This window comes from Rhinopithecus roxellana, chromosome 13 (assembly GCF_007565055.1).
Source record: "Rhinopithecus roxellana isolate Shanxi Qingling chromosome 13, ASM756505v1, whole genome shotgun sequence".
In the NCBI taxonomy this organism is placed as follows: domain Eukaryota; kingdom Metazoa; phylum Chordata; class Mammalia; order Primates; family Cercopithecidae; genus Rhinopithecus; species Rhinopithecus roxellana.
Genome location: NC_044561.1, coordinates 57,785,389 through 57,925,744, shown reverse-complemented (window position 1 = coordinate 57,925,744; position 140,356 = coordinate 57,785,389). Strand labels below are relative to the sequence as shown.

Sequence of the window (140,356 nt, the reverse complement as noted above, 5' to 3'; positions counted from 1 at the left end):
CTCAAAAAAAAAAAAAAAAAAAGAGAAATTCCCAACTATAAATGATGAGGCATTGGGGATGCCTTTGGGAATTCTCCCTCCATCTCTAAGGGTGTTTCACTGTCCTTTTGTGTACCAAGTGTGCATGACTCATGTGTACCCAGCCTAGAAGTAGGCTTCATTATCTCCAGGTCCAGGTAAGGAAGTGACTTAGGATGAGGAAGTAAGGGGAGAGCTGGGATAGGGACCAGGCACCTTGGCCATCTATGCTGCCTCTGTGCTGCTCATATGTCCCCAAGTCCTTGCACCTGCAGGTCCATGTGGCTTCTTTTCTTAGCCTAGTTGCAAAACATGCTGGTGGGAGGTAAGAGAAGGAGGCTCAGCCCAGATTCCTGGAGCCTGGCCACTCTGTTGGAGAACGTTTTCCTGGGGCAAGTCAGGGGCTCCTGTCCTGCTGGAGGCAGAGCTTTACTCTGCTGGGGCCCCAGCACAGGGGACTGTCTTCCCCTAACACAGCAGACGTGCTCAGGGGCAGCCCAACAAGAAGGGATGGGAACTGCTCTCCAGCTCCAGGAAACGTTGGGGCTATGGGTGGCGTGAAGGTAAAGTGGGGCCCTGGACTCAGAGCAGGAGGCCTGGATTCCTCTGCTACCTGTCAGCCATGTGACCCAGATTAACTCCTCTCTGAGCCTCGCTTTCCTCATCTGCAAAGTGGAGACATCACTGCTTGATTCAGATAAATTGCAGTGCTGTGATTGGCAGCTCTGGTCCAGGGAGAGGGGTGGTGGCTGTTGTTGGTCACTCTGTGTTCTCCCCTCTCTCCTCAGATTCAGGGCAGGATCCTGCTCCTGACCATCTGTGCTGCCGGCATTGGTGGGACTTTTCAGTTTGGCTATAACCTGTCTATCATCAATGCCCCGACCTCGGTACGTATCCTCTCTGTGTCGACTGCCCCTGTCTGAGTGGGTACTGGCTAACAGCTGCCCACTGAGGGGCTTCAGCCAGGCATCCACTTGGTGGCGCTTTCTGCCACAAGTTTGTCTCCATTGGGTTGGCCCACAGGTTCCTGCAGGTTCAAACTAAGCATACATCTTCCCCCAAACCTGCATGTCCTCCTGAGTCCCTAATCTCAGCGGATGATTCCATCTTCCACCTAGTGATGGGGGGGTCAGCGTTGACTTCTTTTCGTCTCTTGAACACCAAGTCCTTCCTAACTACCTCTAGAATCCAGCCACTTCTCCCCATGTCTCCACCACATTCCCAGTTCTGGCCCAGCCTCCTCACTGGCCTCCTTGCCTTCAGCCTCTCCCCATCCTGATCTCTTCAAGTCGCTCCCCTGCTCAGAATTGTTTTTTTTTTTTTTTTGAGATGGAGTTTTGCTCTTGTTGCCCAGATTGGTTTGCAGTGGCGTGATCTCAGCTCACTGCAACCTCTGCCTCCCGGGTTCAAGCGATTCTCCTGCCTCAGCCTCCTGAGTAGCTGGGATTACAGGCATGTGCCACCACGCCCGGCTAATTTTGTAGTTTTAGTAGAGACGGGATTTCTCCATGTTGGTCAGGCTGGTCTCGAACTCCCAACCTCAGGTCATCCGCCTGCCTCAGCCTCCCAAAGTACTGGGATTATAGGCATGAGCCACCACACCCGGCCTCATGAATGTTATTTATAAAGTAGCTAGTGGAGGTTAAGTTTCCGTGTTCAGCGGCGAGGCCTTGAGCTACCAGGGCCTCAGCTTCATGGAAAAAGGAAGAAGAAATTTTAAAAAGCCAACTGACCAAAAGCAAGCCGGGCAGGCAGATCTGACCAAATGAACCCCTCGGTTTCACTGTCTCACACCTCCGCTCCCCCAACCCTGATACCAAAGCAAGTTAAGTATAGTTCCTCAAATGCCTATGACACAGCCCTTCCTCTAAGCCTCCTTCCATGGAGGGGCCCTCTCTGTTCCACCTGTAGAAGCCCACCCCAGATACCACCACCTTCTTGAAACCTTCTTCCCTCTCCAGCCCTTGGTGTAGGCTGTCCTCACTCATGCTGTGTGAGGGCTGTTTTGTGTCCATCTCCTCTCTCCTGCTGATTCACTCTCAGCATCTGAGTCATCTTTGAATCTCCGGCACTTGGTCGTAGCCTGGCCCGAGCCGATGTTCTGTGAGGGTCTGTGGAAAGGATGGGTCTTTCAGCCCCAGTGATAGAAGCCCACCTCTAACTTGCTTAAGTAAGAAGGGCAAGTACCTAGTCATAACTGGGAATGATGGGATATGGGGCCTCACACAGCACTGGGGGAGAGCTGCAGGAACCAGGCCCCAGGACAGAACTGTGGCTGTCCTGCCCCTGATTTTCCTCTCTCTGTTTTTTTTTTTTTTGTTTGTTTGTTTGTTTTAAACAGAGTCTTGCTCTGTCACCCAGGCTGGAGTGCAGTCATGCAATCTCGGCTCACAGCAACCTCCACTCTGCCCCAAGCTCAGGCGCTCAAGCGATCCTCACACCTCAGCCTCCCAAGTAATTGGGACCACAAGCATGTACCACAAAGCCCAGCTATTTTATTTGTATTTTTTAGTAGAGACAGGGTCTCATCATGTTGCCCAGGCTGGTCTCAAACTCCTGAGCTCAAGTGGTCCGCCCACCTTGGCCTCTTGAAGTTCTAGGATTACAGGCATGAGCCACCGTGCCTGCCTTGGCCTTGTTTTCATACCTGGTTGGGGAGCTGCTGTCACCAGATTCACTTCCTGCCAGCTGAGAACTCCCCCAACCAACAAAAGTCTTCCAGATTAGCTCATGTAGAAAGGCAGGGAAGAGCCTGAGGGGCTGGTTTGGTTTACATGTCCACTCCCAGACCAGTAATGTGGTCAGGAGGCTGGGATGCTCGGATTGGCCAGACCTGGGCCAGGTGATCACCTTTGTGGGGGAACCAAGAGCTGTACTTGACCATGGAGAGCACTTCCTCCAAAGTAATAGTTGTTAGCAGAAGATAGAGATGGGAATAAAAAGAATGATAGCAGCCCAGCCTCTTAAAGCAAGGATGAGAATTTAGAAAGGGAGGTCTGAGCTGGCTGCATTGGTTTATTTATTTATTTATTTATTTATTTATTTATTTATTTATTGAGATGGAGTTTTGCTCTTGTTGACCAAGCTCGAGTGCAATGGCGTGATCTTGGCTCCCTCTGTCACCCAGGCTGGAGCACGGTGGCGAGATCTCAGGTCATTGCAACCTCTGCCTCCCAGGATCAAGTGATTCTCCTGTCTCAGCGTCCTGAGTAGGTGGGATTACAGGCGCCTGTCACCATACCTGACTAATTTTTTTGTATTTATAGTAGAAGTAGACTTTCCTCATGTTAGCCAGGCTGGTCTCAAACTCCTGACCTCAGGTAATCTGCCTGCCTTGGACTCCCAAAGTGCTGGGATTACAGGCGTGATGCATTGGTTTATTTATTCATTCATTCATCAAGCATTTGAGCACCCACTTCAGTGCACACTCAGACTAGAGAGGGGTCCATCCCGGGCTGGGCAGGTCACTCAGACCTTACCTCCCACAGCCATCACCAGCCCCCACAAAGGAGACTTTCCTAGGCTCAGAGGCCTCCCCTACCCTGCTGAATAGTGTTAAGTTCTAATTGTTAAAGAAAAAGTTATTCAGGCTGGACATGGTGGCTCATGCCTATAATCCCAGCACTTTGAGAGGCTGAGGCAGGCGGATCATTTGAGGTCAGGAGTTCGAGACCAGCCTGGCCAACATGATTAAACCCTGTCTCTACTAAAAGTAGAAATATTAGCTGGGCATGGTGGTGCGTGTCTGTGATCTCAGCTCCTCCAGAGGCTGGGGCAGGAGAATCGCTTGAACCCAGGAAGTGGAGGTTGCAGTGACCTGAGATCTCGCCACCGTGCTCCAGCCTGGGTGACAGAGGGAGACTCCCTCTCAAAAAAAAAAAAAAAAAAAAAGACTGGGCGCAGTGGCTCACGCCTGTAAACCCAACACTTTGGGAGTCTGAGGCAGGTGGATCACCTGAAGTTGGGAGTTCCAGACCAGCCTGAACAACATGGAAAAACCGCATCTCTACTAAAAATACAAAATTAGCCAGGCATGGTGGCACGTGCCTGTAATCCCAGCTACTTGGGAGGCTGAGGCAGGAGAATTGTTCGAACCCGGGAAGCAGAGGTTGCAGTGAGCCGAGATTGCGCCATTGCACTCCAGCCTGGGCAACAAGAGCAAAACTCCGTCTCAAAAACAAAAACAAAAACAAAAACTATTCAATGACACTTGTCAAAGCACACTAATGAAGACTTTATTCAAGAGGTGGCAAGCACTAGTTGGAGGGACCATGGCAATGGGGTCCTGCCCTGAGGCAGAAAGATTGGATTCAACTTCAAATACAGCATGGGCAAGTGAGAACTGATAGCCGAGGAGTAGAGTGGGGACAGTGGTTGCACAATGACTAAGAGGATCATCAGGCGTTTGTGGGGGATTCTGGTTAAATTGACCCAACAGGATTCTTGTTGAGCGCAGGCCAGGGTAACCAGACATCATGGAGGATGGCAGAGGATAAGGAGGCCGATTAGATTTTGAAAGTGATCAGATGTGGAGGACGAGGATTCTAGCTAAATCAACTTAGCAGGACACTTGCTAAAACTGAACAAGGCAGAGATGAACACAGAAGTCCAAAAGTTGAGATCTAGTTGAAAAAGCGCTCAGAATACCGGGCGCAGTGGCTCATCCTTCTAATCTGAACACTTTGAGAGGCCAAGGTGGGAGGATTGCTTGAGCCCTGGAGTTTGAAATCAGCCTAAGCAACACGCAAGATCCAGTATCTACAAAGAAGTAAAAAAATATTCAACAGGGCGCAGTGGCATGAGCCTGTATTTGCAGGTACTTGTGAGGCTGAGGTGGGAGGATGGCTTGAGCCCAGGAGTTCGAGGCTGCAGTGAGCTATGATCATGCCACTGCACTCCAGCCTGGACAACAGAGGGAGATCCTATCTTTATTTTTTTATTTTTTATTTTTTTTTTTGAGAAGGAGTCTCGCTCTGTCACCCAGGCTGGAGTGCAGTGGCCAGATCTCAGCTCACTGCAAACTCCGCCTCCCGGGTTTACGCCATTCTCCTGCCTCAGCCTCCCGAGTAGCTGGGACTACAGGCGCCCGCCACCTCGCCCGGCTAGTTTTTTGTATTTTTTTAGTAGAGACGGGGTTTCACCGTGTTAGCCAGGATGGTCTCGATCTCCTGACCTCGTGATCCGCCCGCCTCGGCCTCCCAAAGTGCTGGGATTACAGGCTTGAGCCACCGCGCCCGGCCCTATCTTTATTTTTTTTTAATTTTTTTTGAGATGGAGTCTCGCTCTGTCGCCCAGGCTGGAGTGCAGTGGCCGGATCTCAGCTCACTGCAGCTCCGCCTCCTGGGTTTACGCCATTCTCCTGCCTCAGCCTCCTGAGTAGCCGGGACTACAGGCGCCCGCTACCTCGTCCGGCTAGTTTTTTTGTATTTTTTAGTAGAGATGGGGTTTCACCGTGTTAGCCAGGATGGTCTCGATCTCCTGACCTCGTGATCCGCCCGTCTCGGCCTCCCAAAGTGCTGGGATGGAGACCCTATCTTTGAAAAAAAAAGAGCTTAGAAAACTCTGAGGAGAATCTTTGTCAATGGTCACTCTTGAGGAGTTCCAGCCAATGTCGGGGAAGCTGGCCCTGGTCCCAGCTCCTGTGGACAGTTCCTCCCCCGAGAGGCAGCTGGTGGGCACTAGGCTGCCAGTCATTGCCCTGAGCTGGGCAGGGGAGAGCTGGCCCAGCACCTGAACCCACTGCCCTCCCTTGTGTTCTGTTCTGTCGGGAGACCTGCAAATGGCATTTCTTTTCTTTTTTTTTTTTTTGCAAATGGCATTTCATCGCTAACCAAGAAAAGGGTGTCCATGTCTTCCCCACTTCTTTCCTAACCATGTGACTTCCCTTCACTCACCTGAGGTTTGGAGTCTGGGGAGTCCAAACTACCTGGTACAACCCTGACCCATGGCTAAAGCTGTGAACAAGTCATTTCACCTCTCCCTGAGCCTAATCCCCAGTCTTGACAGTGACCAAGGCTGAGCATGGTTGCTCATGTCTGTAATCCCAGTGCTTTGGGAGGCTGCTTCCCAAAAGTAGTGAAACCCCGTCTCTACTAAAAAAATACAAAAAAATTAGCCGGGCGTGGTGGCAGGCGCCTGTAGTCCCAGCTACTCGAGAGGCTGAAGCAAGAGGATTACTTGCCAAGATTGGTGCAATCTTGGCTCGCTGCAACCTCCACCTCTCGGGTTCAAGCAATTCTTCTGCCTCAGCCTTGCAAGTAGCTGGGATTACAGGTGCCTGCCACCACACCTGGCTAATTTTTTTTTGTATTTTTAGTAGAGATGGGGTTTCACCATGTTGGCCAGGCTGGTCTTGAACTCTTGACCCCAGGTGATCCACCCATGTCTGCCTCCCAAAGTGCTCTGATTACAGGTGTGAGCCACCGTGCCTGGCCATGGAATTTCTTGAGTGATAGGAGCATCTTTTGTTATTTGCAATGAGCCCCATTTCATCATACCTGCACATATGCTAATGAGGTGACAGGGTAGGGCCACTAGACTGCCTCAGGATGGAGCTGGTCACCAAAAAGACCAAGAGATTAGAGGGTCAGAATGTTCAGTCCCATTCACAGAGCTCTGGAAAAGGGAGAGGAGCTGAAGATATAAGGTCTATAAAAGCTCTTGAACAACAAGATTTGATGAGCTTCCAGGTTCGTGAACACATTGAGGTGCTGGGAAGGTGGTGTTCCTGCAGGGAACATGGAAGCCTCTAGCAACCTACTCCCCCAGGACCATGTCCAGTGTACCTTTCCCATATGGCTGTTCATGAGTTGTATCCTTCGTAACAAACCAGTAAATGTAAGTAAAGTGCCTTCCTGAGCTTCGTGAGCCATTGTTGCAAATTATCAAACCCACGGAAAGGGTCCTAGGAATCCCCAATTGATGGCCAGTTGGTCAGAAGTACAGGAGACCTGGTCTTGCAGTTGGCATCTGAAGAGGGGACAGTCTTGTGGAACGGAGCCCTTTGACTTGTGGGATCTGATGCTAACTCCAGGTGGATAGTGTCAGAATGGGATTCCATTGTAGTACACCAGCTCGTGTCCGGAGAGTTAGAGAATTGCTTGATGTGGAAAAAATCCACATATTTGCTGTCAGAAGTGTTGTGTGAGTAGGGAGAAATAGTGTTTTTGCAGAGAGGGGCAAATGGGGCATGTCCAGTGCTAGGCTCTGAGGGATATTGAGGGATAAGAACCAGCATGGTGCCCTGCACAGGGGAGGTGCTCAGGTGAGTTGGTTCCTGCTCCACGGGGAGCTCAGAAGACACGGTGCCTGTTCTCATTGCCTGTTCTGCAGAAGCATGGAACCCTGTTGGGGAGAAGGCTTGTCTTGTCTAGTGCCCCCATGCCCCCGTCCCCAGAAGGCTGACTGGCATTTCTGTCCACAGCACATTCAGGAATTCACCAATGAGACGTGGCAGGCGCGTACTGGAGAGCCACTGTCTGACCACCTAGTTCTACTTGTGTGGTCCATCATCGTGTCTCTATATCCCCTAGGAGGCCTCTTTGGAGCACTGCTTGCAGGTCCATTGGCCATCATGCTGGGAAGGTAAGTGTACCTGTGTACCCCCTGAATGCCCTTTAATGAGGAGTGCTGCAGCCTGCAGGCTGAGGGACATGGAAGCAGGAAGAGGCCTGGCAAGCTCCAGGCCCAGATCAGCTCCTCATCCAGCCTCTTACTCTGCCTGGAGTTTCACCTTGCAAGACACATCTTCCAGGATTTGGTAGAGCAAACAGTCCTGTACTACGAAAGAGAGAGGACTCCTGGTTTCTAATTTCATGTCTGCCAACAAGTGCTAACTGACCTAAAACAAGTATTTTCTTCCTGGGCATCACTTTCCTCCTGCGTATCTAATGCAGTTCTTGCATTGCAAACAACACAAACTGACTCTGATTAACAGAATAAAAAATGTAATAGCTCGAAGGACACTGAGGCAGCTCATAGCATGAAAGGAAGTTCTTAGAAGCCAGGCCTGGCCAGGCAGGGTGGCTTACCCCTGTAATCCCAGCACTTTGGGAGGAATTACACTAAGGAGGAAAGATTGCATGGGTCCAGGAGTTTGAGACCAGTCTGGGCAATATGGTGAGACCCCATCTCTACAAAAAATTAGCCAGGTATGGGCTGGGCGCAGTAGCTCATGCCCGTAATCTCAGCACTTTGAGAGGCTGAGGCGGGTGGATCACCTGAGGTCAGGAGCTTCAGACCAGCCTGACCAACATGGCGAAAACCCATCTCTACTAAAAATACAAAAATTAGCAGGGTGTGGTGGCACACTTCTGTAGTCCCAGCTACTCAGGAGACTGAGGCAGGAGAATCATTTTACCCCACAAGGCAGAGGCTGCAGTGAGCCAAGATCATGCCACTGCACTCCAGCCTGGGCGACAGAGTAAGACTCCATCTCAAAAAAAAAAAAAAAGGAAAAAAAAAAATCAACCAGTTATGGTGACACATGCCTGTGGACCCAGCTACTCGGGAGGCTGCAGCAGGAAGATCACCTGAGCCCAGGAGATCGACGCTGCAGTGAGTCTTGCTTGTGCCACTGTACTCCAGCCTGGATGACACAGTGAGCCCCTGTCTCAAAACAGCTGGCTTACTAGCGATCTTAGTCTATTTTTGTTGCTATAACAAAATAACTGAGACTGGGTGATGTATAAAGAACAGAAATTTACTTTCTCACAGTTCTGGAGGCTGTGAAGTCCAAGATCAAGGCACCAGCAGATTCAGTGTATGGTGAGGGCTGCTCTTTCTGCTTCTAAGGTGGTTCCTTGTCCCTGTGTCCTCACATGGCAGAAAGGGCGAATGCTGTGTTCTCACATGGTAGGAAGACAAAGGGGAAAAAGGCAAAAAGAGCCTGCCTAGTTCCCTCCAGCCCTTTTATAAAGCACTAGTCTCATCAATGAAGGTGGAGTTCTCATGGCCTAATCAATCTCCCAAAGGTCTACCTCTAAATACTGTTGCATTGGAAATTAAATTTCAACCTGAATTTTGGAAGAGACACAAACCATCAAACCATAGCACTAGCACAAGATCAACAAGACTGGATTAGACCACTGGGGCTCATATCTGCACCGTGGGGAGTAGGGGAACAGTCGCAAACAAAAGTGGGGCTCTTCCCACGAAGACAGAGGTAATAACTATTGTGTGGCTGTCTCATGATACTTGGTACAGCTAGCATAAGCATGAAAGGAATTAAAAATTCAAATTTAGCACATATGCCTATTCTAATTATGTCAAATGTCTGTTCCCCTTCTTCCATTCAGCAGCTGACTGGAGCTCTGAAATGTGTTGCCATCTTTGGGTGCTCAGGGTTGGTTGCATAGGGGAACAGGTGGGTTAGTCATCTCGGTGCCAGGAAGCCCCTATTGTTGAGTCCATGTACGTTTTCTGTGCTTTCTACACTATTTGCTTTGTTTATCACCCAACTGAGTAAGCACCAGGATGGTCAAGGAAGGCAGTTGAATGCCATCTACAGATAGAAGGTCATACTGTCCATGATTGTGCATGATTATGAAGAGCCTCTTTGCAGCAGGAAGGGGATTCTGATAAGCAGAAACATATTTATGTATACTTTCAGGTTCTGGGTTATTTATTTTTTTGAGACAGAGTTTCGCTCTTCTTGCCCAGGCTGGAGTGCAATAGCATGATCTTGGCTCGCTGCAACCTCCACTTCCCGGGTTCAAGTGATTCTCCTGCCTCAGCCTCCCGAGTAGCTGGGATTATAGGTGCCACCACCACGCCTGGCTCATTTTGTATTTTTAGTAGAGACGGAATTTTCCATGTTGGTCAGTCTGGTCTCGAACTCCTGACCTCAGGTGATTCACCCACCTCGACCTCCCAAAGTGCTGGGATTATAGGCGTGAGCCACGGTGCCCAGCTATATTTTCAGGTTCTGGGCTAATTTTAAAAGATACACCCACTTAGTGTTTCCCTGTACCTCCTTGAAACCAGTCTTCAAATTCTGCTTCATCTAAGACTGTCTGTCCAACCAAACCTTTTGAAAAAGGGACAGGCTGGGTGTGGTGGCCTGTAATCCCAGCACTTTGGGAGACTGAGGCGGGGGGGGTTCACCTGAGGTCAGGAGCTCGAGACCAGCCTGGTCAACATGGTGAAACCCCATCTCTACTAAAACTACAAAAATTAGCCAGGCATGGTGGTGGACGCCTGTAATCCCAGCTACTCAGGATGCTGAGGCAGGAGAATCACTTGAACCCGGGAGGCAGAGGTTGCAGTGAGCCAAGATCGTGCCACTGCACTCTAGCCTGGGCAACAAGAGTGAGACTCCATCTCAAAAAAAAAAAAAAAGAAAACTAAAAAGAGGCAAAGTCCATGCTAGGCTGGGCGCAGTGGCTCATGCCTGTAATCCCAGCACTTTGGGAGGCCAAGGCAGGCAGATCATGAGGTTGGGAGATCAAGACCATCCTGGCTAACACGGTGAAACCCCATCTCTACTAAAAAAAATACAAAAAAATTAGCCGGGCATGGTGGCGGGCAACTGTAGTCCCAGCTACTCAGAAGGCTGAGGCAGGAGAATGGCGTGAACAACTGAAGCAGGAGAATCACTTGAACCTGGGAGGCAGAGCTTGCAGTGAGCCCAGATTGCGCCACTGCACTCTAGCCTGGGTGACAGAGCGATACTCTGTCTCAAAAAAAAAAAAAAAAAAAAAAAGTCCATGCTAAAAAACCTGTCTATAGGATAGGTTTAAGTCCTTCAATACCTTTTAGGTCCAAACTGATGTGAGTGACATATTCATGGGAAACTTTGGGGCCCACATTGGGCAAGTTTGGTTTATACCACTTCTATTCAGTGACGGAGTGCTACAGGGCACACTCAACCTTAGTAGGAGGGTGTCATACAGCACCCAGTTATGATAAGTACATGGCCCTGTGGCATCCCGCAGCCTGGTGTTTATTCCCCACTAGTGCCTAGTGACAAGGCCAGGAGCTCTTTCTCCTTAAGAGGATAGCAGGCTGGGCATGGTGGCTCATGCCTGTAATTCCAGCACTTTGGGAGGCCAAGAGAAGAGGATCTCTTGAGCCCAGGAGTTTGAGTCCAGCCTGGGCAACATAGCAGAACCCCATCTCTACAAGAAAAAAAGAAAAAATTAGCTAGGCATAGTGGCGTACACCTGTGGTCCCAGCTACTCAGGAGTCTGAGGTGGGAGGATCACTTGAGCCTGGGAGGTCGAGGCTTCAGTGAGCTGTTATAGCACCACTGCACTCAAGCCTGGGTGACATAGTGAGACCCCATCTCTAAATAAATATAAATAAATATATATTTATATATATATGAAAAAATGTATATTTATTTATACACATGAAAATATATATATATAATATGTATATATAAAAGAGGCTAGTAATTTGCTGAAGGAGAGTAGCTCAACTTAAAAAGCTTTGGTAGGCCGGGCGCGGTGGCTCAAGCCTGTAATCCCAGCACTTTGGGAGGCCGAGACGGGCGGATCACAAGGTCAGGAGATCGAGACCATCCTGGCGAACACAGTGAAACCCCGTCTCTACTAAAAATACAAAAATCTAGCCGGGCGAGGTGGCGGGCGCCTGTAGTCCCAGCTACTTGGGAGGCTGAGGCAGGAGAATGGCGGGAACCCAGGAGGCGGAGCTTGCAGTGAGCTGAGATCCGGCCACTGCACTCCAGCCTGGGAGACAGAGCAAGACTCCGCCTCAAAAAAAAAAAAAAAAAAAAAAAAGAAAAAAAAAAAAAAAGCTTTGGTTTTGCATTGTGACCTCTTTTTAGAGTATTTTAACTGCCACTTTGAGCACCACAGGCTCTCCTAAAGCTAAAGGGTTGAGTGGCAGAGCTCTTTGAGCTTGGCTTGGGGCCGTGATCGTGTATAGTTGCTAGTACTCTGCAACGTGAATTTGGCTTCGACCCACTAGAGAAATACTTCTTTTGCTTAGCACCACTCAAAACTGCCAGGTTTTCAAGTCACCTGATAAATGTGCCAGGTCATGACACCTGATGTGGTATTCCGCTGCCTCCAAAATGGAAAGAAGCTCTCAGAGGCTTGTCCCTCCTCCTTAGAGGAAGGGGACTATGTTGCAGCAATTTGTCATGCACTTTGGAGAAAATACACTGCCACCTCTTAGTCCTCTAGACCTCAGGAACTTCGTTGGAGTGGCAGCCCCCTGTCTCGTTTTTAATCTTCTACTCTTTGTCACAGTGTACCTTACCAAGGTATCTAGTGCGCTTGCTGCTTCCTCTTCTCCAGGTCCTTTCTGTATGAACTCATCAAAATAGTGGGACAGCAGCATGTCCTGTGGGATGCACAGGTCTCTGTGGAATGGACTGTCGCCCATAGCTGGACAGCTGCTATATCCTTTTTTTTTTATTTTTTATTTTTATTTTTTTTTGAGACAGAGTCTCGCTCTGTCACCCAGGCTAGAGTGCAGTGGCACGATCTCGGCTCACTGCAAGCTCCGCCTCCCAGTTCAAGCAATTCTCCTGCCTCAGCCTCCTGAGTAGCTGGGATAACAGGCGCCTGCCACCAAGCCTGGCTACTTTTTGTATTTTTAGTAGAGATGGGGTTTCACCATGTTGGCCAGGCTGGTCTCAAACTTCTGACCTCATGATCCGCCCACCTCAGCCTTGCAAAATGCTGGGATTATAGGCGTGAGCTGCTGCACCCGGCTGCTGCTATATACTTAAGGCAGGTCAGTGGAGGTGTATGACTCTTCCTGCAAGGTGAATGCTAAGTGTTTTTGGCAATGTCTGTGTATTGAAATGGAGCAAAGTGCACTCACCAGGTTGAAGTACTTAATTATTATTAATGGATTTATTAATTCCAGTGAGGAAAATGTCTATCATTGTAATTATAATTATTAGTTACAATTGGAGTTACCACTGGATCAAGCTTGTTATAATCTACTGTCATTTTTCATTCTCTAGACACAAGACACACAGGCTTTGGCTCATGTTTTATCACCAATGTGCTGGTCACTTTGAGCAGAACACTGGCAACTTCCGGTCTTCGGTTTCCCTCTCAGTACAGTGAGCTATACCATCACAGTGAGCTCTCCTGGGTGATCTGTATGACAGCACTTCTGAGCTCAATATTAGGAGCTAAAGCTAATGCTTCATCATGATGGAACAGGTGACATTTCCAATGGCCCCTCCTTGGATTGGTGTCTGTCCCATTGATCAAGGCATTGAGACATACAGCCATTCTGAGTTGTGAGAAGCGACTCTGTAATACATGGAGGAAAATATAAGGAAACTCTACTTGATTATCTATGCATCCATTCCTTCACTCTAAAGTCCCTGTTCTTCCTCCCTGGAGTTGTATTGAATCTGAGAAATTACGTATTAGTACCTTCATTGTTGTTGTTAAGACAGAGTCTCACTCTCTCACCAAGGCTGGAGTGCAGTGGCGTGATCATGGCTCACTGCAGCCTCATACTCTTGGGTTCCAGCAATCCTCCCACCTCAGCCTCTTGAGTAGCTGAAATTACAGGTGTGCGCCAACATGCCCAGCTAATATATATATATATTTTTTGAGATGAAGTTTCGCTCTTGTTGCCTAGGCTGGAGTGCAATGGCGCAACCTCGGCTCACCACAACCTCCACCTCTCAGGTTCAAGCGATTCTCCTGCCTCAGCCTCGAGTAGCTGGGATTACAGGCATTGCCACCACGCCTGGCTAATTTTGTATTTTTTTTAGTAGAGACGGGGTTTCTCCAATTGGTCAGGCTGGTCTCGAACTCCTGACCTCAGGTGATCTGCCTGCCTTGGCCTCCCAAAGTGCTGGGATTACACGCGTGAGCCACAGTACCCAGCCTAATTTTTTTGTATTTTTTGTAGTGATGGGGTTTCATAATGTTGCCCTGGCTAGTCTCCTGGGATCAGGTGATCTGCCCGCTTCAACCTCCCAAACTGTTGGGATTAAAGGCATGTGCCACCATGCCCAGCCCAATTTTTACATATATTTTAAAAATTATGTGTTCCAACAGACCTATAAGTGTAGGAACTCTCATCTCATTTGATAGCAAGGATCCCAGGACTCAAAGTAGTTAATGGCATACTTGAGGTCATGAACTAATGAATGACAGAGTCAGGATTTAAATTCAGAGTCTTGGCTGGGCGCTGTAGCTCATGCCTATAATTCCAGCACTCTGGGAGGCCAAGGCAGGTGGGTCACCCGAGGTCAGGAGTTTGAGACCAGCCTGGCCATCAGGGAAAAACCCCATCTCTACTAAAAATACGAAAATTAGCTGGGCGTGGCGGCATGCGCCGGTAATCCCAGCCACTCTGGAGGCTGAGGCACAAGAATAGCTTGAACCTGGAAGATGGAGGTTGCAGTGAGCCAAGATTGCACCACTACATTCCAGCCTGGGTAACAGAGCAAGACTTTGTCTCAAAAAAAAAAAAACCAAAAACAAAAAAAATGAAACTCCTGGGCTCAAGCAGTCCTCCCACCTCAGCCTCCCAAGGTGCTAGAATTATAGGCGTAAACCACCACCCCTGGCCAGTCCCTTCATTTTCAAAAAGTCTGGGGAGAACGATACTTAATCTGAAGGGGGAAAGCCATACCACATAAATTCTTTTATTTCAAGCTTTGCTGTAGGCAGAAAGGAGAGTAATTGGGGTGCATGGCGGGGGAGGGGAGTGGGAATACTCACCTCAAGGCATACCATAGGTGAGCCTAGGTATAATGGTCATTTCCGTTCATGCAGTTTAGACTCTTTGAAACACAAATACACACACACGTGTGTGTGTGATTAGGGCTTGTTAGAGTTGCAAAGAGTGGTCCCCAAGGATGGCCCCTCCGGACTGAGCCACAGCCTCTCTTTCTGTGTGTTTCACTTCCCCCAGGAAGAAGTCCCTCCTGGTGAATAACATCTTTGTGGCGTTGGCAGCGATTCTGTTTGGATTCAGCCGCAAAGCAGGCTCCTTTGAGATGATCATGCTGGGAAGACTGCTTGTGGGAGTCAGTGCAGGTATGGAGTGGGGGCTTCTCGTCCTACCTCTCTATGCCTATTTATTCACAAATTCATTAATTCCTTTTATTTCATTTCTTCCTTCATTTCCTCCCTTTATTTATTTATTTATTTTATTTTATTTTTTTGAGATGGAGTCTCACTCTGTCGCCCAGGCTGGAGTGCAGTGGCGCTATCTCGGCTCACTGCAAGCTCTGCCTCCTGGGTTCATGCCATTCTCCTGCCTCAGCCTCCTGAGTAGCTGGGACTACAGGCTCCCACCACCACGCCCAGCTAATTTTTTGTATTTTTAGTAGAGACGGGGTTTCACCGTGTTAGCCAGGATGGTCTCGATCTCCTGACCTTGTGATCCGCCTGCCTCAGCCTCCCAAAGTGCTGGGATTACAGGCATGAGTCACTGCGCCCAGCCTCATTTATTTATTTTTTGTTTATGCCTACCTTTGTCACAAAAGGATGAAATATAGTTTATCTTAAAAGACTCATATGATTAGATATTTAAAGTAGGTACAGAACAATGGAAAAGTTGTGTAGGGATGGGGGAATAAACATCTGCAAACTAACACTAACAGAGGTCCCATGTTTGAGTAACACTCTAAGCCATGAGCTTCCTGGCAGCCAAAGTATAAAGGGATATAGGATGAGTTTTCTGATCTTCCCTAGAAACAGAATGGCCTGGTAGGTACTCCTCGGTTTGTGGGGCTTTTCATGTGAGAGAGCAGAATTTTGAGCACATCCACCTGGGTTTTTAGGGGCTCCAACACAGCTCCCTTAGAGCCCTTCACACTCAGGTCCCAGTGATGGGACCTAGGAAGTTCCCATGAACATGTGGGACTGTGGCCAGGGACCAGGATGGGAGCGGATCTGAGAAAGCCCTCTCTCAGAAGTTCTGAGGAGTAGAGTTGGGATCCTGTTGACCCTTCAGCAGGTGAAGCAGAACCCCTCAGAGTGTGGGGGGTGAGGATCAGCCCTCAGTGCCAGGATCTAGTTGAGTGGCTGGACAGTGCTGAGTGGGGCAGGGGAGACAGGCCAGTGTCGTGGAGGGAAGTCCCAGCTGGTGGCTGATGTGCCTCTGCTGTGCACATGTCCAGGCGTGAGCATGAACATCCAGCCCATGTACCTGGGGGAGAGTGCCCCTAAGGAGCTCCGAGGAGCTGTGGCCATGAGCTCAGCCATCTTTACCGCTCTGGGGATCGTGATGGGACAGGTGGTTGGACTCAGGTAAGCACCCCTCCCCCACATGCATTGAGTATTTCGGAGATACCAGTAAAAACCTTTCTTCACCTAAATGTCTCCCCTGCCCACTAGTAGATTAAAGCATTGTTGCTTTGCATGAAGGCATCGAATCCTCTATCCACATCTCTGCTGCCAATTCACAAAATGGGTATCAGTCAACATACTGCAATGTGAATCACCTTTCCTGTCCTCTCCAGGTCAGGGAGCAAAGAACAGGTCTTGACAGAGGAGAGGGTAAAGATTTGGGCTTTCAAAGAGAAACCTGTTCCAGTCATTCCAGAAAAAAGAGGAGAACGCAGAGTCTGGACTCTTGGGAAGGGGAGTTGCTAGGGATGAGGTGGGGCAGTGTCCCTGTCCTCTCTTGGTGCCAGCCTGGGTGGGAGGGATCTTGATGTTCAGACCCAGACTTGGATAGGAAGAGGCACGGGGCAATTGCAGACCCTCTGCAGGGAGGTGTGCAGGTGGGCAGGAGAGCAGGGTTGTAGGACTCTGGCAAAGAGGAATCTGGCCTGGCCTCTCCTTTGCCTCCTTAGGGAGCTTCTAGGTGACCCTCAGGCCTGGCCTCTGCTGCTGGCCAGCTGCCTGGTGCCCGGGGCGCTGCAGCTCGCCTCCCTGCCTCTGCTCCCCGAAAGCCCGCGCTACCTCCTCATTGACTGTGGAGACACCGAGGCCTGCCTGGCAGGTGAGTCTCTGTCCTTGGGCTCCCAGACTGCCTTGACCAAGGGGTGCATCTCCTCAGAGTATATGGGTCCCCATTTCATAGGTTTCATTTATCAAGGAAGAGCTATCCCTCTCTTTGTGTCTCAGTTTCATGATCTGCCCATACCTGCCTTCAGTCAGAACTCTTATCAAGTGGCTGTCCAAACTGCCAGGCAGCAAAATGGATCAGACGTAGCCACAGTTATTCAAGAACTCCAGAGTGGTGTGGAGAAACACGCGCACACACACATACACACACACACACACACGGTCAAACACCTGTGCAAGACCTCACCTACCCAATGCCAACTGGGTGATGGTCATCTTATCAGTCAACTATGGCTACAATAAGAATGCCTAAGGAACAACTGCCACATTTCTGGTTTAAAGCAACAATTATTTACTGCATCTTTTATTCATTTGCTTGCCTGGCTGGCTGCGCAGCTCTGCTGATCTCAGCTGGGCTGCCTCACAGCATGGGGCGGGGGACAGGGGCAGCGGTGAGGTTCAGCTGCGGCTTGGCCGGTCTGGGCTGGTCTGGACTGGAGTCATTCAGCTTTGCTACACTTTCTGTCCTCTCACTTTTGTTACCAACGGGTTGGCCTAGGAATAGTATGATGATGGCAGAGAAACAAGAAAGCAAATCCAGTTGCATAAGTGCTTTCCAAACCTTTGGTCCCCTCCTGCCATTAACATTCCATTGGCCAAAGGGAGTCAGTCATGCTGCCAAATCCCAAGTCAAGGGATGGGAAAATTGATGGCATATCCTCTCCCATCGCAAGGGGTGTGGATTTAAGGAGGGGTGAAGACCAGAGCCCATTAGCCCGTTAGTGTACTCTTCTCTGTCACCATGGCCACAATTATTACTTATGTCTCTCGTCTGTGCAAAATGTGTTCAGTCCCATCCCAGGATCCCCCAGAGTCTCATCCAATCATGGCATCAGGCTTGAAGTCCCAGATCTTACACCACATTAAGTCTATATGGGCCTTTTCTTGATCCAGAAACCTAGGATCTAGAAAGATAAGTCTTCCTCCCTTCCCACACTCAGCGTGCAATGGTGAAAAGTAAGATGAGGTAACCGGAATTACAGCTCTCATTTCAAAAACGAGGAAGCAAGGCAGGCATGGAGCAGTCGCTAATCTATAACAATTCTGAAGTGCCCCTAGGAAAATACGGCCATGTCCCCTGCCTTGGGGGCAGGGAGTATTCTTTGTTCAAGTTCCGGCTCTGTCCCCTGCCCCCTAGGAAGGGCACCCCAGGCCACGGTTCTTTTTTTTTTTTTTTTCTTTAATTTTTAGAGACAGGTTCTCGCTTGTGCAGGCTGGAGTACTGTGGCTATTCATAGGCATGACCCCACTGTTGATCAGCATGCAAGTTTTCTTTGTTTTTGTTTTGGTTTTTTGGTTTTGTTTGGAACAGGGTCTTACTCTGTCACCCAGGCTGGAGTGGCGTGATCTCAACTCACTGCAAGCTCCGCCTCCCAGGCCCAAGCAATTCTCCCACCTCAGCCTCCTGAGTAGCTGGGACTACTGGCCCGTGCCACCACGCTTGGCTAATTTTTTTTTTTATTATTGTATTTTTTGTAAAGATGGAGTTTCACCTTTTGCCTGGGCAGGTCTCAAACTCCTGAGCTCAAATGATCCATCCTCCTTGGCCTCCCGAAGTGCTTAGATTATAGGCATGAGCCATTATATCCAGCTAGCACGGGAGTTTTGAACTGTCTCATTTCCAGCCTGGGCCAGTGCATTCCTCCTTAGGCAGCCTGGTGGTCCCTGCTCCTGGGACGTCACTATATTGATGCTGAACTTAGTGTAGACACCTGATCTGCCTAGCGTACTACAACCCAGAGCTCCTGGGCCCAAGCGATCCTCCTGCCTCAGCCTCCTGAGTACCTGGGACTCTAGGCACACACCACTATGCGTGGCTCTCCATGCTTCTTGCGTCTGCCCTCTGAAATGTTTTTCCTTTTCTATCACCTTCCTTGATTCCTTCTGAAGAGGGCATTGCACAGTGTGCTGCTTTTGATGGTTGAGCAAATTTCTCAGCTTGCTTCCTGCCTAGAGAGTTGGGGCAGGCCAGGCACCATGGCTCATGCCTGTAATCCCAGGGAGGCCAAGGCGGGCAGATCACGAGGTCAAGAGATCGAGACCAGCCTGGCCAACATGGTGAAACCCCATCTCTACTAAAAATACAAAAATGAGCTGGGTGTAGTGGCATGCGCCTGTAGTCGCAGTTACTAGGGAGGCTGAGGCAGGAGAATTGCTTGAACCTGAGAGGCGGAGGTTGCAGTGAGCCAAGATGGTGCCACTGCACGTTGCACTCCAGCCTGGTGACAGAGCGAGACCCCATCTCAAAAAAAAAAAAAAAAAAAAAAAAAAAGAAATAAAAGTTGGGGCACAGAAGTCTTTATATTTCAAATTGTCCTGGTCTTTTTTTTTGTCCAAACTGGCAGAGCTTTTGCCAATACAACTTTCTAAAAAATGATGTGAGTTTTCTATGTATTTGAGGTTTTTTCATGTGCCAACAAACCACGCTCACAATTACTTTTGAGACAGGCTTCTCTCCCAAGGCCTAACTGCTATTATTTAGAGTATGTCAGGCTACCCTGAAGCAACGCCCGCAAGCCTCCTAAATGCCCCCTTTTCTAGCTGTGAGGGTCTATGAGGCACTGCTTTAAGCCACATGCTTGATTTGATCTTTACTATGAGTCCATGGCTTCCTGGCGGTGCTCCAGATTTGATCTTTGCTCACAGGCTGTTACTTAATTTGGGATTCTTTTGCTAGCTGGAGAGGATAGAGGCGAGAAAACATTTTTGTTGTTGTTTTCAACTAACCCAGCGTTTCTGAAATATGTATGTTTAATTAAATTTTGTTGCCTCTGAATTCTGTTTGCAAACTGGCCAGTTATTTTCTGAATTAATTCTTCATGTCTTACAGCAAGCTTAGAATATTCATTTAACAGCAACCAGTTCATGCTTTCAACATTTGGAGTTTTCTTTGCTCAAGTCCATAAGTTCATTGAGCCCGTTTTCTTTCTTCCATGTTACTGCACTATATAACATAGCATTTCATTTCTTCAACCTCATCGCCATCCTCTGCCTGGTCTTGGAACTAATACCATATTTCACAGGTCTTTGTTATGGTAGCACCACTCCTGGTGCCAATTTACTGATCAGCTTTCTATTGCTAACTAATAGACAATCATAACATCTCGGTGGTAAGCAAAAACAAACAAAAAAAGCAATTGTTTAGCCTAAGCCTCTAAGTCCTCTGGGCTGCGCTGATCTAGGATGGTTCTGGCTGATGTCTCTGCTGATCTTGGTCATTCCTGCAACTGCAGCTACCAGCTGGGCATTGGCTGATCTAGAACAGTCCCAGCGAGGGTGGCTCATCTGGGCCCCTTTGGCTGTCCATGTCTCTCTTTTTTTTTTTCTTTTTTGAGACGGAGTCTCACTCTGGTCCCCCAGGCTGGAGTGCAATGGCACGATCTTGGCTCACCGCAACCTCCGCCTCCTGGGTTCAAGCGATTCTCCTGCCTTAGCCTCCAGAGTAGCTGGGATTACAGGCGCCTGCCACCACGCCTGGCTAATTTTTGTATTTTTAGGAGAGACAGGGTTTCACCATGTTGGCCAAGCTGGTCTCGAACTCCTGACCTCAGGCTCACCTCTGCCTCCCAAAGTGCTGGGATTACAGGCTTGAGCCACCGCGCCTGGCCAATGGCTGTCCATGTCTCTTGTCATCCTCCTGGCTAGCCTGGAATGTTCTCATGGTAGCAGAAGAGCAAGTATAAGTGAGCAAGGCCTCTTAAGGCTTAGGCTGGAATATGGCACACCCTCACTGCAGCCTCATCCTATTGGCCAAGCCCGGAGCCAGGAGCAGGGATGTAGGCGGTACTTGCCCCTTTAGTGGCAGGAACTGCAAAATCACACAGCAAGCAGCATGGGTGCAGGGAGGGGTGAAGAACTGAGTTTGATAATGTGCTGCAATAGTCATGATATGTCCGCAGAACCCCGAGTTTCTTTCTAAAGCCTTTTTTCATCCACGGTAGCAACACCCCAACAGCCCTGAGAAATGTCAGGGCCAGGAAGATCATCTCCATCTGACCAGGGAGGCAAACAGACACAGAGAGATTGAGAGAGACAGAGGCAGAGAGAGAGACACACACACAGAGACAGACACAGAGACAGAGAGTGAGCCAAGAAAGAAAGGAATGGTGTGATGGAGGAGAGGGTCCCTGTGGGGGGACCAAAGAGGGGCTTGGGGAAGGGGAGCTCAGTACCCTCTTCCCTGGCTCAGCACTACAGCGACTGCGGGGCTCCGGGGACTTGGCAAGGGAGCTGGAGGAGCTGGAGGAGGAGCGTGCTGCCTGCCAGGGCTGCCGTGCCCGGCGCCCATGGGAGCTGTTCCAGCATCGGGTCCTGAGGAGACAGGTGACAAGCCTCGTGGTGCTCGGCAGTGCCATGGAGCTCTGCGGGAATGACTTGGTGAGACCCCTGCCCCACCCCACGCCCTGGGCCCCGGAGGCTTGGTGTTGCAGGCTGCTGGGAGCCATGGGAGGTAGAAGGGAGCCCAGGCCTGAAAGCCATGCTCTCCCAGATGTACGCCTATGCCTCCTCCGTGTTCCGGAAAGCAGGAGTGCCAGAAGCGAAGGTCCAGTACGCCATCATCGGGACTGGGAGCTGCGAGCTGCTCATGGCGATTGTTAGTGTGAGTCTGGAGGGTGCCCTTCCTCCACCAGCCCTTGGGGGAGGGACCCCCAGGTCCTCTGCATTAAACCAGTTTACACTCCAGCTTATGGTGTTAAAATGCAGTGAGGGGCCGAGTGCAGTGGCTCACACCTGTAATCCCAGCACTTCGGGCCGAGGCGGGTGGATCACGAGGTCAGGAGTTCGAGACCAGCCTGGCCAACATAGTGAAACCTCGTCTCTACTAAAAAATACAAAAAATTAGCCGGACATGGTGGCGGGCACCTATAATCCCAGCTACTCGGGAGACTGAGGCAGGAGAATCACATGAACCCGGTAGGTGGAGGTTGCAGTGAGCTGAGGTGGTGACATTGCACTCCATCCCAGGCGATAGTGCTGAGGTGGGATCAGGAGTTCGAGACCAACCTGGGCAATGCGGTGAAACCTGTCTCTACAAAAAATACAAAAATTAGCTGGGTGTGGTGGTCTTTGCCTGTAGTGCTAGCTACTGGAGAGGCCGAGGTGAGAGGATCACTTGAGCCTAGCAGGTTGAGACTGCAGTAAACCAAGATTATGCCACTGCACTCCAGCCTGGGCTGGACCAGCGAGACCCTGTCTCAATCAATCAATGCAGTGAGTTAGAGAGCATCTATTGTTTGCGGGTCACTTCCAGCACCATTTTGAGATGCGGAAACTGGCTGAAGTTGGGTGATTGATTGACCAAGTTCCTTTAGGAAATTAATAAAGTCACATTGAAGCAATAAACTACCCCCACCTCCACCACCAGCTTTCTCAGGAGACCCCTTCCCATTGCCTGTCCCATACCTCAGTGACCATGGCTGGGTGCATGGGTCTGCGCTTTCTTCCTTTGAAGTGTGTGGCAGTCGAGAGGATGGGTCGGCGCGTGCTGCTCATCGGTGGGTACAGCCTGATGACCTGCTGGGGGAGCATCTTCACTGTGGCCCTGTGCCTGCAGGTAACTGGGGTGGATGAGGGCTGGAGGGTCCAGGCTGGGCTAACTTCCACCTCACCCCTGCCCCGTCCACGGCAGAGCTCGTTCCCCTGGACACTCTACCTGGCTGTGGCCTGCATCTTTGCCTCCATCCTCAGCTTTGGCATTGGCCCTGGTGAGTGGGCCCAAGGGGCTCTGGGCATCCATCATCACATAGAAGGAGTGATGGGTAGCTGGGTGCACAGTGGTAGTGTGAATGCAATGTCCCCTACGGGCCCTCAGAGACCACCTCATATTGGGGCTTCTGGGAGGGAATGGCAGGAGGAGAGCCCTGAGGGGTCCCCCGTACAGACTGGGCCTCGGCTCCCACTCCCATGTCTGGGCTGGGGTAGGGGAGAGGCAGGCAGGGAGCCCTGGCCAGCAGACCCCTGTCCCTGCCCCCCCTTCCAGCTGGAGTGACGGGGATCCTGGCCACAGAGCTGTTTGACCAGATGGCCAGGCCTGCTGCCTGCATGGTCTGCGGGGCGCTCATGTGGATCATGCTCTTCTTGGTCAGCCTGGGATTTCCCTTCGTCATGGTAGGCCTGCCCCTCCCGCTGGGGGCCCTGCCTTAGGCTGTGTCCCTGTCATCCTGAGAACCCCAGCGGGGGGCTTCCATCCAGGGAGACTGAGACTGAAAGGGAGGGGTCTTAGGGGAGCAAAGAGGGGGGCAAATCCCTCCTCACAACCTGTCATGGGCCTTCCGTTTGGGGCTGATGGAGCCACACCAGGTCTTGGGGTCTCTTTCAATCCACAGGAGGCCTTGTCCCACTTCCTCTATGTCCCTTTCCTTGGTGTCTGTGCCTGTGGGGCCATCTACACTGGCCTGTTCCTTCCTGAGACCAAAGGCAAGACCCTCCAAGAGATCTCCGAAGAATTACACAGACTCAACTTCCCCAGGCGGGCCCAGGGCCCCACGTGGAAGAGCCCGGAGGTTATCCAGTCGACAGAACTCTAGTCCCAAAGGGGTGACCAGGGGCCAAAGCCAGCTGCTGTCCTGTCCTCTGCTTCCTGCCAGGGCCCTGGTCCTCACTGCCTCCTGCATTCCTTTGTTTAAGGAGTGCTTATTGAGCACCCTTTGTGTGCAGACATGGCTCCAGGTGCTTAGCAATCAGTGATGAGAGTGGTGTTCCAGGCTAAAGGGAATTAACTGACAGAAAATCAGTAACAACATAATTACAGTCTGGTTGTGGCAGCTCATGACTGTAATCCCAGCACTTTGGGAGGCCAAGGTGGGAGGATCAATTGAGGCCAGAGTTTGAAACCAGCCTGGGTAACATAGTGAGACCCCCCTATCTCTACAAAAAAATATAAAAAAAAAAAAATTGAAAAATGAGCTGGGCATGGTGGTATGTGTTAACAGGTCCAGCTACTCAGGAGGCTGAGGCAGCAGGATCACTTGAGTCCAAGAGTTCAAGGTAGCAGTAAACTACGATCACACCACTGCATGCCAGGCTGGGTGACAGAGGAAGACTTCATCTCTTTTTTTTTTTTTTTTTGAGACAGAGTCTTGCTCTGTTGCCCGGGCTAGAGTGCAGTGGCCGGATCTCAGCTCACTGCAAGCTCCGCCTCCCAGGTTTACGCCATTCTCCTGCCTCAGCCTCCGGAGTAGCTGGGACTACAGGCGCCCGCCACCTTGCCCGGCTAGTTTTTTTGTATTTTTAGTAGAGACGGGGTTTCACCGTGTTAGCCAGGATGGTCTCGATCTCCTGACCTCGTGATCCGCCCGTCTCGGCCTCCCAAAGTCCTGGGATTACAGGCTTGAGCCACCGCGCCCGGCCGACTTCATCTCAACGTAATAATTACAGACTCAGGAAATGCAGTGAAAGAAAAATACAGGTTGGCCAGGCGAGGTGGCTGATGCCTGTAATCCCAGCACTTTGGGAGGCCAAGGCAGGAGGATCGCTTTGAGACCAGGAGTTTGAGACCAGCCTGGGCCACATAGTAAGATCCTGTTTCTACCAAAAAATAAAAAAATAATAAAATAAGTTGGGTGTGGTGGTACATGCCTGTGGTCCCAGCTACTCAGGAGGCTGAAATGGGAGGATCACTTGAGCCTGGGAGGTCGAGGCTGCAATGAATCCTAATTTGAGCCACTGCACTCCAGCCTGGACAACAGAAGGAGACCATGTTTCAAAAAAAATAAATACAGGTTGTAGTGGGTATGGATATGCATACCAAGAGGACTGACGTAGTCTGAGAGGGGAGTGATCAGAATTTTCTGAGGAATTGATGTTTTTAATCAACTTTATTGAGGTATAATTTACACATAATCAAATATATCCATTTTAAGTCTATATTTGGTGAGTTTTGAGAAGTGTATACACTTGTGAAATACCATCGCAATCCAGATGGAGCGTTTACCCTGCCCCAAGGCACCCTCATGCCCCTTAGTTATCAATAACCCACCCCAGCCCCAGACCCAGGGAACCACTGACCTGCTTTCTGCCTCAATTAGTCAGATTTGCCTTTTTTTCAGAATCTGAAGTCATTGCATACTGTATGTACACATTTGTGTCTGGCTTGGCTTCAGATACAGATTTTGGGATTCATGCATGTTGTTGCACGTATTAGGAGAGACTCCTTTGTATTGCTGAGTAGTATTCCCCTCTGTGGTTAGACCATGATTTATTTATCCATCAACCTGTTGGTGGACGTTTTGGCTATTTCTAATTCTTGGCCATCATGAATAAAACTGCTGTGAATGTTCCTACACAAATCATTGTCTAAACGTATGTTTTTATTTCTTTTGTGTCTTAGTCCGTTGGGCTGCTATAACAAAGAACCATAGCCTGGGTGGCTTATAAACAGCAGAAATGTATTTTTCATGGTTTTGGAGGCTGGGAGGTCCAAGATCAAGGTGACAGTGGATTCAGTGTCTGCTGAGGGCCCATGTCTTGATTCATAGATGGCGGTCTGCTCACTGTGTCCTCCTAGACATGGCAGAAGGGGCAAGGAAGCTCTCTGGGGTCTCTTATAAGGACACCAATCCCGTTCATGCAGGCTCTGCCCTCATGACTTAATCACCTCCCAAGAGGCCCAAAGGCCCTACCTCCAAGTACCATCATATGAGGGATTAGGTTTCAATATATGGGTAGGTTACCTGGGGAGGACATAGTCAGTCAGTCTAGCTTTTTGGGTAAATGAATTGCTGGGCTTAATAATAAATGCATATTTAACTGTATACAAATTGTTTTCGAAAGTGATTGATTATACTATTTCACATTCTCATTAACAATGTGTGAGAGTTCTGGATACTCCAAATCCTCACCAGCACTTGGTATTGTCAGTCTTTTCAATTTAGCCATTCTAGTGAGTGTGTAGTGGTATCTTGTCATTTAATTGTGGTATTTCCCTGATGACCAATAATGTTAGACATCTTTTCATGTGCTCAGTATGGCCATTCGTGGGTTTTCTTTTATGAATAATTTGTTCAAATCTTTTGTCTACTTTTTTTTTTTTTTTTTTTTTTTTTGAGACCGGGTTCTCTCTCTGTTGCCCAGGCTGGAGGACAGTGGAATGATCTCAGCTCATTGCAACCTCTGCCTCCTGGACTCAAGTGATCCTTCCACCTCAGTCCCCCCCACGTAGAGGGGACCACAGGTGTGAGCCACCATGCCCTGCTAATTTTTGTATTTTTGGTAGAGATGGTATTTTGCCATGTTGGCCAGGCAAGTTTCAAACTCCTGACCTCAGGTGATCCACCCACCTTGGCTTCCCAAAGTGCTGAGATTACAAGCATGAGCCACCACACCCAGCCCTTATCTGCTATTTTTAATCAGGTTGGTTGTCATTATTTTTGAAATGTGGGCATTTTTTATACATTCTGGAAGCTAGTACTTTGTTAAATATATAGTATCATAAATATTTTCTTGCAGTCTGTAGCTTGCCTTTTTTATTTTCTTTTTTCTTTTTTTTTTTTTTTTTTTTTGAGACAGAGTCTCGCTCTGTCGCCCAGGCTGGAGTGCAGTGGCCGGATCTCAGCTCACTGCAAGCTCCGCCTCCCGGGTTTACGCCATTCTCCTGCCTCAGCCTCCCGAGTAGCTGGGACTACAGGCGCCCGCCACCTCGCCCGGCTAGTTTTTTGTATCTTTTAGTAGAGACGGGGTTTCACCGGGTTAGCCAGGATGGTCTCGATCTCCTGACCTTGTGATCCGCCCGTCTCGGCCTCCCAAAGTGCTGGGATTACAGGCTTGAGCCACCGCGCCCGGCCGCCTTTTTTCTTAATGCTACCTTTCTAAGAGCAGAATTTATTTATTTTTATTTATTTGGTTTTTTTTTGAGACAGAGTCTTGCTCTGTCACCCAGGCTGGAGTACAGTGGCATGATCTCGGCTCACTGCAGCCTCTGCCTCCTGGGTTGAAGCAATTCTCCTGCCTCAGCCTCCTGAGTAGCTGGGACTACAGGCACACTCCACCACACTGCTAATTTTTTTGTACTTTTAGTAGAGACGGGGTTTCACTATGTTGGCCAGGATGGTCTTGATCTCCTGACCTCGTGATCCACCCGCCTCGGCCTCCCAAAAGTGCTGGGATTACAGGCATGAGCCACCTGGCCCAGCCAAGCAGGAATTTTTATTTTGGTAAAGTCTGATTTATCAGCTTTTGGTTTTTGTGCTTCATGCTTTTTGTACCATAAGATATCTTTGCCTCTCCCAATCTTGCAAAGATTTTCTTCTAAATGTTGGATAGTTTTAGCTTTTACACTTATGTTGCTGATGATGAATTTCAACTTAATTTTTGTGTATGGTGTGAGGGGTTGAGGTTCCTTTTTTTTTTTTTTTTTGGAACAGGGTCTCACTGTGTGTTGCCCAAACTGGAGTGCAAGTGACATGATCTCAGCTCACTGCAACCTCCACCTTCCAGACTCAAGCAATCCTCCCACCTCAGCCTCCTGAGTAGCTGGGACTACAGGTGCATGCCACCATGCCTGGCTAATTTTTGTTTTGTTTTATTGTTTTGTAGAGACAGAATTTTGCCATGTTGCTCAGACTGGTCCTGAACTCATGGACTCAAGCCATTTGTTTGCCAAAGTGCTGGGATTACAGGAATGAGTCACAGCGCCTGGCCCTTTTTTCTTTTCTTTCTTTTTTTTTGAAATGGCTATCTGGTCGTACCAGCACTGTTTGCTTAAAAACAGCCATCTTTTCTTCATTATTTTACTTTGGTGCCTAAATTAAAAAATCAATGGACTATTGTTGTATAAGAAAGAATTTCGCTTTTGTCAGGAAACAGTGACTGTTAAAGAGAAGTGGTGGCAGTGGGTTCTCTGCAGAGAGAAATATGTGGGTCAGGGGATCAGTAGGGGTCTCAGGGAGATGGTGACTCTGAGCTGGCTTCCCAAGGATAGGCTCAGCTGGGAGCCTTTTAAAAGCTAGAGCCTTGGCAGCATGTGCCTGTAGTCCCAGCTACTCAAGAGGCTGAGGTGGGAGGATCGCTGGAACCCAGGAGTTGGAGATTACAGTGAGCTATGATTGCACCAGTGCACTCCAGCCTGGGCCACAGAGCAAAGCCTTGTTTCTACCAAAAAAAGAAGAAAAAAAACCCCAAAAAACTGGAGCCACTCGGAGGCAGTAGCGTTGCGGGTTGGGAATGAAGCCCCCGTGTCCAGTCACTGTGGAGTTCAGGAGGCAGGGGCAGCCCTTCCAGGAACCCTGTGTGTGGTCACTCTGACCCTCTGTGTCCATCCACCCTGATCCTGCATCTGTTGACCTGCTCCCCAGCTTACCTTTGTGCTCCAAATGGCTTCCCTGGCCGCCCTGGCTGCAGACCTCCATGAGTAAGAATCCGTAGACAAGCACCCCTGAGATCCTGGGGTACATGCCACAAGCAGAGCAGGCATCAGGTGACACCCAGGTCCCGGCCTACCTCAGACACACTTGGTTCCCTGGTCCCCAGCTGGAGCCCTGCCCTCTCACTCACCACCCACCCAGCTGGAATTGGCTCTGGCCACTCTGGGAGCACAGGGTGGGGGTTGCAAGTCCCTTATTGCCCAGCGACCCCCTCAGTTAGGGAGAGGAGACAGAATCTCAGGACAGGACCTTGAAGACAAGGAAGGGCAGCGCAGAGAGGGGCGGGAGGGCCAGACTGGGTTTCTAGGGGGTGGTCCAGGGTGGGAGCTGACCTGTCTGCTGAGCCTGCATTCCAGGTGTGAGGATCGATGTCATGTAGCTAGAGAGGAGCCACAGCCATGCTCCCCAGCTCCAGCCCACCTCCCCAGACCCCAGACCCAGTGTGGCCTCTCCCTACCTCCCAGAGCATGTGATCAAGCCCCTCAACTAGCCCGAATCCCTCCCTCATTTGTTAATTACCAGGACCTACATGTCCCAGCTTCCTAGGGCCAGGAGACAGGGCCCAGCCCATCTGGCAGGCTCGAGTTGACTGCCTGGCCGCCAGGATCCAGGCGGCGCTCACAAGGATCTGGGCTTGCACAGCCTGCAAAGGGCCGCTGTCCATTCTCTTGTATTTGCTCTCATCCTCTCCTTTCTTGGACCCTCTGAGTCTCTGGTTCCCTCTTGTTGGGACCCAGATCACTCTGTGCCTCAGCTGAATCATTTTTCCCTTCAGTTCACACATATCCACCTAGGGTCCACTACATCCAAAGGCTTCCGCCTCAGTCCTTGTCCTCAGGCTGTGCCCAGGCTTATGAGGATGGCGGTCGTCCTTACCTTGCAAAAAGAAACAGTCTCCCAGTGACAACAATGTTCAGGGATAACATCTATGGAGGGCTTTCTACATATCAGGACCATTCTGAGTGTCTTCCAAGTGTTAGCTCCTTTAATCCTGGAAAGGACCCCATGAAATTAGTACTTTTATTCCCCCTGTTGTACATATGAGAGACTGAGTAGAAGCCGGTGGCTTGTCCAGTGTCACCCAGCTAACTGGAATGGCCAGGAGTAGACCTGGTGACCATGGACCCCAGACCTTGATCACTGCACACGCTGCGTCTGGGGCCTCGCCTGGTATCTGAGGTCCGTCGCATGCTGGTGCTGATCATTCAGAGTGCTCATGGGCAGTGTAGTCTAGAGTCTGTGTGCTTCCTGATCTCCTTGATCTCCATTTTATTGAGGAGGCCTTTAGGCCACCCAAGGGGTCCAGAGTGACCCAGTGGATTAGCAGTGGAGCTGAACTTGAGCCAGTGCTCTTCAAGGCTTGTGTTCTGCCCACTCTGGTTCATTCTGCAGGTAGCAGGGAATCATTGAAGATTCGAGAGAATCAAACACCTAGAGAGAGATGACTCTGCCCGGGGAACCTAGGCTCCTGTCTGGGTGCACACTCCAGGGCTAGATGGTGACTTCTCAGCTACTCTAGCTTTATAGGCTCATATGTGCATGTGAGCGTGCATGTGGACACACACACACGTGCACGCATACACACATGGACACACACACCGCTGTCTTTAGAATCAGACCATGAAAATGCTTCCTCAGAGGCCTAGGGGTGAGGAAACTGACAGGTGGGTGGTGCCTCCAGCTGGATGTGCTAGGATGGGGTGGGAGATGAGGTGACCACACGTGGGTGGCAGGGGCTCTGGGGCAGTGAACCTTCTAACTAACAGATCTGGGATGCTGCCATGAGGAGGAAGAGGGAGTTAGCAGCCATGCCTGCCAATGCCTCCTGGAGCATTTGTCCATGGTTTGCAGATAATTATTGTGTCCCTATGGGTCCCAGGTGTATTATTTTTATTGCTCTTATAACAAATCAACACAAACTTTTAGCAGCTTCAAACAACACACATTTATTATCTCCCACTTTCTGTGGGTCAGTAGTCCAGCGTAACGTGACTAGGTCTTCTGCATCAGGACTCGCACGGCTGAAGTCAAGGTATCTGAAGGGACAAGGGAAAAATCCACTTCCAAGTTCAATCTGGTTGTGAGCAAAATTCAGTTCCTTGTGGTTGTACCATGAGGTCTCTGGTTCCCTTCATCTTCAAAGCCAGTAATGGACATCGAGTGCTTTTCTTACTTCGAATCTGGCACTCTGGCTGGAGAAAATTATCTGCTTTTAAGAGCTCATGTGATTAGATTGGGTGTACCCAGATACTCCATGCTAATCTCCCTATTAGGTCAATAATCCTAATTGCATCTGTGAAGTGCTTTTTGCCAGGTAACATAGCATACTCATAGGTTCCAGGGATTAGTGCTTGTCCTCCTCCTGCTATTCTTTAGTGGGCAGGGGGTCATCTGCCTACCACGGAGGTAAGGGGTCAGGAGGTAGGCATACAGCAATGCCCAAAAAGAGACTGTCCCCACTGGCACGGGGTTTACTGCCTAGACATGCAGTCTTAACTCAGAAATATGGAGATAGCCTTGAAGGACAGGACGGGTGCTGGGCACATGTGGGAATGCACCAAGCCAGGTGCTCCAGGGGCTTTCCTAAGGAACTGAGGCTGAGTAAAGAACTGGAGGATGAGTTGGAGACAGATGAGGGAAAATGTGGGCAATTTCAGGACCAACCCCCAACCCTGGAGTCAGGAGCCATGGTACTGAAGGACAGTATGCCATGACTCACAGAACAAGGGAGGGTTGGGGGAGGCTCACAGGGCCTTGTGACAGTACAATCCCTAGTATCAGAGGAGACTGTTACTAGCATTTAGGCCACCTGGTGCTCATAACACCTCTATGTCAGGTGAACGCTATTGTCATCCCCAAATTATAGATGGGGAAACTGAGCCAAATGTCCATGCTAGTAAGAGGCAAATCATATCACTTCTTTGGGTACCCTTCTAGAAAGATGAGGCTGACTGCCACTGGAAACAGCTGGGGAGGGTACAAGGAGATGACAAGTGGCTCAGAGGCTGTCCTGGCTATAAGAATTAAAGAGGAAAGAAACACGAAGGGTGGCTCAACAGTCAACAAGGACAGGTTTATTTTAGAAAACAAACTTGAGAGGGGCTTCTGGTCGAGTTAGGTCAGAGCCACACTCTCTTACAAACTAAGGATATTTAAGGGTTTTGGAGGGGGTGCTTATCATAGGTTCCGAATATTTCTGTGTGAGGGAAAGTTTATTGCGGGGTTGGAATGTCTCTGGTTGGAGGGGAGGCTGTCTCGGGGTTGGCATGTTTCTGGTCAGAGAGGGGTTTATCTTAGGATTGGAATGTTTCTGGTTATGCTGACATTAGCCATTAGGCTGATGTTGGGGCTGGATTTAGGTGGCTTTTAATTAAGGGGGAACTTAGAATGGTGGTGTTTGTTCAAGGTAGCAATGCTCCTGCTCCATCACTGGCCAGGTAAGGCAACCCTTTGTTACGATAACAACCTGAGATTGACAGGGGCTCACTTCCAGGGGGTGCTCAGGTGCTTGCTGGCGAGGCTGCACCTTGTCATTCAGGTTCACAGGGAACAGGTCAACCAAGCCCTGGCTCTTCAGTCTTCTGCCTGGAGTGACTTACGTAATTCTGTTCAGCTTTCATTGGGCACAGGGAGTCACAGCTAAATCTGCTGCCTGGGGCTGGGAAACAGACTCCTCCCTTGAGGAGCAGCAGTCCACCATAGGGAAGTCACAGTGGTCCAGGCCAAAGGCGATGCAGCTAGTGCAGACTAGGCAGTAGTGCGGGGAATGGAGAGAAGTGGGAATAAAGGGATAGTGAAAGGAGGCACACTTCACTGGCAGGTGATCAGGTGTAGGAGGACAAGTCATATATCTGGACTTTACAGAGCAGTGGACACTCAGTCAGCTGCTGTCAGCACCTGGGGCTTAGGGGAGTGCCCCTGGCTGGAGACATGGCATGGAGTGCCATCATTTAGGGAGCCCTGGACACAGGTAAGAGAAGGTGTGACAGCAGGAGGGAAAGAGTCTGGGGCCCAGCTGCAGGAACCAACACCCATAGGCTATTTGTATAAATGGGCCATGGGGCCTCCCAACTGGAGGCTGGCTGGTGCCACGAGGGCCCCACAGGCATGGGTGTCCTTACTGTATCACATGGCCTTCACCGAGACTGGTATATGGATTGCACCTATCAGAGACCAAGGACAGGACCTCCCTGGAAATCTGAGGACCTGGCCTGTGATCCACTTGCCGCCTTGTCCTCTTCCTGCTATGTCATGGCTTATCTTCTTTCACCCATTCATTCATTCATTCATTCAGCAGTATTAAGTCAATGTCTCTTGTATGCTTGGCACCTGCTAGGTGGTCCCCGAATTTACCATTAGTGGAAAAGACAGTTAAGAAATTCAGCAAGTGCTCTATGAGAGGTCATACACGGTGGACCTGACTAGGGTGTGGCTTCCCTGAGGAGCTGAAGTGGCCCAGAGGCCCAGAGAAGTGGAGCTGCGCACGTTTGAACCACTGAACCTGGTCTCGACCTCACCTCCTTCCCTTCGGTGCCTCCCAGCATCCTATCCTCTTTAAAGAGCAGGGGTTCAGGGAAGTTCCCTGGATGGTGATTCGCAGGGGCAGCTCCCCTCTCACCTGCCGCAATGACTACCCCTCCCCATCTCCAACACACAAGCTAACGCGTGCGGGGACTGGAGCCCTTGGGGACGCGAGGCCCAAAGACTCAGGACGTACAGAGGCTCAGTGCGTGCAGTGGAATCGACTGGGCTTCACCTCTGGAAGGTCCAGGGGCCATCTTCCGGGTTCACCACCGCATCCCCACTGCCGGCACAGCGCCTCCTGGCGACTAACATCGGTGACTTAGTGAAAGGACTAAGAAAGACCCGAAGTGAGGCCGGGACAGGAAGATTTCTAGCGGCCACGTGGAGAACGGTTTGGAACCCTGCGCCGGGCTTAGCGGCGGTTGCTGGAGGAACGGGCAGAGTCGCCCAGGGTCCTGCCCTGCGGGCAGGCGGTGACGTCCCCACTGGAGGCGGAGGCAGGCGGTGACGTCCCCACTGGAGGCGGAGCCGCAGCCTCGCGGGGGCGGGGCCTGGCGCCGGCGGTGGCGTCACAAAAGGTGGGGCCGCAGTAGTGTCCGAGAAGTCAGGCACGTAGCTCAGCGGCGGCCGCGTCGCGTGCGTTTGTGCTTCTGCGCGGGTGTCCGGGTTCTTCTGTCATCATGCCGATGTTCATCGTAAACACCAACGTGCCCCGCGCCTCCGTGCCGGACGGGTTCCTCTCCGAGCTCACCCAGCAGCTGGCGCAGGCCACCGGCAAGCCCCCCCAGGTTTGCCGGGAGGGGACAGGAAGAGGGGCTGCCGGCCGGACGAGGGGGTCCCGCGCTGGAAGCTGGGGAGGCGACTCCCAAACGGAGCTGAGGGGACGGAGCGGGGGGAGGACGGTGGCTCGGGCCCGAAGTGGACGCTTGGGGCTCGGCGAGGTCGCTGGGGCGGGCTGATCGCGCCCCTTCTTGCAGTACATCGCGGTGCACGTGGTCCCGGACCAGCTCATGGCCTTCGGAGGCTCCAGCGAGCCTTGCGCGCTCTGCAGCCTGCACAGCATCGGCAAGATCGGCGGCGCGCAGAACCGCTCCTACAGCAAGCTGCTGTGCGGCCTGCTGGCCGAGCGCCTGCGTATCAGCCCGGACAGGTACGCGGAGGCGCGGAGGGGCGGAGGGGCGGGGGAGGGGCGGCGGCACGCGGCCAGGCCGGGGACTGAGCCGCCCGCTGAGTCCAGCCTCCTCCCCGCGCAGGGTCTACATCAACTATTACGACATGAACGCGGCCAACGTGGGCTGGAACAACTCCACCTTCGCCTAAGAGCCGCAGGGCCCCACGCGGTCTGCGCTGGCTGGACCCGGGAACCCGCCGCACGCAGTGTTCTAGGCTCGCCCACCCCAACCTTCTGGAGAAATAAAACGGTTTAGAGACCAGGAGTGCCTCGGTGTTCCTTGGTTTGCGGGAGGAATTGGTGCAGAGCCGGGACATTGGGGAGTGAGGCCGGGAACGGTGTTGGGGGCGGGGGTCAGGGCCGGGTTGCTCCCCTCGGAACCTGTTCGGGAGCCCTTTTGTCCAGCCTTTCCCTCCTACGCTCCCAACAGAGAAGCCCCAGTGTCTTTCCATTCTGTGACCTATGAAGGGATGAGGAGAAGTTGGCACCCTGCCCTGGGCTGCAGCCTCCGGATCTAAGGCGCTTTGCCCACCCGAATCTGTTCTACCTAGGGCCACCACGTGGGGTGCTTGAGGTGAGCCCACTAAGGAAGAGGGGGAGGAGGAGTTGGAGTTGAGAGTCCGAGGTCTTCTAGGCCTAGACCTTTCTCTCAGCCCCAACTTCCCCAGCCTTCTTGATGGGCAGAGGATAGCCAGAAGACAAAGATCCCACCCAGAGCCACTCACTGCCATCTGCTTTGTTAGGTGACTTAAGTAGAGTTTTCAGCAGGTGGGTGGGGGAGGTGCTGAGTTCTTGGTTTTACCGCATCCGTCCACCCTGAGCCCTACGCCTGGGTCTGCTCCCTTCAGCCACCCAAGCCCCCGCCACAACAGTTCCCTGAGGAAATTGGGCGTGGGGTTTCCACTGGGACCGTTCGTGTTCTGTGGTGCCACAGACATGTCTGTAAAGCCTTCAGTTATGTTTGGGCGCGGTGGCACACGCCTGTGATCCCGGCACTTTGGAAGGTCGAGGTGAGTGGAGTGTGACTCCTCTGCTTCTCTTAGTCTCCAGCCAGGTCTCCTCCCCAGTCCCGTGTTCACTCCGTCATCCCGCCCAGCACCGGACAGCAAGATCTCCTTCCAGAAGAGCAGTGGGGCTGGGTGGGGTGAAGATTAGAAAGAGGAAGGCGAATAGAAGCTCCAGGGAGCCTGGAAGGGTGGCACCCATCTTGGGATGGGGCACCCCTTCCATAAAGGTCTCTAAAGCAAGGACCTTGTAGCTTACTGCCTGCCAGCCGAGGGCCCCAGTGTCACTTCAGTCTCATTGTTAACTCAGTGAGAGGGTGGTGGAACCCCTTGTCTGCCTCCCAGCTGGGGGAGGCATGGGGGGCATGGCATGGCTCCAGCTGTACCCGAAGATCTCAATCTTCTCAGCCTGGCTTTCGGGCTTGAGGTTTCCTTCTTGGATCCGAGTACCTGCGGTGTAACAGGCACCCTCCTTGGCCCTGGCCTTTGTCACATCCCCTCAGCTCCTGGGTGCCCCCAGCCCCAGCCTCCCAAGGCCTGAGGCAGAGCTTTGCCCAGGACCCCCAGTTCCCCCCACAACAAGCTCCTTCTGCCTGGGGCCCCACACCCCACTAAGCCCTGGCTGGCCCCCTGGCCCCCACCCCACCTCAGCAGTCTTCACTCTCAGCTGTGCCACGGATGGGGAGAGCAGGGGCGCAGGGCTCCATGAGCATCTAATTCAACTCCCTCATTTCACAGATGAGGACACTGACCCCAGGATCCAGGGCATGGCAGTACACTCAATGCCATGCCCCCTGCAAGGGCCCTGTGGTCTCACATGAGCAAGTTGGACTCTTGAGGGCTGAGGAGGTGGGCAGGGCAGGCTGGGCACCTGCTGTGTGAGGGCAGGAGGGTTAATGGGAGAGACGCCCTCCAAAAACAGGTGAGTGTCTGAGGTTCTGTGGCCCCCTGGGAGCATCCACAAGGTCATGGCTCCTTGGACTGCAGGAACAAAGCGGGTGTCTGTGGGTCGGGGACCTATCCACTCACCCTGCTGAAAGTGCTCCTAAGTCTCCTGGGACTAACAACTGGCCTGCCTGCTGAGGAGGGCGGCCGCTACATCCTACCTTCAAGCCATACCTGCCCCCGTCGACCCTCATCCCATGGCCAGCTCCATTTCCTCCAAAGCACAGGCTCCACTGCCTGCCAGGTGGTGGGTCTCTTCCTCAAACCCCCGTTTGACTGCCCCAGAACCTGCAGGGTCAGCCTTGCAAATGCATTTCCAAGTAACACCACAAACCTCGAGGTACAGGACAGACAGGTGTGGGGCCCGTCATGCTGCCTGTTCTCCATCACTCTGGTGGTACCATGTCATCTGCTGAGAAAGACTCCTGGCCTACAGGGTGACCCTCACTCTCCTCAGGGCCACTGTTTGCAACAGACGGACAGCCTGGCAGGCCTTGAACCTCATTTTATAGGTTCAAGGCCTGTCCCCCATCTGTCCACTATAAGCCTCACACACACCATTCTTCCGGGATACCCTCCCTGAGGCCACCTGGTCAACGCCCACAGGCCCCTTTGCTTCAGCCCAGGTCCTGTTAGCCGAGGTTTCCCTTTCTGGGTGTGTCTCCTGCACATAGCTCCACCCAGTTCTGTCATCCGCTGGGCTTGTGGCCCCAGAGGCCCCCTCGGTACTTGTCCATTCTGGAGAGTCCAGCAATGTAGGCTTTTCCCAAGACTTCCCACCCTGCATGGCTCCCACCTCATCCCCTCCAGGAACGGCTTCGTTGCAGAGACTCCCTCCCCACCACCCCTCACGGCCAGCCTCCATTCAGACCCCACTCCCTTCTGGGAGCTCGATTCCAGCAAGATCAGGATCAAGCCCCCACTCTGCTCCTTCTCCGGGCCTCAGTTTTCCCCATCTGTGAAATGAAGGGATTCATCAGAAGTCCTTCCCACATAGTCATGTCGGCATGACATGGACATCTTACATCATCAGAGGCACGATTAATCCGAGGAACGCCATGGGAGGGGAGGAGAGAGCAGGTGGCCTGTGCCTGCACTCAGGTCTTGATAAATTGTGAAATCTCTCCCTTACCCCTTCCTCAGAGGGCACTATTGTTCCTGATGTGCCAGCCTTTATGGCAGTGGATAGGGAGGCAGGGACAGAGACAATGAGGAAGTGTGGTCAGGTATCTACTTAGAAGTCTCCAGATGGAGCTGGGAAGTGCTAGGAGGCCAGTGAGGCCAGTCTGTGCAGCAAGGCAAGCTGGAGCGGTATCCTGCTGGGATGCAACTGAAATGCATTCACTGGGAACTGTTCCCCCACCAGCCCCACACTGAAGGGCTGGCTCGACCACTCACAGGAACCGGCAGGGCAGGCAATAAGATAACCCTACAACCTCTAATGCAGTAGATAAGATTAATGTAGGGCCAACCCTCATATCAGAGTGGTTTTTCAGTTACCTGGACAAGTATTGAGGGAGGGGCCCCTGGGGCCACCAGCCCAAAGACCACAGAACTGGGTGGAGCTCTCTCTCTGCAGGAGACACACACAGAGATCAGCTGATCCCTGGAACTTGGGATATTTCCAGGATTTCTGGGCCACCGACACTGTGTTTCTATAAAGCCCTCTTTGGCCATCTCAGTTCCTTTCCAGGCTGAGCAGTGAAAGCCAAGTCTTAGCTCTCCAGGCCTGGGCCTCCCTGAGTAATTTCCAGGACAATGTGGGGGACAATGTCAACCCACCAGCCAACTGCCCAGATTTTCCCTCCTGGTGAGTGAGGCCAAGCCACTTCATTTCTGTGTTTGAAGCCCATGTAAAAGAGACAGAGATTGTCAGTTTCAGAAACTGACTCTGTCCCTTCAGTCCTGGAACCTCAGGCCTCATCTGGTGACCATGGGGTCTCAACTCACAGTTTAGCTCTCAAAACAGCCAGATAGAGCACTGAACTGAAAGGCTACAAATGAGAAGCTTCATCCCCCATGTCGTCCCCCCCGCCCCAGTGACTTGGCTTCTTGCGTACCTAGCTCTCTTCTCAGTTTAATAGGTAATAGATTTACATAGCTCAAATTCAAAGCGTGCCAAGGGGCTCCAGAGAGAAGGCTCCCTCCTGTTGCCTTCCTCCACAGGGTAATCCTCTCTCAAATTCACCAGATCACTGCATCCAGACAAGGAGACGCTGGATGTCTCGGTCATCATGGTTGCTTTCTTACCCCTCCCTAATTCCTTCCCAAACATAGCTACATCCCTTCCACTGTTACATAATCCTCCAATTTTAGTCGGTCAGGGAGATGGATTCAAGACTTATCTCCCATTCTCCTTGACTGCAGCACCCAAATAAAGCCCTTCTTCCTGGCAGTGATTGGGTGTGCAGCAAGCAATGGGACCTAGATGAAACCCCTGGTGTTTCGGTAACACATTCAGACTGCGGAACAGATTAACCCCGGCTCTCTAGAATTTGTTTTCTGAAGAAGAAACAAAGCAGTAATGTCTTATAAAAAGACATGAGTAACCCTAAGCTTGTAAACCCCATCCATCTGTAGGGCACCCCATCTCACAGCAAAGCATGAATGACAGCTGTGTGCTGAGAAGAATCTGAAAAGTAGCCATGCTTCCAAGAATGTCTCCCTCATAACATGATGGGATGAGTCCTTAGTGAATTGCCAACCAAAACAAAAAACACAGTTGCTAAAAAAGAAGGTTCCTCCTTTAGAATCCTTAGAATCCTTGTACTATCATATCAAAATATTGAGAAGGAGCATCTCTTAATTGACAGTAAGGATGCTGATGACTATTAGTGAATAAAAAGCCAGAAGAAGACATGAAGGACAAGAACTTATACACATTTAACATTTCGGCCAGGTCAAGTAACTACAATACCCTATATACAAGACAAACAAGACAAAGTATATTTAGAATACATGTGATGAGTATTAATGCAGAAATGGACATTTCTCAGAATAAGATATGACTTTACAGATACCATACAGAGAATATGATTTCATGCAGATGGAGAAGATGTGGGGGTTGTAGGGGAGCAATAGAAAATAAATTTCCTGGTTGGGTGCAGTAGCTCACGTCTGTAATCCCAGGACTTTGGGATGCCAAGGCCAGGAGTTCAAGACCAGCCTGAGCAACATAGTGAGACCCTGGTCGATATAAAATATTTTTTTAAAAGTTTCCTGTACCTAGAAACAAATCCAAGATGTACTCTACAGAGAACGTTTACAGAGAAAACTAACACCCTGAAGGTTATTGGGGAACTAAATAAATGAAGAGACTGACCATGTCTCTGCATTGGGAACAGGCCCCCCAAAATCTGGCCATAAACTGGCCCCAAAACTGGCCATAAACAAAATCTCTGCAGCACACTGTGACATGTTCATGATGGTCATAATGCCCATGCTGGAAGGTTATGGGTTTACTGGAATGAGGGCAAGGAACACCTGGCCCACCCAGGGCAGAAAACTGCTTAAAGGTGTTCTTAAACTACAAACAATAGCATGTGCGATCTGTGCCTTAAGGATATGCTCCTGCTGCAGATAACTGGCCCAACCCATCCCTTTATTTCGGCCCATCCCTTCATTTCCCATAAGGGATTCTTTTAGTTAATCCAATATCTATAGAAACAATGCTAATTAATGATTGGCTTGCTGTTAATAAATACGTGGGTAAATCTCTGTTTGGGGCTCTCAGCTCTGAAGGCTGTGAGACCCCTGATTTCCCACTTCACACCTCTATATTTCTCTGTGTGTGTGTCTTTAATTCCTCTAGTGGCCGCTGGATTAGGGTCTCCCCTACTGACCGAGGTGGTCTTGGCATCTCTGTACTGGAGGCAATATTGTGCTGGTAACAGTTCTGTCTGGTTGATGATTCAGCACAGTCCCAACTGAAATTCCAACAGATTTTTCTGTGGAAATTGACAACCTAATTCTAACATTTATATGAGACTCTAAATGACCAAGAAGAGTCAAAACATTTTCTTGAAGGAGGCAAGGTGTGAGGACTTGCTTTCTCAATATCAAGACACATTATCAAGTTACACAATTAAGGCAAAGTGGAATCAGAACATAGCAGACAACAGACAAATGGAAAAAAGAGTAATCCAGAAACAGACCTCTCCACACACATGGACACAGTATCATACTGGGGGAGCACTGAAATTCCCGTGAAAAGAAGAACTCATTCAACTAGGGGTGCTGGGCAGCTGGCTACCATGTAAGAAGAAAGATCAAACTGGACTCCTATTTAACTCCCACACAAAAGTCAGTTCTACATAGATTAGAGCCATAAAGAAAAGGCCACAAAGATCTTAAAAGATGATGTAGAAGAATATCATCTTTATGATTTAAGTAAGATAAAATGAGTACATACAATAAGGAAAGATTGACACACTGACGTTAGTAAGACACCGTAAGAATAAAAGACATGGTACAGTTTCTGCAAATGGTCTTAATGCAAGTGAGCCCCCCAACTGGGGCTCAGCCTGAGAGTGTTCTTGGCTTTGCACAGGAAATAATGTGACCCAAGAGAAAAAAATGAAAGCAAAGCAAGTTTATTAGAGCACCAGAGTACAGAAAAGTGGGTTTCATAGAGCATCCATACAGATGGATGGGGTTTAGAGGGCTACCCCACAGGCAGAGCAGCACTCCTGGACTACCAGCTATCTATATGTATAGCTACTTCTTAATTATATGCTAAATAAGGGGCAGGTTATTCATGAAGAAAAGGGATCCGGAGTTCCTGGAACTGAGGGTTCCTCTCCCTTTTAAACCACATAAGATAACTTTCGGGTATTGTCATGGCGTGTGTAAACTGTCATGCTGCTGGTGGGAATGTCTTTTAGCATGCATTATCACTAGCATATAATGAGCAGTGAGGGCAACCAGAGGTCACTTTTGTCGCCATCTTGGTTTCAGCTGATTTCTTCACTGCATCCTGTTCTGACCAGATTCTGTTTTGATCAGCGGGGTCATGACCAAGGTCTTGACCAGTGTTGGAAAACAAGTTCTGCTGATCTCCTACCTCAACATTACATTATTAGGAAACGCTATTAAAAAAAATGAGCAAAGGACTTTAGAAGCCACTTCACAAAACGGAATATCCAATGGAAAACTTGTTCATCCTCAGTAGAAATCAGGGAAATAAGAACCACCATGACACACCACTACCAACCCCATCGGCTGTAACTAACGTGCCCACAATCCCACTCCTCGGTGTATCTATCCTGGAGAAACTTGTATCTGGAAGCAACCCAATGTCTATCAAGAATTGAATATATAAATTATGCTTGTTCATTCATGGAATTATTCAACAGCAGTGAAATGAACAAGCTATAGGTACAAATATCACCACAGACAAATCTCAAACACATTGAGCAAAAGCCACAAGATGCATATAATGCAGTTCCATTTATATGAAGTTTGAAAACAAGGAGCCCCAGATTGTATTGTTCGGAGGACGATGTGTAGGTCGGAAAATTGTGAAGAAAGCCAGGAAAATGGTTTCTATCACAGTCAGGACAGCAGTCCCACCGACCAGGGGCATTTGGGAGGTGACAGGGTGCTGCAGTAATTTTCTGTTCTTACAAGTGTCTATGTATATTTATTAAACCTTATGCATTTTTCCATATCTCATATTCCCTGATACAAAAATTAACATGCACAGTAGAAGGGAGTGAAGAGGAAGTGAAGAGCACCACCACGAGGCCGACGGTTGGGTACCGTGCCACGCAGAGGCACTGCCCAACTGCCCCATCCCTCTGAGACCTTGCCAGACACTAGCCCATATGGAGAGCTGTTCCCACTTTGTTGGCCTCTTCCCCAGCCTCCCTGAGCTTCCCACCACTGTTTCTCCTGGGATTGGGGGCCTTTCCTCCTCACCTCCTTGTTTCCCCATGAGGTGCTTATGTCCCTAAACAAGCACCACCTTAGCACCCCCCGTCTAGCTCAGCCTTTCGGGGCTCTGCTTTGCTGTGTACTCCCTGCCTTCTGGCAAGTACTGTGACCTTCACAACTGTGGCGGAGGCCCCAGGATTGGAATGGGAAGAAAGGCGTGTTTTATTTAAGCCCCCTTAAATCCAGCAGAGGCTTTGAGCTTTGAGTCCTCAAGTAACCACATAAAAGTCTGAGGCTTTGGGATGCCTGGTGTGTGCAGCGGGGCTTCACGGGGACCACGCTGGCTTCTGGCCTTGGCAGCTCCCACAGTGCTTTGAAGCCACGAGCTGATCCTTATGGTCTTAGGGTTGGCTTTTAACTAGTGGCGCAGGCCGGAGGTTCCACCTTGCTGATATAAATAAGGTCCATGTGGGGGTATGACCTTGGCAACTCAGGACAGTGCTCTGGGGACGGTCATGGCTCAGAGCCATGTTCTCTGACTCCCGCATGGGCCTCCTATTAATCCAAACAGACAGTGGAGAGGAGGCTACAGAAGAGTCCCAACCTCTGAGGCATGAATGGAGGAGGGCAGGCCCAGGCTTGCTGCCTTTCCTGTGTTCTCAGCCGGGTCTGAGATCACCACTTCCAACTGCGAAGGCAGCAAGGGGCCGATGCACCCTGGTATGACTCTTGTACCACCCACAGTGGAGTTGTGCCAGATGAGCTGCCCCCAAAGCCTCCTGCCAGAACAGGGACTGGGGAGGGTCCCTCCTGAACCCACGAAGCACATCCCTAGGCCTGCTGAGTTCGTCCCCTTGTGCGGCTCAGCTTTGCTGTGGATTTGTGCCTTATGTACATTTTGTTTTTATTTGTTTTTTCTTTTTTTTTTTTTTTTTTTTTTTTTGAGACGGAGTCTCCCTCTGTCGCGCAGGCTGGAGTGCAGTGGCGGGATCTCAGCTCACTGCAAGCTCCGCCTCCCGGGTTTAGGCCATTCTCTCGCCTCAGCCTCCCGAGTAGCTGGGACTACAGGCGCCCGCCATCTCGCCCGGCTAATTTTTTGTATTTTTTTTTTAGTAGAGACGGGGTTTCACTGTGTTAGCCAGGATGGTCTCGATCTCCTGACCTCGTGATCCGCCCGTCTCGGCCTCCCAAAGTGCTGGGATTACAGGCTTGAGCCACCGCGCCCGGCCTGTTTGTTTTTTCTTTTTGGAGACAGGGTCTCACTCTGTTGCCCAGGCTACAATGCAGTGGTGCTTCACGCTCACAGTAACCTTGAACTCCTGGGCTGAAGTCGTCTTCCCGCTTCAGCTTCTTGAGTGACTGAGACTACAGTTTTGTACCACCATGCCCAGCTAATTATATTTTTATTTTTGTAGAGACGGGATCTCACTAGGTTCCCCAGGCTGGCCTCAAGTGATCTTCCCACCTTGGCATCCCAGAATATTACAGGGATCACAGATATGAGCCACCGTGCCCAGCTATTACATACATTTTGACCCAGGAGTCGGGAGACTAAAGTCGTGGCTTTGCCCACAGAAAGGCAAGAGTTTGTTAATGGACAACAGCATTAAAGGGAATCAGAGCCCTTCAGAGAATATGCTATTTTCTTGGGTTGAGATAGAGAAACAATGAAATCAATACACATCTAAAGTTAGCAAGGGCCATCCAAATGGCTTTTGCTGAGAACCGCCTGTCCCAGGGAATTGGGTTTAATTAGGAGATCCAGAAGGAACTGGAATGGTTTGAAACACACACCACAGTCTTACCCTTAGAAGGGGAGCAGTGGTGTCAGGAGGCAGGTTGGGCAGAGATGAGGGATCATAGGACCCTGGAGTGAGCCAGACCAACTTAGGGGACAGGAAAGCTCCCTGATGTGAAGGGAGGGCAGACGTTGGGAACAGATAGGGTCACCACCAGGGAACCAGGTGACCCAGAACACTCTTGAGGGGTGGCCATTCAATGCTGCAGACAGTGACTCTGTAAGAACCAGAAGCCATTCCATGAGCCAGGGCAGCCCTCAGAGGCTGTAGGGAATTTGGACAAATTAAAGGACAGAAGATCAGCATCAAACATTGAAAATATTTTGGGTACACTTGGGGAAAGTGCAGTTACTGTGGGTGGGTGCCTGGGGTTGCTCAGGTCCTAAGGGAATGCATTTTTTAAATGTAGGGATTAGGTGGCAAGGAGGGTTCAGTGGAGTCCTCCCTGAGGAGAGCACAGCCAGTCAGGAGAGAGGGGCTGATGGCAGGGAGGCTGATGGCCACGGCTACCATCTCTTGGGTGCAGCCGTGGGACTGTTTCAACAGCAATTCTTGTGGCAAACCTGGGATTGCCTGGTTTTGCTTTCTGTTGCCAGGGGAGACCCCCAAGTGATAAAATCTAGAGGAATATGTCAGAAAAAGTAAATATATGGGCCGGAAAGCAAAGAGAAAGTAAAAGGAGGGAAGGCACTGGGGTTGAACACAAATGACTAGCCCTGTGTGTGAAGACGGCCAGCAGCCAGCAAAACTACCATGACCCCAGCTGAGCCATGCTGGGGATACGAGCCAGCAGTTGCGTGAGGAAGCACAGCTGTGGACATCTGTCCCTAGCTGCTGACAACTCCGCTGCAGAAACTGTGCTGCTTAGGGCTGGGAACATCCCCAGTGGAGGACAGCTAGTGTCCTGAGAGCCAGTGGGACATAACCACTGCTCCCTGGTGCTCAGCTCAGCAACCTGCCGGGCTGCACTCCACTGACTGGGGCAGGATCTCTTAGGGCCGAAGACACCCATGCAATGGGCACACAGAGAGAAATGGAAATGATGAGATTTCACACATATGAAAAGGAAGGTGGTGTTATAAATAAGACCCAGGCAGGTGATGACTGCTTGTACAGAGACGCTCAGGGAGGAGGACAGCAGAAGTTGCTTCCTGCTCCACCACAGCGGGGTCGCCAGGGCTAATGCTAACCCTCCACCTGGTCAACTATGCTGTGGGGTCTAGGGTTTGTCTTCCCTGTCTACTCTCTTTCCATCAGCTGCCAGGGCATTCCTGCTGGAGTACTACGGTAGCCGGAAGAGAGGGCTACATGGGGCTGGGTCCGGGATCCTGGAGACATCTCATGGCCTGCACTCTGCTCTAAGGACTTCCCTGTGGTTGGCGAGCAGGAAGCTGAGGCTATCACCATCTGCTCATTCCTAGTAACTCTGAGTCTTTTAAAACTAGAGCACATGGCAGGCCAGTGAAAATGCTGAGATGTGGAGAGAAGGATCTCACTTTCTAGGAGACACCCAGGCCTCCTGTGCCCACGGGCCACTTTGCTCACTGGGTGAGCACAGAGCCTTGGAGAGGAGGTTAACACCACTGGGCTCTGATGGGCCCCTGGGCTCTCTTTGAATGCTTTGGGCTTGAATCCTTTGACCTTAAGACTTTTTTTTTTCCCCCTTTTGGACTTTAACCTAAAAGGACAAGAGAACTTAATTTTTTGACTTGAATTTGACCCTAGGAAATTTATGAAAGACAGTTCTAAGGTTGACTTTTTATCTAGGTATCTGGCATTTTATATATTTGCAGGACCTCTGACTCCAATTTGAACTTTGAGGTTGGACCTAATTTAGGATGGGAAAGTAGGAAGAGTAGTAAAATAATTTGTAGTCTGGGGTCCAAGCTGCCCTTGGAATCAAATAGCATTGAATGATGACTCATTCCAAGTCCTAGGTGGGGGGAATCCATGCTGCCCCAGGTCTCCAGCGGGGAGTGGATAACACAGGGGCAACTGGGCTTAGCAAGTAGCAGCAATATCGCTGACCCCTGAGTTCAGGAGCAGGGGGCAGTTTCAACTCAGCTCCCCGCGTCTTCCCTTGGGATTTGGCCACTTTGCCATGTGAGTATCCTGTGGTGCCCTCTAATCTGGGGTGAAGCAGAGCAGCCTGCCCAACTTCTCTTAGTCTCCAGCCAGGTCTCCTCCCCAGTCCCCTGTTCACTCGGTCATCCCGCCCAGCACCGGACAGCAAGATCTCCTTCCAGAAGAGCAGTGGGGCTGGGTGGGGTGAAGATTAGAAAGAGGAAGGCGAATAGAAGCTCCAGGGAGCCTGGAAGGGTGGCACCCATCTTGGGATGGGGCACCCCTTCCATAAAGGTCTCTAAAGCAAGGACCTTGTAGCTTACTGCCTGCCAGCCGAGGGCCCCAGTGTCACTTCAGTCTCATTGTTAACTCAGTGAGAGGGTGGTGGAACCCCTTGTCTGCCTCCCAGCTGGGGGAGGCATGGGGGGCATGGCATGGCTCCAGCTGTACCCGAAGATCTCAATCTTCTCAGCCTGGCTTTCGGGCTTGAGGTTTCCTTCTTGGATCCGAGTACCTGCGGTGTAACAGGCACCCTCCTTGGCCCTGGCCTTTGTCACATCCCCTCAGCTCCTGGGTGCCCCCAGCCCCAGCCTCCCAAGGCCTGAGGCAGAGCTTTGCCCAGGACCCCCAGTTCCCCCGACAACAAGCTCCTTCTGCCTGGGGCCCCACACCCCACTAAGCCCTGGCTGGCCCCCGGCCCCCACCCCACCTCAGCAGTCTTCACTCTCAGCTGTGCCACGGATGGGGAGAGCAGGGGCGCAGGGCTCCATGAGCATCTAATTCAACTCCCTCATTTCACAGATGAGGACACTGACCCCAGGATCCAGGGCATGGCAGTACACTCAATGCCATGCCCCCTGCAAGGGCCCTGTGGTCTCACATGAGCAAGTTGGACTCTTGAGGGCTGAGGAGGTGGGCAGGGCAGGCTGGGCACCTGCTGTGTGAGGGCAGGAAGGTAACCTGGTGAAGGTCTCTCTCCACCAACCCAGACCCCTAGGAACTCCCAACTGGCTGCTGATACCAGACTTCCTGCCTCCTTCTGGGCCCTAAAGAAGTGGCGCCCTATGTGGTCCCCACCCCACTCTGGGACTCCTCCTTTTTATCCCCAACACTGCAGTCAGCCTCGGTATCACTCCCGATTTCCACAGGCCTGTCCCAGAACCCCTTACACCTATTTTTTCTTCTGGAAATGAACCCTGAACTATCATTTTAAGTAATTTTTTTTTAAAGGACCCACTCTGTCCACATTGCAACAGGCAGAATATGTTCTGATAGTGGAGGCCATGGGGAGCGGGAGAGGGAAGAGGAGAGCTTATACCCACTGTCCATGCTGTGAGCCTGCGGTCCCCTCCTGCTGGGGCCTCTGCAGGGAGTTGGTGAGCCTGATCCCTGGGCCTAGAGACTGCAGTGAGACTTTGGCTTTGCAGTCCCTTGCTGAGTCAGACCCCTTGCTGATCCCTGCCTGGTGGTCTCCCAAAGCCCCCGTTGCAGCCCCTGCTGAGCATCCTCCTGCATGCAAGTTCCAACCTTGGGGGACCCTTCTCCTGGTACCCCCAGCCTCAGCTGGTTCTCTTCCCTGAAGGCCCTTGGAGGGGTAGGCTGGGCTACCCCAGCAGCAGGGAACTGGCTGCATCAGCAACTCAGTTTTCCAGGAGCAGGTTCTAGGGTACCCATATGTTGAGCTCAGTCCCTCCGACTCCCAAGCCAGGACTCTCTGATGGCATCTGCTTTGGTCAGGGTGTGGGAGGTTGGCTTGGGCAGGACTCTTCCTCCTATGGCAGGGTCAGTGTTGAGTAAAGGCCAGGGCCATTTCCCCAAACAGGCAAGGCAGGGCCCAGGCCTGGGTCCAGGGCCTCTGAATCCACATCCCCATTTTGGATGTGGGTGATGAGCAGTTTCTGTGTAAGTGGCCTTTTACACTTTCCCAAGCAATTTCCCCAGATGTTACCTCATGTTATCCTCATGAGGACCACCCTGTGAGGTAGGAATTAGCAGCCCTGCTTTAAAGGGGAAACTGAGATAAGGTATGAGGCTTTCCTGGCAGGGCCAGCCTCTGGCACGGCAACAGGGGGACAGTGAGGATGGCCCGATCTGGGTGCCCCTCCACACTGCCCTCCCTTCCAAGCTACAGTCTTTTATTCCAATTCTTCTACTCTTTTTCTCTCGTTTCCCCTCCCCTACTGCCATGTTTTTTATGCTTGTGGACGTCTTATGTAAGAGTGTTCAATAGCTCCTCCCAACAGTCTTAGAAGGCAGTGTAAAGGTGACCAGACACGGAACCCCGAGAGTTCATTCAGGGTTCCCAAAGGCATGTATAGGATCCAACATGTTTTTTCTGCCTCCCACTCTGCCCCCTTTCAAGAAGTGCACCTGTGGTTCAAAGTTCAGCTTTGAGTGCCCGTGCATGTGCGGCATAGGACAGGGCAGGCTAGAGCCCTGCTAAGGGCCAGAGAATCTCATCCCGCCCAGAGGAGGGTTCTTTTAGGGGGTGGGTACAAATCTCAGAACCTCCCCACTGTATGTATCGAGAGGGGGGTGAGGTGGGACGTGTTGCGGGGAAGAGCAAGCTGCAGCCGGTGCAGCTGCAATTATCCAGAGCAGAGGTGGCTTCACAGACAACATGAAGCTTAACCCTCAGGGGTCCTCTTTGCCTTGGGAGGAGCCCTATCAATGCTTTTGTCATGTGCCTTTGGAAAATATGTAGAAGCCATTTTTACAAGTTGGTTGCGGCCCACTGTCTCTTTTCAGTTCATATTCTCCCTCATGCATCTGTCCTGTTGGAATGGCTGTGGCTATTTTGGATATGGCTAAGGGATAAGGTAAAATTGGGGATCATTTTGTGTGTGTTTAAGTGGTATGGATTTCTGGGCTTTGAAGTCACTTCTGTAGATACAGAAAAATTGCTATAGTTATTTTTGTGCATAAATTACTTCTGGCTGATGCAGGCGAACCCCTATATAGGGACTCAGGCCAGGAGGGTTTTTGGCTTTGCTCAGGAAAGAATTCAAGAGCGAGCTAACAGACAAAACTGAAAGCAAAGTAAGTTTATTAAATCAACACTGTACAGCAAAATGGCTGCTCCATAGACAGAGTAGCACTCCAGGATTGCTGGCTAGCTATACTTATTCCCACTGTTAATTATATGCTAAATAAGGGGCAGCTTATTCATAAACTTTCTGGAAAAGTAATAGGAAGTTGCTGGAACCATATAAGGTAATTCCTGGGTTATTGCCATGGGATCATTTGTAAACTGTCATGGCCCTGGTGGGAGTATTTTATGCAAATGTATTATAATTCGTAATCGGAGCTGGGTTTGGCCGTTATTTGTTATTGTTATGTTCTGTTTTGATCAGCAGAGTTTTGACAGGTGCTTGGAAAAGTCCTACTCATCTCCTACCTGACAGGGACATGCCTACTGCCAAAGGAGAGACAGAATTATCTCTCTATTCTCTCCATAGAAAATATTACAAAATCACTGTCACACAAAAATGTGATCAGAGTCTGCAGCCAAAAAATATGGGGGGGACAGAGTATTTTAAAGGCGCAGATGTGTCTGTCACTTAGTAAAAATGTCAGGATGTTTTTATCCTGGAGTTTGTGGTGTTTGTCGGCTTTTCAAAATTTGTCGTTCCTTTTCTTAATCTAAATAATCACTTTATAGAGAAAAAAAATTTCTCATCAGTGTTGATGATGCCCTGGTTTTCTGTTCAGCTTTGTTTTCCAATCAACTCTTCCCCCAAGACTCAATCCTCCACCCTCCAACTCTTCACTCAAGACTCAATCCTCCCCTCCCAGTGCTTATTGATCAGCCTCTTATCAGTTATTAACGGGACCTTAAACATTCTCTATGGCTCTGTTCTCATGCCATGCAATCTGCTAATCTCTAAGAACTGAAGACCCCACTTAATGCATTTAAAGTATAATGTGACTCAATCGCATCTTTTTTTTTTTTTTTTTTTTTTTTTTTGTTGAGACGGAGTCTCGCTTTGAAGGGATGAATAACTCACTCCTCCCTTCTCAGGCCCACTCCCAAGGCGCAAGGCCACTTGCGCTAGCTAGCAGCATGTGTCAGCAAGATAGCAGAAGCAGGAAGAGAGCTGGCCAGAAGACAGGTACCCCTGAAGATAGAGAGAGAGGTCAACTGGGTACCACGTAGCCATTACGTCGGACTGGGACACTTCCTGTTTACAGGAGACTATAAAACCCCTGCCCCATCCTCACTTGGGGCTGATGCCATTTTAGGCCTCAGTCCGTCTCCACCCAGGCGCTCATTAAAACAGTGTGTTGCTCCACACTGCCTTGTGCTGTTTGTTGGCACGCTCTCAGGGTTCGAACCAATGCAAGAGCCTTATAGTATGGCCATAGGCATTTCTCAACATTTCACAGACCCTGGTCGGAGTAAAACATTCCATGGGGGTTCAGGCCATAAAAAAATATTGCCTAACTACCTAACTATAGGAAAACCTCTATCAAATCCTCCTGGACGAAGGGCCCAAGGAACATCTTCAACATCCTGCTGGGCAGCAAGCCATACTGCCTATTCTCCCCTGTCCAGACCTGTAACTGACAGAGCAGGAGCACTGCCATCTTGAACAAACACCACCATTCTAAGTTCCGCCTTAATTAAAAGCCACCTATATCCAGCCACAAAACATCAGCCTAATGGCTAATGTCAGCATAACCAGAAACATTCCAATCCTAAGATAAACCCCTCTCTGACCAGAAATATGCCAACCCCAAGACAGCCTCCCCTCCGACCACAGACATTCCAACCCCGCAATAAACCTTCCCTCACACAGAAACATTCAGAACCTACGATAAGCCCCCTTCTGAAACCCTTAAATATTCTTAGACTGTAACAGAAGTTAGTCTGAGCTAACTCGTCCAGCAGCCCCTCTCAAGCTTGTTTTCTAAAATAAACCTGTCCTTGTTGACTGCCCAACCACCCGTTGTGTTGCTTTCCTCTTTCTTACAGTTAACTGTCCCAGTCGGTAAGCGGGACTCGTGATCTGAGACTAAGCTGGTCCCCTCCCCCTCACAGGTTTGTGCTGGCAATAAACCTGTGTTGCTGTTAAGCTGCCAACTCTTTCTTCAACCCTCACCTTTCCTTTAAAACCTAACAAGGATGAATGAGGCATGATCATCAAGACAGAGGGTCAAACCCAAAGAGCAGATTCCATGAGAAGTCTCCCTATTGACAAGGGTTACTAAGGATGGGGTCTTCTCTGGACCCCCAGTCTTAGACTTAGTCCACTACAACCAGAAGCTCTTGAAATAAGATTGCAGTGCTTCCGGCATAGCCAAAGACATAGATTTCTCTTAAAATCAGTGCCTAGCTCTCCCAGGCTGGGCCCTCACTGTTAGTCCAAGCTGTATTATTTTGTAAATCTTTCCAACATTTCATAGACCCTGGTCAGAGTGAAACATTCTGCAGGCGTTTGGGCTGTACCATCCTTCCTCCCCAACTGTCTGACTTCTTTATCACATCTCGTTGTGACAAAGGTTTAAGAAATATTTTTATTAACATCCTCTTGGGCGGTAAGTTGTACCATTCCAGATCCCTCATCCAGGCCTATAATGATTCCAGGCTGTAAGTGCTAGTGGGGCTTTGGCATTAAGTTGGTCCCCACCTCTCTAGGATGTGTTAATAAACGTGTGTTGTAGAGTCGTCAACTCTGTCTTTAACTTTAACCCTCATATTTTTTCAAAAACCTAACACTCATGTGTCCTCTCCCTCACCTTCTCCTGGCATTCCTTGTCACTGACCCTCTTTCCCCTCCTTAACCCGAAGGGAAATCTCTCCCAAAGGTAAAAGTCTCCCAGGGGTTAAAAGGGAGCTTGAGGCACCAGAAAGAGCTGCAGTCACAGCCACCTGTGAAAGCCATCTCTGAGGTCCCTTCCTGTCCAAGAGCTGGGCTCCTGACTCAGACCAAGACAGCTTTTGTTTCTTTTCCTTTCTAGCCCCCGACTCCCCACCCACCTTTCTGTTTTCTCATATGGGCTCATTATGGTTTACAGGGCTAAGGAACGTTGCCTCTTCTGCCCTCCATTTCTCCCATCTCCCATCTCCCTTCTTTCCCCTCCACTTTTTCTGAGTCCACCCCTTTTCCCTTCTCCTTCCTTCCCTCTGGGACGCTGCGCAGTTCCTTCCACCCGACACAGACTGGGACTCTAGACTCTCTCTGAAGGTACGAAAGTATTTCCTTCCCTCCCTCCGACCCGACCCGAGCTTTCGGCCCTTGATTCAAAACAATCTGAGGTCCCTAGGCCCTTCGCTTTCCGCCTCTGCGCTCTCCATGGGGTCCGGGGTAGTTTTCCCGCCCCTTCCCTGCAGCTCCCGAGGCACTCGGACACAACGGAGCCATCCAGCGCCCTCAAAGGCCCTGGGCACACTGGCAGATGGTCACCGCCTCCTAACGGAGCAGCGCGCGCCCGTTGCCCGCTGCCGGTTGGCGGTTGCCGGTAGCCTGTAGCCCCGTCGGGCGGGGCTGGCGAGGAAAGTGAGTCCTTAGGTCCCCAGCATGCTCCACGCGGGGCCGGAGCTCCAAGGGGCCAGGCGAGGGTGGGACCGGCGTGGTCAAACCAACCTATCAGCCTCCAGCATGCTCCGTGAGGGGGCGGGGTTCCCGGGGGCGGGGCTCGGTTTGTGTGCCCTTCCGACGTTTCTCCCGTACGTTCTCTGAGATGCTCCCACGCAGATGTATGGGCCTAATTCGCTAATTTCCACTCTATATCCTGTTCCATCCTCTTGTAATGTGCGTTTGGAGAGTTGCCAATTATTTGCTATTATAATGATTGTAATAGCATATTAAATAACTTGAACATAGTTTGATTGTCATAACATTAAATATAGCATCTTAAACATACAATTTGAGCGTGCCAACCTGATGGGTGTGGAATGTAATATTCATCATAACTTTTTCATTTCCTTACTTTGAGTGAGTATGAACTTTTTTTTTTTTTTGAGACGGAGTCTTGCTCTGTCGCCCAGGCTGTCATGCAGTGGTTCAATCTCGGCTCACTGCAAGCTCCGCCTCTCAGGTTCACGCCATTCTCATGCCTCAGCCTCCCGAGTAGCTGGGACTACAGGCGCCCGTGACCACACCCAGCTAATTTTTTGTACTTTTAGTAGAGACGGGGTTTCACCCTGTTAGCCAGGATGGTCTCGATCTCCTGACCTTGTGATCCGCCCGCCTCGGCCTCCCAAGTGCTGGGATTACAGGCGTGAGCCTCCGCGCCCGGCCTCCCAAGTGCTGGGATTACAGGCGTGAGCCTCCGCGCCCGGCCTCCCAAGTGCTGGGATTACAGGCGTGAGCCTCCGCGCCCGGCCTCCCAAGTGCTGGCATTACAGGCGTGAGCCTCCGCGCCCGGCCTCCCAAGTGCTGGGATTACAGGCGTGAGCCTCCGCGCCCGGCCTCCCAAGTGCTGGCATTACAGGCGTGAGCCTCCGCGCCCGGCCTCCCAAGTGCTGGCATTACAGGCGTGAGCCTCCGCGCCCGGCCTCCCAAGTGCTGGCATTACAGGCGTGAGCCTCCGCGCCCGGCCTCCCAAGTGCTGGCATTACAGGCGTGAGCCTCCGCGCCCGGCCTCCCAAGTGCTGGGATTACAGGCGTGAGCCTCCGCGCCCGGCCTCCCAAGTGCTGGGATTACAGGCGTGAGCCTCCGCGCCCGGCCTCCCAAGTGCTGGCATTACAGGCGTGAGCCTCCGCGCCCGGCCTCCCAAGTGCTGGGATTACAGGCGTGAGCCTCCGCGCCCGGCCTCCCAAGTGCTGGGATTACAGGCGTGAGCCTCCGCGCCCGGCCTCCCAAGTGCTGGGATTACAGGCGTGAGCCTCCGCGCCCGGCCTCCCAAGTGCTGGCATTACAGGCGTGAGCCTCCGCGCCCGGCCTCCCAAGTGCTGGGATTACAGGCGTGAGCCTCCGCGCCCGGCCTCCCAAGTGCTGGGATTACAGGCGTGAGCCTCCGCGCCCGGCTGGACTTCTTTTTATGTAATTATTGGCTACTCTTTTTTCATATTCTGAGGATGCCTGTTTATATTTTTTGCCCATTTTTCTATTGGGTTGTGATTTTTATTGAGTGGTAGTTCTTTATAATTTTATGGATACCAGTTCAGTGCATTAATTGCAAATATTTGCTCCTACTGTGGCTTGCTGCTTTTCCACCCCTAATTCCTAGGGTGTGTTTTTGAATCTCAAATTTAAAATGGTAACACAGGCGACTATCTTTTCCTCTATGATTTGAGCATTTTGTGTTTTGCTTAGAAACTCAGCCCTTGTCCCAAGGTCATAGAGATATTCTCTTGTGTTTTCTACTGATTCACCCCCCATATTTAGGTCTTTGGTCCATCTGTATTAATTTTTATGTGTGATATGAGATAGGGATCCTACTTTATCTGTATTGTTGTAACCAAAAAGTAACTGAGGTGTCTCAAGCAATAAAGGTTAATTTAGCCAAAGTTTGAGGATATGCCCGGGAAAAATGCAAGTCTCAGTTCCTAATATTAACCCCTTGCATTTAGTAGAAATGACCTTCAAGGTTCTCTGTAGCAGAGATGTGGTTGAAGAAGGAAATGAAGACATAGGGTTTGTAGATGGCCGTAGCTTCATGGAAAGAGACGGAAGAAGGGCAGGATATGTGGTTCTCTCCCTGTGGAAAACCACAGAGGCCAAAAGCCTCCCTGCCCAAACTTCAGCCCCAAAGACTGAGATAATAGCCTTAACCCGAGCCCTGGCACTAAGAAAGGACGAGGCTTTGACTGTTTGTACAGACTTGAGACATGTGTTCGCTGTGATCCATGCCCATGGTGCAATCAGGTAAGAAAGGGGACTTCTAAATGCCAATAACAAATAAATCAAATGTGCAATACAAATATTGGCACTACTGCACAGTGGAAATGACTAGACAGATCGCGGTGGTCATCTAATAGGGGACTCTGAAATAATGAGGGGAGCAACCTGGCACGCACAGGGAGGGAAAGTCCCTGCTTCCTTCGGAACCTCTTTATGAATATAAACCAATAAACCAAGACACTCCCCTGGGGAATTACAGGAAAGAGGGAGATCATCAGAGTTCCCTCTCAGAGGGATGGGCCCTAAATAAGAGAGGCAGGATTTGGGTGCCCAGAAATCTGAGTTGGGCTATTATAAAGCCTGTCCATGATCTCCCAAACTATGGCAAGGAGGCTATGCACACCTAGCTCCTCAGGATAATGAGGACCCCAAAAGCAAAGAAAATGATTTTAGGTAAAGTGGCTGACCAGTGTGTCTATTGTCAGAGAAACAATGCTTAAACCAGACCTCCCATATCTCCCTTGGCCAAAGTGGTACAATTCAGGGGAGCCATGTGAGGGGAGGACTAGCAAATTGACTCCACTGTTACGCCTATATCTTCTAGAGGATTTAAATCTCTTGGTGCTTTCTTGATGCCTTTACTGGTTGGATAGAGGCTTTTCCATGCTGGACTGAAAAGGCAGAAGCCATGAAGGCTTTACTAAAGGAATTTATCCCTCGATTCAGTCTCCCTGAGTCAGTCCAGAGTGCTAATGGACCTGCATTCACTTCTAACATAGTGGTAAAAACTACCCAGGCCTTGGTCATACAGTGGAAGTAGAATGTAGCCTAGAGACCAAACTCCTTGGGAAAGACTGAAAGGTCTCATAGACTCTCTTTTTTTTTTTTTTTTTTTTTTTTGAGACAGAGTCTCACTCTGTTGCCCAGGCTAGAGTGCAGTGGCCAGATCTCAGCTCACTGCAAGCTCCGCCTCCCGGGTTTACACCATTCTCCTGCCTCAACCTCCCCAGTAGCTAGGACTACAGGCACCCGCCACCACGCCCGGCTAATTCTTTTGTATTTTTAGTAGGGACGGAGTTTCACCGTGGTGGCCAGGATGGTCTCGATCTCCTGACCTTGTGATCCGCCCATCTCGGCCTCCCAAAATGCTGGGATTACAGGCTTGAGCCACTGTCCCAGCCCTCACAGAACTCTCAAAGGTATCCTAGCCAAGTTATGCCAGGAGGCCCAAGAGAATTGGTTAAAGCTGTTTACCCATAGCCTTGGCCCAAGTATGGGTAGCACTCAGAGGAAGAATGGGTCTTAGCTCCTTTGAAATGTTATATGGGGCTGGGCGCTGTGGCTCATGCCTGTAATCCCAGCACTTTGGCAGGCTGAGGCAGGTGGATCACTTGAGGTCAGGAGTTCGAGATCAGCCTGGCCAACATGGTGAAACCCTATCTATACTAAAAATATAAAAAAATTAGCCGGGTGTGACGGTATGTGCCTGTAATCCCAGCTACTCAGCAGGCTAAGGCATGATAATTGATTGAACCTGGGAGGCAGGGGTTGCAGTGAGCCCAGATCATGCCCCTGCACTCTAGCCTGGGTGACAGAGCAAGCCTCCATCTCAAAAGAAAAGAAAAGAAAAGAAAAGAAAAGAAAAGAAAAGAAAGGAAAAGAAAAGAAAAGAAAGAAAGAAAGAAAGATTATATGGGGTTGGGTGTAGTGACTCACACCTGTATTCCCAGAACTTTGAGAGGTGTACCCATGAAGAGGATCACTTAAGCCCAGGAGTTTGAGACCAGCCTGGGCAAGAGAACAAGACTCGGTCTCAAAAAAAAAAAAAAGAAGTATTATATGGGGCTGGGCGTGGTGACTCACACCTGTATTCCCAGAACTTTGAGAGGCCCGCCCGTGAAGAGGATCACTTAAGCCCAGGAGTTTGAGACCAGCCTGAGCAACATAGTGAAACTTCATCCCTATTTAAAAAATAATAATAATAACCAGGCATGGTGGTGCACACTTGTAATCTCACCTACTTGAGAAGCTGAAGGAGGAACACTGCTTGAACCCAGGAAGGTCAAGGTTGCAGTGAGCTATGATGACACCACGGCACTCCAGCCTGGACGACAGACCCAGTCTCAAAAAAAAAGAAATGTTATACGTAAGGCCTTATCCAGGCATGGCCAGCCCCTTCTCTTGCCCGGATGGGGAGATAGAAAGGGTGATGAAGCATATCATATTATTCATCTGCAGTCATTGGTTACTGTTGTCAACCACCTCTGCAACCCCAGCCTCCTGGTCCCCTCTGGGGTAAAACTTCATCTGTACAACCCAGAAGACTGGGTATGCCTCGACCCAGAAGGCTGAGTACCCCCAGGACCAGCTCAGCCCGGTATGGATGGGGCCCTACCTAACACTTCTAATCACTCATTCTTCTCTTAAACTCCATGAAGTAACCCCTTGGATCCATCGCTCAAGAGTGAAGAGGCTGGGCATGGTGGCTCACACAGAGTGGGGAGGATCACTTGAGGCCAGGAGTTTAAGACCAGCCTGGGCAACATGGTGAGACCTTGTCTCTACAAAAAATAAAAGAATTAGCCAGGCATGGTTAATTGGTGGTGCACGGAGGCTGAGGCAGGAAGATCCCATGAGCTTAGGTGTTCGAGGCTGCAGTGAGCTGTGACTGAACCCCTGAACTCCAGCCTGAGTGACATAGCGAGACTCTGTCTCTAAAAAAAAAAGAGTGAAGAAAACCCAGAAGCCCCCAGAAGATGCCTGCCCAGCATACATTTGTGAACCCATCTCAGACCTCAAATTGATTTTTAGAAGAAAAGGCTCAGACAAGTCAAGCATGCCCCTTGCCCTTCTCTTGCCATAGTAGGCATCTTCCTTATCCCTGCAGGAACCCTCATGCTGTTGCTCTTTTACACTGTGGAGATGCTTAGGTGGTGGCAAATCCCTTCATAGAACATCTTAAAATGGCCCCTCTCCTTCCCTTATGCTTTTTGGCCCTTTTGGTTGCCATGGCCAGTGGTCTCTGGGAGGCCAATGTAACAGTGAAGGTCTCCTGTATCACAGCTGGTGGGAACAATCTGTTCAAATGTTGGATGTGCCATAGGCATCCCCACACTTGGATGGGGTGACCTGTTGCTTATCCTTTGAGAGGAGTCATTAACATCACGGGGTTGGCCAGGCGCGGTGGCTCACGCCTGTAATCCTAGCACTTTGGGAGGCCGAGGTGGGTGAATCACGAGGTCAGGAGATCGAGACCATCCTGGCTAAGATGGTGAAACCCCGTCTCTACTAAAAATACAAAAAATTAGCCGGGCGTGGTGGCGGGCGCCTGTAGTCCCAACTGCTTGGGAAGCTAAGGCAAGAGAATGGCATGAACCTGGGAGGCGGAGCTTGTGGTGAGCAGAGATCGCGCCACTGCGCTCCAACCTGGGTGACAGAGCGAGAATTCCATCTCAAAAAAAAAAAAAAAAAAAAAAAAAAAAAAAACAAAAAACAAAAAACAAGCAAACAAAAAAAACAAAACATCACAGGGTTGTGTGGACCTCACTTGCTAGGGGCAATGTCACTAGGAGAATAGGCCAAGTTTATTTACATTGTTCAGGAAAAGGAGAAAAGAGGCAAACATGCTACAAAAGAGTATTTACAATGTCTCACCCTTGTTTAGGCAGTGTAATATGCCTAGGACAGTATACTGTGGGCTTTCTGGGGCCCCTCAGTAGCAGCCCATAATGCAACCAGCCATCTTAAGAAACCAAAAAAAAAAAAAAAAGAAAAGCAGGGGGCGCTATTGGACAAACCGTGGAAGCTGCCAGACTTGCTGTGGGGTGGCTGCCCTTTCTTGCAGGGGGGTTGCCTGTTATGAGGTCACCCTAAGAAATTTAATCTGAATACCCAAGGCTCTGGCAGCTTAAACAGGAGAGGCTCTCCAAAATATGCATATTTCTCTAAATTCACTAGCCAATGTAGTGTTGGAAAAGCAATTGGCCTTAGACGATTTACTAGCAGAACAGGAGGGTTGTGTGTGGCACCAATACCTCCTGTTGCACTTGGGTAAATACCTCCAGAGGAAATAGAGGCTAATGTAAAAGAAATATTCAACACTTTGGGAGGCCAAGGTGGGTGGATCACTTGAGGTCAGGAGTTCAAGACCAGCCTGGCCGACATAGTGAAACCTAGTCTCTACTAAAAACACAAAACATTAGCTGGGCGTGGTGGTGCACGCCTATAGTCCCAGCTACTCAGGAGGCTGAGACAGGAGATCGATTGAACCCAAGAGACAGAGGTTGTGGTGAGCCGAGATTGTGCTACTACACTCTAGCCTGGGTGACAGAGCGAGACTCTGTCTCAAAAAAAAAGAAAGGGACCAGAAGCGGTAGCTCACACCTGTAATCCCAGCACTTTGGGAGGCTGAGGCGGGCAGATCACGAGGTCAGGAGATCGAGACCATCCTGGCTAACACAGTGAAACCTGTCTCTACTAAAAATACAAAAAATTAGCCAGGCGTGGTGTTGGACCCCTGTAGTCCCAGCTATTCGGGAGGCTGAGGCAGGAGAATGACGTGAACCCAGGAGGCGGAGCTTGCAGTGAGCTGAGATCGCACCACTGCACTCCAGCCTGGGCGACAGAGCGAGATTCATCTCAAAAAAAAAAAAAAAAAAAGCAAATATTTAAACAAGCAGAACAGCTGCATTCCTTCAACCAGAAGGGTAGCTCAACCAACGAGCTACCCTTGGAATGCAGTGAAGTCCGCTATACCTCACTTCACCTCATTGGTGCTGTGGCCCCTAGTGGCCTCTGTTCTGTTACTTTTCAGTCCCTGTATATTTAAACTGATAGTAAACTTTGTGTCCTCATTTTGTATAACAGCAGCAATAACAGCTCCTTTGAGCAACTTCAGGTGACCCAAAAACTTATTTGAACTCAGGACCCTGAGAGTTTCACTCCTCTAACTTTAGTAGCCTCACTGCTCCCTGTCAGCATGAAGTAGATAGAGAAGAATGACCTTCATCCCTAACCCCTCAAGAATGAGGGGTGGGATGTTTCAGGGGGGATTTGTAACTGCATCCAGATTGGCTTAGCTTTTGTGTGTGTGTGTGTGCGCGCGTGAAAGAGTCTTGGTCTGTGGCTTAGCTTTTTTTGTGTGTGTGTGTGTGTGTGTGTGTGTGTGTGTGTGTGTGAGAAAGAGTCTTGGTCTGTCAACCAGGCACTGTACTCCAGTACAATGGTGTGATCACAGCTCACTGCAGCCTTGACCTTCTAGGCTGAAGTGATCCTCCCACCTTAACCTCCCAAGTAGCTGGGATTACATGTGCGTGTCAGCATGACGAGCTAATTTTTAAAATTTTTTTGTAGAAATAGGGTTTTGCCACATTGCCCAGGCTGGTCTTGAACTCCTGGGCTCAAGCAATCCTCCCACCTCAGCCTCCAAAAGTGATGGGATTATAGGTGTGAGCCATGGCACCCATCCTGGCTCAACTTTTATGTAACAAAGTTGTGAGTTTTTTTTCAGTTGCCGCGGTCCTCCGGTTGAATTTGAAGGTCATTTAACCTGGCTGTGTCCAGATGAACCAGGTATGCAGCTCACAACTTTGTTACATAAAAGTTGAACTAGATTGGTCTGGTGTGGTTATACAGCTACACTGAGAGGGAGACAGTTAACATGGACTCACACATCTCAGAGACATTGTGAGTCTCCCTCAATATTTTCCTAAGTTCTTAAAGCTGGCTTAGATTCCGTAGCCTTGACCCAAGGTTCCACTCTTGCCAATATGTTGATCTTTTACTTTGAAAATATATTAAGCAGGCCAGGCGTTGTGGCTCACGCCTGTAATCCGAGCACTTTGGGAGGCCGAGGTGGGCGGATCACCTGAGGTCAGGTGTTCGAGACCAGCCTGGCCAACATGGCAAAACCTCGTCTCTACTAAAAATAAGCCGGGCATGGTGGCACAGGCCTGTAGTCCCAGCTACTCAGGAGGCTGAGGCAGGAGAATTGCTTGAACCCAAAAGGCGGAGGTTGCAGTGAGCCAAGATCATGCCACTGCACTCCAGCCTGGGCGACAGAGTGCGATTCTGTCTCAAAAAATAGTAATAATAATAAATAAAATAAAAAAGAAAGGCCGGGTGCGGTGGCTCAAGCCTGTAATCCCAGCACTTTGGGAGGCCGAGACGGGCGGATCACGAGGTCAGGAGATCGAGACCATCCTGGCTAACATGGTGAAACCCCGTCTCTACTAAAAAAATACAAAAAATTAGCCGGGTGAGATGGTGGGCGCCTGTAGTCCCAGCTACTCGGGAGGCTGAGGGGAGAGAATGGCGTAAACCCGGGAGGCGGAGCTTGCAGTGAGCTGAGATCCGGCCACTGCACTCCAGGCTGGGTGACAGAGTGAGACTCCGTCTCAAAAAAAATAATAATAAAAAATAAAAAAATAAAAAATAAATAAATAAAAAATAAAAATAAAATAAAATATACTAAGCAGGATGCTCTTACAGACTTCCTCCTTCTCCTAAAGGTGCTGACTGAAGAAGGCCACGAAGCCTTGTAATGTAACTCAGTGGGTACAAACAACTATTACCTACTTAGGACATGAGCTATCTCAGGGCATTCAGAAGCTCACCCCCAAATGTCTTAAGTCAATTTTGTTTATCTCTCTCCCCAAAACAAAAAACAACTTTATACGACTGGGCGCAGTGGCTCATGCCTGCAATCTCAGCACTTTGGAAGGCCAGGGTGGGAGGATTGCTTGAGCCCAGGAGGTTGAGGCTGCAGTGAGCCATGATTGCACCACTGCATTCCAGCGCGGTGACAAAGCAAGACCTTGTCTCAAAAACAAATAAGCCAGACGTGGTGGCTCACTCCTGTAATCCCAGCGCTTTGGGAGGCCGAGGCAGCAGATCACGAGATCAAGAGATAGAGACCATCCTGGCCAACATGGTGAAACCCCATCTCTACTAAAAATACAAAAAATTAGCTGGGTGTGGTGGCGTGCACCTGTAGTCCCAGCTACTTGGGAGACTGAGGCAGGAGGATTGCTTGAACCCAGGAGTTGGAGATTGCAGTGAGCCGAGATTGCGCCACTGTACTCCAGCCTGGTGACAGAGCGAGACTCCATCTCAAAAAACAAACAAACAAACAAACACTACATAAATTTCCAGTGACAGCTGACTATTGTCACCAATGGATTTCTAATTTTGCTGCCCTTTCTAAACCTCCATATGCCCTCCTTGAAGACACCATCCCAGCGCCCATTTTCTGGCCCTCAGAGGCACTAATCTCTTTTGTAGCCTTGAAATTAGCATTTCCCACACCCCTGATCTTGGCTTACTGAATTTTGACAATCTTTTCACTTCTATTACCACGAAAATAATGGAATTGCTGGAGGTGTTCTACGACAACCTTTTGCCTCTCAGATATATCCTATATTTCTCATGCCAATTGAACCCTGTGGCAGCAGGCCTGCCCTCATGCCTGCATGTGGTGGCTGCAGCTGACTCTGTAATTGACAAAGCCAGCACTCATGTTAGGCTTATCCATTTTCTGTTATGTTCCCCATGCTGTCCTTCTTCCATGTTTGTAAGACATAGTACCTCTCCACATGGCAACAGACCTATGAACAGGTCCCGTTAACCAAAACCTCCATTATCTTACATCATTGTGCCACTTTAAATCTGGCTTACTCAGCTGGGCATAGTGGCTCATACCTGTAATCTCAGCACTTTGGGAGGCTGAGGTGAGTGGATCACTTGAGCCCAGGAGTTTGAGACCAGCCTGGGCCACATGGTGAAACTCTGTCTCTACAAAAAATACAAAAATTAGCTGGACGTGGTGACACACACCTGTGGTCCCAGCTACTTGGGAGGCTGAGGTGGAAGGACTGCTTGAGCCCAGAGACAGAGGTTGCAGTGAGCTGAGATTGCACCATTGTACTCCAGTCTGGGCAACAGAGTGAGACTGTCTCAAAAAAAAAAAAAAAAAAAAAAAAAAAAAAAATCTGGCTACTCTACTAGCCCTCCCTGACGATGGAGAACCCCACTCCATTCCATGTGATTGCCTTCCAATGACAGAAATGGTCTCAAGGTAACGAGACCTGTTGTGCACCCTTTAGACAATCCAGACTCACTCCTATTTTGTGATGGCTCCCATAAACGATGTTTCCAGGGGAACATAATAACCACCATGTCATAGTTTCCGCACAAGAAACACTTGAGGTCCTCCTTGCCCACAGTAAAGTAAAACCCAAGCTGGGGAATTTATAGCTCTTATTAAAGCTTGTGCATTGGCAGAAGGGAAAACTGCCACTATTTATACCAACTCCAGTTGGAGTCTGCTGATTATTGGTGCAATCTGGAAATCCTGAGAATTCATTTTTTTGGAGAGATGGGGGGGTCTCAGTATGTTACCTAGGCTGGTCTTGAACGTCTGGCCTCGAGCAATCCTCCTGCCTCAGCCTCCCAATGTACTGGGATTACAGGCATGAGCCACCACACATGACCAATCCTAAGAATTCTTAAACACTACTGGTACTCCTATTGCCAATGGGCATATAATTGTTGCCCTACCACAGGCTATTCACCTCTCAAGAAAAACTGCTGTTGCTCATGGTTTAGCCCATACTAAGGAGACTGGTGCTATATATATATATATATATTTTTTTTTTTTGAGATTGAGTCTCGCTTTCCTGCCAGGCTGGAGAGCAGTGGCACGATCTTGGCTCACCACAACCTCCACCTCCTGAGTCCAAGCGATTCTTCTACTTCAGCCTCCCGAGTAGCTGGGATTACAGGCACATGCCACCACACCCAGCTAATTTTTGTATTTTTAGTAGAGACGGGGTTTCACCATGTTGTCTTGGTTGATCTTGATTTCCTGACCTTGTGATCCACCCACCTCAGCCTCCCAAAATGCTGGGATTACAGGTGTGAGCCACCACACCTGGCCCTGATGCTATATCTCTAGGGAACGATAGGGCTGACAAGGCTGCAAAATACACAGCCAGAAATGGATCCCCCTGCATCCTTTTTCCATGCAATTTATCTGTGTCTTTATCCCTGACTGATATTATTGATTATTGTTAGTATCACCAGGCAAATGCCCCACAATCTGAAAAAGACAAATGAATTCAAAAGGACAGCAAATAATTACCAGACAGATGATACATTGGACCGAATAGACTTTCCGTGGCTTCCTTTCTTTTGACCTTTTGGCTTGCACTTATCAAATGGGACATATGGAGATGGAGGATAGCTAAGGAACTAAAATATAATTAATTCGCCCTGGCATTCACAAAACTTCTGGCCACACTGTTTCCCAGTGCACAACTTCTAAATCTCATGGAATCTCTGGAGGAAACCAGCATTCCTTGGGGAGTCCTCCAAGGCCCACACTGCCCCTTGTAGGACTCCAAATGGATTTCATTGATTTACCTCTGACTTTAGGGCATCCCCACTATTTGGTTACTATCTGAATGTTTAGTGGATGGATTGAATGCCATTGGACTGGATGTACTAATGCCACAACACTGGTGAAGAAATTAATAACTCAGCTGGCCATGGAGGCTCACACCTGTAATCCCAGCACTTTGGAAGGCTGAGGTGGGCAGATCACGATGTCAGGATTTTGAGACCAGCCTGGCCAACATAGTGAAACCCCATCTCTACTAAAAATACAAAAAAATCAGCCGGGCATGGTGATGGGCTCCTGTAATCTCAGCTACTTGGGAGGCTGAGGCAAGGAGAATTGCTTGAACCTGGAAGGTGGAGGTTGCAATGAGCTGAGATCGCACCACTGCACTCCAGCCTGGGTGACAGTGTGAGACTCTGTCTGAAACAAAAAAAAAAGAAATTAATAACTGAGATTATTCCTCATTTAGGCTTTCTGTTATAGATTAAGTCAGACCAAGGAACTCATTTTATAGCAGAAATAAACAATTTGATTGCAAAAAAAACCTCCTTTGGGGTACTCATTAAAATTTCACACCCCATACCACCCCCAATCCTCAGCTCAAGTGAAATGTAAAAATCTAGACGTAAAAAGGACATTAGGCCATGTAAGACACAATGAATTTCTCTGAGTTTCTCTTCAAAGATTTAGGTTGCTGACTTCCTTGTCCTTTGTTCTCAAACTTAACTTTCTTGTTCCTCCTTGCCCCTAGTTACTGTAAAACAGCCTACTCCTGCCTGGTGCAGTGGTTCACACCTATAATCCCAGTACTTTGGGAGGCTGAGGTGGGTGGATTACCTGAGGTCGGGAGTTTGAGACCAGCCTGACCAACACGGAGAAACCTCGTCTCTACTGAAAATACAAAATTAGCCAGGTGTGGTGGCACATGCCTGTAATCCCAGCCACTAGAGAGGCTGAGGCAGGAGAATCACTTGCATCTGAGAGGCGGAGATTGCGGTGAGCCGAGATTGTGCCATTGCACTCCAGCCTGGGCAACAAGAGCAATACTCCATCTCAAAACAAAACAAAACAAAACAAAAAACAGCCTACTCCCTTCCATCAACTCTAATCAATAACTCACATCTGTTCCCTTGGTTACCTGCACCCATTGTTCCCCCAGAACTGCATGTCTCACACTCTTCACCACTGTACCTCACGCCCCCCTTCCCTTCCATATTTAGAACAATATTTACAAATAGCTAATCAGGTCAGCTCAGATTGTGCAGTCTGACCCCAGCCCATGGGGGAGTGACATAGAGGTAAGGACTATGTGTCAGAGATAAAAAAAAAAAACCCTTGCTCTCCTTTGTTTGATGTGCTCTTATGATCTTGATTGACATGAGTGGCACCCCTCTGCAGAAGTAAATTGCCTTGCTGAGAAAACTTTTGTCTGAGTGCTGGTTTCACTTTGTGGCACCAAGCATTTATTCCTAGAGCATTTTTGTATCCAACATTTCTGGGGGCTCCTCTGGGATCCCCTTTCTTCTTTGGGAAGGGGTCTTTGGTCACCCCACCCAGGGGAGATGTGTCGCACTGCCCCTTTATGGTGGACTCAGGGATGGGAGATCGAGACCCACCCGTTTGGATGAATGAACCCGGACTCTCAGCAATGTGGGGAGGAAAGGCTTGCAATACTGCGGTGACCAGGTAAACTCTGTGCACAGACCAAGGTAGGAAATGTCACAGGGGCAACAAAGTACTTCCTTGGTGGTCGGGGGAGGTCAGGGCATTCTGAAGGTCGAAAGTGCAAACAAGCACTACTGCTGTGTGGAGTGAGTGAGTCTAATCTGCGGTTCTGTGGTCACCTCATAGGTGACCTTAGGGTGGCCCTCCAGGGGTCCCCTCAGGAGTTTATACTGACCCACCTTAATGCTAAGAGGGACCTGAAATATTCCTGCAAGGGAAGCGGCCAGAGTGGACAAAGTGAAAGAAGGATTCAAGGAGCCTTCAGCAGGTGGGGTTAAAGGATAGGCAAGACATCTCTAATATGTGAGAATTGAGACTTAGTAAAGCTTCCAGTGAAGGATAGGCAAGATACCCCCTAATACAAGGAGTTGAGCCACAAGGAACCCCCCAAATAGGCAAGAAATCCTTAATATGAAGGGTTGAGCCACAGCAAGCCCCTGCTAGGCAAGAAATTCCTAATACAAGGGATTGCACCTAGCCAAGACCCAATATGGGAAATATTACAAGCAAAAAGGATAAGAATCATAACAAAGATATACCACCTGATAGTCCCTAGGTCTCATGAAAAAAAGATAAGAATAGTAACAAAGATATACTACCTGACAGCTCCTTAGGTCTCATGCTAAAATGTTGGAAAGATAAGAACTAAACATAAGAAAAAGCAACAAATGATAAAATATTGCTGTTCTATTTGGACTCAAAGACCTATCCTTAAAAAAAAAAAAAAAAAAAGACCTATCCTTAATGCCTCAATGTTCTGGCCAAAGTTTGGGTTGACTAAGGATATACTATGTTAACTTTTAATTCAACATGCGAATAATAAAAGCCCAGTTTCTAAAGAAGAACTGGACTATGCTCTTTGTTGGAGCATAAGACCTCTTTATTGGAGGCAAAGAGCATCGGGGGTCTTTTCCCTTATGCACCTGCCCCTACTGTAAAGACAGTGAAGAAAGGGGCTCAGGGGATCCTGGCAAAGAGAACAGCACACAGGATCCCCTAGACCATCCTCCACCTAATATCCCGAAACCTTCCCCTAGTCCCCCACCTAGTATCCCCTACCCTTCCCCTCAGGCCCTGCGTAAGTCTCCCTCCAGAAAGGACACCAAGCTCCTGATTCACCAGATGGCTTTTGCTGGGCTAGCAACATCAAAGATCCGCCACAACATGTTGTCGGCATTATCCGGCCCATAGTGCCCCCTCCATGAGAGGCAAACCCATACTCCTGCCCCCCGGCTGGCCCAGGGTCCCGGCACCATATCGACAGTGGCTCTGTGGGACACGCGGGCCAGGCCACACCCTATGCCCCAAGCAGACACCTGCCTTACTTTTGCCAGGGCCAAGTAGTACGGGGCTTCAGCCATGGCTCCAAGCAATTAGGCATCCCTGCAGCTAAGTTTCCTAAGCAAGTAGTAGATAATCTTTCAGCTGGTATATCCACTAGCATTTATTGTGGTCAGGCCAGTGTTAAGGGTAAAAATATCCACCAGAAAAGAACTTTGATTCTTTAAAGTCACTTGTATTAAAATGTACCACCAGAAAAGTATTACATGTGTATAAGTATGAGGCTCTTCTGTTAAAAAGGATGGTCTAACATTAGCTACTGATAATTCACTTAACCTAGCAGGTTTCTTAACAAGAGATCCAAATCTAAAAAGAAAGCACACATGTTTGGATTTACCTGATTACCATACAAACATCTAGTCAAACTTAAGAGAAACCCGCTTTGAGAGTGATTAAGGGATAAAGGACACAACGAGTGTTCAGTAATGAATAGAGAAGTTCCTAGAGAAATAAAGTGAAAAAAATTGTTTAATAACTAGTCTACCCAAATTTGTAAGCTGTTTGCACTTAGTCAAGCTTTAAAGTACCTGCAGGACCAGAAAAAGAACCATCTATAGTGATCTATACTGATTCTAAATATGCCTTTACCGTAACTCATACATTTAGAAAATTTCAAACTGAATTCATAGTAAAGGTTAAAGCTTTGTTCATGAGGAGTTAATCACCCAAGTGTTAAATAACCGGTTACCGGAAAAGAAGAAATAGCTATTGTCCATGTCCCCAGGCACCAGAAAAGCCTGTCGTTCAAAATAACCTAGCAAATAAGATAAGTGGAACAGGCTGCCGTTTCTCCTGTAGGCACTAAAGAGAACTCAGAGAAGTGTTATTCAAACCTCTTATGAAGGAAGTCCTATCCCACCTATACTGGGGGACTCATTAAAGACCCCAAGCTATGTATAGCACAAAGTTTAATTTATACCCTTAGCCAAACAAGTCTAAAGACTTGTTTGCCATAGATCAAATGTCTTCTATCCTCTTATTCCCCTAGTAAGAATCCAAACTACCTCTCAAAACAATCCACGGACAACATTCCTACATACTTGGCTTATCTTCCACTTTCTCTTCCTTCACAGCTTCAAATTTTCCAGTATGGGCGCTGCCCCTAGAGTTCCCAGTACATCAACACCAGCCTGAGGAGCCGGCCTCATTCTTCTAACCACTGAAACTGCAGTCCAAACAGCAAGGAAAGATGGACCCGTCACACCTGAGTCAAGAAAGCACTGCCAACCCTGAAGTCGTGGGCCATTATCCAAGGGAAAAACCCCCTCAAACTAAGGTTAGGAAAAATTCAACTCTCTTTTATCTACACTATTACCCTTTCTTCTTTCCTCATTCTATTGCTGACCTTGTTATCAATGTAACTAAGCCAGACTCACCCCAAATCATTACTTTTGATGCTTGCCTTGTTACACTTGTTGTACCTTGTGAGGAGGATGAACAATGGCACAGGTATGTCTCTACTTTAGAAAAATACCTTTACCCCTTCAGAGAAGCCACTGACCCTCCACTTTGTTCATGGAGGGGGTACCAAGGCACCCAAAGTTAGGAGATATGTTCTCAATGGGCAAATGTCATCCTGACTACCAGTGAACACGGTGGGACCTCCCCAGAAGGCTGAACTAACCTAAAATCTTACCTCCACCTTACCAAAGGAACCACCACCTCTGACTGTCAACCTTACCATTGTAACCCAGTAACTGTCCCTATTAACGCCCCTACCTCCACCAACCCTTCGCACCCTTTAGAACGTTTTTATGGCTTAGGAACAGAGGTCAATGGATACGACCCTATAGCCTTCTTTAAAATAACACTTTAATGACCCTTCTTCTCCTTCTCCTTCTAAACCTTCTACCCTGCCCCAAAACAATGCCAAGGTAAATATTGTAGAAGTGAAGGATCTAAGACAAACTCCAGCAGCTGAAACAGGGTATCAAGATGTAAATACCTGGTTGGAATGGATTCAATATTCTGCCCGCACATTGAACAAAAGCAATTGTTATGCTTCTGCACACAGCAGACCAGAGGCCCAGATGATCCCTTTTCCACTAGGATGGTCCTTCAGTCGACCAGACAGCTCTTTTCCAGGATTCCACAGCCAGAGGCAACAAGTTGTGCTGCCTCTGTCTCTGTCATATCCTGAAGTTTAACACCCTGTGGGTCAGCCCTCGAGGGCCATCCAGCTTCCGTCTCCCAACATCAATTTCACCTCGTCTCTCACACGACAGGGGGAGAATTTGGTGTTCCTTGGAAGCTTAACAGGATGTAGTGAGCTCAAGCCCTTCCAAGAGTTTACTCATCAGTCTACCCTTAGTCATCTTCAAGTGGATGTACGGTAGTATTGTGGTGAACCCTTACTGGACACTCTGCCAAGTAACTGGAGAGGCACTTGTGCTCTTGTCCAATTGGCTATCCCTTTCACCCTGGTATTTCATCAACCTGAGAAAGAAAAACTACAACACCAAACAATAAGAGAAGCCCCTTATGGGTCCTTTGACTCCTAAGTTTACATGTATGTCATTAGGGTCCCCCAAGGAATGCCTGACAGATTCAAAGCCCATGACCAAATCGCTGCCAGATTTGAATCCATATTTCCACAGGCAACTATTAATAAAATATAGCTTGGATAAATTACATCTATAATAATCAGTAGTGGTTTATTAATTACATGAGGGATGCTATCAAAGGAATAGCCGACCAATTAGGGCCTAATAGCCAAATGGCTTGGGAAAACAGAATAGCTCTAGACATGTTATTAGCTGAAAAAGGTGGAGTCTGTGTTATGATTAAGACCCAATGTTGTACCTTCATCCCAAACAACACTGCACCCGATGGGAGCATAACAAAGGCCTTACAAGGACTTACTGCTTTATCCAATGAATTAGCTAAAAATTCTGGAGTCAATGACCCTATTTCAGGATGACTAGGAAACTGGTTCAGTAAATGGAAAGGAATCATAGCCTCAATTCTTATGTCTCTTGCAATCGCAATAGGTGTACTCATTCTTTTTTTTTTTTTTTGAGAAGGAGTCTCGCTCTGTCACCCAGGCTGGAGTGCAGTGGCCAGATCTCAGCTCACTGCAAACTCCGCCTCCCGGGTTTACGCCATTCTCCTGCCTCAGCCTCCCGAGTAGCTGGGACTACAGGCGCCCGCCACCTCGCCCGGCTAGTTTTTTGTATTTTTTTAGTAGAGACGGGGTTTCACCGTGTTAGCCAGGATGGTCTCGATCTCCTGACCTCGTGATCCGCCCGCCTCGGCCTCCCAAAGTGCTGGGATTACAGGCTTGAGCCACCGCGCCCGGCCAAGTGTACTCATTCTTGTTAGGTGTTGTGTCATACCATGCATCCGTGGGCTACTACAAAGGATTATACAAAGAGCACTTACTAAAGCCTCCCTTAGTTCTCCTCCACTTTATTCAAGTAAGCTTTTCCTTTTAGAAGATCAAATTGAACAGCAAAGCCAAGACATGTTTAAAAAGTTTGAAGAGAAAGAATCGTAAGAAAATTAAAAGGGAGGACTTGTAAGATACAATGAATTTCTCTGAGTTTCTCTTTAAAGATTTAGTCTGCTAACTTCCTCGTCCTTTGTTCTCAAACTCAACTTTCCTGTTCCTTCTTGCCCCTAGTTACTGTAAAACAGCCTACCCCCTTCCCATCAGCCGTCATCAATAACTCACATCTGTTGCCTTGGTTACCTGCACCTGTTGTTCCCCCAAAACTGCATGTCTTACACGGTTCACCACTGTACCTCACATCCCCCTTCCCTTCCATATTTAGAAAAATATTTGCAAATAGCCAATCGGATCAGCTCAGATTGTGCAGTCCAACCCCAGGCCATTGGAGTGACACAGAGGTAAGGACTATGCATCAGAGATAAAAACTCCCTGCTCTCCTTTGTTCAGTGTGCTCTTGCAATCTTGATTGATTTGACTGGCACCCTTCTACAGAAGTAAATTGCCTTGCAGAGAAAACTTTTGCCTGAGTGCTGGTTTTACTTTGTGGCACCAAGCATTTATTCCTAGAGCATTTTTATATTCAACAGGCTGGGTGCTGGGGCTCACACCTGTAATCCCAGCACTGTAGGAGGCCCAGGTGGGCAGATCACCTGAGGTCAGGAATTCGAAACCAGCCTGGCCAACATGGGGAAGCCTGTCTCTACTAAAAATACAAAAATTAGCTGGGCGTGGTGGCACACCCCTGTAATCCCAGCTACTCGGGAGGCTGAGGCAGGAGAATCACTTGAACCTGGGAGGTAGACGTTGCAGTGAGCCGGGATTGTGCCACTGCACTCCAGCCTGGGTGACAGAGTGAGACTCTGTCTCAAAAAAAGACTTTAGGAAAAATCTGTCAGGAAACTGAATTGAAGGGAGGAAAAGCATTACCTCTTGCCTTTACCTCTTATAAAGTTTAGAATGCTGCAAATGGGAGGCATGGATTAGCTTCTTTTGAATAGTGCTTGGTTGCCCTTTGCCTATTGGCATCTCTAATCCTTTCATTCCTGGATTGAGTGATCCCTGGATTGTGGGGACTTCTTTTTTTTTTTTTTTTTTTTGAGACGGAGTCTTGCTCTGTCGCCCAGGCTGGAGTGCAGTGGCACAATCCCGGCTCACTGCAACGTCTACCTCCCAGGTTCAAGTGATTGAACGATCTCGGCTCACTACAAACTCTGCCTCCTGGGTTCATGTCATTCTCCTGCCTCAGCCTCTCAAGTAGCTGGGACTACAGGCGCCTGCCATCTTGCCTGGCTAGTTTTTTGTATTTTTTAGTAGAGACGGGGTTTCACCATGTTAGCCAGGATGGTCTTGATCTCCTGACCTCGTGATCCGCCCGCCTCGGCCTCCCAAAGTGCTGGGATTACAGGCTTGAGCCACCGCGCCTGGCCGACTGTGGGGACTTCTGAAGTGAACAGTGCAATGCTATGACAGCTACATAAAGGAACTAACTAGTAATCCTGGAGCATATAAATCAACAGGTAAAAAGGGCATAGCTTCTGCCAACTAACAAGTCTTGCCGTGCTTTTTGACCAGGAGATTAGGTGTAAATCAAGGTTTTTAGAAGAAAGCATGCACTGTCACCAATGTTTCAGTCAACGATGTACCAAATATACAATGGTGTCCCCATAAGATTACAATGTCGGTGAGCCACCACACCTGTCATCCCAGCACTTTGGTAGGCAGAGGTGGGTGGATCATTTGAGCCCAGGAGTTTGAGACCAGTCTGGGCAACATGGTGAAACCCTGTCTCTACAAAAAATACAAAATAAACCAGTCATGGTGATGCACGCCTGTAGTCCCAGCTACTTGGAAGGCTGAGGTGAGAGATTCACCTGAGCCCAGGGAAGTCAAGGCTGCAGTGAGCTGTGATCGAGCTATTGCACTCCAACCAGGGCAACAAGTGAGATCCTGTCAAAAAAAAAAAAAAAAAAAAAAAAAAAAAAAGAATTATAATACCATATTTTTACTGTAGCTTTTCTATGTTTAGATACAAAAACAATCATTGTGTGGGCTGGGTGGGCAGCCAATTGCGCAGTGTCGGGACTGATGGGTGAGCCAGTCTGGACCCCCATCCACTCACCCGCCCCCTGTGGGGCCACCTGAGGACTCTGACCCCGCTCCCACCGCCTGGAGCCGCCTGATGGATCAGGATTGGCTAGCTTGGGGCCGCCAGCGCCGGAGGTGAGGCTGCCAGGAAGGGGTTGGGGGCATGCGAGCATCCCTCTCTGCCCTCGCCTACCCCACTTCTCCACCCCGGCCCGCCATGACTCCCAGCAGTCTCCGGAGCCTGACACAGACTTCTAGTGATAGTCAGATGTTATCATCCTGTCATACAATGGAACCGTGTTCATCATGAATTTTTCCAAGCCCTTTATTATGCCGAACAAGCATTTTAAAAAATGGAAAACTATTTGAGACATAAACAGTTGTGCCATGTAATTTTTGTTGCTGGTGATTGCGAATTCCAGCTCACAGACTGGTGCTCTCCTCTGGCTCAGACTATTTTGCTGCCATGTTTACTAATGATGTCACAGAAGCAAGGCAAGAGGACATAAAAATGGAAGGTGTAGAACCAAATTCATCATGGTCCTTGATCCAATATGCTTATACAAGCCATCTTAAATTAAAAGAAGATAATACTGAGTGCCTGCTATCTACAACTTGCCTTCTTCGGCTTTTGCAGGTTCTAAAAGCATGTTGTAAGTTTTTGTTTATTTGTTTTGAGACAGAGTCTCGCTCTGCCTCCCAGGCTGGAGTGCAATGGTGCAGATCTCAGCTCACTGCAAACTCCGCCTCCCAGGTTCAAGCAATTCTCCTGCCTCAGCCTCGCAAGTAGCTGGGATTATAGGCGCCTGCCACCACAACCAGGTAATTTTTTGTATTTTTAGTAGAGACGGGGTTTCACCATGTTAGCCAGGCTGGTCTCATGCATCACTAGCTTTCTACCCCCACGTCCTCATGCCCTCACCTGTTTACACTCATGTCCTTACCACCTGCTTCTTTGTTTGATCACCAATAAATAGTGTGGGCTCCCAGAGCTTGGGGCCTTTGCGCCTCCAATCTAGCGCTGGCCCCCGGACCCATTTTATGCACTTCTAACTTGTCTTTTCTTATTCCTTTGACCACACCGGACTTTGTAGGCCCCATGGCCTGGTGTTGGGCCTGATCACCCCAACATGTACACTATGTGCACGGATGTCAAAAGGAGAGGTGGCATAGGAGTAACGACCTGGAGTGGACTGCTGTATGCTACAGGGGAACACGATGCTCTTGCATCCAACTTGACTTCCAGACTCTGACCGTGTGGAGACATCTGATCCCAAAACAGACATGTAGACTATAGTAGAATCAGTGAGCATCAGCAGAGATGAAGTGGGGGTCTGTTTACTTGGTGATAAGTTATATGCCATTGGGAAGTATGATGGACAGGCATACCTGAATACAGTGGAGGCTTATGGTCCCCAGACAAATGAGTGGACCCAGGTTGCTCCACTGTGTCTAGGAAGAGCTGGAGCTTGTGTTGCGACTGTAAAATTATAATTTAGTGCTCTGTTTTCTACACGAAGACACTCTTCCTTTATTAATTTAGCACAATTATTCTGCTATCAGTGGATACATTTTTAGTAAGCATGCATTGCCACAATCCTGGGCACAAAGTGCCGACCTCAAAGCGAAGATGGTAAAATCAGGGAGGAAGGAGTGGATGGACTAGGATTAATTACTTTCATTTCTTTCTTTCTTTCTTTTTTTTTTTTTTTTTGAGACGGAGTCTCGCTCTGTCGTCCAGGCTGGAGTGCAGTGGCCGGATCTCAGCTCACTGCAAACTCCGCCTCCCGGGTTTATGCCATTCTCCTGCCTCAGCCTCCCGAGTAGCTGGGACTACAGGTGCCCGCCACCTCGCCCAGCTAGTTTTTTGTATTTTTTTTAGTAGAGACGGGGTTTCACCGGGTTAGCCAGGATGGTCTCGATCTCCTGACCTCGTGATCTGCCCGTCTCGGCCTCCCAAAGTGCTGGGATCACAGGCTTGAGCCACCGTGCCCGGCCTGCTTTCATTTCTTAGTAAATGAAAACTGCAGCTGGTGGATTGTGAACATACATTCCTGACACAATATATTAGGACAAATGCACTGCTCTGGAACATAGCCCAGTGCTAGCAGGGGATTTCATTTATTCAGTCAAGCACATCTTACTCACATCCAGATTTATTTTCTTACAGTGCAAACACACCAGATGGAACTTCTAAAATGTTGCTTTCTGTAAGTTTATCATATACGAGTTGCAGTAATGTGTTTGTTTGCTTGTTTGTTTAACCACAACCACTATTTGAATGATATACAAAAGATAATATTACTTAGTTTTTTCAGAAACACCGGCATTGTGTGTGTGTTCGTTGTGGATTTTGTTTCTAAAATTGGCTTAGTCCAATAAATAAAGAAAAGCATTAAAGACTTAAAGCAACGATAACCAAATACAAACTTGCTAAGATCTTTGAAGTCGATTTAAATATTAATTCCATTACATCTAAACTCACCAAAAACTATATGTCAAGAAGTTGAAACATGATGTTTCACATTAAATTTAAGATGTGCAGCCAGGCATAGTGACTCACACCTGTAATCCCAGCACTTTGAGAGGCCGAGACGGGTGGATCATGAGGTCAGGAGTTGGAGACCAGCCTGGCCAACGTGGTGAAACCCTGTCTCTACTAAAAATACAAAACTTTGCCGGGCATGGTGGCTCACACCTGTAATCCTAGCTATTCAGGAGGCTGAGGCGGGAGAATTGCTTGAACCCGGGAGGTGGAGGTTGCCGTGAGCTGAGATCGTGCCACTGCACTCCAGCCTGAGTGACAGAGCGAGACTCCGTCTCAGGTAAAAATAAAAATAAAAAATAAATAAATTTAAGATAAGCAAATTTATGTAGAGAAAATAAATGTTATATACCCTATAATGTTATTTCACCTAATTAGTACTTAACTAAATGGATTTGTTTTATATTATAAAAGATGTTTAGATTTTGTCTTTTGATATTGACAAAATTGTTTGGATATTCTTATGTTCTCAAGTCAGCGTCTGCCTCCCCTGCCTTATTTCTTATGTTTTGCCACAGTTAACCCATTGTGCTTCTTTGCAATCAAACAGTTTGGGGAGCGGGGAGAAGGGGCTTTGGGGAGGGGGGAGAAGGGGCTTTGGGGAGGGGGAGAAGGGGCTTACTGAATGTCTAAAATATAAGTTTAAAGTGTTTGTTACCCAAAGTTTGGTACATTTGTAAACTCTAATTACATATGTGAATGTTAATACTCTCAGTGAATTGTTAGTTTGCAAAAATGCACTGGGCAGTAACATTTTGTGATAAATCCTACACTACAAGATATAAGTAAAAGAAAATACTTATCAGTGTGCTACACTGTGTATGGTATTCAGTACACTAACACACTGTATGGGTTTGTAGCCGGGGAGCAGGTGAACCACACAATATAGCTTAGGTGTGTAGTAGACTATATCATCTAGGTCTGTGTAAGTACACTCTGTGATGTCTACACGACAAAAGTACCTAATGATGCATTTCTCAGAATGCATCCCTGTCATGAAGCAATGCCTGGCTATACTGCTAACCACCTACACTGCCATCAAGTTAGGGAAAAGTCCTCCTGGATTCCTGTGAATCACACCAAGCTAGACCCAGATCAGCACCCTGAGGACAACTGGAAGACCCTCCCTACAGGTGACCTTGAGGTAACCATTTCCCAGACTGGTTCCCAGGCCTCAGAAGCAGATGACATTTTAAAGTAGATAGCTTTTCTCAAGATCATGGATCAAGAAACTTCACTTCTACCTATTTTCTCACATTGGGACATCTTGTCCAAAAAACAAAAGCCAAAAGAACCTCTTCCTTTTAATGAAGCCTCCTTTTTCTCTGGCCATTTGTTAAAAAGCTGACTGGAAATTGATTGCGTCAATCCTGTCCTCTGATTCTCCCTCTGATCCTCCACTCTGGGTTCTCTTTCAGATTGTGTCTCATTCTTAGGAACCCTTACTGTTTTCTCAACAGGTCAAAAACAGAACTGACACCCCGTTACACCAACTCTCCAAATCCTGTCCACTTTAATTAATCTGATTGCTGGTTATGTCAACATCTAGATCATGCAGAAGAACTTGAACCAGTTTTCATTCCTGCCAATGCCAGAACTCAGTGGGCCAAGTATGAAAACTGGGTATGTGACAAGGTGTGGCATTCACAACTGAGAAAACAACATCACTTTACTTCTTCTGATGGATTAATTGGACATGGACAAACCTCTATGGAAGCTCAAGGTCTGTCCTGTGCTCAGGTAGTCATTAGAAGGAAATTTGCCAGGTACGGCGGCTCAAGCCTGTAATCTCAGCACTGTGGCAGGCGGAGGTGGGCGGATCGCTTAAGCTCAGGAGTTTGAGACCAGCCTGGGCAACATGGTGAAACCCTGTCTCTACACAAAATACACAAAAAATTAGTAGGGTGTGGTGGTGGGCAACTGTGGTCCCAGCTACTCAAGAGGCTGAGGTGGAAGAATCGCTTCAGCCTGGGAGGTGAAGAACGCAGTGGGCTGTGATCACACCACTGCACTTCAGCCTGGGCAACAGAGCAAGACCCTGTCTCAAAAAAAAAAAAAAAAAAAAACAACCACCCACACACACACACACAGAGAAAAGAACACGTTCCTTTTGTTTTAAAAACAAGTATGGTGCTGAATGATTTATAGGTGACATAGCAAGATGATATTACAGTTGAATCCTGTGATTTGGTTCCACAGGTGGTATCCTCAAGCCTCCCATGAAGGTTATAGAAGGTTCTGGCACTGACTCTTATGGTACAAATACTTGCCGTATCACCAGATGTTACAGTAAGCTCACAATCCTCCTGTGTGTAACATGGCATAGCTCATCTGCTCTCTTCATTAGACTGCCAAACACCAGACATTAAATATGGGTAGACCCAAAATCTGGATGAACTTGGTCACATGACAAAACCAAGCCACATACATGCAAAGGCCAAACTGCAGGCCTCCTATATCAGGTATTTTGCATCCCATTCTTCTCCTACAGACTGACAAAGAGACATGGAAGATGGACGTGTGCAGATGCCTACATGATAGGTGACAAGACACCAGCCCCCAACCTGGTGGGTCATGAGTTCCACTCTGACCTTATCTGCGAACAACACTGCTCTTTTTATCTTATGTGGCAACAGATTATATAAAGGTTCTCACCTAAATGGGTCAGGTCAATGTAGACTTGGATACCCAACACCTTCTGTCACCAGGTATCATCTTAAATGCCAGCCAAATCACACACTTGGGCTCATTTATACACAAAGTAATACTACATAAACATATTAGATATGACACCATGGAAAACCCACTTGTGCATTACAATTCTAAGTTATTTTCACTATTGAGATCCTTTTTTCCAGGCATTGGAAATTATATGATGGAAAGGGCAGTTCTAAATCTTTCCATAGTAATAGAACAAGAATTCAATATTACTCTACAAAAATTGGAAGCACTCTAATTAGAAGTTAATAGTTTAGGAATTTGTGGCCCAGAGAGGGGCAGTCTCTCTTGGATCAGCAAGGCCTCAGGATGTCAAAGCAGTCTGGGCACAGTGACCCACACCTGTAATCCCAGCCCCTTGGGAGGCTGAGGCAGGAGACCCACTTGAGGCCAGCACTGGGCAACATGGCAAAACACCAGTATTACAACAACAACAACAACAAAAATTAAAAATTAGCTGAGTGTGGTGGTGCATGCCTGTAGTCCCAGCTACTCAGGAGGCTGAGGCAGGAGGATCACTTGAGCCCAGAAGCTCAAGGCTGCAGTGAGCTATAACTGCACCACTGCACTCCAGCTTTGGTAACAGAGCCAGACCCTGTCTCAAACAAAACAAAACAAAACAAAACAAAACAAAACAAAACAAAACGTATGAATGAACCTAGGAAATCAATCAACCATAATACAAATTTTAATTAAAAGTAATGGCAGGCCAGGCACGGTGGCTCATACCTGTAATCTCAGCACTTTCGGAGGCCAAGGCAGGTGGATCACTTGAGGCCAGGAGCTCGAGACCAGCCTGACCAACATGGTGAAACCCTATCTTTATTAAAAATACAAAAATTAACTGGGCATGGTGGCACACACCTGTACTCCCAGCTATTTGGGAGGCTGAGTCAGGAGAATCACTTGAACCCAGGAGGTGGAGGTTGCAGTGAGGTGAGACTGTGCCACTGCACTCCAGCCTGGGCAAGAGAGTAAGACCCTGTCTCAAATAAATAAATACAATAAAAGTAATGGCAAAAACCACGATTACTTTTGGATCAACCTAATATAATTGCATCACTGCACTCCAGCCTGGCAGAGTGAGACCCTGTCTCTACACAAACGTAAAATAAACATTAAAAAATGTCAAAGCATGATAAAGTACAGGCAATAAAGACCATGATTAATCTAAGACCCATCACTCCAATCTTTGCCTCTGTTCTGGCGTTCCCCTATGTGTCTTCCCATCACCCTCCTTCTGGGTGACTCCTTTGTGGTGTGTTTTGTTTGTTTTGTTTGTTTGTTTTGAGATAGATTCTTGCTCTGTTGCCCAGGCTGGAGTGTAGTGGTGTGATCTTGGCTCACTGCAACCTCTGCCTCCCAGGTTCAAGCGATTCTCATGCCTCAGCCTCCCGAGTAGTTGGGATTACAGGCATGCGCCACCATGCCCTGCTAATTTTTGTATTTTCAGTAGAGACAGAGTTTTGCCATGTTGGCCAGGCTGGTCTCAGACTCCTGGCTCAAGTGATCTGCGCACTTCAGGTTCCTAAAGTGTTGGGACTACAGGCGTGAGCCACCATGCCCGGCTACCCCACTCATTTTGAATGTAAGTAGATTACCAGTTCTGAAATGGGTTTTGAGCAGTAGCAACATTGACACAAATTTATAATATTTTCAATAAGATACTTCCTTCAATATGTAAAATACAACAGATATCATTTGCAGTCATACATATATACATACACACGTGTGTGTGTGTGTGTGTGTGTGTGTGTGTGTGTGTGTATTACCATGGAATAAGTTTGAGCTGAAATATGCATTACTTAAAAAAGAAAAAGCTTATAGACAGGATCTTGCTCTGTCATCCAGGCTGAAATACAGTGGCACGATTGTGGCTCACTGCAGCCTCCACCTCCTGGGCTCAAGTGATCCTCCCACCTCAGGCTTCCAAGTAGGTGGGACTATAGGCATGAGCTACCTCGCCTGGCCTGCATGACCTTTACGAAGAATGTCATAGAAAGCTTTTTGAAAGCCATTAAAGTTGACCTAAACAAGTGGGGATCTATGCTGTATGCCATGCTATTATTGGGGAGGAAAAAATTCTCCTCTACATTCTTAGGGTCTTTGGTGATCTGGGCCTAAGAATTAAACTGAAATAAGACAGATTAACAGAAGAAAATCAAGTTTTACTAAAATTTAAGTGTGCATGGGTCTAAATGAATGAAGGTCTAAAGAAATGACTAAAGTGGAAAAATTTTCCATCTTTTATTTATTTATTTATTTATTTATTTTTGAGACGGAGTCTCGCTCTGTCGCCCGGGCTGGAGTGCAGTGGCCGGATCTCAGCTCACTGCAAGCTCCGCCTCCCGGGTTCACGCCATTCTCCTGCCTCAGCCTCTGGAGTAGCTGGGACTACAGGCGCCCGCCACCTCGCCCGGCTAGATTTTTGTATTTTTTTTAGTAGAGACGGGGTTTCACCGTGTTAGCCAGGATGGTCTCGACCTCCTGACCTCGTGATCCGCCCGTCTCGGCCTTCCAAAGTGCTGGGATTACAGGCTTGAGCCACCGCGCCCGGCCTAAATTTTCCATCTTTTAGATAGAAAAACAATGCTTCTTTCTTTCTCTTTCTTTTCTTTTCTTTTTTCTTTTTTTTTTTTTTTTTTGACAAGGCCAGGTGTGGTGGCTCTCGCCTGTAATCCCAGCACTTTAGGAGGCCGAGGCAGGCAGATCACAAGGTCAGGAGATCGAGACCATCCTGGCTAACACAGTGAAACCCTGTCTCTACTAAAAAAAAAAAAAAAAAAAAAAAATTAGCTGGGCGTGGTGGCAGGTGCCTGTAGTCCCAGCTACTCAGGAGGCTGAGGCAGAAGAATGGCGTGAACCCGGGAGGCAGAGCTTGCAGTGAGCTGAGATTGCACCACTGCACTCCAGCCTGGGCAACAGAGCGATACTCTGTCTCAACAAAAAAAAAAAAAAAAAAAAAAAAAGACAAGACAAAGGGGTTTGCATTATAGGCAGTAAATTGTGGAGAAGGGACTAGGACATATATGGGGGGCAAAATTAAAAGATAAGGATTATTTTGGTTGTGTTTATACAGATCCACTGGAACCTTGATTCATAGTCACTTGTGATGACAATGTTCTTCTCTTCCTGGTAAAGGGAGGGTGCCTTTCTTGTGGGCAATTGTGTGGCCTATTCTTAGGTAGAAAATGGCGGGTCAGAGAGTCTTTCCTGCATGTGCTATTTCTCAAGTGCCTTCAACTCAAAATAACTGATACTCCAAAGCAGCATATTTGGGGTGACATGCCCTGAATTCCTTCATTTCCCCTGCTGCAGACTTTCCTAGAAGTTTCACATATTAAAAGCTGAGTTGGTGGCCATGGAGATAAGAGCCAGATTAATAACCAGGGATCTCCAAAGGGGGAGAAGAACATAGATTAGGATAGGAATGAATAAGCTGAAAGGAACAGATCTAAGCACATTTCCCCATAACCTGTTAAACCAGTATCCCATTGCTGGGACTAGGTTGGTAAAACAGAATGAATGCACCTCTTTTATTTGATGGAGAGTGTTTAGCTTGTTTTTCAACAGGTGCAGCTTAGGCACTGTTTGTCCCAATGGATTTACATAGAATAGCCGTATCCACCAACGATCATGCAAACTCCTCCTTTTGAGGCTGTCAGTGTGTCTAGGGTGCAACAGTTTTGGAATACATCAGAAGCTAAGCTATTAACTTCTTTTGTTGTTGTTGCTGTTGTTGTTGTTTTGAGACAGAATCTCGCTTTGTTGAGTGCAGGCTGGAGTGCAGTAGTGAGATCACGGCTCACTGCATCCCCGGCCTCCTGGGCTCAAGTGATCCTCCCACCTCAGCCCCCAGAGTAGCTGGAACTACTACTATGCCCTGCTAATTTTAAACTTTTTTGTAGAGACAGTCTCACTATGTTGCCCAGGCTGGCCTCAAACTTCTGGGCTCAAGTGATCCTCCCTCCTCAGCCTTCCAAAGTGCTTGGATTAGAGGCCTGAGTCACCATGCCTATATTGCTTTGACATCTTGAGGCCTTACTGATCCAAGAGAGACTGCCTCTCCCTGGGTCAGCTAATTCCTACAGAGAATAAGTGATTTGCTTATTATGTGCCTTTGATGTGCCAACCAACCAATTCATATCTTCAACGTAACTTTACCAGCCACCTTTCAACAGGTTCCTGCAACCTGCAACTATTTCCCTGCCCCAAATCACTCCATAACAAGGGACCACTCCTATAGCCCAGAGCCCATCAAAATTATTCAAACTAGCCAGTCCTAAGTCTGTTTATCCTGTCTGCCCTTCTTCAAAAAACACAGCAAAGCCTTTTGTCCACCTTTTGTCCTCACTCATTCTGCCTCCTGACTTACCCTGGTGCTTCCCCATGGCCCTGCATGGTGTGGCATGTCCCCCCTATCGTCTTGGGAACTGTGAGTAACAAACTATCTTTTAACTGGCTATCACCTCTGATCTGTGGCCTCACCATACCTGAATAAAGCCAAAATCCCAGGTACATTTTAAAACAAGTCTACAAGTCAAGGAATGCCAAGGATTTCCAGCAACACCAGAGCTAAGAGATAGGCATGGAACAGATTCTTTTTTAGAACTTTCAGAAAGAGAATGGCCTTGTTGATACCTTAAATTTGGACCTCTGGTCTCCAGAACCATGAGAATAAATTTCTGTTGTTTAAAGTCACGCAGTTTGTGGTACTTTGTTACAGTAGCCCTAGGAACCTAATACATTGTGTTTCTTGAATTTGAAAGTTCATGTCCTTCATTAATTTTCACCATTCTCAGTCTCCATATCTTCAGTATTGCCTCTCCCTGCCATTTCTCCTCTCTCCTACTGGAACTTGAGTTAGGCATATGTTAGACCTCACTCTATGTTCCCATCTCTTCTCTTTCATACTTCTTACTTTTTCTCTCTGTGTGCTACATTCTGGGTAACTTCTTCAGATCTTCATGAATTCTCTCTTCAGCTCTTTTTACATTTAATGATTGTTTTTGATTTCTAGAAGTCACATCTGTTCTTTTTCACATCTACCATGTCTTTTTTGATTCATTGCTCAAGTTTTAAACTCTGTCTTTTGTTTCTTTAAATATTTTCACTGGGTGCGGTGGCTCATGCCTGTAATCCCAGCACTTTGGGAGGCCAAGGCGGGCAGATAGCCTAAGTTTAGGAAGTTGAGACCAGCTTGGAAACATGGCGAAACCCCATCTCAGCAAAAAACACAAACATTAGCCAGGCATGGTCTAACTACTTGGGGGGCTGAGGCCAGATCTGGGGCTTGTCAGGAGGTGCGGTCTGAGGCTACAGTGAGCCATGCTTGTGCCACTGTACTCCAGTCTAGGTGACAAAGCAAGACACTGTCTCAAAAAATATTTTTCAGTATACTTACTATGTATTCTACATTTTATAATTCTAATATCTGTTACCTTTTGGGGTTCTATTTCTGCCTCTGGTCTTACCATTGTTCTTTACTCACACTGTTTGTTTCTTCTGTGGTTTATGACTTAGTTATGTAACCTTGAGACAGCCCAAACTGGTCCTACTTTGTTGATAACACGTGACCTTGTAGGTATAACAGGGCCAAAAGCTGCAAGCCCTATAGCCCAAGCATGCACAATAGAAAAAGCTTTGACCTTTAACAACAACCAGAACCAGTGATCCTCCCCTCAGAACCAAGAAGACCGAATGTGACCAGAACCACCTCGAAATTTCTTTCTGTCAGTGGTCAAATTTAGAGCCCTCGAATCAAACCCTGCTCAGCCAACATTTCTAAATCCTTTCCCTGGCCCTCTGAGCCCATAAATTTGCTGCAGACCCCAAATCGAGGAGACAGATTTGAATCCACTGTGGTCTCTTTGCTGACTAGTTTTGCAAGAAAGCCTTGCTCTTGTCAGAACTCAGTGCCACAGGTTATTGGCTTTTGTGCACCTCGGGCAGACAGCCTATTTGCTTCGTAACAGTTCTAAGGTTGTATATAAGCATTTGGAATTTACAGGTCAGAGTCCTGTGAGGCCTGGTTAAGGGGTGGGGTGGTGTCCCTCTAAAACAGATTTATGTTGGCTTCTGAAAGGTGCCTGGAAAGTGCTACCAACCCGAGACCACAGAAAATTAACGTGTCAGCTTGGGGTTTACAGAATCATTCAAGTAGTATAGAACTGCACCCCAAACCCATGAGTTCAGCCTGTGGTGACAGGTTCTCAGGGGGTGATTTGCGTGTTTGCTTCCACCAAGAAGCCCAGGCCAAGATGGGCTTGTCTTTGGTCTCTGCCAAGATCTGACAAGATCCTTGCCTTTGGTCTCTGCCAATGGGCATGTTCCTGAGCCCTAGGCTCTGGGTGGAGTCTCAGTTCCATATCCCCACCGGGTAACACAGACCCTGGGATTCAAGAAAGACAGGTTCCCCCAGGCAGTAGCAGCTTCAGTTTCTCTCCCCACCTAGATCGTATTGCTTTTCAGCCCCTTCTTAATTATCATCTCTCTAGGCTTCTCTTCTTTTCTTTTTTTTTCTTTTTCTTTCTTTTTCCTTTTTTTTTTTTTTTTTTTTTTTTGAGACGGAGTCTCATTGTGTCACCCAGGCTGGAGCGCAATGGCGTGATCTTGGCTCACTGCAAATTCTGCCTCCTGGGTTCAACTGATTCTCCTGCCTCAGCCTCCTGAGTAGCTGGGATTTAAAGGGATGTTAGTTCAATCACATCCAGCATGTTGAGGTAATTTATAGCAGTGGGACATTTTTGGTTACCCATCCCTCTCATTACTGCTGCGTATATTTTATTTTATTTTTATTTTATTCCATTTTATTATTGTTATTTTTTGAGACGGAGTCTTGCTCTGTCACCCAGGCTGGGTGGTGTGATCTCAGTGGTGTGATCTCAGCTCACTGCAACTTCCGCCTCCCAGGTTCAAGCAATTCTCCTGACTCAGCCTCCCGAGTAGCTGGGACTACAGGCACCCGTCACTGCACCCAGTTAATTTTTGTATTTTTAGTAGAGGTGGGGTTTCACCATGTTGGCCAGGCTCAACTCCTGACCTTGTGATCCGCCCGCCTCAGCCTCCCGAAGTACTGTGTTGGGATTATAGGCGTGAGCCACTGCACCTGGCCATGTATATTTTATTTTATTTTTTTATTTTTTGAGACAGGTCTGTTGCCCAGGCTGGGATTGCAGTGGCACAATTAGAGCTCACTGCAACCTCCGTCTCCTGGGCTCAAGCCATCCTCTCATCTGAAACAGATGTGCCACCAGGCCCATCTGACCCTCCTCTTCTGAACACACGCACCCACTGGAGAAGCTGAAGGTCTGTTCGTGGGAGAAGTTTCTGACTTTTCCTGAAGCTGAGTCAAGTTGGAAAGCTGAGCTGAGCAAACTACAGTGGTCAGAGGAGGCAGCAGAAAGGCCCTGGGAGCTCACTGGGTCCCCAAGCAGCCCATTCCTGCCTGACACCACAGGGATCCATCAGGAGGGTGGCCAGAAAGCAAGGGGTAAAACTCCACAGCTCCACAGGGAGAAGGAACTCGCTAGCTGAACTTTGTAACAGTTTGAATGGGGTGAGAGGCCTCCTGGCCAGAACCCAGGGGAGGACGTGAATCTGGCTTGCAGACTTCACAGGTGGGGGAAGAACTAAAGCCCTTCTCTTTCACAGCTGGGAGGTGGAAAACCTCAGGCAAGCTTTCAGGTTCGTCTAGTTACGCCCTCCACCTGGAAACAGTCTGGGGACTGTTTGTGGGGCTTGGTGGGAGTGAGACCAGCCCTTCAGTTTGCATGGGAGCTGAAGGAGGTCTGGGACAGCTGGCTTCCCCCGACTTCCTTGACAACCTGCATGACTCAGCAGAGGCAGCGGTGATTCTCCTAGTATAGTGCTGTCAGTGGAGTATTGAAGTCCCACAAAGGACTAATATGCAGAATCCACAACAAACTCAAACAAAACTCAGTGAGAAAAATTTCCATCAAAAAGAAGGCTAGGGACACGAATAGACAATTCTCAAAAGAAGATACACGGCCGGGCGCGGTGGCTCAAGCCTGTAATCCCAGCACTTTGGGAGGCCGAGGCGGGCGGATCACGAGGTCAGGAGATCGAGACCCTCCTGGCTAACCCGGTGAAACCCCGTCTCTACTAAAAATACAAAAAACTAGCCGGGCGAGGGTGGCGGGCGCCTGTAGTCCCAGCTACCCGGAGGCTGAGGCAGGAGAATGGCGTGAACCCGGGAGGCGGAGCTTGCAGTGAGCTGAGATCCGGCCACTGCACTCCAGCCTGGGCGACAGAGCGAGACTCTGTCTCAAAAAAAAAAAAAAAAAAAAAAAAAAAAAAGAAGATACACAAATGGCCAACAAACATATGAGAAAATGCTCAGCATCACTATGATCAGGGAAATGCAAGTCAAAACCACAATGCGATACCACCTTACTCCTGCAAGAATGGCCAGAATTAAAAAGTTTTTAGAAAGTAGATGCTGGCGTGGATGCGGTGATCAGGCAACACTTCTACGCTGCTGCTGGGAATGTAAACTAGTACAGCTGCTATGGAAAACAGTGTGGAGATTCCTTAAAGAACTAAAAGTAGAACTACCGTTTGATCAGCAATCCTACTACCAGGGGATTAGTCCTTTGTGGGACTTCAATACTCCACTGACAGCACTATACTAGGAGAATTATGGCTGCCTCTGCTGAGTCATGCAGGTTGTCATCTATCCAGAGAAAAATAAGTCATTGTTTGAAAAAAATACTTGCACACGCATGTTTATAGCAGCACAATTCACAATTGCAAAATCGTGGAACCAACCCAAATCAATCAACAAGTGGATAAAGAAAACTGTGGTATGGGCCGGGCGCGGTGGCTCAAGCCTGTAATCCCAGCACTTTGGGAGGCCGAGACGGGCGGATCACGAGGTCAGGAGATCAAGACCATCCTGGCTAACATGGTGAAACCCCGTCTCTACTAAAAAATACAAAAAACTAGCCGGGCGACATGGCGGGCGCCTGTAGTCCCAGCTGCTTGGGAGGCTGAGGCAGGAGAATGGCGTAAACCCAGGAGGCGGAGCTTGCAGTGAGCTGAGACCTGGCCACTGCACTCCAGCCTGGGCGGCAGAGCGAGACTCCATCTCAAAAAAAAAAAAAAAGAAAAGAAAACTGTGGTATGTATGTGTGTATGTATGTGTATGTGTGTGTGTGTGTGTGTGTGTGTGTGTAATCCTACTCAGTGATGAAAAGGAATGAATTAACAGCATTTGCAGTGACCAGGATGAGATTGGAGACTACTATTTTAAGTGAAGCAACTGAGGAATGGGAAACCAAACATCTCATGTTTTCACCGATATGTGGGAGCTAAGCTATGAGGATGCAAAGGCAGAAGAATGGACTTTGGGGACTTGAGGGGAAGAGTGAGAGGGGGGTTAGGGATAAAAGACTACAAATATGGTGCAGTGTATACTGCTCAGGTAACAGGTGCACCAAAATCTCACAAATCGCTACAAAAGAACTTACTCATGTAACCAAATACCACCTGTACCCCAATAACTTATGGAAAAATAAAATAATAAATAAATAAAATAAAAATACAAAAATTAGCCGGTCATTGTGGTGCGCACCTGTATTCCCAGCTCCTTGAGAGGTTGAGCCGGGAGAATCACTTGAACCTGGGAGGCAGAGGTTGCAGTGAGCAGAGATTGCGCCACTGCACTCCAGGCTGGGTGACAGAGGGAGATTTTGTCTCAAAAATAAAGAAATAAATAATAAGACTGGGCATAGTGGCTCATGCCTGTAATCCTAGTGCTTTGGGAAGCCGAGGCTGGTGGATCACCTGATGTCAGGAGTTCGAGACCAGCCTGATCACCTGAGGTCAGGAATTTGAGGACAGCCTGACCAACATGGTGAAACCCCGTCTATACTAACAATACAAAAATTAGCTGGGCACGGTGGCGCACGCCTGTACTCCCAGCTACTCAGGAGGCTGAGGCAGGAGAATCGCTTGAACCACCCGGGAGGTGGAGGTTGCAGTGAGATCGTGCCATTGCACTCCAGCCTGGGTGACAAAGCAAGACTCTGTCTAAAAAATAAACAAATAAATTCAAGATCTTTCCACTGTGCTCCTCCCACCATGCCACACACACACACACACACACACACACACACACACACACAGAGTTCAAGCCCATATAAATCTGGTTGTCTATGGATAAAAGTCCTGAGTGATCCCCAGGACAGGGATAGAATTGTGTTTTCCAAACCATGAATCTTCTAATTTTAGCATCTTTTGCAATCTGCACAGGCTGGTAATTTCCCAAATCATAAAACCTTGGTTTCTTTTTGCTTAACAGCTTTTTCCTCACTTTATCACTTTCCTCTTGCTTTTTACCATAAACAGCAAGAAGAAACCAGGCTTCACCTTCAACACTTTGCTTGGAAGTCTCCTTAGCTAAATATCCAACTTCGTTGCTTCAAGTTCAGCCACCACATAACTGTCTAGTCTAATACAATTCAGCTAAGCTTTCTACCTCCCTATGGGCTCCCTTTATAGGAAACGATCCTCTTTCCTCCTCTTTCCAGAAACACATTTCTCATTTCTTCAGTCCTCAGCAGCAGCATTTCCTTTCCTTTTATTTATTTTATTTTATTTTATTTATTTTATTTTATTTTATTTTATTTTATTTTTTTGAGGCAGAGTCTCGCTTTGTCGCCCAGGTAGAGCATAGTGGTGCAATCTTGCCTCACTGTAACTTCTGTCTCCCAGGTTCGAGCAATTCTCCTGCCTCCGCCTCCTGAGTAGCTGGGATTACAGGCACCCACCACCACGCCCGGCTAATTTGTGTAGTTTTGGTAGAGATGGGGTTTCACCATGTTGGCCAGGCTGGTCTCCAACTCCTGACCTCAAGTGATCTGCCTGCCTTGGCCTCCCAAAGTGCTGGGATTACAAGCGTGAGCCACCATGCCCGGGCGGAGACCAGAAATTTAAAATGGATTTCTCTGGACCAAAACCCAGGTGGCAATAGGGTTGCACATCCTCCAGAGGCTCTGAGCAGGGAAATGGTTTCCTCGATTTTTCCAGCTTTTGGAGCTGCCTGTCTTGGGTCGTATAGTCCCTTCTTCCATCTTCAAAGCCCACAGTGTAGCGTCTTCAAATCTCTCTCTGCTTCCATCTTCTTTGGCCTTCTGTGTCAAATCTCCCTCTGTCTCCTCTTATACAGACACTTGTGATTGCATTTAGGGCTCACTCAGATAATCCAAGACAATGCCTCCATCTCAACATTCTTCATCAATTCTGCAAAGTTCCTTTTGCCACAGAAGGTAATATTCACAGGTTCCAGAGATCAGGACTTGGATATCCTTAGGGGTCATTATTCAGCCTACCACGGGAAGGAAAGAGAAGGTGTCCCTGTACTATGGTTTGAGTGGGTCCCCCACAAAGCATGTGTTGGAAATGTAATCCCCAATGCAACAGTGTTGGGAGGTGGGGCCTAATGAGAGCTGTTTATCTCATGAGGCCTCCACCCTTAGGAATGGATTGATGTGGATTCTAAAAGGACTTTGAGGCTGTGAGTTCAACCTCTTGCTCTCTCTTACCCTCTCTTTTTCCTTTCACCATGGGATGATACAGCAAGAAAGCTCTGGCCAGATGCTGGCCCCTCGATCTTAAGACTTTCCAGCCTTCAAAACCATGAGCCAACAAATGCCCACTCCTTATAAATTATCACTGGGCATGGTGGCTCACGCCTGTAATCCCAGCACTTTGGGAGGCCGATGCAGGCAGATCACCTGAGGTCAGGAGTTCCAGACCAACCTGGCCAATATGGTAAAACCCCGTCTCTACTAAAAATACAAAAATTGGCCGGGTGTGGTGGCTCACGCCTGTAATTCCAGCACTTTGGGAGGCCGAGGCGGGCAGATCACGAGGTCAGGTGACCCAGACCATCCTGGCTAACACAGTGAAACCCTGTCTCTACTAAAAATACGAAAAATTAGCCGGGTGCAGTGGCAGGTGCCTGTAATCCCAGCTACTCTGGAGACTGAGGCAGGAAAATCTATTGAAACTGGGAGGGCTCCCAGTGCCAGGGACCTTACCCGTTTCCAGGCATCGCCCTGACCCAGAAACGACTGGGCCCCGCCGTCCTGGAAAGGCCCCAGCGCACAGTCATCTGAGGTTTGTTCAGTTTTGTTTCTCGGTGCTGCAAGGCGGCAGAAGGGAGGGACCGAATGGGATCCTCTAAAAGGGATCTTAGAGTTTCATCCAGTTGGATGTGACACTTGCAGGTGTCCCAGACTGGTGGGAACCTTGACTGGAAGGCTGGGGTTAAGGATGAACTTTCTACCATCCAGACCGTCCCCTGCCGAGCAGCTGCTCCCACTTCGTGCACAGGAAGGGGCAGGGAGCTTGCAGCAGCCACAGGGGGCAGGAATGACTGCGCGGGAACCTCCTTTCTTCTCCCTGAATCCCAGGCCTGGCATCTCACCAGGGGGCACAGTGAGGGTCCAGGGCTGGGCCCCGGACTCTAGCTGAATCTTTCAGAGTATCCCATCCCTCTGGCCAGTGGCCCAAGCGAGTGAACCAGAACGCTTCCTTGGGGGTTTTGAAATTGGAACTGGAGAGAGGAGCTCCCTATGGGGAGGTAAATGGGAGCTGGGGCCACCTGTAGTGACATTTCCTGAGTTCATGGAGTAGGCGAGTCTCAGAGAGAAAAGCTGACTCAGAGAAAGGGAGTGGTAGCCGGGCGTGGTGGCCCACTCCTGCAATCCCAGCTACTCAGCTCGGGAGGCTGAGACCCAAGGATCACTTTAGGCCAGGAGTTTGAGATCACCTTGGACAACATAGGGAGACCCTGTTTCTCTCTCTGTCTCTCTCTTTTTTTTTTTTTTTTTTTTTTTGAGACAGAGTGTGGCTCAGTTGCCTGGGCTAGAGTGCAGCGGCAGGATCTTGGCTCACTGCAACCTCTGCCTCCTGGGCTCAAGTGATCCTGCCACCTCAGTCTCTTGAGTAACTGGGAATACAGGCATGCGCCACCATGCCTGGCTAATTTTTGTATTTTTTGTAGAGACTGGGGTTTGGCCATGTTGCCCAGGCTGGTCTTGACGTCCTGGGCTCATGTGATCAGCCCACCTTGGCCTCCCAAAGGGCTGGGATTGTAGGCACGAGCCACCGTGGCGGGTCCAAGGTTTTTTTGTTTTTGCTTTTGTTTTTTTTATTAGTGGGGTATGGTGGTGTGCACCTGTAGTCCCAGGTACTCCAGAGGCTGTAGGGGAATGTCTGCTGGAGCACAGGACTTGGAGATTGCAGTAAGCCATGATCATGCCACTGCACTCCAGGCTGGGTGACACAGCAAGATCCCAGGTCAAGAAAGAGATAGAGGCCGAGCACGGTGGCTCATGCCTGTGGTCCCAGCACTTTGGGAGGCCGAGGCAGGCGGATCTCAAGGTCAGGAGATCAAGATCATCCTACGTAACACGGTGAAACCCTGTCTCTACTAAAAATACAAAAAATTGGCCGGGCGTGGTGGCGGGCGCCTATAGTCCCGGCCTTTGTGGCAATGGAGCAGCTCTCCCTGGAAGATTGGTGCTGACGGAGATGATGGAGGTGAAGCTCTCCTACCCACCTGCCCTCTGGGGGGACTCTGGGCATGGGGCTGAGCCCCAACCCCAGCTGTCCTGTCTTCCCTGCCCACTGCTGTTGGCTGTGACCTCTGCCAAGACTGGCCCAGGCTGGCAGTGTGGCGGACCCATGTGGAGGCCGCCCTGGATACTGAGCTCTTCCTGGAGGCCCACAAGCTCATTCTCTAGCCTCAGAACCACAGTGAGGCTCGGCGGGACCCCCAGCTGGCCCAGAAGCAGGTGCAGTTGCTGCAGGAGCGGCTCCGCTGAGTGGGTGCAGCCCACTCCACTGCACCCTGCTGTCTGCAGTAAACACACTGCGTGCTCTTCGCTTGTCTCCAGGCTTACTCTGTCACTGGAAGTGGGGTGAGTCCCATTTCTGAGCCTAGACATATTAGATCACACAGCATAGAGTGAGTGGCACTCGGTCCCCCACGTGGGGCTCTAGTTACTTTCCTGGGCCACCAGGTGCACAGTCTGGCCACTGCAGCCCCAACCCAGGCCAGGAAGTTTTCTGGGCTCCTCTGCATGGCACACACTGGAGGATTAATTAGTACAGGAAGGGTATAACCACCATTTTTGGGGCATGGGCCCGATAACTTACTTAGCTGACATTACTGTGGGGTGGTAGGATGTGGTGTATTAGGTAGCACGGATAATTTTGGATTCTCACGGGTAGGTTCAATTCCTGTAATTCGAGAAATAAGAGGGTTTAAATCTCTGTAATTTATTCTATCAAAGTAACTCTTTTGTGAGACATATTTCTTATGTTTGGGGGGGGATGCTGGAGGTTAGGACTGGCATGGAGAAATGTCATATGGAAGTACTAGTGTGAGTAGTAGAAAACTTTTTCATAGGAGATGTATGAGCTGATCATAATGGAATCAGGAGTATGATGTTCCAATTCATTAAAAAAGACTTGTTAAAATGAGAGTTCGAGTGACGAAATTTGTGGTATAGAGTTCTGGCATATATATGTTATGCAGTGCTCCTAGGAAGACAATAGTGGTTAGGGTATTTATTATTTGTTGTTTATTTATTTTTTGCCCTAGGGCGAAGGTGGCTTTTATTTCCTCTCTTAGGGAAGGAGGGGAGGGGAGCTTTCCCAGGCACATCAACCTAAGGAAGGGGTGGTTGGGCCCCCAGCAGCGAGGGGCTGGAAGAGCTGATCATTTGGAAGAAAGGGTTCGTTCTTGTCCATTTCCTGGCCTTCGGCTGCAGGGTGTGCTGGCAGGGGTCACTCCCCTTGGGGCAGCAGCTCCTGCATCAGCGGAGGCAAGGAGCTACCTGCTGGTGTTCACAAAGAGGAGGGAGCAGGTGCCCTGAGCGAGGGAGAGAGGGCTGGGGTGGGCAACCCCACGCCAACACCTGCCCAGTATGATCACTTTCATAAGGTCTGGCTGGTGGGACTCCTCCGGGAAGGGCCTGAGGGGTCCCTTGGCAATGCTCCACGCAATAGCTGGTGCTTTAAATGTCCATCTCAAACTGTGCTTCTTCACCACCCACTCCACTTATCTTCTGGACTATTGCGCAGATGGCCCTGGTTGGCTTCTGTGGAGGGGGATCATCACTGGCAGAGCTGATGACCCCGGGAACGGCAGGCTGATCCCTCGGGGGTGTTTTGGTCACGGGTAAGTTTCGACACTCCATCAGGAATTTCCGGTGGTAGATGACCCTGGTACCTCCCGGGGTGATGCTGAAGACCATGCCGCCGGGGGTCGGTCATGCTGTATTCCCCGGGTGGGCGGGAGCTGCATGCCTTCGCCGAGCACCACATGACAAATGGCGGGGATGGCCCGGCTTGGGGTCTGGCTTGCAGCTGCCGTCCGCAGACATGGTCTCCTGTGTGCTGCACCCGGGAACCTCTCGCGGCCCTCAGGGCATTTATTATAATGATATTTATATACTCTGCATTAGGCAAATGGGCCTGCAGCATATTTGACATTAAAGCGCGAGACTAATTCTGATTCCCCCTCTGTTAGGTCGAAAGAGGCTCTGTAGGTTTCTGCTAATATGGAAATAAATCATATTACGGCCAGAGGTCATGATGGTAGGAGCAGCCAGAGAAATTCTTGTGTTCCAATGAGTATATACAAATTAAATGAACCACTTATTAATAGGACTGCTAGGAGGATAATAGCTAGAGTGACTTCATAGGAGATCGTTTGGGCCACTGTGCATAGTGCACCTATTAATGCATATTTCCAATTAGATGCTCATCCTGATCACAGGATAGAGTAGACAGCTAGGCTTGATGTGGCTAATATAAACAGGAGGCCTATGTTAACATTAACTAGAGAGTGGGGTATGGGCAGAGGGATTCATGTGAGGAGGGCAATACATAGGGCTAGAGTTGGAACAATAATGTATGGGGGTGTATTTTTATACATTATTGTACATTACACAACAATATGTTAAAAATGTTATTGTGTCTGTGACTTTTACTGCCGAGTGCCCCCTGACTTCCTGGTGGTGTCCCCACTACTCCCGAAGCTCCTGGGCTCCTGTGTCTCTTTCTCCCAATTCCTTTTTAGTCAAGTTCAGGCTCCATTCACCTGTGGATACTCCCAGTCTCTACTTCTAGAATCTTCCAGGGATCATTCTCATTGCCTCTTCCTCATTCTGGACCCTGCAAAGCCCCTTTCATCAGGTTCTGCAATGCAAGTCCAGCCATGGGAATTCCCAGGCATAATCCCTTCTCAGACAGGGTGTCTATGAGGTGGTGCCATGGGGCACAGGCACACGTGGAAGAGGGACAGTGGGGTCACAGCTGCCACATCTTTGCCACAGGCCTCTCCCGAGCCTACTCCTGGGCCTCCTTAGAATCCTTGCTGCCGTGAGAATTGCAGGCTTCCTGGCCTTATGACAACACAAAGGGAAACAAGAAGTTTCCCTGGGGAACACAGGGTCCTGGGTCCAGATTGGAGAGGGCACAGGGCCAGGGACTCTGGCCAGACATAGGCCCAGGTCTGTGGCTGGCCAGCTGCGGCTGTGGGGCCCGGCATGTGTCTCAACATGGCCCTGGAGCTCTACATGGACCTGCTGTCAGCCCCCTGCCGTGCCGTCTACATCTTCTCGAAGAAGCATGACATCCGGTTCAACTTTCAGTTTGTGGATCTGCTGAAAGGTCAGTTCCCACTGCTACCCGGCAGGCCTGGTCCTGGGGCAGGCAGGGCACACACATTGGGGCTTGTTTTTTCCTTTTTCTTTTTTTTTTGAGACAGAGTCTGACTCTGTCACCCAGGCTGTAGTGCAGTGGCATGATCTCCGCTCACCGCAAGCTCCACCTCCCGGGTTCATGCCATTCTCCTGCCTCAGCAGGAGGCATTTGTGTCTCTGGGAGTCTCAGTTCTCTCTCCCCTGGAGTCCCACAGCCTCAGACCTTCCCTGCCCCTCCCAGGTCACCACCACAGCAAAGAATACATTGACATCAACCCCCTCAGGAAGCTGCCCAGCCTCAAAGATGGGAAATTTATCTTAACTGAAAGGTAAGTCTTCCCCAGGGCCCTTGCACCATCTGTCTCTGCTCCTCCTGGGAGACACGGTGCAAGCATTTATCTATTTCACCATGGAAAACCTCACACATACACTAAAGGAGACTGAATACTAACTAATGAGGGGCATGAGGAACCCCACAAACCCATTGTTCAGCTCTGACTGTTGCCAACTTGGGGTCCATTTTACATCATTTCTGTTCCCCTGCTTTCCAGATACCCCATCATTCCAGTCATAAATGTTTAGGGGCCAGCTCACACCTGTAATCTCAGCACTTTGGGAGACTGAAGCGGGTGGATGGCCGGAGCTCAGGAGTTCAAGGCCAGCCTAGCCTGGACAACATGCCAAAACCCCCATCTCTACAACAAATATAAAAATTCACCAGCGTGGTGGCCCACACCTGTAGTCCCAGCTGCTCAGGAGGCTAAGGTGAAAAGACTGCTTGAGCCCAGGAGGCAGAGGTTGCAGTGAGCCAAGACTGAGCCATTGCACTTCAGCCTGGGCAACAGGGCGAGACCCCATCTCAAAAATAAAAATAAGTAAGTAAATAAATCAATCAAATGTTTAGGAACATACCTCTCAGAGATAAGAGTTCTTCAAAAAAATAAAAAGCAACAGGATGGGCACGGTGGCTCATGCCTATAATCCCAGCACTTTGAGAGGCTGACACGGGAGGATCGCTTGAGGCCAGGAGTTCACGACTGCAGTGAACTCTGATTGCGCCACTGCACTCCAGCCTGGGCTAGGAGATAGGGTAGGATCACTACATTACCATTAAGATACCTCACAAAATTAACAATAATTCCTGGATTTCATCTAATGTCTGGCTCCTGTTCAAAACTCTCTGATTATCTCCTAAATATTTTCTTGGCAGTTTGTTTGGATCAGGATCCAAACAAGTTCTGAATCTTGTAGCCGGTTGCTATCTCTCCCGCCACTCTCTAATGAACAGCTCTCTCCATACCCTGACCTTTTTACCTTGGCAAGGTTGCTATTGATGATAATAAAGGAGCCCTTGTCCTGTGGAGGTTCCCACACCAGCCATCAATCAGCAAGGCCTAGGACACCCCTCCGAAGCATGTCTCCCCTCCGTCGCCTTCCCTCTGTCCCCATGGCCTCCACCATTCCCAGACACCACAACCTTCCCAATACTTGCTGGCCCCTGTTGTCCATTCTGCCCCCTCGGGCTCACCCTCCATCCAGCACCAGAGAGATGGATCCTGTCATGCCCCGGCTTATATAACACCTAATCTTACGGATTAAGTCCATAACCTCCCTGCATCTCCTGGGGCTACCCTCTGTGGCCTCCACAGTGTCTCTTGCTGCCTCACCACTCCCCAACCACCCCCACCCTCCTTCCAGTGGCACCCACCTACTCTCCATTCTTCAGATTCACCTTGCTGCCCTTACCCTGGTATTTCAGCACGTGTTTTTCTTCGTTGGTTTTTTGAGACAGAGTCTTGCTTTGTGGCCCAGACTGGAGTGCAGTGGCACAATCTTGGCTCACTACAACCTCTGCCTCCCAGGTTCAAGTGACTCCCGTGCCTCAGCCTCCCAAGTAGCTGGGATTACAGGTGTGTGTCACACACCCAGCTGATTTTTGTATTTTCATTTTAGTAGAGACAGGGTTTCATCATGTTGGCCAGGCTGGTCTCCAACTCCTGGCCTCAAGGGATCTGCCTGCCCTTGGCCTCCCAGAGTGCCAGGATCACATGTGTGAGCCATCGTGCCCGGACTGTTTCTGTTTTGAAAAAGGATCTTGCTCTTTCACCCAAGCTGGAGTGCAGTGGTGTGATCTTGGCTCACTGCAGCCTCAGATTCTTGGACTCAAGCGATCCACCCAGCCTCAGCATCCTGATTTGACTTGTGTTGTTCCCCTTGCTGGCCTACTCTTTGTTATACCACCAGCCCCCAACTCCTACTCACCCTGCAGGGCTCCTTCCCTGCCCTTACTGACTATTAGACATACAGCTCTGGTGAAGGCTTTCCCAGGGCCATTTGGGCTTCTCCTTGCTCTGGAAGCCCCAGCAGTTGGGCCCAGTGCACACCGGGGTAGTTGACGCAGTGCACTCAGGAAGGCAAGGGCAGTGCCCCTGACCAGCCCTTTTTGCAGTGTGGCCATCCTCTACTACCTGTGCCGCAAGTACAGCGCTCCATTACACTGGTACCCGCCAGACCTGCACACACGTGCCCGTGTGGAGGAGTTCATGGCTTGGCAACACACGGCCTTTCAGCTGCCCATGAAGAAGATAGTCTGGCTCAAGGTGAGCAGGAGCACTTCCAGGGCCTGGGGACAAGGGCACAAGGGAGTCAGGGAGGCTGGAGGCCAGTTCTGGCCCTGCTGATTGCCGGTGAACTCTAGTAAGTAAGTCTCCCTCCCTCTCTCGGCCTCATTTCCTCAGCTCCTTCTCCTGCCTGCCTTACGGAGCTGTCAGGAGTGTGGACTGAAACAATGGGCATGAAAAAGTCTTATTAGGGTGAGGGAAGGGCATACAGGAGGGGCTGATATGACTCACCCAGGACAGCATTCAAGGCATTTCATTCTGAACTAGAGAATCTCAGCGTCGAAAGGCCCACAGAAGGCTGGGCGTGGTGGCTCACAACTGTAATCCCAGTACTTTGGGAGGCTGAGGCAGGCAGATCACTGGAGGTCAGGAGTTCAAGACCTACCTGGCCAACATTGTGATACACTGTCTCTACCAAAAATACAAAATTATTCGCTGTATGTGGTGATAGGCACCTGTAATCCCAGCTACTCAGGAGGCTGAGGCAGAATAGTTTGAACCCAGGAGGTGGAGTTGGCAGTAAGCCAAGATTGTGCCATTGCACTCCAGCCTGGGCAACACAGTGAGACTCCATCTCTAAAAAAAAAAAAAAAAGAAAGAGAGAAAGAAAAAAGAGAAATAGAAAATTGGAAGATGACAAATAACCAGTACATGTGTTCCTACTTCGAATTCTATGCCTGTGATAGGCATCACTAACCAATCACAGGATTTACACCTGCTGAGCTCCCCAAATCCTTGTGAACACATGGTTCCCTGCAACTTCCACCAATCAGAACTGCTACAAGAGGTGAAACTACTTTATGTCCTGGGAACTGTCCAGTATCTATCCAGCAGACAAGTGTACAGAGACCAGGCAGGGCAGGTGGCCCTGGAGTGCAGCCTCCTCTTCCCTCCTCTTCCCAACCCTGGCCAGTTGCTGATTCCAAAGATAACAGGCGAGGAAGTTTCAGCTGAGAAGATGGAACATGCAGTGGAAGAGGTGAAGAACAGCCTGCGGCTCTTTGAGGCGTATTTTCTGCAGGATAAGATGTTCCTCACCGGGGACCAAATCTCACTGGCTGACTTGGTGGCCGTGGTGGAGATGATGCAGGTGTGGGGTGGGGTGGAGGAGGGTTAGACCTTGGGCAGAGGTGGGACTCCTCTGTGACCAGTGGAGCCATCACTTGAGAATAGGCTGGAGAGGCGGGAAAGGCAGGTGGTGCTGCCACGGGGGCTGTGGGAGCCAGGTCTGGGGGCCTGAACTCAATCTGGGGGCAACAGGAAGCACAGAATGTTATCAATCAGGGAGGATCACAGTTCTCCACATTTGACAAAGATTCTTCGGTGTGGGAGGAGCTGGAGGGTGAGCCTGGGATAGAGAAGAACACTGCATTTCCTGGTCAATCCACCAGCATCCCAGATACCGCCTCCTCTTGTTGGACTCTCCAGGAAATGTTCACTGGTGCCCTGGCGTTCCTTCTGGCCCTGCCTCTTTCCTAGAGTTCCAGACAGATAGCTATAGAGGACAGCTCTCCTGGCTGGGTCTGAGGGGCATCCACTGCATTTGGAGGCACACCTGAGTGTGGGGCATTTATGTGGCCTCTCCGTGCAGGGGAGGGTGACCAGTTCTGCCTCTCAAGACACTGGCCAGGGTCTAAACTGGCCATCCTGCACACCAGCTAAGGCACTGCACACTGACCGAAGAGACTAATTTTCATATCAGCCAGAGCTATGCCCAGGAGGAGGCACCTGGGATCCTGGTGGCTTGGCCGGGAAATGCAGTGTTCCTTTCCTCATCCCAGAGATCTCTGGCTGATATGAAAATTAGTCTCTTTGGCCTGTTTGCAGTGCAGACCAGCACCAGGAAAACTCATTCTGGCCTGCCCCGAGGGCTCAGACATATGCTTCGCCCCCACCCCTTACATTTCACCCACCACCCACCCCTTCTTGGGCTTCCCAAAGACCTTGGGTGCAAGGCCAAAGTCCAGGGTAGACTGTCTTAGTGAGCCAGCCAAACTCCGGGGTAGACTGTCTTAGTGAGCCAGCCAAACTGCAGGGTAGGCTGCTTGCCAGGTCTCCCATTCTAGCCCCTGAGCCTGATCCCAGTGGGAAGTTAAACATGGGGAAAAAAACCTGAGTTCTCTCCCTCATGTACATATACACCCCTGGGATAAGGGGTTTCCTTGGAAGAAGGCAGGATTCATGTGAAGTCACCGTCTGGAGCAGTGGGAGCACCTGGGCCGGGAGCCCTCTCAGCATGGTCCAGAAAGCTTAGAGCAAGACCAGTGACTAAGGACCCTGAGGGATTCTGGATCCTCCATCCCCAACTACATCTAATACATAGTCTGTAACCCAGTGCTCAGGCCTTAGGGGTCAGCAGCCTAATTCTTTGCAGAGGCAGATGTTGCTGGGGCAGTGGGGGGCTGAGGCTGTGGGAGAGGACCCAGGTGGGGCTGGTCCCCAGGCTGACCACATCTTCCTCTTTGTCTATCCACAGCCCATGGCAGCCAACTACAATGTCTTCCTCAACAGCTCCAAGCTAGCTGAGTGGCACATGCGGGTGGAGCTGAATATCGGCTCTGGCCTCTTTAAGGAGGCCCACGATCGACTAATGCAGTTGGCCGACTGGGACGTTTCCACATTGGATCCGATGGTCAAGGAGAATATTTCTGAGTTGCTGAAGAAGAGCAGGTGACCCTAGGCCCAGCCCATCCTGCAGGGCCTGGCTGGCTTAGCAATCTGAGCCACCTTCCTCAAAGGAAATGCTAAAAAACACAAACAAAAACAAAAAAACTGTTCTTTGCCTAATAAAGAGCTGAACAACCATCACAGCTGCTGAGCAACAGATAGTTGGCGCATGCACAGGGTCTGATATGGGAGTGGGTGGTGGTTACAGATCCTTCCAATGTCCAAAAAGAATTTTAAAAGTAAAGGGTTAATATGGTTACATTGTCAGTAATAATAGTTGGTGACTTCAATACCCCACTTTCAGTAATATATAGAGAAACTACAGAAGATCATCAAGGAAATAGAGGACTTGAAAAGCACTATAAACCAATCGCACACACTAGACATGAACAAAATGTTCTACCCGACAAGAGCAGAATAAGGATTTTTCTAAAGAGCACATGGAATATTCTCCAGTATAGAGCATATAATTGGTCCTAAGTCTCAAATTTAAGAAGATTGAAATCATACAAAGTATGTTCTCTGGACACAATGGAATCAAGTTAGAAATCAAGAACAGAGAGAAAAGTGGAAAATTAACAAGCACATAGAAATTAAACAACACACTCTTAAACAACCAGTGGGTCAAAGAAGAAATCACAAGGGAAGTTAAAATGTATCTTGAATGAATAAAAATGAAAACACAACATGGCCAAATTTATAGGATGCAGCAGAAGCAGGGCTAACAGCAAAATTTATAGCTTTAAACACATAAGTTAAAGAAGAACAATCTTGAATCAATAACCTAACTTTATACCTTAAGGAACTAGAAAAATAAGAGCAAACTAAACCCAACACCAGTAGAAAACAGGAAATAATAAAGATTAGAATGGAGATAAATGAAACAGAAAATAGAAAAGCAATAGAGAAAATCAATAAAACCAAAAATTGGATCTTTGCAAAGATCAACAAAATTGGCAAACCCTTACTTAGAATAGCCAAGTGAAAAAAATAAGGCTCAAATTATTCACCAAGAAAGAAAGTGCAGGCTGGGTGCAATAGCTCACACCTGTAATCCCAGCACTTCAGAAAGCAGAGGCAGAAGGATCACTTGAGGCCAGGAGATTGAGACCAGCCTGGGTAACACAGTGAGACTTTTTTCTAAAAGAAAAAAAAAAAATTTTTTTTTAATTAGCTGAGTGTGGTGGTGCACGCCTGTAGTCTTAGCTTATTGGGTGACTGAGGTGGGAGGATCACTCGTCCAAGAGTTCAAGGTTACACTGAGCAATGATTGCACCACTGCACTCCAGCCTGGGCAACACAGAAAAACCTTATCTCAAAAAACGAACAAAAACAAAAACAAAAAAATGAAATGGAGGCATCACATTGGTCATAGAGAAATACAAAGGTTTAGAAAGAAATACTATGAATAATTGTATCTGAACAATTTAGACAACCTAGATGAAATGAGAACATTTTAGAAACACAAAATCTACCAAAACTGACTTAAGGAGAAAGATAAAATTTTAATAGACTTGTAACAAATAAAGAGATTAAAATATTAATTATTTTTTAAAATTCCACAAAAAAAAAGCCCAGGACCAGATGGTTTTACTGGTGAATTCAACCAAAAGCTTGAAGAACTAGCACAAAGCCTTCACAAACTCTTCCAAAAAATAGAACAGGAAGAAATATTTTTCAATTCATTCTATGAGGCCAGAATTACTCTGACACCAAAGAGCAAAAGACATTACAAGAAAATAAAGTTACAAAGCAATATGCTTATAAATATAGATGTAGAAATCCTCAGCAAAATATTAGCAAATCAAATACAGCAGCATATTAAAAGGATTATACACCTTGACCAGGTAGGATTTATCCCAGGAGTACAAATGCAGTTCAACATAAAAAAATCAATTGGCCGGGCGTGGTGGCTCATGCCTGTAATCCCAGCACTTTGGGAGGCTGAGACGGGCGGATCACGAGGTCAGGAGATCGAGACCATCCTGGCTAACATGGTGAAACCCCATCTCTACTAAAAAATTTTTTTTAAAAATTAGCTGGGCGTGGTAGCGGGCACCTGTAGTCCCAGCTACTGGGGAGGCTGAGGCAGGAGAATGGCCTGAACCCGGGAGGCAGAGCTTGCAGTGAGCCGAGATGGCGCCACTGCACTCCAGCCTGGGCGACAGAGCAAGACTCCGTCTCAAAAAAAAAAAAAAAAAAAAAGCTTTTCTTGAGGGACTGTGCTAGGCTCTACAGCCACAAACACCATGGAGGAAGCTGTCTGCCCATTAGAAGCCCAGAGCCCAGAGCAAATCCTCACCCTCATTGGAGCTGGATGGGAACAAAAAACTATCTGATAACTAAGATGCAATTTTACATCTTTTACCTTGTTTAATCCTCACAACCACCCTGGTGAGTAGCATTATTATCCCCATTTTGTAGATGAAGAAAAAAATTCTTCAAGGGGAAGGAATCCTCAGAGTAGCATATGAATGAGAGGCAGAACTGGAGTCAGGACCTATATCTTGTCTTTTCCTCCCTAAAACTAGAGAAGTACCCACAACCAGGCAATGTTTTTGGTGCAGAGGAAGCAGTAGTGAACAAAATAGACAAAAATCTCTACCTTTAGTGCTCACATTGTTGTGGAGAAAGACAAACAATAAGCACAGTAGAGAAGTAAAAATTAGAATGTTTTGCTAAAAAGTCCATACAATTGAATATTATTCAGCCATAGGAAGGGATGAAGTACTGTGATATGCTACAACATGGATGAACCTTGACAACATTATGCTAAATGAAAGAAGCCAGTCATAAAAGGCCACATATTTCATTATTCCATTTGAATGAAATCTCCAGAATAGGCAGATACTTCCTGTCCACAGAGGTAGAAAGTAGATGAATGGTAACCAGGAGCTAGGGGAAGAGGGAAAATGGGGAGTCACTCTTTATTGGGTACAGAGTTTCTTTTTGGGGTGATGAAAATGATCTAGAATTAGATAACTGTGATGGTGACAAAACTTGTTAATATACTAAAAACCACTGAATTGGTTTTAAACCAATTGAATTTGAAAGTATACTTTGAAAGGGTGGATATTATGGTACGGGAATTACATATCATAATGAAAATAAGATTACATTGTTCAAAAGCATATGGAAGCAGCTACAAAAATATGAAACATAAATTGTGACTCTCTATTCTAAAGTGTAGAAATTGAATATTTATCTCAAGATATAAAACAAAAACAAAGAAAGCTAAAAACCCTTCCATTTGGCCATCTTGGAGTAAGACCTACTGCAGTCCAGTGCCTTTTTTTTTTTTTTTCATGAGTATACTATTTGTATTCTGGAAAAAGCAACATATTTCATGCTTTGAATATTTTCTCTTGAGAATAGTTTTAAAGTTATTTCCTTTTGTAACATTCAAAAGTAAAACACACATATATAATTCCATCAAGGATTCTCTGTATGATTAACATTCTGTACTTTCCTAACAAGTCAAACATGACCACATCTATATTGGAAAGACAGCACTGAGAAGCAACAGCAGGAGAATGCATCATCTGTGTCTGTTTCAGGATTAACAGTTTTGTTAAGTTCAGCAGATGAATGTAACAATGATCATTTGTTTCCAAATACCCAGGTGTTTCTTACTGGCTCCTCACTAATCAGTCACATACCTGATAAGACCTAAGTATTTTAAAAAAAGACTGCAGGTGACTCCTTCTCTCTGGTCCCTTTACCAAAGCCCCAAATCACTTATGACATTAATTACAATATTCTGCACTCCAAAAACTATGCAAACACAGGTTTGCTAAATTTTACCTACTTAGCAAACCTACTAAATTTTAAAGTAGAAAAAACACATTCTCATGATACAAACTTTAGTTTTCACATTCACTACAACGTTTTAAAAGCACTCAAACATGAGAATTGAAAATGTGTGTGCTTATTTGGGAGTGGATTACTGCATTTATTCTCCAAAAAAAAAAAAGCAGACCTGAGGCATCACATTACTGGAACATTTAAACATGATGACATGTTCTATCTTCTAAACTTCAACGAAAGCTGCTTGTACAAACTATTTAATGCATATCTGCCCCATTAAACAAGCAAGATGTTTGATGTAGCAGAGAAGCCAGACGCTGAGTCACTTCATTTCTTTCTGTTGCTTCCAGTTGCTAGCATAGTTGCAACTCGTATAAATATATTTAATGTATCCATGTAGATATTCAGCATCGAGTTAATGGGATCATATTTTTGAACTCCATACGCTGGTAACACTTCTGCACGCTTGATTACTTTCTGGGTATCATACAAGAGGAACATGCTGAAAAGAACTAATCCACCATACATTGCCACTGAGTAAAGAGTGGCACCAGCCACAGTGGTAGGTGGAAGAAACATAGATCCCAGTGAGGACACAAAGACGAAACCCAGGCCCACTCCCAGGGGCGCACCCATGTCCAGAAACTTTTCACTGGGCGTACACATGGCCACAGTGGAGAGGCCTCCCACAATGCCAGCTGTGTACCATTCAGCTCTGATGAGAAGAGGACCCCCTAATATTGTCAGAGGAGCCACCACTGCACCCATCACACCAGAATGTAGCAACCAGGCAAGATGCTTTGGGTCTGGGCTCTGGTCATATGGTATTGATCGTACCAGCATTCCAGCTCCAACCATGGCTGCAAAGGTCATACCAATTGTCACCAAAGAGCCTCTCATCATGAAGTTCATGAGAACAGGCGTTCTGCTTATTGCTATGGCAGACAAAGCTGTTAAACCAATACTCCCTGCTAAGTACATATAGGTGGAATGAATTCTATCCTTCACATACTGAGGCCAAATTACAGCCTTTTCAATAGCTCCAATCTCATTAGACAGTCCCAACCCATAGTAGCACAATGCTCCAAGACCAACAGCAGCCCCTCCAGCAACAAACCATCTTCCCATCTGATCAATTTTAAATATTTTTTCCATTGATGGTTCAAATGCTGCCTCTTTGAGTTCTTGACCAGTTCTCCCACGCCAGATCCCAAATCTTGTTTTGGTGGCATATTCCCTGCTGGGTGTTAACAGCCATTGATTCTTCGTGATGGAATTCTTCACAACAGGGGAGGCCTTGGTGAAAGCTGGGTGGAAAACCCTAGAAGGTAGTGTCCGGAGACACACTAGCCTTGCAGCCAACATGGTGGTGGTGCACCAGGTCTACCAAGCAGATCTGAAATGCTCGTTCCCCGGTCACCTTCGCCGCGTAGTTTCCCTTCCGGGCCCCCCGCACGCTCCTTACAGTCTCCCAGTGCCTTTTACTCAGCCCCACAGCCTAGCCTATTCTTTGGATGAAATCCTGAAGCTTCCACTCCTGTTTGACTGTTGGGTGTAAAGTTATGAGTGACCACATTGGGGGAAGGGAGGAAAACTCCCCATGAAAGTGTATCCTGGGAGCCTGAGGAGACACTTTGACCCAGGTATCAGAATGTGATATGCCTTCTTGTCCCTATCTCCTTGTCCACACATACGGCTTGGAAGACGGCCATGTTTTATAGCATGTGATTTCCAACCAATGAGCTGCTTGGCTTCTTCAACAAGAGCCCAGGTAGAGATTGGTGTCTAGAAGAGCCCATCAGATTCTAGAGAATCAGCCCTTTGGCAGTAGAAACTCCCCTGAGAAGATGTCATAGGGTCCTCAGGGTCAGACACAGAGAGAAGGAGACATTGGGACAGAGAGAAGAGTCAAGAAAAAAAACGTGCCTTGCAGTCTGTGAGGAACAGGGTGGCCCCCGGTGGCCTCCAGCCCAGGTTCTGGATCAAAGCTCCTCCAGGTTTAAGGCGCATTTGGATCGCCTGAGGATCTTATGAAAATACAGACTCTGTCTGATTCAGTAGGTCTGGGTTTAGGGGTGGGAGCCTGGTAGTATATTTCTAACAAGCTCCCAGGCAACGCTGCTGCTGCTGCTGCTGCTGATCTAATGACCACAGTTTGAGGCTGGACAGAGTGGCTCACACCCGTAATCCCAACACTTTGGGAGGACAAGGCAGGAGGGTCTCTTGAGGCTAGAACTGTGAGACCAGCCTGGGCAACATAGCAGGACCTCGTCTTTAAAAAACAAGAGAGAAGAAGAAAAAGGAAAAAGAAGACCTCAACTAGAGTAGGAAGCAGCTAGGCCACACATCTCTTTAATGGAGAAAAGAGTTCTTTTCTTGAGTAAATTTGAGTGTAACCATGTTCCTTGTCAATGACAGTAACTTTAAATGTCAAGAATGTGAGAGAGGCCAGGGTCGGTGGATCACATCTTTGTAATCCCAGCACTTTGGGAGGCTGAGGTGGGAGAATCACACTTGAGCCCAGGAATTTGAGGCCACCCTGGGAAACAAAGTGCAACCCCATTTCTACAAAGTCAAAAAATCAGCCGAGCATGGTGACATGCTCTGGTGGTCTGAGCTACACAGGAGGCTGAGGCAGAAGGATTGTTTGAGCCCAGGTCGAGGCTGCAGTAAGCTAAATTTGCACCACTGCACTCACTCCAGCCTGGGTAACAGCAGGACCCTGTCTTAAAAAAAAAAAAAAAAGAATGTGAGAGACCAGGGGAAGGTGTGGCCCTGGGGTAGGGGCTGGGAGACGGGAGAACAGCTGTTAGTGGCCACATCACTGCCCAGAGCAGACAGTGCCTTGTCCACCCTCATGAGCTCTTCGGACTCCTTGGACAGGACTGGCTACACAGGAAAATGTGGGGACCCTTATTTTTAAATTGTTAAGAATGTCAAGATGGCAACAGCAAAGCTTTAAACCAAGTGCATGGCCCTGCTGCGTTGTAGGCCCACGAGGCAGGCAGACTGGTATTCACGTCCTTGTATAGCCCCCTCCCCTTGAGTGTGGCTGGGGTCTGTGCTCTGTTGCTTGGAAGCAAGGCTTATCCCTAAGCCTTGTTTTCAGGGAGGTGGATTTGAGAGCTGTTATCCCACATCCTTGCTTGGTGCCCTGTGAATAAATCTTTTCTCTTTTGCAAAACTCCTATCATGTTGATTAATTTACTGTGAGATGCCAGGCATTGTTGTAAAACCTCCAGGTAGGCCTCACAGGGCCTCAGCCATCTGGGGGAGGCATTAGCTGGACTGTAATAAATACGACTGGGGAGGGACAGCTCTTTCCTTCATGAGGTGTGCGGCTGGCAGCCCCGCAGGCAGCCAGCTACCCTTCCTCTCTGGCCTCCATCCTGGGCACTGGGCCCAGGCACTGGGCAAGGAGGCTGCTGCACCGCCTTTCTTCTCTTCCCTTTTAGTGGGAAATATACCTGCAGCCTAGATTCCCAGAAAGGGGTGGTGAGGGAGCAGACACGCCACTGACTGACCCAAAGTTCTCCGGAGCCAACGGATGAGTGAAGAGGGCATGGCCGGACTCAGGGCTCCTGGTGTGGTGCACTGCTGCAGGCTCGGCCCCCACCTAGCCCCAGCCGTTGCTGCCCGCCACCCCCCACCAGCCATTCCTGCCCACAGTTCCTGTTTCTGGGCCTGTCCCCGGGGCTTGTCCCCAGGACCCGTTCCCTAGGTTTAGGTCTGCCCTTCCACACCCCACCCCATTGCCCCTGCCATGGGTCTGGAGCTGTACCTGGACCTGCTATCCCAGCCCTGCCATGCAGTCTACATCTTCACCAAGAAGAACGGCACCCCCTTCGGGCTTCCCACAGTGGATCTGACTAAAGGTGGGCTTGGCAGCTGGGCCCAGGGTATACCGGCTGCGGATCCCTGCCTGTCCACACTGCTTTGCAGTCGGGCCAGGAATACAGACTAATATGAAGAATCAGACTCTCCAATGTGGAAACTATTGCATAATTTTCTATTTTATTATTTTTACCTTTTGGAGACAGGATCTAACTCTTATCACTCAGGCTGGAGTGCAGTGTCACAATCACGGCTCACTGCAGCCTCGACCTTCCAGGCTTAAGCGATCCTCCCGCCTCAGACCCTCAAGTAGCTGGGAGTACAGGTGCCTACCGATATGCCTGGCCAATTTATTGTTATTATTATTATTACTGAGAGGAGGTCTTGCTGTGTTTCCCAGGCTGGCCTAGAACTCCTGGGCTCAAGCGATCCTCTTGTCTTGGCCTCCCAAAGTGTTGAGATTACAGGCATGAGCTGCCATGCCCCGCTGGTTGTCTTATTTTAATCGAGGCTTTATCTTTGCTTTGTGAATACAAAACATTCTTCAAAATACAGGTTAAGGCCGGGCGCGGTGGCTCAAGCCTGTAATCCCAGCACTTTGGGAGGCCGAGACGGGCGGATCACGAGGTCAGGAGATCGAGACCATCCTGGCTAACACGGTGAAACCCCGTCTCTACTAATAAAAAAAAAAAAAAATTAGCCGGGCGATGTGGCGCGCGCCTGTAGTCCCAGCTACTCAGGAGGCTGAGGCAGGAGAATGGCGTAAACCCGGGAGGCGGAGCTTGCAGTGAGCTGAGATCCGGCCACTGCACTCCAGCCTGGGCGACAGAGCGAGACTCCGTCTCAAAAAAAAAAAAAAAAAAATACAGGTTAAGAGAGGGCAGAGCAGGTGCAGAAGGAGGGTAGGGAAATGGAGTGGGGCCAGAATATCTTCACTGCATGTGCTTGGAAAAAACAATGAAACTGCCTCTTTGTTTCCTAAGTAAAATAGTCCCTGTCTACCCCTGCCTGTGTCTCTTCCACTTTTTTATTATTTATTTATTTATTTTTGACAGGGTCTCACTCTGTAGCCCAGGCTAGAGGGCAGTGGCATGATCCCGGCTCACTGCAGGCCTTGACCTCTCAGGTTCAAGCCATCCTCCCAACTTACTGCTCCCAAGTAGAGTAGTTGGGACTACAGGCACGCCACCGCGCCCAGTTACTTTTTTTTTTGGTATGTGTAGACACGTGATTTTGCCATGTAGACCAGGCTGGTCTTGAACTCCTGAGCTCAAGTGATCTGCCTGCCTCAGCCTTCTAAGGTGTTGGTATTACAGACATGCACCACCGTGTCTGGCCCTGGGTCTCTTCCATTTTTATGTGTTTCTTGGTATTCTGCTTTTTATTTTTCCTGCATCTGACTTGCTCTATCGCATGGGGGTTCTCACCCCTCTACTCCTAGAGGCTAGAGGTGGGAGGGCCCTGTGGCAGGGCAGTGGGGGAGGCCAGCCCCCTCACCCTGAGCTCCAGTGTTTGCTGGCACGGAGAGATGCAACTGGAGCAGAATTCAGTGGAGGAGGCAGGGCTATAACTGGGCAGTAGGACAGACAGCAGAGTCAGAATCCCCTGGGCAGGCCAGAAGGAGGCCCCTCTGCTTAGCTGACCTTTCGCAATTGCTGCCCTTGGTAGCCCTTGCTGACCTTGGTACAACCAGCGTGAGCCACCTGCTGCAGAACAGGGGCTGGACACAGAGGCAGTTTGTGGAGGGAGAATGGGCAGCGGTGTGCATGTCCATTCAGCAGAAGGGCAAAGAGGCCCACACGTAGGCCTGTGATCAGACTGGAGCCTGGCTCGACTGAGACCCTCCAATCCAAACACATTAACCAGGCACCTAATGCGGCCTCCAGCACTGGCCTGAAGTGCTAAAGTGAGTCAGACCTGGGAACCCCCAGTGGGGAGGCAGCCTTGAGAGTTTGGCATAGGAAAGGAAGAAGAGCTGAGCCACTGGAGGCTGAGTGGCTGAACGGGGCAGGGATTCCCAGCAAGAATGAGGTTGGTCTGACGGTTGGGAAAATGTGTCGCTGGGTCTCTGGGGTGTAGACAGGTCACCCAGCCTGGTCAGAAGGTCCTAAGTCACCAGCTGGGATAGGAAGCTGAATCAGAGGGGGCAAGCCTAGAGCTCAGGGAGGAGGCTGGAGGGGTCTGACCTATGGATGGAACTGACTGGGGGTGGGGTGTGAATTACAGCTCCAGGGAATTGTCCTTGACCCATGTTTCAAGGAGCTGGACACAGGAAAGGCGGACCTCTGATGGGGTCAGGGTCTGTGATCCAGTGACTAGCAGAGAGGCCTCCTCTTCCCTGATGCCTCCCAGACATGGGGCCTCAGAAAGCTGGTGCTGGGATTTTGGGGTGTGGGTGGGCAGAGACCTCAGAGAACTCAGGGTTCTCCCCACTCACCTCTCTGATCTCGCCTGCAGGCCAGCAACACAGCGTTGCTTTTGCCCAGGTGAACCCTCTGAGGAAGGTGCCAGGCCTTGAAGGATGGGGACTTCACCTTGGCTGAGAGGTTACCGGTCCCTGGGCTGCTGCCAGGCCTTGTGGGGCCAGTCAGTCATCTGTCTGTTCACTGTTGATGGCTTGGATCATGGACTGTGGGCTCTGCACCAGCCCCAGGGTGAAGAATGGGCTGAGGCAGGCAGAGGTGCCCAGTGTTGAGAGGGACTATAGAAGTCCCCTCCTGCATTGTACAAATGAGGAAACTGAGGCTGGAGGAGGGGAGGGACTTGCAGAAGGCCAAAATGCCCAGTCTGCTTCCAGGCCTCCTCACCACCAGCCCAGCCCTCTGAAGGAAGGAGAGTGCTAAGATTCGAGGAGCAGCTGTACCAGGCATCTTAGTGCTACCATTTTGCCCACAAACCCTGTGGGGCAAGTACTGTTTCCCTGGAGAGTCGAGGGACCACTCAGCGAGCTTCAGTGGCTATTTGCTAAACATCCACCAGGGCCAGACCCCATTTCAGCCCTGGGGCTTGAGCAGCAAATGTGTCTATGCCCTTCCCCTCATGGGATCACATTCCATTAATACAACGGGAGCTGACAGTAACCCATGTAAACATGTAACATATCAGATGTGGATGGATGCCATGGAAAAAATACACAGGGTAAGAGTGGGGGCATGTGTCGTTATGAGTAGGATGTTGAGGGAAGACTCCCTGGAGGAGGTGGCATCTGAGCAGAGAGCTGTAGGAATGCACAAGGCATGAGGGAAAGGGTGTTCTGGCTGGAGGGAAGAGGGTGAAGGTTCCAGGTGGGAAAATGCGTGGGGTGCAGACTGGAGAGCAACGTGCCAGGGCGGGTGCAGTGAGCAGGAAGAGCAGGAGGTCAGGACAGAGGGTAGCATGGGACACTGGGAAGGCTTTGGGTCTTACTGCAGGTGGATTGAGTCGTCAGAGGGTTTTGAGCAGAGGAGAACTGTGATCTGACTCACATTGTAAAGGATCCCCTGGTGGGGGTGAGACAGCTACTGCAGTCATCCAGCACGCAGCGTTGGAGCCCCAGACCAAGGTGGTGGTGGTGGTGCAGGGTTGAGGGGCAGGATGGTGGTCGGTTCTGACTTTTCTTGAAACTCTAACTGCAGGGTTTGCTGAAGGGTCGGAGGTGGGCAGGAAAAATGAAAGCCAAAAACGGTCTCCAGGTTGTTGGCTGCATGGTGGCGTCCTTTACCGAGGCCACACAGTGCCTCCGTGGTGGAGCTGGATTCACATTCAGAGCCTGGGATCACTGGAGGGTCCGACACCCACAGAGGCACGATGAGCTCTGGGGGTCACACTGCACAACGCTTCACCGTAGGTGGACAGGGGATGGGACGGGGTGGGAAGCAATGCTGCCATGTCACCTGGAAGGCTCTCTCCTGCTGGCCTTGCTCCTGGCCCCGTCCATGCTTTGGATATGTTGGGGAGATACCCAACTTGCTCTCATTCTTCAGACTCATACTGAGTGCCCCTTCCTCCTGGAAGCCTTCCCTGATCCCCTGCTGAAGTTCATGACATTTTGTTTCTTACTTCCTGCCCTTAGTTCAGATGATAGTCTGGCCCCGTGGAGGGCTGTGTGACCCTGGGCAGTTACCTAACCTCTCTGAGCCTCACGTTTCTCCTCTGCATCATGGGGATAGTGAAAATGCCCCAGAAAATGCCTGAAGAGTGATCAGGGCATGTCTTCTGCCCCTGCCATGTCCCCTCAGTGTGGCTATCTTGCTGCATATGAGCTGCATGTACAAAGCGCCTGACCACTGGTATCCCCAGGACCTGCAGGCCCGCACCAGCGCGCATCAGTACCTGTCATGGCAGCACACGGTCCTGCAGAGTAGCTGCTGCTGGGCCATGTGGCAGAAGGCGAGCCATGGAGGGCAGGGACACCTCCCAGGATGCCCAAGGGATGGTGCTTTCACTTTACAAAATCCTGTTTAGACCTGAGACGAAATCCTGGAATGCCAGAGACTGCCTAATTCACTCAACTTGTTTCATAGAAAGGAAACCAAGGACCAGAGCCAAAGAATGATTCCCCTAAAGTGCCTTAATTCCAGAGCTATGAGCAGTTAATCCTATGCTCTTTTGCATACTCTAGGTTGCCTGGGAATCTTGCCTTTAGGGGGAGAAAACAAACAAACCCTCACTTTGCTACACACATAATTCCTAGATGGAGAAGTATTAAGTGAAAAAAGTCAAACTAGGAAGAAGTGAGGAGACATTTCAATAAATGTTCGTCTGATATCTGGGTATGAAAGGACTTTCTAAGCCTCAGAACAGTGGGAGGGCTCAACAGAGAAAAAACCAATACACGCCAGCTGCGGTGCTCAGGCCTGTAATCCCAGCACGTTGGGAGGCAGAGGCGGGTGGATCACCTGAGGTTGGGAGTTTGAGACCAGCCTGACCAACATGGAGAAACCCCATCTCTACTAAAACTACAAAATTAGTCGGGTGTGGTGGTGTATGCCTGTAATCCCAGCTACTCAGGAGGCTGAGTCAGGAGAATTGCTTGAACCCGGGAGGTGGAGATTACAGTGAGCTGAGATCACGCCATTGTACTCCAGCCTGGACAACAAGAGCAAAACTCTGTCTCAAAAACAAAACAAAACAAATAAACAAACAAAAAAAAAAACATATACAGGGACATCTTGTGTAAGAAAAAATTGATTAAACATAAAACAAGCAAAAAACTGGGAGGGATCTTGGTAAAAGATATGTCAGAAGGAAGTGATGTTCTTTAGGATGCTCTTAGAAACCCGTAAGACAGGCCTGGCGTGGTGGCTCACCCTTGTAATCCCAGCATTTTGGGAGGCCAAGGTGTGCAGATCACTTGAGGTCGGGAGTTTGAGACCAGTCCCGGTCAACACGGTGAAACCCCCTCTATATTAAAAATACAAAAATTAGTCAGGTGTGGTAGCACACTCAGGAGGCTGAGACAGGAGAATCACTTGAGCCTGGGAGGTGGAGGTTGCAGTGAGCTGAGACTATACCACTGCACTCAAGCTCCAGTCAGAGCGAGACTGTCTCAGAAACAAACAAACAAAGAAAAATAAGAGAAACCCATCAGACAACGAGACAGGGAAAAAATGAGTCACAGTTCACTGCAGCCTAGATCTCCTGGGCTCAAGCAACCCTCCTGCCTCAGCTGCACAGATAGCTAGAACTACAAGCGCACACCACAACACCAGGATTCCTTTTTTTTTTTCTGTAGAAAATAAAGAAGGGAATCTTGCTATGTTGCCTAGCCTGGTCTTGTACTCCTGGACTCAAGCAATCCTCCCTTCCTGGCCTCCCAAAGTGCTGAGATTACAGGTGTCAGCCACTCTGCCTGACCACAATTTCAATCATATTTAAAATGTACAATTCAAGTGATTTTGCCACACTAATCAGAGACTTATGTTTAAGCCACACCAACAGATTTCCATGTTTTAAATAACACATTTTGCCACCCCCTGGTGAACAGTGGCTCACCATCGGCACAAGAGGCTACACAGGCAGATGTCAGTGGGGACCAGGCGGGGACAGGAAATGTCGTGAACCCAAGGGTGCCTGCCCAGCCCCACTTGCGCCCTCACATGTAACCACATCTCCTGACTGCCCAAGAGAAGCGCAGATTTTCATACTGAATATAAAATTGCCTGACTTCGAAATGGTGGCAAATCATTCAAAAAACATTTAAACTTCCGTTGCATTATTAGGGTCGAACTTGGGGAAGACCCCTATAGGGGTGTGTGTGTGTGTCTGTGCGTTAGGGGTGTTCAGACCTTTAACAGAGCTAGGAACCAGGCGACCATAGCGCGGAAAGCTTAAGGGAAATCCACCCGGTGCTAGGCAAGAGGGTGGGGGAAGCGACAGGGTGTACCCACCACGCAGTTAAAGACTGGTAGTGCGTGGGGCTACACATAGGATGGGGGCGATGGGACTTTTGGAAAACAGAGCCGGCACACCTGACTTTTGTTTGCGGAAGCGGGATATACTCTAGGCAGCCAATTGGGGAGCGCTGAGTCTCTGTCCAGCCAATGAGAAGCCAGGTTGCTGTGGCGCCTCGCCCCTCCTCCCTGGTCCGCGAGCCTCGGGTACCCAGAGCTGCTTCTCTCCAAGAGCTGTTTTCCTTTCTCTGCCTGCCATACCCTTCCTAGAGCTAGACAGGAATTTGCCCAACAACCGAGTGCCCGCAGGGCTGGAGAAACGACTCTGCGCCGCCGCTACCTCAATCCTGGGCAAACCTGCGGACGTCAGCGTGGGCCAGGCAGCACAGGGCGAGGGGAGGTTAGTGGGCCAGGGGTCCAGCCCTGTCCCTGCTCCGCCTCCCCCACAGCGACCCCGACCCTTTTCCCCAGGGACCACTCCCCCCTCCTTTCCGCACGCCAAGTTCTGACTTTCCGTGCTCCAGGATCCCGCGGCTCCCCCTCCGCACGTCTTTCCCTTATCGCCCTCCCCAGTCATGAGCCGAACGTGACCTTCAGGGGCCTCGACCTGTACTGGGATCCCTGTCCCCACGAACACTGCGCGTTTCGGCTTTCCCGCGCTTGGGTCGGGTCCCCTAGAGGTAGCCCTGCCGGCCCCAGCTTCAGGTAAAACTTTTCATGTCCCCCTCAGCGCATGCAGGTGACAGTGCGTACAGGCCTGGCCGTGGCGCTGAGCGGGTCCACCGAGCCCTGCGCGCAGCCGTCCATCTCCTCCATCTGCGTAGTGCTGAGGACAACCGCAGCCACAGCGCCCACTTCTTTGAGTTTCTCACCAAGGAGCAAACCCTGGGCCAAGACTGGTGCGTAGGGTAGTGGAGGATCCATTTGGGACTGCCGCAGACTGGAGCCAGTGATCCTGCCTCAGGGGGAAAAACCCACTATTGCCCTGCCCAGTAAGAACACATCAGGGTCTGGGGCCCTGGGGCCCCCTGACCCCTCAGGTTCCTGATGGTAGGACTGTGCTCAGCGCGTCCTCGGCCTCGGCGCCCATTCTGGCCGCGCCTGAAGAGCCCTTCAGCCCGCCACGGCACTGTGGAAGCCCCTCTCTGGGCTGGCTGAGGCCGAAGCTGCCTCCCTCTGCTTGTGGGGAGGTGTGGAGGGAGAGGCGCGGGTGGGAACCGGGGCTTACGCTCGCTGGCCTGTGTGAGTTCCAGTGGGCGTGGGATCGGCGGGCCCCGCACACCGACGGCTCAGAGCAGTGAGGGGCTTAGCACCTGGGCCAGCAGCTGCGGAGGTTGCGCCGGGTCCCCAGCAGTGCCGGCCCGCCGGCGCTGCACTCAAATTCTCACCAGGCCTTACCTGCTTCCCGGCAGGGCAGGACTGGAGACCTGCAGACCGCCACGTCTGAGCTCCCCACCTGCGGTAAGCTCCCGCGCTGCCTCAGCCTCCCCGAGGGGCGCCGCCCCCTCCTCCGTGGTGCCTGGTCCCATGGCCAGCCCAAGGGCTGAGGAATGCAGGCGCCGCTCGGGACTGGCTGGCAGCTCCACATGAGCCCTGGTGCAGGATCCATTGGGTGAAGCCAGTTGGGCTCCTGAACTGGATGGGGACTTGGAGAACTTTTATATCTAGCCAGAGGATTGTAAATACACCAATCAGCACTCTGTGTCTAGCTCAGGATTTGTAAATACACCAATCAGCACTCTGTCTAGCTCAGGGTTTGTGAATACACCAATCAGCACTCTAACTGAGGGTTTGTAAATACACCAATCAGCACTCTGTGTCTAGCTCAGGGTTTGTGAATACACCAATTGGTACTCTGTATCTAGCTAATCTAGTGAAGACTTGGAGGACTAGCACTCTGTGACTCTCTGACTAGCTCAAGGATTGTAAACGCACCAATCAGCACTCTGTCAAAATGGACCAATCAGCTCTCTGTAAAACGGACCAATCAGCAGGATGTGGGTGGGGCCAGATAAGGACATAAAAGCAGGCTGCCCGAGCCAGCCAACTGCAACCTGTTTGGGTCCCCTTCCATGCTGTGGAAGCTTTGTTCTTTGTTATAAATATTGTTGCTGCTCACTCTGGGTCCACGCTGCCGTTTGAGCTGTAACACTCACCGGGAAGGTCTGCAACTTCACTCCTGGACGCTAGCCAGACCACAAACCTACCACTGCACTCTGCACTCACTCCGTGCTGGCTGCCTTTGGATTGTTCCTAATTGCATGGTTTTACTTTCAACAGACACTCCAATAAAGAACACGAAATAAAGAATAAACAGTCCCAGTGTTGTGTAGGTGGCAGTAAGTCCGGGAGAGTGACATCAGCTGAACTAACCATGGTGTGCTTCATTGTTAAACGGGGTCAGCAGGATCCCCAGGTCACCTGGCAGGAGCAGGGGCAGGGAAGGGTCCTGAGAAGTGACCCTGAGTTCCACTTAGTGCTCTTGGCAGAGGGAAGGGCTTGGGCTAGCGCTGGAGGCATGAAGATGGGGTGTGTTCAGGGCTCTCCAGCAGTCCAGGCATGGGAAGGGGACGCTGTTGCAAAGGTTGAGGCGACACTGGGAAGGGAACTGTAGCAAGGTGAAGACTGGCTTTTGGCCATGTGACTGAATTGCATTGCCTGTGTGTGGTGCGTGTGTATGTGTGTGAATGTCGGTGACCGTGAACGTGAGTGAATTGTGTGACTGTTTATGTGTGGGTGTATGTGTGCGATGCGAGTGAACTGTGTGTACATGGGTATATATGTGAATTTTATGAATTGTGTGTAAATGTGAGCAGTGTGAATTTGTGTATGTGGGTATATGTGTGTGAATGAGTGAATTGTGTGATTTTGTTGGTGAATTGTGTGCATGTGTGTGAGGGGGTATATGTGTGTGAGTGAACTGTGTGATGACTGAATGTCAGTGAATGGTTGATTGTGTATGTGGGTGTATGTGTGTAGGGGTTTGGTCTGTATGTGAATTTGAGTTGTGTGACTTTGTTGGATGTGAATTGTGTGACTGGGTGTATATGTGTGTAAATGGTACGATTGTCTATGTGGGTGTATATGTGTGAATGTGACGAATCGTGACTAGACGTGGGTAGATGTGTGAATGTGTGGTTGTGTGTCCAACAGTTAAGTGTGCAGGTGGCACCGTTGTGACAGGAGAGAAGACACAGGAAACCTTATAGACCTGCCATGTGTCCCCCCAGCCATCCTCCCGGCCTGGGGGCCCCTGGGCTGGAAAGGTTGTGAAAGCTGGTGCTACTGCCAGGAAGGGGCGATGGGGCGGCTGAGAGGAGGGTTGGAGTCTTGCCAAAGGGAGGGAGTCAAGGCTTGCAACCCTATGGAGGAGAAGCAGACTGGGGACCCTGCTTTTGGAAAACCAGTGACCAACCCCCAAAGGGGACACAGGCAAACCCTGCCTCCACTCTACAGAGGCCGGGAGAGGGGCGTGACAGGCTGCCCAGCCAGGTGTGGAGGGAGTAGGCTTCAGGAGTACAGAAGCCTCAGGTCAGCAGTCTGCAGGAAGGCCCCAGCTGGATCAGCTGCTCACACCTTCCCACAGGCCTGCAGATGGGTTGGAGAGCAGAGCCTCCAGGCTGAGGCTTCCACCACCAGATCTGAGCAGTCTAAACATATCAGACAGTAGCCCTGAAGATGGAAATCATCCCCCTCCAGGTTCCCTATGGGCTTATCCCCCAGCCCTGCTACCCATGGTGGCCCAAGATGCCCAGGAGGGATAATTAGAAGGTAAGAAGTCATGTTTGAACGAGGAAGCTCTCTTCATTTATTTCATATGAGGATGAAGAAGATTATGTGATCACAGGAATGTTGCATGTGGGATAATCCAAAGCTGGTTATCACTAGGCCCTCACTCTGCCAGGAGATCTCTCTGGAAGAAGCAGCCAGCTCATAAATGTCCCGGATCCCTCCGTGCCAATCATAAAAAAGTCACGACCGTCCCTAGCTTGCCAATCTGCCAGGATTCCAGGGGGAAAAAGCGGATAAATATCCTTCAGGAGACAGAGAAAAAGATATCAGCTCCTTGGCTAACACCACATCTTGCAAGACCCCTGCCAGGTACTCCCACTGTGGGTACTCAGGACAGCCTGCCTCAGTCCACCAGGCATTTTGCAAACCTGCTCATCCCAGTAATGATCTTTCCCCAACCCCCAGCAGGGCACTGGGACACTCAGGTGTGGGATGGTGGCTGCACATCAGCATGACCCAACTAGGACAGATACACAATACAGTAGCTTCGGCATCTGTGCCATACACTCTATCATCTCCATCAGTTTGTGGACTGAGGGGCACCCTGCCTCCTCCTAATTGCAGGCTCCCTAAGGGCACAGTACCTCAGCCACCTGTTTTCTCAAAGGCTGAGCACAGGGTGACCACCCCACCCCCGGCCCCGCCAACCCCCACCACTAATGTCTGTGCCATAAGTGAACATGCCCCTCTCAGAGGTAACAGCAAGATTCCAGCGAGGAGCACCAGAGCTTGGGATAGCCTGGCTTCAGGGGACAGAAGTATGAACAGCCTCAGTCTTCTTATAAAATTGGCATACCTCATGGGGATAGCATGCCTTGTCTGAGCAAAGGGAGAGGGGACAGGGATTTTAAGGATCAAATGGGATCATGAGTGTACAGTACCTGTAGAGTACCTAGCACATGGTAAGCATTTGTATAACACTTGTTGGAATAACACTTTTCCCTCAGTGTCCGTGGGAGATTTGTTCTAGGATCCCCAGAGGAAACCAAAATCTACATTTGTTCAAAATGATGTAGTATTTGCATATAACCTACACACATCCTCTCACATACTTTAAATAATCTCTGGGTTACTTATAATACCTAATATAATGTACATACTACGTAAATTGTATTGTTTAGGGAATAATGACAAGGAAAAAAGCCTATACATATTTTCAGTATAGATGCAATTATGAATTTTTTCCTCTGATATTTCAATCCATGGTTGTTTGAATCAACAGATGCGGAACCCAATGATACAGGGGGCTGACTGTATGATTCCTCTGTAGCTTGAGGGAGGACCCAGGAGGATCAGTCATTCCTCATTGACCTTCATGGACTAACAAAGGCTCCATTTCAGAAGGTCTTTTTTTCTGAGACACGGTCTCACCGCCACCCAGGCTGGTGTGCAATAGCACAATCACAGCTCACTGCGGCCTCAACCTCCTGGGCTGAAGCCATCCTCCCACCGCAGCTTGCCAACTGAGACTACAGGTGCACACCACCATGTCTGGTTAATTTTTTTTTTTTTTTTTGAGATGGAGTCTCGCTCTGTCGCCCAGGCTGGAGTGCAGTGGCCGGATCTCAGCTCACTGCAAGCTCCGCCTCCCGGGTTTACGCCATTCTCCTGTCTCAGCCTCCCAAGTAGCTGGGACTACAGGCGCCCGCCACCTCGCCTGGCTAGTTTTTTTTGTATTTTTAGTAGAGACGGGGTTTCACCGTGTTAGCCAGGATGGTCTCGATCTCCTGAACTCGTGATCTGCCCGTCTCGGCCTCCCAAAGTGCTGGGATTACAGGCTTGAGCCACCGCACCCGGCCAATTTTTAAAACTGTTTTGGGGGATGGCATCTCACTATGTTACCCAGACTGGTCTCCAACTCCTGGGTCAAGTGAACCTTCTGCCTTGGTCTCCCAAAGTGCTGGGATTTACAGGCTTGAGCTACTATGCCTGGACAGTGTCCTTTCAAGCTTCTCATGCCCTTATTTCCTCATAGGCATGGATGTGGCTCAAGAGTATCTTTTACCCAACAAGAAACTTTAACTCGGTCACAGAAAGCCAGGTTTGGGTTGTAGAGGCTTCTTGTGGGGGAGGGAGGTCATTTCCCCTGTTTTCACAGAAGAGGAGGTTGCCAACTGGAGATGGTTCATTTCCAAGTTTGTCTGGGGTCCCCGAGCTATGCAGGACCCAGAAAGCAGACGTCTAAACATCTAGGCCAATGCTCTTTCACTACTCTGAGTCTCCCGTGAACCTCACCTGGAACCTGGTTGGGACAAAGGTCCAAAAGACAGCTTCAAAACATACCCAGAATTCCTTCTGACCAGCCTGGAAAAGTTCTAGAAAATCACACTTCAGCCAAGTGTACCTACCCTGCCAGGTGCCAAGGCAGGTACAGCACACAGACAATCCCACATGACCCTTGCACTGCCCCTGGGAGTGCTAAGAGAGAGCCTTCCCCATTCACAGACTTACACACTGAGGAGCAGAGCCAGAAATTCATTCAATCCTCCTCACACTTTGAAGATGGTCCTACCGGGAACCTGAGGGGTCAGGGGGCCCCAGGGCCCCATACCCTGATGTGTCCTTACTGGGCAGGGAAAGAAATGGGTCTTTCCCCTTGAGGCAGGATCACTGGCTCCAGTCTGCCGCAGTCCCAAATGGATCCCCGAGTACTCCTACGTACCGGTCCTGGCCCAGGGCTAGCTCCTTGGTGAGAAACTCAAAGAAGTGGCCGCTGTGGCTGCGGTTTTCCTCGGCGGTGCCAACTACCCCGATGGAGGAGACGGACAGCTGCGCGCAGGGCTCGGTGGACCCGTTCAGCGCCATGGCCAGGCCTGGCCGCACCGTCACGTTCACGCGCTGACGGGGACATGAAAAGTTTTACCCGAAGCTGAGGCCGGCCGGGCTACCTCTGGGGACCCGACCCGAGCGCGGGAAAGCGGAAACGCGCCAGTGTTCGCGGGGACAGGAATGGACCTGAAGGTCATGTCCAGGTCATGACTGGGAAGGGCAATAAGGGCAAGACGTGCGGAGGGGGAGCCGCGGGATCGTGGAGCATGGAAAGTCAGAGCTTGGTGTGCAGAAAGGAGGGGGGAGTGGTCCCTGGGGGAAAGATTCGGGGTCACTGTCGGGGTGGCGGAGCAGGGACTGGGCCGGACCCCTGGCCCACCAACGTCCCCTCGCCCAGTGCTGCCCGGCCCACGCTCACGTCCGCAGGCTTGCCCAGGATGGAGGCAGCGGCGGCGCAGAGTCGTTTCTCCAGCCCCGCGGGCACTCGGTTGGCGGGCAAATTCGTGTCCAGCTCTACGAATGGCATGGCGGGCAGAGGAACGAAAACTGCTCCAGGGAAAAAAACGCGCGGGGTACCCAAAGCTCGTTTGGGGGACCAGGGAGGGGGGCAAAGCGCCACAGCAATCTGACTTCTCATTGGTTGGACAGAGACAGCGCTCCCCGATTGGCTGCCTAGGGTACATCCCACTTCTGCAAACAGAAGTCACGTGTGCCGGCTCTGATTTCCGGAAGTCCCGTCGCCCCAGCTCTAGGTGTAGCCTCACCCACTACAAGTCTTTTGTTTTTTTTTTTTTTTCACTACAAGTCTTTAACTTTGTAGTGGCCCTAACCTGTCTCTTCCCCAACCCTCTTGTCTGGCTCCAGGTGGATTTCCCTCTCAAGTTTTCCGCGCTGTGGTCGCCTGGTTCCTAGCACTGTTAGGTCTGAACACCCCCAACACAGACACACACACACCTATGGGGTTTTCCCCAGTCTCGACCCTAATAACCAATGCAACAGGAGCTTAAAATTTTTTGACGCCGGGCGCGGTGGCTCACGCTTGTAATCCCAGCACTTTGGGAGGTCGAGGTGGGCGAATCATGAGGTCAGGAGATGGAGACCATCTTGGCTAACACAGTGAAACCCCATCTCTACTAAAAATACAAAAAAGTAGCCGGGCGTGGTGGCAGGCGCTTGTAGTCCCAGCTACTTGGGAGGCTGAGGCAGGAGAATGGCGGTGAACCCGGGAGGCGGAGCTTGCAGTGAGCCGAGATCGCGCCACTGCACTCCATCCTGGGCGACAGAGCGAGACTCCGTCTAAAAAACAAAAAACAAAATTTTTGAATGATTTGCCACCATTTCGAAGTCAGGCAATTTTATGTTAAAGTATGAAAATCTGCGTTTCTCTTGGGCAGTCAGGAGATGTGGTTACACGTGCGGGCGCGGGTAGGGCTGGCCAGGGCCCTTGGGCTCACGACATTCCCTGTCCCCACCTGGTACCTATTGACATGTGCCTGTGTAGCCTCTTGTGCTGGTGGTGAGCCACTGTCCACCAGCCTCTGTCTCAAAAACATTAAAACATGGAAAGGCCGGGCGCGGTAGCTCACGCCTGTAATGCCAGCACTTTGCGAGGTCGAGGTGGGCGGATCACCTGAGGTCAGGAGTTCCACACCAGCCTGGCCCACATGGCGAAACCCCGTCTCTACTAAAGATACAAAAATTAGCCGGGCATGGTGGCAGGCGCTGTAATCCCAACTACTCGGGAGGCTGAGGCAGGAGAATCGCTTGAACCGGGGAGGCAGAGGTTGCAGTGAGCCGAGATCGCGCTGTTGCACTCCAGCCTGGGCACAGCGAGACTCCATCTCAAAAAAATACACAAAAAATGGAACTCTGTTGGTGTGGCTTAAACAGGAGTCTGTGGTCAGTGTGGTAAAATCACTTGAACTGTACATTTCAAATATGATTGAAGTTGTAGCCAAGCAAGGTGGCTCACACCTGTAATCTCCACACTTTGGGAGGCTAAGAAGGGAGGATTGCCTGAGCCCAGGAGTTCAAGATCAGGCTAGGCAACATAGCAAGATTCTCTTATTTATTTTCTACAAAAAAAAAAAAAAAAAAATCTAGGTGCTGTGGTGTGCGCCTGCAGCCCTAGCTACTTGGGTGGCTGAGTGAGCCCAGGAGATCTAGGCTGCAGTGAGCTATGACTGCCACTGCACTCCACCCTCCATGACAGAGTGAGACCCAGGCTCCCCCCTCCCCCTCAAAAAAGAAAGAAAAAATGTGTAGGTTTATATGTACAATTTCAGCTACATGTATAAAATTCTCTGTAAGTGTGCATACTTAAAGGAGCCTCCACTGAAAGGCTGACAGAGTCTCTGTCATGATCTTGTCCTATTAGCAGTTTGTTTATTAGATGACTCAGATACCAGAAGGTCTGAGACACATGACAGGTAAATATGACAGTCCTAAGGGGAGAGGGCAGGGACAGGTGGCAAGTCTGGGACCAGGTGTGGGGCATGGACAAGCCAGTGATCAGGGAGTGGGGTGTAGAAAAGACTGTGGTTAAGATTATGAGGAGGCATGGGAGAGGGCCAGGAAATAGCCAGGGACTTCTCTTCCTGCAAGGAGGTCCATGAACCAGCCCTGCACCCCACTTGTGGGACACATCGCCCCACAGTGAGGAGAGAGACCTAGGAGACCAAGGCTGATCCTGATTCAGACATCTTTTCACCAGGTCACCCCTCATCTATGATACATGCTCAGTCCAGGGATATCCCCCGCAAGGAAACCCTGGGGCAGAGGTGCCCAGAGAGGTCATCTGACCTGGACTGGGGTTGGGGAGGTCAGGGAAGTCTCCCTGGAGAAGAGACAGGGTGCCAAATGGCAAAAGACCAGGAAGGGCACCAGGCAAAGAAGATGAGGAAACAGCATGAGCAGAAGCCAAGGTGGGAGCCCAGAGAGGGGTATAAAAATGTGCAGGCAGAAGGGGCCACCTGGAGGAGTGGGAGCAAGGCCTTGAATGCAAAGTTCAATGACTTGTACTTTAGCCTCTGGGCAGCGAGGAACCATAGAAAGTTCCACACAGAAGGACAGGGTCAAATAAGTGTTTGCCAAAGCTCTTTTCAGAGGTCACATGGAAGCTAGAAAGGAATGGGGTAGGAGACAAAAGGAATGCAGGCATGATACCTGGAGGAACTGTGGACCACAGCCTGCGCAGATGTGTCTTCTTTACAACCAAGGAGACAGACGGCTCCATGTCTTTATTCTACTAACACAGCATCCCCTCAGTGGCTCAGCAAGTCCGGGACACACACTCACAGTAAGAAAAGCTGCATTAGGGCTTCAGATTCTCTTTAACAGCAGGTTCTACTGGAGGCAGGTCTTGGCCTTCAGGACAGCTGCGAGGGCCTCCTGGAAGAGGTCCTCCCCCACTGCAGTCTCCACACATTGGGCGCCATGCTGCCATTGTGGGTCTGCTTTCAAAGACTCAGCAGCCAGCGCTGATGGGCTAGGGGAAGACAGAGTCAGCGGAGGGGCTGGGCATAGCCAGGCGTAAGGCAGCATGACCTGCTTTAGGGGTTCTCTGATTGGACTTTCCCTCCTCCACTATGTGTGTGATGGGCTGGGGTGTCCCCCTCCCTAGGGACACTTGGAAGCCTCTTAATATATCTGCAGTGAGGGTTTGTAAAGCCCCATTTTATAGCTGAGGACACTGAGGCTCAGAAGGAGAAGTGACTCACACAGGGTCCCACATCCAGAAAAGACAACCTGACCTAGGATGTCAGTTCCCTTCCCGGATACCCCACTGCCCAGCGGGCACCCTGCCCCATGGCACTCACATGCATCAGCTCCATGATTGCCACCAAGTCAGCCACAGAGATATGGGACCCAGTAAGGAAGGCCTGGTCCCACAGGAACTTGTCCTCAAGCAGCTGCAGGCACACGTCTAGCTCAGCCAAAGTGGCTGCCAACATCTCAGGTGGCACTGACTCGCCCAGGAACACAGGGATTATTATCTGGTGGGCCAACAGGCAGACAGAGGGTTCCGGGTCTGCCCAAAGCCCATGCTGGTTCCCACCCTCATCCTATCATCACCAGTCCTTTGAATTTCTGCTCACTTTTTTCCACTAATGGCCACTAGTAGCCCTCATCTCCTACTCAAACAGGGACAGCCTCCCCTTCTCCCTGGGTCATCACACAAGGCAACTGGTGGGATCCTTCTGTAATCTCAATGTGCCCATACCCTCCCTTGCATAAAGCCTTCCATGGCTCCCCACTGCCCTCATGAAAATGGCCTCAACACAAAGTCAGCCTTCTCCAGTGCAGTAGCCATCCCCTCCCCACTTCTCACCTCCTACTACCCCCCACTTATCAAATGGGAATGTGTATATGAATCCCCCCTGGAATCTGGTTAAAGTTTATGCTCCCAATCAGTAAGGTCAGAGTGGAGCCTGAGACTCCGTATTTCCAACAAGCTCCCTGGTGATGCTGATACTCCTGGTCCATGGACCACACTTTGGGTAGGAAGAGTCTACACTTACTCTACTCAACTTCTCTCCAATCTGCCCTCAAACACACCATGCTCCCTTCCCCACCAGCTGGAGGGGGCTCTGCTCCCAGGCCCCAAGACAGACACAGTTAAGGTGTGAAAACCTCCTTATTACCCAAGGGATCCTCCAGAGAGGCAGTCCCTTACTTTCAGCAGGGCACGAATCTACCTATTTCATTCTCACACACAGGGTGCCACCCCTGTGCTGGGCACTGTGAAGTGCTCTGTACATATTAATTGGGAGTACTCATTTCCAAAACATGTACACATTTGATAAAAACAGTGTGCATGTTGTGTTGGTGTGTGCTTACTTGATTATCACTGAAGTTAAACATATTTTCATCCATGTATTGACCATTTTTCTCTGTCCTTCAATGAAACATCTGCTGATTTCCTTTGCTCATTTTTTCCCTCTCTTTGTCTGATGAGTTTCTCTTCTTTTTGTTTGTTTGTTTGTTTTGAGACAGTCTCACTCAGTGGCCTGGCTGGAGTGGAGTGGTATGATCTCAGCTCACTGCAACCTGTGTCTCCAAGGTTCAGGTGATTCTCCTGCCTCAGCCTCCCGAATGTGCCACCGCACCCGGCTAATTTTTGTATTTTTAGTAGAGATGGGGTTTCACCATGTTGCCCAGGCTGGTCTCAAACTCCTGACCTCAAGTGATCCACCCACCTCTGCCTCCCAAAGTACAGGGATTACGGGCGTGAACCACCACACCCCGCCTGTCCGATGAATTTCTAAGAACATCTTAAAGAATATTACTTCCTTCTGACATATCTTTTACCAAGATCCTTCCCAGTTTTTTGCTTAAGTTTGATCCATTTTTTTCTTCCACAAAATCTCCTTGTATATGTATTAGTTTTTTCCTTTGTTCAGTTCTTCCACTGTTCTGAGGCTTAGAAAGCCCTTTCATACCGAGACATCAGACAAACAGATCCCATGAGAGTAGCTGAGATTGCATGTGTGGGCCACCCCTCCCAGCTATCACTCCCTTTCTCTGAGTCAGCTTTTCTCTCTGAGACTCGCCTACTCCATGAACTCAGGAAATGTCACTACAGGTGGCCCCAGCTGCCATTTACCTCCCCATAGGGAGCTCCTCTCTCCAGTTCCAATTTCAAAACTCCCAAGGAAGCGTTCTGGTTCACTCGCTTGGGCCACTGGCCAGAGGGATGGGATACTCTGAAAGATTCAGCTAGAGTCCGGGGCCCAGCCCTGGACCCTCACTGTGCCCCCTGGTGAGATGCCAGGCCTGGGATTCAGGGAGAAGAAAGGAGGTTCCTGCGCAGTCATTCCTGCCTTCCGCGGCTGCGGGCTCCCAGCCCCATCCTGTGCACGAAGCGGGAGCTCCTGCTGTCTGGCAGCAGCTGCTCTGCAGGGGACAGTCTGGATGGTAGAAAGTTCATCCTTGGCCGGGCGCGGTGGCTCACGCCTGTAATCCCAGCACTTTGGGAGGCCGAGGCGGGCGGATCACAAGGTCAGGAGATTGAGACCACGGTGAAACCCCGTCTCTACTAAAAATACAAAAAAAAAGTCAGTCGGGCGCCGTGGCGGGCGCCTGTAGTCCCAGCTACTCGGGAGGCTGAGGCAGGAGAATGGCGGGAACCCGGGAGGCGGAGCTTGCAGTGAGCTGAGATAGCGCCACCGCACTCCAGCCAGGTGGACAAAGCGAGACTCCGTCTCAAAAAAAAAAAAAAAAAAAAGTTCATCCTTAACCCCAGCCTTCCGGTCAAGGTTCCCAACAGTCTGGGACACCTGCAAGTGTCACATGCTGCTGGGTCAAACTCTAAGATCCCTTTTAGAGGATCCCATTCGCTCCCTCCCTTCCGCTGCCTTGCAGCGCCGAGAAATAAAGCTCTGAAAGAACCGTCAGATGTCCGTGCGCTGGGGCCTTTCCAGGATGGCGGGGCCCAGTCGTTTCTGGGTCGGGATGACGCCTGGAACCAGGCGGGGTCCCTGGCACCGGGATCCCGAAAAGCAGACCTGCTTCTCCTTGTCCAGCTCGTTCCTCTTCCCCTTGCAGTCGGCCCCCTGCATCCGCCGTCCTCCCTCCCAGTCGAGGGCCCCCAGCTCCAACTCCACCCTCCCAGCTGTGCGTTCATAGCGACCGCCCTCCCTGTAGGGGCACACGGACCTGGTGGTGGAGTCTTGGTCTCCAACAAGGCTGGCCAGGATTGGACAGAAACCGAAGGGGCGAGGCGGGTCCGGGGGTGCTGAGCTCCAATTGGGTACTGTCCCAGGGAGTGGAGCCTGAGCCCCTATTTCCCGCGGCCGCCCTGAGCCTGCCACAGCTGCTGCCCACACCACCATCAGCGCATTCACTGCCATCCCCGCTGTCCTTGCAGCCTCCACCATGGGCCTAGAACTGTACCTGAACCTGCTTTCCCAGCCCAGCCGCGCCGTCTACATCTTCGCCAAGAAGAATGGCATCCCCTTCGAGCTGCGCACTGTGGATATTATCAAAGGTGGGCCCAACCCGTTTCCCCGTGTGTCCACAAATCCAGTGCACCCCCAGGCCCCTTGCCCTGTTCCGCCCTGAGCGTCTCGCTGCCGGCACAGCCCCCTCACCTCCTCCTGCAGCGTCTGCCACCAGAGAATGCTGTCGATTGAGTGACCTTGGAGGGATCACAGCTTTCTCTGAACCTTAGCTTGCTTTCTGAAAAGGTGGATAATGTTACCTTCTGAAAAGGTGGATAATGTTACCTTCTGTTCTGTAGGGGTGGAAAGAAAATACTTAATGGAGTTTTCAGAATTCTTTTTTTTTTTTTTTTTTTTTTTTTTGAGACGGAGTCTCGCTATCACCCAGGCTGGAGTGCAGTGGTCTGATCTCAGCTCACCGCAAGCTCCGACTCCCAGGTTCACGCCATTCTCCTGCCTCAGCCTCCGGAGTAGCTGGGACTACAGGCGCCCGCCACCTCGCCCGGCTAGTTTTTTTTTTTTTTTTTTTTTTTTTTTTGAGGCGGAGTCTCGCTCTGTCGCCCGGACTGGAGTGCAGTGGCCAGATCTCAGCTCACTGCAAGCTCCGCCTCCCGGGTTTACGCCATTCTCCTGCCTCAGCCTCCCGAGTAGCTGGGAATACAGGCGCCCACCACCTCGCCTGGCTAGTTTTTTGTATTTTTTAGTAGAGACGGGGTTTCACCGTGTTAGCCAGGATGGTCTCCATCTCCTGACCTCATGATCCACCCGTCTCGGCCTCCCAAAGTGCTGGGATTACAGGCTTGAGCCACCGCGCCCGGCCAGTTTTTTGTATTTTTTAGTAGAGACGGGGTTTCACCGTGTTAGCCAGGATGGTCTCGATCTCCTGACCTCGTGATCCACCCGTTTCGGCCTCCCAAAGTGCTGGGATTACAGGCTTGAGCCACCGCGCCCGGCCGGGAGTTTTCAGAATTCTTGCGTGGAATGCACGCATTTAAATTCACAAAGCCCGGAAGACGTTGGAAAGGACATGCTGTTGTAAGAATTAAGAGATGGGAAGAGATGAGCCACCCCAGTTTGCCTCCCTTCCCCTTGCCCACCAGAGTCCTGGCTAGAAAACTTCTCTGCATCCACCTGCTGCACCTGGCCCCACCCACCAAAGCCCCCCAGCTGCCCCACAATGTGGCAGGGCAGGGAGGCCCATCCAGGGAGTGGGGCTGATCCAGCCCTCTGGAACCAGACCTTGATGTTTCTCAGGGGTGTGGGGCTCTGCTTGGGGAGGGAGAGGGAGGATGGAGAGGTACAGCTTTTTTACGCTGAAGATCTTTTTTTTTTTTTTTTTTTGAGAGGGAGTCTTGCTCTGTTGCCCAGGCTGGAGTGCAGTGGCGGGATCTCAGCTCACTGCAAGCTCTGCCTCCCGGGTTCCCGCCATTCTCCTGCCTCAGCCTCCCGAGTAGCTGGGACTGCAGGCGCCCGCCACCTTGCCCGGCTAGTTTTTTGTGTTTTTTAGTAGAGACGGGGTTTCACTGGGTTAGCCAGGATGGTCTCGATCTCCTGACCTCGTGATCCGCCCCTCTCAGCCTCCCAAAGTGCTGGGATTACAGGCTTTTTTTTTTTTTTTTTTTTTTTTTTGAGAGGGAGTCTCGCTCTGTCACCCAGGCTAGAGTGCAGTGGCCGGATCTTAGCTCACTGCAAGCTCTGCCTCCCGGGTTTAGGCCATTCTCCTGCCTCAGCCTCCCGAGTAGCTGGGACTACAGGCGCCCGCCACCTCGCCCGGCTAGTTTTTTGTATTTTTTAGTAGAGACGGGGTTTCACCGTGTTAGCCAGGATGGTCTCGATCTCCTGACCTCGTGATCCGCCCGTCTTGGCCTCCCAAAGTGCTGGGATTATAGGCTTGAGCCACCGCGCCCGGCCTACGCTGAAGATCTTGTCTGACTTCTTCCTCTTCAGGGCAGCACAGAAGCAAGGAGTTCTTCCAGATCAACAGCCTGCAGAAAGTGCCTGTGCTCAAGGATGGTGATTTCATCTTGACCGAAAGGTGCCCTCCTTCCCTCTCCCCTCCCACATCCGGAGCACATGTGACCCTGGCTGTCCCCACTGTGTGGGCCCTCCCATACCCCATGGGGCAGCAAGGGGAAAGGAGAGGGATCTGGGGAGAAGGTACAGCTTGGGGTGTGCCCGGGATGAGCAGGGGCTGACAGAGCATGTCCCCGCACCTCTCATCTTTGGCATCATCTGAGCCCCAGGGCCTCTCTGCTCCCAGACTGAAGGATATTGGAAGAGAAGACAAGGGAACATTTTTCCAGTGTTGCACAGAGTAGGTTCAACAAATGCAAGCTGAAAAGAGCCTCTAGTGACTTGTGGCAGACTACCCCAATCTGCCCAGGCCAGGCCTAGAGGCCAGTGCCATGTGCCCGAGGGCTCAGCCTCCCAAAGTGCTGGGATTACAGGCTTTTTTTTTTTTTTTTTTTTTTTTTTGAGAGGGAGTCTCGCTCTGTCACCCAGGCTAGAGTGCAGTGGCCGGATCTCAGCTCACTGCAAGCTCCGCCTCCCGGGTTCCCGCCATTCTCCTGCCTCAGCCTCCCGAGTAGCTGGGACTACAGGCGCCCGTGGTGAGGTCCAGCCGCTGGGCAGGAAGAGGACAAGAGGTCAGGTGGCTGCAGAAGTGATGGCTGCAGGACCTGTCAGAGGAGGGCCGAAGACCTGCCTCCCCTTGTGATCCCTGATCCATGCGCGTGGGCACGCAAGTGACTCCACAGAGCATCCACCGTGTGCTGGCCCCATGCTGGGTTCCAGTGGTCCAGGGAACCTTTTCTGAGCTTCACTGCCTCAGACAAGTCACTTGACCATTCTGACCTTGAGTTTTCTCTTGTGCTAAAGGGCTAACGGGAGTCTCTACCTCATAGGGCAGCTGCTGGGATATCACAGAGATGAGGTTCTCAAAGTGCAAAGCAGAAGGTCCAGCCAAGAGTCGGTGCCTAAGAAAACAAAGACAGGAGGAGACTCGGGGGAGGAGGGGTTGGTGTTGGGGAGATGGAGATGGAGGGTGAGGCTGGAGGGCAGTCCTTCAAATGCAGAGAAACCCCCAGGCCCCACTGGCGGATGGGAGCAGCTGGGGGTAAAGGCCTGGTGCCAGTGTCCTTACAGCCACTGCCCATTCATTCCCAGCTCAGCCATCCTGATTTACCTGAGCTGTAAGTACCAGACGGCGGACCACTGGTATCCATCTGACCTGCAGGCTCGTGCCCGTGTTCATGAGTACCTGGGTTGGCATGCCGACTGCATCCGCGGCACCTTTGGTGTACCCATGTGGGTCCAGGTGAGGAGAGCCATCTGGAGAGTGGTTGGCATTCAGAGAGTAGTTGGGAGTAGGCAGGGGCCATACACTGACCCACTCTCTGCCCCCATCAGGTGTTGGGGCCACTCATTGGGGTCCAGGTGCCCGAAGAGAAGGTGGAACGCAACAGGACTGCCATAGACCAGGCCCTGCAATGGCTGGAGAACAAGTTCCTGGGGGACAGGCTTTTCCTTGCTGGCCAGCAGGTGACGCTGGCTGATCTCATGGCGCTGGAGGAGCTGATGCAGGTGTGAGCTCAGCCTGTGGGCAGTGTCCCTCTTCGTGCCACACCCATGAGGCAGACAGAAACACTGAGGCCTAGAGAAAGCCAGGACTTTGCCCGGAGTCATAGAGCAAGTCTCTGGATGATCTGGGGCCAGAACCCTGAGCTTCTGCCTCCTGCCTGGGTATGGGGTCTCACCCCGGCTGCTCTTGGGCTCTAAAGCTGAACATACTGCCTGGGCCTCCATGGTCCATTCATCTGAGGGCTGGGGAATGGACCATGTCTCTGATACATTTGCCCATGGTTCCAGCATTCGGGTTGGCAGTGACAACTGGGAAAGTTGTATCCCCACAACCTTTTCATCCTTGTTCCTGTAGCCGGTGGCTGTTGGCTACGAACTGTTCAAGGGACGGCCACGACTGGCAGCATGGCGTGAACGAGTGGAGGCTTTCCTGGGTGCTGAGCTGTGCCAGGAGGCCCACAGCCTCATCTTGAGCATCCTGGAACAGGCGGCCAAGAAAACCCTCCCAACACCCCCACCAGAGGTCTATCCGACTATGCTACTTCGAATTGCCAGGATCCCCTGAAGGGTCTGGGATGGGGCCCAGGAGATTCGCCATGAGGATTCATTCTGTTACTTACTTGCCCCTGTTTATCTTTCCCTCTTGCCCCAGTCCCTTGTCTCCAGCTTCATGTGAAGCTCTGCACAGGCAAGACAGTGTCCTTGGCAGTGCTGCTTCTCCTTAGGTACAGCAGACATAACCAGTAAGAGACTAAATCTGCAATACATAAAAAACTCCTACAAATCAGTAACGTGAAGAACACTCAAAAATTGGCAAATGTCATCAGTGTTTTAAATATCATAAAGATTCCAAACACTTTGAATAGGGAACCAAGAGTTACTGGTTTTACTACGTTGTTATGTTATGCATATGGAGTAAAAGTCGATGCTAGTAACCCTCATCATGGTTAACCAAAGTAACTTCACAATAGCAAGTCAACATAATTGTATCACCAGGGCAACAAAATATTAAGTAAGTAACCAATTTGAATTGCCAACTATTAAAGGATGTAGGGGATGTTTCACAGGGAATAGCAATGATCTTTGAAGTCTAGGAAGCTTAAAAGATTTCTTTTAACAAGCATTCATGTCTTCTAGGACAGTTTTGTAATAACAGCAGATAGTAGGATTGTACATTGTCACACAGACCTCCATGTATATCCATGGGATGGACCTCATCACAATCATTTTAACAGGAGAGAACTTAATATAAAGAATTGGTAACCAGGCATTAGAGAACTCCAAAGACAGAGAATCCAGATTAACACGGAGGTAAACACTGCAAGAAACTGCTACCCCTAGGGCTGGGGGATCAAGGGAGGACATTGGAATTAGGAAGACCAAGATGCTGGAGGGGCCCTGAGGAATTCAAACCTCTAAGAAAGGTGTTGCTCATCCCCCTAGCATCACCTTCTAAGAAGGGCAGGGTTCCCCAGTTTGCCCTGAGGTCTTCACAGGAGGCCATCTGGCTGTGGATGCAGTTCTCAAGTGTGACAGTAGATGTCACTGCTGACCAATAAACACGCTATTCCATACACATACTGGGCTACTTGCCCGCACGTCTTGTGGCCTTGGTGCCCCCACTTCCCATTCCTGCCCTGTGCCCACCATGTGCCACTCCTAGCCAGAAGTATTCCAAGCAGCAACCATTGCAACTGCTCTGCCTTAAGGGTGCCTGGTGGTGGCTTCTGTCTTAGGTCCCATTCCGAATGTCTGTCTCTCCAGCGATTTCTCATACTTCGGGGGACACGCTGGCCTGCTTTCCTGGGCCTTTTCCATTACCAATCCCTCTCCCCATCAGACATTGGGGATTGCGGCCACAACCTGTGCTTTCTTGATCCCTGCTGGCTGCCTTTGGATTGTTCCTAATTGGATGGCTTTACTTTCAACAGACACTCCAATAAAAAAACATGAAATAAAGAATAAAGTCAGTCAGTCCCAGTGCTGTGTAGGTGGCAGTAAGTCCGGGAGACCGACGTCAGCTGAACTAACCATGGTGTGCTTCATTGTTAAACGGGGCCAGCAGGATCCGCAGGTCACCTGGCAGGAGGAGGGGCAGGGAAGGGTCCTGAGAAGTGACCTTGAGTTCCACTTAGTGCTCTTGGCAGAGGGAAGGACTTGGGCTAGCGCTGGAGGCATGAAGATGGGGTGTGTTCATGGCTCTCCAGCAGTCCAGGCGTGGGAAGGGGACACTGAGAAGGGAACCATAGCAAGGTGAGGACTGACTTTCAGCCATGTGACTGAATTGCCTGTGTGTGGTGCGTGTATATGTGTATGAATGTCAGTGACTGTGTGTGTGTGAACGTGAGTGAATTGTGTGAATTCAGTGAATTGTGTGTGTTTATGTGTGGGCGTATATGCGTGTGATGGGAGTGAACTGTGTGTACGTTGGTGTATATGTGTGTGAATTTGGTGTGTAAATGTGAGTGAGCAGTGTAAATTTGTGTATGTGGGTGCATGTGTGTGAATGAGTGAATTGTGTGATTTTGTTGGTGTGAATTGTGTGCCTGTGTCTGTGAGGGGGTGTACGTGTGTGTGTGAATTGTTTGGGAGGGGGTTGGTGTGTATGTGTGTCAATGTGAGTGAATTGTGTGACTTTATTGAACGTGAGTGAATTGTGTCATTGTGTGGGTGTATATGTGTGTGTACATGAGTTAACTGTGTTACTGTGTGAATGTGTGTAAATGGTATGATTGTGTATGTGGGTGTATATGTGTGTGAATGTGATACATCGTGTGACTGTGTGTGGATGTGGGTGAATGTGTGAATGTGCGTGGCTGTGTGTCAATGAGTGTGTGAGTGTAAGTGTGCAGGTGGTAGCTCAGGATTTAAGGCACTTTAGGGGAATCATTCTTTGGCTCTGGTCCTTGGTTTCCTTTCTATGAAACAAGTTGAGTGAATTAGGCAGTCTCTGGCATTCCAGGATTTCGTCTCAGGTCTAAACAGGATTTTGTAAAGTGAAAGCACCATCCCTTGGGCATCCTGGGAGGTGTCCCTGCCCTCCATGGCTCGCCTTCTGCCACATGGCCCAGCAGCAGCTACTCTGCAGGACCGTGTGCTGCCATGACAGGTACTGATGCGTGCTGGTGCGGGCCTGCAGGTCCTGGGGATACCAGTGGTCAGGCGCTTTGTACATGCAGCTCATATGCAGCAAGATAGCCACACTTAGGGGAAATGGCAGGGGCAGAAGACATGCCCTGATCACTCTTCAGGCATTTTCTGGGGCATTTTCACTATCCCCATGATGCAGAGGAGAAACGTGAGGCTCAGAGAGGTTAGGTAACTGCCCAGGGTCACACAGCCCTCCACGGGGCCAGACTATCATCTGAACTAAGGGCAGGAAGTAAGAAACAAAATGTCATGAACTTCAGCAGGGGATCAGGGAAGGCTTCCAGGAGGAAGGGGCACCCAGTATGAGTCTGAAGAATGAGAGCAAGTTGAGTATCTCCCCAACATATCCAAAGCATGGACGGGGCCAGGAGCAAGGCCAGCAGGAGAGAGCCTTCCAGGTGACATGGCAGCATTGCTTCCCACCCCGTCCCATCCCCTGTCCACCTACGGTGAAGCGTTGTGCAGTGTGACCCCCAGAGCTCATCGTGCCTCTGTGGGTGTCGGACCCTCCAGTGATCCCAGGCTCTGAATGTGAATCCAGCTCCACCACAGAGGCACTGTGTGGCCTCGGTAAAGGACGCCACCATGCAGCCAACAACCTGGAGGCCGTTTTTGGCTTTCATTTTTCCTGCCCACCTCCGACCCTTCAGCAAGCCCTGCAGTTAGAGTTTCAAGAAAAGTCAGAACCGACCACCACCCCGCCCCTTAACCCTGCACCACCACCACCACCTTGGTCTGGGGCTCCAGCGCTGCGTGCTGGATGACTGCAGTAGCTGTGTCACCCCCGCCAGGGGGATCCTTTATGACGCAAGTCAGATCACAGTTCTCCTCTGCTCAAAACCCTCTGACGACTCAATCCACCTGCAGTAAGACCCAAAGCCTTCCCAGTGTCCCATGCTACCCTCTGTCCTGACCTCCTGCTCTTCCTGCTCACTGCACCTGCCCTGGCCCATTGCTCTCCAGTCTGCACCCCACGCATTGTCCCACCTGGAGCCTTCACCCTTACTCTTCCCTCCAGCCAGAACACCCTTTCCCTCATGCCTTGCGCATTCCTACAGCTCTCTGCTCGGATGCCACCTCCTCCAGGGAGTCTTCCCTCAACATCCTACTCATAACGACACATGCCCCCACTCTTACCCTGTGTATTTTTTCCATGGCATCCATCCACATCTGATATGTTACATGTTTACATGGGTTACTGTCAGCTCCCCTTGTATTAATGGAATGTGATCCCATGAGGGGAAGGGCGTAGACACGTTCGCTGCTCAAGCCCCAGGGCTGAAATGGGGTCTGGCCCTGGTGGATGTTTAGCAAATAGCCACTGAAGCTCGCTGAGTGGTCCCTCGACTCTCCAGGGAAACAGTACTTGCCCCACAGGGTTTGTGGGCAAAATGGTAGCACTAAGATGCCTGGTACAGCTGCTCCTCGAATCTTAGCACTCTCCTTCCTTCAGAGGGCTGAGCTGGTGGTGAGGTGACCTGGAAGCAGACTGGGCATTTTGGCTTTCTGCAAGTCCCTCCCCTCCTCCAGCCTCAGTTTCCTCATTTGTACAATGCAGGATGGGACTTCTATAGCCCCTCTCAACACTGGGCACCTCTGCCTGCCTCAGCCCATTCTTCACCCTGGGGCTGGTGCAGAGCCCACAGTCCATGATCCAAGCCATCAACAGTGAACAGACAGATGACTGACTGGCCCCACAAGGCCTGGCAGCAGCCCAGGGACCGGTAACCTCTCAGCCAAGGTGAAGTCCCCATCCTTCAAGGCCTGGCACCTTCCTCAGAGGGTTCACCTGGGCAAAAGCAACGCTGTGTTGCTGGCCTGCAGGCGAGATCAGAGAGGTGAGTGGGGAGAACCCTGAGTTCTCTGAGGTCTCTGCCCACCCACACCCCAAAATCCCAGCACCAGCTTTCTGAGGCCCCTGTCTGGGAGGCATCAGGGAAGAGGAGGCCTCTCTGCTAGTCACTGGATCACAGACCCTGACCCCATCAGAGGTCCGCCTTTCCTGTGTCCAGCTCCTTGAAACATGGGTCAAGGACAATTCCCTGGAGCTGTAATTCACACCCCACCCCCAGTCAGTTCCATCCATAGGTCAGACCCCTCCAGCCTCCTCCCTGAGCTCTAGGCTTGCCCCCTCTGATTCAGCTTCCTATCCCAGCTGGTGACTTAGGACCTTCTGACCAGGCTGGGTGACCTGTCTACACCCCAGAGACCCAGCGACACATTTTCCCAACCGTCAGACCAACCTCATTCTTGCTGGGAATCCCTGCCCCGTTCAGCCACTCAGCCTCCAGTGGCTCAGCTCTTCTTCCTTTCCTATGCCAAACTCTCAAGGCTGCTTCCCCACTGGGGGTTCCCAGGTCTGACTCACTTTAGCACTTCAGGCCAGTGCTGGAGGCCGCATTAGGTGCCTGGTTAATGTGTTTGGATTGGAGGGTCTCAGTCGAGCCAGGCTCCAGTCTGATCACAGGCCTACGTGTGGGCCTCTTTGCCCTTCTGCTGAATGGACATGCACACCGCTGCCCATTCTCCCTCCACAAACTGCCTCTGTGTCCAGCCCCTGTTCTGCAGCAGGTGGCTCACGCTGGTTGTACCAAGGGTAGCAGTTGGGAAGAGTCAGCTGAGCAGGGGCCTCCTTCTGGCCTGCCCAGGGGGCTCTGACTCTGCTGTCTGTCCTACTGCCCAGTTATAGCCCTGCCTCCTCCACTGAATTCTGCTCCAGCTGCATCTCTCTATGCCAGCCAGACCAGCAAACACTGGAGCTCAGGGTGAGGGTGCTGGCCTCTCCCACTGCCCTGCCACAGGGCCCTCCCGCCTCTAGCCTCTAGGAGTAGCCCCTTCAGCTGGGTGAAGATAGAGCAAGTCAGATGCAGGAAAAAGAAAAGGCAGAAGAATGCCAAGAAATGCATAAAAGTGGACGAGACCCAGGGCTAGACACGGTGGCGCATGTCTGTAATCCCAACGCTTTAGAAGGCTAAGACAGGTGTATCACTTGAGCTCAGGAGTTCAAGTCCAGCCTGGTCACCATGGCGAAATCCTGTCTCCGCAAATATCAAAAAAAGAAAAAGAAAAAGAAATAGCTGGATGCAGTGGCGTGCCTGTAGTCCCAACTACTCTACTTGGGAGGAGGAAGTGGGAGGATCACTTGAGCCTGAGAGGTCAAGGCTGCAGTGAGCCGGGATCATGCCACTGCCCTCTAGCCTGGGCTACAGAGTGAGACCCTGTCAAAAAGAAGAAGAAGAAGAAGAAGAAGAAGAAGAGGAAGAGGAAGAGGAAGAGGAAGAGGAAGAGGAAGAGGAAGAGGAAGAGGAAGAGGAGACCCAGGCAGAGGTAAACAAGTACTATTCCACTTAGGAAACAAGGAGGTAGTTTCACTGTTTTTTCCAAGCACATGGTGTGAAGATATTCTGGCCCCACTCCATTTCCCTACCCTCCTTCCGCACCTGCTCTACCGCCTCTTTTTTTTTTTTTTTTTTTTTTTTTTTTTTTTTTTGAGACGGAGTCTCGCTCTGTCGCCCAGGCTGGAGTAGTGCAGTGGCCAGATCTCAGCTCACCGCAAGCTCCACCTCCCGGGTTCACGCCATTCTCCTGCCTCAGCCTCCGGAGTAGCTGGGACTACAGGCGCCCGCCACCTCGCCTGGCTAGTTTTTTGTATTTTTTAGTAGAGACGGGGTTTCACCATGTTAGCCAGGATGGTCTCGATCTCCTGACCTCATGATCCGCCCGTCTCGGCCTCCCAAAGTGCTGGGATTACAGGCTTGAACCACCGCCCGGCCTCTACCCCCTCTTAACTTGTAATTTGAAGAATGCTTTGTATTCACTATGCAAAGAAGAGGCCTCTTTTAACATAAACAACCAGCAGGGCATGGCAGCTCATGCCTGTAATCCCAACACTTTGGGAGGCCAAGGCAAGAGGATTGCTTGAGCTCAGGAGTTTGAGACCAGTCTGGGCAACATAGCAAGACCTCCCCTCAGTAATAATAATAATAATAATAATAATAATAATAATAATAAATTGGCTGGGCACGTCAGCTGCCACCTGTAGTCCCAGCTGCTTGAGGGGCTGAGGCAGGAGGATCGCTTGAGCCTGGAAGTTTGAAGCTGCAGGGAGCCATGATTGTACCACTGCACTCCAGCCTGAGTGACAGAGTTAGATCCTGTCTCCAAAAGGTAAAAATAATACAAGATAATTATGTAATAGTTTCCACACTGGAGAGTCTGATTCTTCGTGTTAGTCTGCATTCTTGGCCTGACTGCAAAGCAGCGGGGACAGATGGGGATCCGTAGCCAATATCCCCTGGGCCCGGCTGCCCAGCCCAGTGCTTCATAGCTCCACTGTGTGAAGCTCGAAGGGGATGCCGTTCTTCTTGGCGAAGATGTAGACTGCACAGCAGGGCTGGGACAGCCGGTCCAGGTACAGCTCCAGACCCATGACGGGGGTGATGGGGTGGGGCGCGGGAGGGCAGACCTAAACCTAGGGGATGGGCCCTGGGGACGAGCCCAGGGTACAGGCCTGGGAACAGGAACTGAAGGCAGGAATGGCTGGTGGGGGGTGGCGGACAGGAACTGCTGGGTCACCAAGCCTGCAGTGGTGCACCTCACTAGGAGCCCGGAGCCCGGCCATGCCCTCCTCTCTCAAAGGTTGGCTCCAGAGAACTTTGGGCCAATCAGTGGTGCATCTGCTCTCTCCTTTCTGGGAATCTAGGCTGGGGGTATCTTTCTCTCTAAAAGGGAAGAGGAGAAAGGAGGTGCAGCAGCCTCCTTGCCCAGTAACTGGCCCAGTGCCCAGGATGGAGGCTAGAGGGGAAGGGTGGCTGGCTGCCTGCAAGGCTGACAGCCCCAGACCTCATGAAGGAATGAGCTGTCCCTCCCCAGTCATGAGGGTCATATTTATTACACTCCAGCTAATGCCTCCCCCAGATGGCTGAGGCCCTGTGAGGCCTATCCAGAGGTTTCCAACAGTGCCTGGCATTGCAGAGAACTTCCTACCCACTATTCAAGTGCAACCCTAGGGCTTTTGATGCCTGTGGGTATGACACTCCCATTTCCCAAGGGAGCCTCCCAAGGTAGGAAAACCCTATTCCCAAATCCAAGATCCGGAGAAAGACTGTTGGCAGGAGGATGGTTACTGGAAAACTTGAGAATAGCTTTGCTTCTCTCGTTCCCCATGGTTCCCACCTACCCCCTTTTTTTGAGATAAAGTCTCACTTTGTTGAGCAGGCTGGAGTGCAGTGGGATGATCATGGCTCACTGCAGCCTTGACCTTCAGGGCTCAAGTGATCAAGTGATCCTCTCACCTCAGCCTCCCAAGTAGCTGGGATCACAGGCATCACATCTGGCTAGTTTTAAAATTTTTAATTAATTAATCTTTTTTTTTGTAGAGACGGGGTCTCACTATGTTTCCCAGGCTGGTCTCCAACTCCTGGGCTCAAGTGGTCTTCTTGCCTCAGACTCCTGAAGTGTTGAGATTACAGGCATGAACCATTGCACCCAATCCCATGGTCCCCATTTAAGACCTATCCCCCCGCAGAAGAGTGCCTTCCTGGCCTAGTGGCCACATTCTCCTGCCCCTTCAGTTGCCCGCCCCTTTTCAGAAGACACCTTTGGCCAGGATTACTGCAATATCCAATCTCCCTGCTTCTTCCCTGGCTGTCTTCCAGTCCAACCCCCAGCAGCAGCCAGAATATTATTCTAAAACACAACCAGAGCACTCCATTCATTCTAACAGTTTAAAGCCAAGCACCTAGGCATACCATTTAGGCTCCTGAATGGCTGGGTCTTGACCAGGAGAGCTGCTGTCTAGATTTTCTCCTCCTGACCAGTTCCTCAACAGAGATGCAAAGCTACTGATTAATAGTAAGAATCGGCCGGGCACAGTGGCTCATGGCTATAATCCCAGCACTTTGGGAGGCCGAGGCAGGCAGATCACCTGAGGTTGGGAGTTCGAGACCAGCCTGACCAACATGGAGAAACCTTGTCTCAATTAAAAATACAAAAGTAGCTGGGCGTGGTGGTGAGTGCCTGTAATCCCAGCTACTCGGGAGGCTGAGGCAGAAGAATCGCTTTAACTCGGGAGGTGGAGGTTGTGGTGAGCTGAGATTGCGCCACTGAGCTCCAGCCTGGGTAACAAGAGCAAAACTCTGTCTCAAAAAACAAAACAAAACAAAACAAACAGACAAACAAAAAAACCAGTAAGGGTCATGTTCTGGGAGGTTAACTCAGCCAACTGTTGGGTCACCATGACT

The 140,356-nt window shown here is 49.8% G+C and overlaps 5 protein-coding genes, 1 non-coding gene and 4 pseudogenes across 11 annotated transcripts in view; 6 read left to right on the top strand and 4 right to left on the bottom strand.

The window, feature by feature from the left end:
• Positions 1-24,090, top strand: part of SLC2A11 (solute carrier family 2 member 11) — a 28,744-nt gene extending 4,654 nt beyond the window's left edge. For 2 of the 4 annotated variants that reach the window (XM_030914782.1, XM_010369827.2), the window contains exons 2-12: positions 807-905; positions 7,442-7,602; positions 14,881-15,005; positions 16,094-16,223; positions 16,772-16,920; positions 21,235-21,422; positions 21,535-21,645; positions 22,498-22,599; positions 22,675-22,750; positions 23,026-23,153; positions 23,372-24,090. In XM_030914782.1, the coding sequence (XP_030770642.1) occupies positions 807-905; positions 7,442-7,602; positions 14,881-15,005; positions 16,094-16,223; positions 16,772-16,920; positions 21,235-21,422; positions 21,535-21,645; positions 22,498-22,599; positions 22,675-22,750; positions 23,026-23,153; positions 23,372-23,572 (1,470 nt within the window). In that variant the 3' untranslated portion in view covers positions 23,573-24,090. Of the gene's footprint in view, positions 1-806; positions 906-7,441; positions 7,603-14,880; positions 15,006-16,093; positions 16,224-16,771; positions 16,921-21,234; positions 21,423-21,534; positions 21,646-22,497; positions 22,751-23,025; positions 23,154-23,371 lie in introns of all 4 variants that reach the window. The other 2 variants (XM_030914781.1, XM_030914780.1) reach the window with 1 other exon arrangement.
• An 8,960-nt stretch (positions 24,091-33,050) lies between these two features.
• Positions 33,051-34,365, top strand: MIF (macrophage migration inhibitory factor). 2 transcript variants are annotated; one of them, XM_010369826.2, is made up of 3 exons: positions 33,051-33,717; positions 33,907-34,079; positions 34,183-34,363. In XM_010369826.2, the coding sequence occupies exons 1-3, from the start codon at positions 33,610-33,612 to the stop codon at positions 34,247-34,249; spliced, it is 348 nt and encodes a 115-aa protein (XP_010368128.1). In that variant the 5' UTR covers positions 33,051-33,609; the 3' UTR covers positions 34,250-34,363. The 2 variants fall into 2 exon arrangements, with proteins under 2 accessions (XP_010368128.1, XP_010368127.1); XM_010369825.2 differs by having other exon boundaries at positions 33,907-34,365.
• A 58,526-nt stretch (positions 34,366-92,891) lies between these two features.
• On the bottom strand, positions 92,892-93,470 carry LOC104667414 (annotated as a pseudogene).
• Positions 93,471-94,342: 872 nt separating this feature from the next.
• LOC104667412 (glutathione S-transferase theta-4) lies at positions 94,343-100,012 on the top strand. The gene is made up of 5 exons (XM_010369824.2): positions 94,343-94,551; positions 94,825-94,912; positions 97,033-97,183; positions 98,118-98,294; positions 99,681-100,012. Exons 1-5 carry the CDS (start codon positions 94,428-94,430, stop codon positions 99,876-99,878), a joined length of 738 nt encoding a protein of 245 aa, XP_010368126.2. The 5' UTR covers positions 94,343-94,427; the 3' UTR covers positions 99,879-100,012.
• A 3,162-nt stretch (positions 100,013-103,174) lies between these two features.
• LOC104667411 lies at positions 103,175-105,127 on the bottom strand (annotated as a pseudogene). Its single transcript, XR_748670.2, has one exon. The product of XR_748670.2 is annotated as a growth hormone-inducible transmembrane protein pseudogene (transcript).
• Positions 105,128-107,441: 2,314 nt separating this feature from the next.
• Positions 107,442-112,136, top strand: LOC115892038 (annotated as a pseudogene).
• A 1,981-nt stretch (positions 112,137-114,117) lies between these two features.
• LOC104667424 lies at positions 114,118-115,357 on the top strand. Its single transcript, XR_004052669.1, has 3 exons — positions 114,118-114,283; positions 114,614-114,782; positions 115,296-115,357. It is a non-coding gene; the product is annotated as a D-dopachrome tautomerase like (transcript).
• A 2,310-nt stretch (positions 115,358-117,667) lies between these two features.
• On the bottom strand, positions 117,668-121,137 carry LOC104667410 (D-dopachrome decarboxylase). Its single transcript, XM_010369823.1, has 3 exons — positions 120,863-121,137; positions 120,338-120,513; positions 117,668-117,917 (listed from the first exon to the last, which is right to left on the bottom strand). The coding sequence occupies exons 1-3, from the start codon at positions 121,079-121,081 to the stop codon at positions 117,845-117,847; spliced, it is 468 nt and encodes a 155-aa protein (XP_010368125.1). The 5' UTR covers positions 121,082-121,137; the 3' UTR covers positions 117,668-117,844.
• Positions 121,138-123,261: 2,124 nt separating this feature from the next.
• On the bottom strand, positions 123,262-138,543 carry LOC104667409 (annotated as a pseudogene).
• On the top strand, positions 127,156-132,923 carry LOC104667408 (glutathione S-transferase theta-2B). Its single transcript, XM_010369822.2, has 5 exons — positions 127,156-127,432; positions 129,333-129,420; positions 130,551-130,701; positions 130,794-130,967; positions 131,320-132,923. The coding sequence occupies exons 1-5, from the start codon at positions 127,321-127,323 to the stop codon at positions 131,527-131,529; spliced, it is 735 nt and encodes a 244-aa protein (XP_010368124.1). The 5' UTR covers positions 127,156-127,320; the 3' UTR covers positions 131,530-132,923.
• Positions 138,544-140,356: the final 1,813 nt, after the last annotated feature.

Bases quoted from the DNA above. Each gene is read 5' to 3' on its own strand.
- MIF (XM_010369825.2), top strand. From the start codon at position 33,610: ATGCCGATGTTCATCGTAAACACCAACGTGCCCCGCGCCTCCGTGCCG. The intron at 33,718-33,906 runs GTTTGCCGGGAG...CCCTTCTTGCAG, and splicing joins CCACCGGCAAGCCCCCCCAG to TACATCGCGGTGCACGTGGT.
- LOC104667412 (XM_010369824.2), top strand. From the start codon at position 94,428: ATGTGTCTCAACATGGCCCTGGAGCTCTACATGGACCTGCTGTCAGCC. The intron at 94,913-97,032 runs GTAAGTCTTCCC...CCCTTTTTGCAG, and splicing joins AAATTTATCTTAACTGAAAG to TGTGGCCATCCTCTACTACC. The intron at 98,295-99,680 runs GTGTGGGGTGGG...GTCTATCCACAG, and splicing joins CCGTGGTGGAGATGATGCAG to CCCATGGCAGCCAACTACAA.
- LOC104667410 (XM_010369823.1), bottom strand. From the start codon at position 121,081: ATGAGAAGTCAGATTGCTGTGGCGCTTTGCCCCCCTCCCTGGTCCCCC. The intron at 120,514-120,862 runs GTGAGCGTGGGC...TGTCCCCGTCAG, and splicing joins TCCTGGGCAAGCCTGCGGAC to CGCGTGAACGTGACGGTGCG. The intron at 117,918-120,337 runs GTACGTAGGAGT...TGTCTCCTGAAG, and splicing joins CTAGCCCTGGGCCAGGACCG to GATATTTATCCGCTTTTTCC.
- LOC104667408 (XM_010369822.2), top strand. From the start codon at position 127,321: ATGGGCCTAGAACTGTACCTGAACCTGCTTTCCCAGCCCAGCCGCGCC. The intron at 130,702-130,793 runs GTGAGGAGAGCC...TGCCCCCATCAG, and splicing joins GTGTACCCATGTGGGTCCAG to GTGTTGGGGCCACTCATTGG. The intron at 130,968-131,319 runs GTGTGAGCTCAG...TTGTTCCTGTAG, and splicing joins CGCTGGAGGAGCTGATGCAG to CCGGTGGCTGTTGGCTACGA.